Source organism: Dermacentor andersoni, chromosome 4, assembly GCF_023375885.2.
Source record: "Dermacentor andersoni chromosome 4, qqDerAnde1_hic_scaffold, whole genome shotgun sequence".
Taxonomy (NCBI): domain Eukaryota; kingdom Metazoa; phylum Arthropoda; class Arachnida; order Ixodida; family Ixodidae; genus Dermacentor; species Dermacentor andersoni.
The window spans coordinates 70849611-70993114 of NC_092817.1; the positions used below are offsets into that span (position 1 = coordinate 70849611).

A 143504-nucleotide genomic window follows, 5' to 3' on the forward strand; every position below is an offset into this window, starting at 1 on the left:
GAAATGCTTTGCTCGCTACTTTAACGCCGTGCGACACTGTTAAGACCTAGGGAATAGCATGCGGACAAAAAAGGAGCAACCTATGCATCTTCATTGAAGCCGGAAGCTGGAATAGTTGCTTACACGATGTAATCACTGGTAAGATATAATAAATGCACCGTAAGATAAGCAGCATATGAGTCCTCTGTATTACGTGTAGTGAACTCGTTTTTGCACCTCCATGGTTACGACGCAGAAAAGTGTAGGCCTTATCCAGGCCATGACGACGTACAGGTAGCAGCCACCTAGCGTTGCCTACCGCGAGCCTACCTATCCACGGTGAACAACGTGCTGCTGGCAGCACGTATGATTCTCTTGCTCCTGAAAACGTTATTGTGGTAGAGGAAAAAAAAGAAACAATAAAAGCCTACTAAGCCGCAGATTACGGCAGCCACGCATTGAAGTGGTTCGACCAGAAATTGCAAATAAATTTTTGTACTTTGCTCATGTGCGCGCGCGCTGCGACATCATATGTTTCTTGTTTACAAACTTGAAGTCTGTCTATACGCATTTACGTTTACGTATCAGCTGTTAACTAAATCGGACTGAGCTGAAGGGAATTGAGAATTTTCTGCGCCGCCATGGCCTTTGAACTATTTGCGATCTGCGCTTCGTTTCACCGTAGTTGCGGTGACGTTAGGTGACGCCGACTTGACCGCTGCCGCAAGCTGCCGTGTCAGAAAAGGAAGCTGAATGACTCTGCCTTAACAGATGCTCGGTGCTTGAATGCTCAGACGCAGATGAGAGATGAAGCTTCTGCGAACTGAGATCAACTTGTAGCCTCCTTGCAGTAGCGGCAGCATCGTTTCTTTCTTGGCGGGGGGGGGGGGGCACGTAGAAGCGGGAACAGCGCGTAGGAATTTACGGCTGTCCCTCCGGTGGTTTGTTACCCATATCGCTGACACAGGCAAGACCTTGAGAAAGAAGAGTGACGTGACACATCACTGCACTAACACATGAGACCCTTTCCTTATGCGCCTCTGAAGGAATACTGAAAACAACACTGAAATACTGCGATAACAAAAATTGCGGTTTCGCCTGAAGGCGAAGCATTGAAAGCGATGGCAAGCCTTAGCGTAGCATTCGAGCTTCTCACACGGCGTTCCAACCCTTTAAGGTGCTGTGTGCACAAATGTGCACGCGAAGTTAGCGCATGAAAAGCAAACGCACCGCTGAAAATAATTGTATTTATACTGCGTCGCGTGCGTCTTGAGACACGTGTGATTGGACGTGTTCTGCAAGTTAGAATTATATCTGTAAAGTGTTTCAGTAAAACGAGTTGGAAGACGGCTGGCTGTTCTTTCTCGTTGTCAATATGTCGTCAGGTAGCGGGCTGACTTCTTTCGTTGTTCTTGAGAATGTTTTGCATCAGGCATATTTTTGTTGTATAGGTTCTATTCAGTATACTAGACATGGAATTGTTGAGACTTTAATATCCAACGCTCCTGCAAAGAGTCCTCACCTGGAGAACACGTTCTGTGATCTTGACAAAACTCGAAGAATTGAAAATTCTTAATTCATTTCGCAGCAGCATGTTTTTTACGATACTGAATATACAAAAAATGTCCCGAAACTAAATTTGCAATGACCATACTTATTAGGCGCCTGAAGTAGCTAATTAACAACGAGGTCTTAAAAAATTGGCAGTTTCACTGGAAGGGCGAAGCACTGACTGCTATGGCAAGGTTTAGCTTTGAGATTGAACTTCTTGGATGGTGCTCTAACGCGAACGCGACAGCGGATGCTTTTGGCAGATGCGCCAAAATGTATGGCACAATTCACACAGTGTAGGGCCTGTAATAACATCGCACGGGCACCACTATGCTTCCCGAAGAGTCGCGCCAGTAAAATTACATCACTTTCAGGTTTGAGCACTGATATTTCTTTGCACATTAATTATTTAATAGGCTGAGAAGATTTAACATAAAAGGGGCGCGCAGTGAATGTTATGTTTCATGGCATTTGTTTGTGGGCTGCCATTCTCAAAATTCTGACGAACGCTTTAATTAATAACGTAAGAACTGGTGTGAGCAACTTCAGCGATTGAATAGTGTGGCAATATTACCAGCATATACGGCATGCATACGCGTATGGCATGTATATACCTAAATATATGCGGAGCCGCACGGCGATGCCGACGCCGGAGGCGAAAATTCGCTTGGAGTGGTCATATAATTGCTATCGCAATAAAGAAAAATTCGACAGAGACACTTGCGACAGCTTACGAGCGGGAATGCGAAAACATTATACCGTTTGTAGACCTCGGAACGTCATGAACGCGCTCATTTTGTACACTCATGACGTGGCGCCACCTCCTCCCCTTTGACTGCGCCGTCACGTGCCCAATGACGCATGCACTAGGGCACACGTTTAGTCAGCCAGGTGGCTGCGACGTGACGTGTGCAATGACGCACGCACGAGGCACACTTTTATATAGTGAGCCACACAGGCGCTGTGTTTACCACGGCTTCCTATGTCCTCGTCCTTTCGTGCGCTATAAGCCTCACCGCGCGAGAAAAACTGCGGCTGCTGCAGGAACAGCGTCGTGACCGAAACCAAGCGTCCCACAACGCTGGCGCAATCAGGAACGTCGGCAGCGGCGTCACACCGACGTCGCAGCTCAATCTCGAGAAGCTCGAGATGAGGCGGACGGAACACAGTCGGCGTTTGTCAGCACCGAGTGAACTGTTCGTGACACTTACTATCCATTCCGCTCAGAGCAGCGCTTATGTACAAAAGTGCGTACGCACACAGCTCCTTAGCAGGAAGGCTAATTCAAGGCTCCTGCCAGCAGCGGAAGCCGAATGCGGTTCTGGCTCCGGTATAGACCAGTTTGGACATAGCAGGACGGTGCGTCCTCTTGCCTTAATTTGTCGCTTTTGCATCCAAAAGCACTGCACGTCTCTGGAAGCCTTCTAACCCTATGCGCGCGGACCGCGCTGTCGCCAACGGCGATGGCGTGAATGCGCCTCGAAGGCCCGTTTAACTGCTATCACAGTGAAGTTTTTGAAGACAACGAAAAGAAGCGAGCACACGAAGACAGGAAGCAACTATAAACGCGGTAGTCGACCTTTCTGAGGGTGAGTCTAAAAGAAAAAAAAAAAAAAACTCAGTGCCCTTCCTCTCTGTTAAGAAGGATGACCAGTGAAGCTGTATATGTGGGCCCCTCAATGTCAAACTGCATCTCCGCCGCGGGTCGGCCCGAAATTTCACTATCTTTGGAATCGGCTGGGGAGTGTTTAACGCCTGCGTCACCTCCGCCGCCGGTCGGCCCGGCATTGTACTATCTTCGATATTTTTTTTTTATACGCGGACACGATAAAGGGGAAAAGCTAGTAGTCCTTAACAGCTTCGCTGTAACAAAAAAAAAGTTACTAACGTAAATGCTTCTAAACCTGTGAGCGTCCCGAGTTTCGATCACAACGGTCAGAGGCTAATTTCAATGACGCTGTACTGGCTTTCTGTTGCATACTTTATGCGCGGAAGGAGTACGTTAAAGTCAGCCGAGCTATCTCCTTAGCCCTGTCATCTACTCTACAACATGGCGTCAAGTTCACCGCGATGATGTTTTTGTAGCAACAACGTTTTGATGTATAGTACCTGAACCGCGACTTCGTTAGACCGATGCGCAGTGCAGCAGTCCCATCGGCGCTGTTGTAACGGTAATCTTCGGTGGAAATTTCCCGCTGAAACTGGGTTCAAAGCTATAGACTGAGGTAAATGCTGAGGACAATACCGTTGTGGATTTTCCCACCGAATTTCAGGACTAATTTCGAGAGTGATCCTTCTCAATCCTACTTCCACGGTATAATATCTTTATTCTCAAGTCCTTGTCTTTTAATTTCGAGGTGCTAAGCGTGTTTTTCAAGGCACAAATACAACACGTATCTTAACATGTGGTTGCTCCCTAACCCGATATTGCTACTATCGGCATGCTTTAGCGCCAGTGGTGGCGTAGGAAAACTCATCATGAAATCGAGCTGTCTATTAAGTAGCAGCTGACATCGCAAAGGAGAAGCCGGGAGAAGTGGGCGGCAATGGCATAGCCACCTAGGTGGTGCGTTGTATTGGTGTCCCCAATGGTGTCTCCTATGGTGGCCCTATGGAATTTTTTGAAAAAAAAAAAATCATCGGCCCTTCCACTCTGTGAAGAAGGACGACCAGCGAAGCTGGCCTTTCTTGACTGGCACGCTGCGGGTCTTCGACGGTCGGCACACACTACGGGCCAGGCTCATCGACGGACGCGCGATCAGCCCTATCCTGGCGCCGCGCACCCATTCTCACTGTCGCTCCCGTTGTCGTTCAAGAAGGATACGTTGCTCCTATTCCGTGCCCACCGTATGTGTCCGCCCCATGGAGAACTGCCGATAAGGTCGCTAGGTGACACTGACGTCACTGTGTAGACGAACACACAGTGGACGATACATACGTGTGCGTTTATTGCGGCCTTTACACGGACACGGTTGCTATAACGGCGGCGAACAAGCACGGTGACGAGAACAATGGTACATCAATCACTCGACTTGACACTTGCGACGAACACAATAGGATGAACAATATGCAATCTATTATAGGTTTTTACACTTATGCTAATTAACCTACAAGACTGAACTCTACACTAGCTCTGGAGACGAAAACATTTCTTTGTCGACATGACAATGTACACGCACGGACGCAGAAAATTTACCGAGGTAGCCACATCCAGCTTCGCTGTAAAAAATATCCTCGGTACGACATTCTTAAGAAAAAGAATCAGTTTACAAACAGATTGAAAACATCAACTGAAATAAACTTCTTACTGCGCCGTTAAACGAGCATTGTTGTAACCATGCGATTTTACATATTTTGGATGGCTTACAGTGGGCCGCAGCGGCGTCTTCGAAGGGCTGCTGTGCGGAAGATGAGTCACGGCAACTGTGGCTTGCCCTTTTCTCTTGCAGATGTACCCGTTCGCGAGAGTCAAAGTGGAGGAGAACGGAGAGGTCACTTTCGACGGATTGGCTGGTTACATGCTCTCGCTTCTGCAGCAGTCCATGGGCTTTGAGTTCGGTAACATTGAGTACACTCGCGCATTATATGTCTTTGCTTTTTGTTGTCTTTTTTGTGGACTGAGAGCAGCCATAAATGATATGATTTTGCTGTAGCGTTTAGCTTACTAAAACATGAAAAGAAAGATTAAAGAATAAATTTCCCACGTACGTAGCTATGCACGCGTGCGCACATTGTCGGTTTAATGCTCACTGATATGCTCCTGGCTGTAAAATAAAGAAACAACTAATCATGACCCGGATGTTAACTATATTACGAGAAACAGAGGATAGGTATAAATGCAACGAAGAGGAGGGAACAGGACATAGAGCCGGTGTTGCGCTGTATACTGAAAAATAGCAGTGTTTCGTTGTTACAGTGAAAAAAAAAAAAACAATAACGGAAAGACCGCAACCCGGCGTAGTCATATTTCACGATTCATGCACGGTGTTGTTCAGGCTGAGGTAGCGGCTGGCGCTTCTTTGGCACAGGCCAGAACCAGTACAATCGGACATTTTTTGGCAGGGTGGTGAAGTAGGCAGTAGCAAATATTATAACATATCGGATAGGCAATGATTAGCTGTAACGTTGCGTTTTGTAGTGATAATAGGCGGCATTTTTACTGCTCTATTACCTGCGAAAGAGTGAGCTAATACGCGGGATAACAGAGCAACAGCCGTAACTGCTACCACAAATCGTACTGGCTTTACACGGAGGGCAGATAACCTGTATAAATGGCTATAATGATACAGAACCGATGTTTTAACTCAGTAGGTACAGAGACATTGACGGAAAAATACTACTCGTAGACTAATCGTGACAGCACGCATTAACCTTGCTAGCTGCCACCCGGCTTTCAAAATATGACACGGGTGTGATGCTTACTGCACAACACGCTGCAATCACATAAGAATGCGCAGATCGACCCTACTTGCACTCCCGCTTACCTAAGCTTTAGCAGTAATTTTAACGGGGACATACTCGCACATTTGTTAGCGAGGGCACAACATAGCATTTCTATCATCAGAACAGTTGGGTGCCTAAATTTGTGTTCACCATGCTGGAAAACACTGCGAGAGTCAAAATGCGCGCCGTGAAAGCTGGGAAACGAAACCTATTTGACTTCGGTAAAGCAAATGATCCTGTAGCTCATATTAACAGGTTACCGTGCGCTGGAAATGCAGAGCAATAAGAAGTGGCTTATTTGATCACTTCAGGCCCTTGCCGGAATTATCACATACCTCGGCTCATATAGTCTACAAACAAGAGTTGATAAAAATCGTTAGGCCATAAATCTGTCGGCTGTACAGTCTGTTCATAGACCAGTCTGTAGAAGTCGTGTATACTCTGCGGTGGCGAGCAGGCTGGAGCGCACCGGCCAGTTCAGGACGACCACTTTGCCTTTCCTGAAAAATGAAATTTTGTTCTTGTTTATAGACGACAATCGATATAAAGTATAAGGCTAAAAGTATATAAACTGCTTATAGGCCGGCCAATAGCAATTTTTTTATAGAGAGTCTCTCCTAATTAGGTGAGTTAACACCTTGGGCACAACAGCAGCATAACGTATCGGTCACGCGAACCACACGCGCCAACAGCCAAATCGCTAAGTGTGGGGATAAGAAAGACCGGCAGCATCACTAACTGGTCGTTTAAATAGGAGATTGGAGGAGGGATTTCACTGACCGTCTGCAGAAGTTCCTTGCCTATTGCATGTGCCACCAACCCTTCCCGCATGTGGATTGGCACTACCGCTAAAAAGGTGCACCATGAAATTCGAAATGGCCTGGCTGATCTATTCAAATACATGGCTGTAACTCGTACCCAATGAACAAAAATTTGCGCCCTTCTCATAACTGTGACTTCGCGCATGCGTGGCTGTACGCAGGATAATTCCTCGGCTTCCCCCAGACACGGTGTGGGCAGGTCGCAACGCGCAGGGCGTCTGGGCCGGTCAGCTGGGAATGGTCTACCGAAACGTGAGGGGCTGGCCGTTTCTCTTTCTAACCGCATTTGCTCGACTTTCAAGGCTTACTGCTGGGATAGTTGCTTCACGGAACGTATTAAAGATAGCACAAGAAAGGACACGGACAAGAGTGAACAACACAAGCGCTTGTGTTGTTCACTCTTGCCGGCGTCGTTTTTTTTTATTTCTTAATTTTACTCGTCTCGCGCGACGGCATATGCGCACGGCGTTGTTGTGATCTGGCGTTTACCCCGTGAAACCATTGGCTCACGGAGGACGCGCAAATGGTGAACGAGCCAACGCCCTCGTCAGAGCCATCTCCAACTGTGACGATTCCAAACAGTTGGACACCGCCAGGACGGTTTTGGCCAACTTGCCAGGAGGCATCCCTTCACATAATCTCGGGCCCTAACTGCTACGTCCGTGTTGGAGACGGGGTCACTGACCTTTACTCTTCCCCTGTTTAAGCCCAGTGATATGCGTGTGTTTTGGGTCAAGACAACACCCAGCTCCTCGGAGGAAAAGGGTTGCCTCCGGGTTAGCGGGAGATGATGTCATCCATCTCCTGACGCCAGATTGATGGGAGGTTACGGGACCATGACGAAGTAGGGGTTAAAAGGCGAGACGGATGTATGCTTGGTTACGAGGATACGGCAGCTTGAATTTCTTTTCTGCATCATTCTTGTACCAAAATGTAAATATAAACGAGCGTTCAAAAACGCGCTGGCTGTTAGGCCCAGCCCCACGTTCTTTACTGCTCCACGTTGCATGAAGTTCACGCATCTCAAGACCACCGGTCGCAACAGCGTTAATTTACTGTCCGGCGAGTGGCTTCCAGGGGTGAATGGCTGAGTACAAACCACAACTGCACTCTCCAGCCGCCTTACAATACTTCTGTTCCACACGACGCGACGCAGCTGCAGTTTACATGATTCTTGATTCTTGATTCTTTATTGGTTTATCACATATACATGTTATGGGAGGCGAAGTGAAAAGCCATTCAAAGATGGCTTGAGGGAGTCCTTCGCCCCCACGCTGCAAAGACAACAGCAGAGGCATACACGTCCTGTTCACATAATCGTACACTTTTGCAAAACCATCATATTAAGCACAACATTGCCATAAACCTTGACAAAACCATAGAATTAAACAGATTAGTTACTGTCCTACGTAGGGCATCATTCGTTAACATACTTTACTTCACCTCAGCATCGAATGACAGCACATTTCATAACAATGTACGCTTAGTAATAGTGACATTGAAACAATATAATTAAATAGCAACCGTAAACAGCTCTAGTGGTCAATGTTAGGCTAGAAAAAATGTGTACAAGTCAGATAATGTTGCTTCGCGAATATCGATTTGTTTTTTATTAAGATAATTTAGTAGTTCACCTAACGTTCACCTAACGCTTCTCTCTCTCTCCCGTCTATTGTATCGACACGGTAATTCTACCTGGCTCATAACCTTTGTTTACATGATTGCGGCGCTCCAGAAAGATGGCGCGCTCCGCTATCTTACAATTCTTTTCGACAGGGTAGATGATGTGCTAACACGTGCTTGAATTTACGCGTATATGGTCAAAATGAAACAGTGGTCTTACACCTACTTTGTTTCGGATCAGCAACTTTTTTGCCACTTCTTGCAATATCGAGTGGCGCCTTGTTTATCTGTTACTATCAGGACTAGCAATATGTGGCGGGTAATGCGAATGTCATAGAATAGAACAACATAACCACTGGGCCTAATTAGAGAGCGCAGTTCAATATGTTCTTAAGCAAAGAGTACTGAATAGCTTAAAGCAAGGTCTGCTGGCGCACACTGGCTTGACTCTTCGCATAGAAAATTGCCGCGGGAAGTGCACCCTATTTCCGTCGTGTGCGCTCAACGGCATAGAAAAAGAATGTCTCGTCCCTTTCTATTTTCGATGGAGACTGCATCGCCAGATGAGTTTTGCTGCTTGAAGTGTATTAAAGAGGACATAATTTGCTTATTCATTTTAATACCCCAAAGCACGCCTGCGCTAGGAAATGATCTACAGTGAACGGAACAGACTGGCGGGCTAGTTGGCAGTGCATAATTTGAGGTTGTAGCGCAGAGGAGACGGAGACGCGGCGCTGTGTTTTCGTCTCCTATGTCGTCCTGCGTGCCCTTTCACGCTATAACCTCAAGTTATAATGAAGAGCTACGAATTAGGTACGACCTGCTGGAGTTCTTTACAGCGCACACAGGAATCGGCGACATATCGGCATACACAAATATTATTGAGTTCTGTCTTCTGCATTGTTCACACTATTGCTTTCGACGGCTAGGGCCAAAGAAGTATGCATTGGCGGCTGGGAATAATGGGACAACACTGGCTGTCTCTAGCTAGACAGAAATTAGCGTTTGGCCTTCACGTGTACGTGCTACATACTGGTTTACAATCTCCGCCTAGACGGTGCTGGCGAGTTCACGTAGGTTTTTCTGGAGCGGTGCGGGTATCTACCGGGAGGAATTCGTGCGTTAGAAAGTGCAGCTGTGCTTGTATCTTGTGACACAAGTATGACCCTTGACACGACGTCGATTCAATTAGTTGTGGCACAGGGATAATATATCTTGTGGGTTTTGCAAAGGATCCATTGGGTTGACCAAATCGTGAGCGAGTGGATGAGACTTTTGATAACATTGACCTCGATTTTCCCTTGCGCGAAATACCTTCCTGCCTCGTCATATCACACGCAGTATCGTCTTTATGACTAGTGACGCTCCCCGAAAACTAACTCTAACACATGCGTAAATGCAAGACCCTTTCGTTCGTTAATGTGGGCTTCGCCGCATGAAGAGTGTTTGTGTGGAGAAACCAGCTTGATGGTACCCTTCGTTTGTCAGTTGGATATTCTGCATATTGCCAGCACTCTGGTACTTAATACGCGCTAGCGTGTGTTTGTATATGTGTAACCATGAACACTACCGAGGCGAAGATAAACTTGTGTCAGAAACAACAACAACAACAACAACAACCACGACGCGACAAAATAGGTACATAAAAGGCACGCGAGTCAGAATCGAATCTGTACCCTTTCAATTCCGAGGCTGGCATATGATAGTTGCGCAGTACAGTGAGCGCCGATGATGACTGCATTCTCCATTACAGGGGAATGTTAGGCGGCCAATGGTGTTTGTTCACCAAAAAGCGCACCCGAAAACATGCATTGCTATTTCTGTAATTCCAGTACTAATCTCAACGTTTTTTTCTCCTATTTTCTTTATTTCTCTCTTCTTTTTTACCAGGAGGCTGACCTTGCCATCGGCCCTGCGACGCCAACCGAGGAAAGGTTCACTGTTGGCCACGCTTTGCCCAACTACTTCGACACGGTCGCCTGCCACGTGGCTGGCAGACTCATCAGCCACGTTTCGAACGTGGCCGGCCACATCGGAGGGTTCGACACGCAGGTGACAGATCGCCCAGTCTCGATCGATTCGCATGTCCGCTACTTGGAAACATTTTATTGATTGAAGCTCTAGCAAATTGCTCCGAAAGAGGGCCCTTGTCATAAATACCTGAAATCATTTTCAAAGCCGCCTACTACAGGGCAGAAAAGCTTGCAAACCACCGGCGCAGCGCGTTAACTGAGGCTCAACTTCATCAGCTGGCCGCCTTGTCCAATATCGAAACACGTAACCTATTCTCGTTATCCCAGTCTTTGTTATATAAACACCTCAGCTTCAGGCTGTGAAAAAAATTCAGCTTCTTCGCAGCAGCTTTATTTTCATGAGATTTTTTTCCCGACTGCACCACTGACTCACAGTATGGTACATTTAACTGATGTTGTCATGCTTGAATCGTTGTCGTGAATAGAGAAATTTCGACATAAGACATATTAAGTGGAAAAATTCATGAAAACACTCATACATACGCTCTTTGATTACGGTTTATGTTAATTCTATGTTGTACGCAGCAAATAAAAGTATTTTCCCATATCGAAGAGCGCAAGTTGAAGAGAAACCGTTACAGAAGCAAATTCACGCGGACAACAAACAAGGAAAAGCAATTAACGTGGGAACACGATGGGCAAATGTCAACGCGAGAATTGGCCTTTGTTATTCTGATATAGACTGAACCACGGCTGTTCCGTATTGATCAAAAGCTTTCGTGCTTAGCCAGGCTTATGATGTATTGTTCGAAATGGGGTATGGCACAAAATAAGAAAAGAAGAGAACGAATAAAATAACTAAAAAAATATCATTGTTGCCTCAAAATTCAACTCCATGTCCTTATTTTATTCTCTCGATGTGTTGTTGAATAACTCAGCGATTCACTTACAATTATGTATGATAGAAGATTTTTCTATTACGCCAAGGCCCGACGGCGATTTTACCTATTTAATTGTAGCTATGAAACTAGTGTAGTAAAAGAAATCATTTGAACAGTGTGAATACGTATGAAGGATGCATCTGCAGAATATACCACCTTAACTGGCACTTACTTTTTTCTCTTTTATTATTTAATTTCTTACTTGATATCCTCAGGGTCATCTGTCTTCGCGTTTTTTGTAGGTGAGCGTACGTTAAATAACTCTGCTGTTCTATTTCAGATATGGCTCATCATAGCTGGAATCCTGCTCTTTCTGAGCGTGGGGCTCTCTCTGTACGAGCGACGAAAAACTCTGAAGAAGTTCAGCTACTTGTTTTACCGCAACGTATTTGAGCTGCTGGGAAACTTGCTCATCGAAGGTAACAAAAAAGAGCGAGAGACTGAAGCATTATTAAAAAAAGAACCGAGGAAATTGCTTATGTCAGCATACATTAAAGGGCACATTAATTGGCGCCTTGCAAAAAGGTTAATGCTTTAATCGAAAACCTATGGCTAGTTTGTCTAACATACCGCTCCAGAGCGCTTTAATACGTAATTTAATTTACTGAAAAGACTAATTAACCACCTGCACCATTTGTACTTCTCCTACACATTACCCATTAGCTTTCCCCTATTTTTGCGAAATATAAACAAGGTTCCTTATTTAATTCACTGATGACACCGGGGATAGGTTACTACGTTTCTTGTATAAAGCATGAAAATGGAAAACTATAGTTATCTCAGGGCACTTGGAAACATAGCTAATAACGACCGCATCACGTTTTCAAGTGCATGTTTAAAAAATTTTCGCAAGGGGTACGTGTAATTAACTAACGCTTTTCAAACTTTCCCAACACATCATTCATAGGATGCCCTCTAGTCATTTAGAATGCAAACATTGTGGCACGTTATATTCTTTCAAAGCACTAGGCAAAATCCTGCGTGGTTCGTACAATACTCTTGTAAGGTTCTGTAGAAGCTCTGAAACGCTCCTATAATTTTACACAAAAGCTGTATTTAACCGACACACTTGAAACTTTTGATACATGGTCATAACATGTCCCGCATTCTCTTCAAACTTAGCACAGCTAAAACCTTCTGTTCTCTCAGAGCAGTAGGTAGGTTTCTAAGCGTTGCATATAACCCTTCTAAACTGGCAAAAACAAAAGAAGCGAGACTTTAGCAATTTTCAATTTAGCCCCTAAATAACCCCCACACTTTAGAATTTTTCTGCCCAACCTCCCTTATGTTCTCCCTATCTCATGCAATTATAAATTCCGTGAATTATCTCATTCTCGCAGGAAATCGTGAAAGCGCGCACGTAACGTTTTCGAGCGCTTCTAGCCGCAATAACATCTTCGCTGTAAAGTAAAATCAGCAAGGCCACTAGACTAGTTGCCGTAGGCTGAACTCTGCCGGAAGGTGATGCATGCATCAGCAATGATAGACGGCCCGTTCTTGTTTCGCCTGTGCGCAGCGTCCCCGCGGTCGCACGAGGACCCGCACGTGCGCACCGTGCTGGCCTTCTGGTGGATGATGCTGATCGTGCTGATGAACACCTTCACGGGTCACATGAAGGCCAGCATGACCGTCCAGGAGGAGCTGCCCCGCATCGACACCCTCCAGGACATCGTCGACCACCGAGGCGTCACTCCCGTCGTCATAAGGGGCAGCACATTCGACGAGATATTCAGGGTGCGATGGGCTCGTCGGTGTCGGCTCGCCGTTTGACGCCCGGTCATTTCGCCTGATCGAAGCTAGCGCTCTGCAGCTGAGCTCGTTAGGTAGAGTAACGAAACGCGGAAAATTGCGCGGAGACAACGTCACGGTGAAGAGTAGGACAAAAACGAATTATGCATATCGAAGGTAAATATTGCAATTGGAAGCGGTTAGGGAAACTAAACGAAGGCCTCTCCCAACGATCTCCAATCTACGTATCTTGTGCTAGCTGATTCCAAGTTGTGCCTGAAAATTTCCTGATTTCGTCACTCCACCTAATTCTCTGGCGTCCTCGACTGCACTTACGTTCCCTTGGCACCCATTCTGTAACCACAATAAACCGCTGATGACTCGCTCTACGCATTACATGGCCTGGCTATAGCTTCCTTTCTTCCTCTTAATGTCAACTAGAATATCGGCTACTCCAGTTTGTTCTGTAATCCACACCTGTGTATTCCTGTCTGTTAACGTTACACATAAGCATTTTTTCCCATCTATTGTTGCACGGACCTTAAACTTCTTCTCAGGCTTCTTTGTTAACCTCCATGTTTCTACGCCATATCTTAGTAACAGTAGAATGCAGTGACAGCACACTTTTCAAGGATAGCGGTTAGCTGCCGGTGATGATTTGTTAATGTCCACCATATGTGATCCGACCATTTTTATTATTCTGCAAATTTCCTTCTCATGATCAGGGCCTTCTTTAGGCTGTGAGTAATATATGGAGGAGGATATACAGAATTTACCAAAGCAGAGTTAGAGACAATAACGACCGTCGTCGTTTCAGATGACAGTCACCAAGAAGTGAGACGGAGGTTCTCTTTTCTCTTTCTATCGTTCTTTCTTTTTCTCTCTATTCTTCTTTCTCTCTTTCTATCGTTCTCTTTCTCTTTCTTTCTTTCTTTATTTCTCTCTCTCCCTCTTTCTCTCTTCCTTTCTTTCTTTCTTTCTTTCTTTCTTTCTTTCTTTCTTTCTTTCTTTCTGTGTATGCGGTGACACTGCTCGCTCATAGCAATGGCTCACGGTAGCTCGAGCCGTTCGAAAAGCATTCGCAAACAAGAGGTGCGCTGTCGCAGGTGTCCACCAGGCGCGACCACCAGCTGGTGTGGCGGCGCGCGCTGCAGCGGCGTACCGTGCTTTCGGGACGCGACATCTTCGTCAAGTCCATGTTCGACGACGTGTTGGAGGGCCGCAAGGTCATCTTCCTGGACACGCTGCTCTTCCACTACTGGGTGGGCCGCTTCTACCAGGGGCTACCCCGCGGCGAGTTCTACCTGGCCAAGGAGGCCGTCCTGTACCCGTCCATGTGCATGTGGCTCAACAGAAACGTCGACCCTGCCATCGCTAGGGCACTGCACGTCAGGTGGGAACGCGACGCGTGCATCTGGTCTTGTGAACCACACACTTAAGAACACGCCTTTGAAAGTTACGTTCTCGTGCGCACAGTCGTGTTCATTATCATTATTATCATCATCATCATCATCGTTACGACTTGAGAGTTCACCCTAGAAACAAAACAAAAAAAGAAAGGAAAAAGAAAAGCCTGCTACGCACTGCTGTCAAAACACAACTGTACTGTTGATACAGGTTGGACTAAATTAAATAGGAATCCCCGATTTACGCTAGAATTTGTTTATTTCATATTGTTTTGTATGTGCGCGTGTTTGTTGATGTAAGGCCATGCCACGCGTCATTATTTATATAAAGGTACTTATAATCAAAAGCGATTAGGATCGAATTCCCTCACACTTCGGTAGCTGCACATTGTAGCTGCAACCCCCGCTACCCAGCATAAATAACAGCAAGCTGCACAAGTTCGAGGTGCCAGACGAACCAACTGGGGGTAAGTCCGTAATACGAATCAGGACGCTGGTTACAACAAATGGCAAACACGGGGCGGCAATAATCACTAGTGCGCTTTGGTGTCAGGCAAACATGAGAGAGTATACCGGTGCCATCAACACGAAACTCTACAACGTAATTCTCGCTGTCGCCTACCGCGACTGGAAACCATTGTGATATTATCGTGCTCTTCTGGCACTCCTGCGAGCATTCCAAACCACGCACAAATTAGGTTAGCGAGGAAAGCGTTTCGGATGCTCTCAACACAACGTAAGCCTAGTAGGGGGCAAAAGGATTGGAAGAAAACCAGGTTGCTACGTTTTCTACACGTTTTGGGTCAACGTTGCCTCGCACGTTTCTGAAGAGGAAAATTGAAACGCCGTTAAAGAAACATCTCGAAAAAAAAAAAAAGCAACGTGTAATGGAGCTAACATGCTACAGGCTAGAATGTCCTCCATACATCCTTATCGCGACTTAGATCAAGAATGTTGTGCACGGGCTGTTTCCTTTTTCTTTTCCGGCTCGTGAAAAGACGCTTACTGCGCGTCGACAAATCTTTGGAGAACAACGTGGACATTAAAGTAAAGTACCCACATACCAATATGCAAAAACGCCGAACGAAGGAAAAGAAACAAACAGAGCCGACAGCTTTGTGGCTCCGAAACCTGGGAGAGATGCGGGTGGCCTTGATTTTTTTTTCTCTTTCTTTTTTTCTCGTCGAACGAACTCTCACGCCGCTGTGCGCACCGAGCGCGTATCGGCCGAGTGGCTCTGCACGCATATTCGCGATGGTCCGAGTTGCGCGCGTGTCGCAACCGGTTTCTTTCGCATTCATTTTTTTTTTTCTTTTTCTCCCCCCAGGCTTTATTCAGGCAGCCGTCAATGCGTGCGGTAACGCGTGTTACACGGAGCGAGATAACGCGAGGATTAGATAACTCGACACGACGTTTATTTACCCCGTCTGCTCCGCGCCACGCGCTTCTCGGCGTCAGGCGCTCCGTGCTTCGTCGATGCTGCGTACGCTCCCTTTAAAGTCGCAGTGCCGATGGAAGTTAACGATGCACCCTGTCCAACCAGTTTCTTCGCGCGTGGAAACGTGCAGGCTGGCTTCGCTAAAACGGGAGAGTCTATTCGAGGAGTGTGGTGGAGAAAGAACCCCTACGCGAATGAAACTGACCCCCGTGTCTGTAGTTCTTTCAGATATATTATTTAAAAATTAAATTCTGGGGGTATTACTTGCCAGTACCACGATATTATGTGGCACGCCGTACGCCGTAACGCGGGCCTGCAGATCCTCGAACGTGCACCCAAGTCTAAGCACCACAAGCGTTATTGCATTTCTCCGCCATCAAAATGCGGCTGCCATGGTTAAAATCCAACCCGCAAGTTATACCTCAGCATCCCAACGCCGTAGCAACTGGGCTATCGCGAAGGGTCGTATAGTCTAATCGCCATTGCGTTTGACGTAACCAATAAGCACAATTTAAGCGTGATAACCATATGCCGAACATTAAGTAGTCTTAGCAGGCGAGGTGTCGCTTAGAAGGCTGAGGGCAGCGTTGAGATATCTCTAAAGATTTGTGTCCGACAGGGAATCTTATACGTGAGTACGTTTATAGGCTCCCAGCGTCACCAGAGAACAAGTGCCAGCGTGTTTGCGAGCCTCATCCTGTTTTCTTTTTTCTTCTAGAAAACGACAATGCAAAAGCTATTAGCTTGTCGAATATGTCTCAGCGCGTCTCAGAATTTGCTGGGCGAAAAATGTGCCAACATCGGCGTATCGAAGAATTCACTGTTTAAATAACCACTCACAATGAAACAACTCGTAATATTCCAGGTAAGGGTATATTCAAGTGGAATTCACAGAAAAGTAGTGCGACTACTGCAAGCCCTCTTTAATTCCTAAAGCGTTTTCATTTTCAATTCCATGTTCCTTTAATTTTTAAAGCAATAAATAGCGCATATTCTCGGAAGCCAAACGAGTTAACAGACCGCAAGAAAGGAAAATTTATTCATGGTATTGCGCCAAGATGCCACTTTGCTGAAATACTTCCATCAGGACGTCGAACAAGTGGAGGATCCTTCGTAATAAATTCGAAAAATTTAGAGCTCATTGTCGCCCTGTCGTAGTCAACACTGATTGGTTCGCTACAGTCAGACAAGTTGTGGCACGATGTCGCGAATTTATATTTTTACTAAATTTTGACTAATTAACCTGTCACTGATACCCTAATTTTGCCGAGTGCATGATGTGCATGCGCTGTTGCGGGTGAAAATGCGGGCAACGTTGTAAACGGGCAACGTTGCGAGCAACGGTTTAAAGTGCGCGGTTTAATTACTGCAGGCAGCTTTAATCCTTAATGCAACTGCTCGAAAGAAACAGCTTCGTTATAAATTGGGCTGTGCTGTTGCAAGACCACACAAAGCTGTTCTTTTTTTAAATCCGGAGCAGATTTCTTGCTAATGGTGCAAATGCCCCTGTGAGTACTGCTCCTGCGTAAATGTACTCGTTCGCAGCTTCTAAAGGCCTGACCGCCGTTTGTGAACGTTCTTTTTTGACGGCGGGGTAGAAAATTAGCTTACTTTCTGGCGCGTAATCTTAAAACAAGCCCTCAGACTTCGCAGATCAAGCGCCGAGTCATTCCCCGCAAATTATCCAAACACAGCGTTGTCACGTGCATGACTTTTCATATAGGGAATTCGTGCTGACGGCAGAGGCTGCTTTTCCCAGTGGTAGCTGTCTCAGCCAAGACATGAATAACTCGTTCATTTTCTTCTTTAGTCATTCACTAAGGTGAGGTGCGCCCCTATGCCCCCTACCCCTCTCTCTGGGAATGACCCGGTGTGAAACCACAGAGATCGGTCGGTAAACAATAAATGAATGAATGAATGAATGAATGAATCCTTCAGTCGATCAATCAATAGAATGGTGATCGTTCCGAGCAGGAGCCGATGGGTGGCCGAGTCCGGCATGGCGAGTCACTGGAAGAACCTGCTGGTGGAGCGGAGTCAGCGCACGTCGGGCGGCGCCGGCGGCTCGTCGCAGTCGGCGCAGTCGATGAGCACCGCGTCGCCCCTGCAGCTGCAGGACGTGGCAGCCGTGCTGCAGCTCCTCGTGGTCGGCGCCTGCGCCTCGCTGCCCGTGCTCGTCGCGGAGGTCGCCATCCACCGCCGCTGTGCCACCCGTCGCCGATGTTGCTGCTGCAGCTTCGGCGGGCCCGCAGGCCGCACGAGCCTGCCGGCGACAAGGCGCGCGCAGTGGCGAAGCGGGTTGCTCTGATCCGGTGACGAAGGACGAGCCCGCTATGCGCGCTGTGGCCGCGCCATTTCTATCCGCTGGAGCGCGCCGCTTGCTACATTACCTGTCGTTAGCTGATTACGCTCGGAACACGTGCGCAGTCTTGCATAGCACCTGTGTAGCGCACTAGCGGCTCGCGGCTTGCACCAATCTTAGTAGTCTGGGGGCCCTAGACATAGTGGCTCCACAGCCCGTTAAATGCTCCCGACTTGCACACCGCTCCACGTATAGTTCGTAGAGCGTAGAGAGCATCACATGGAGGTGAAGAAAATGTGTATGAACTTTGCAAGCGCATTCGGAAAAAGAATTTATGTTTCTTGGCAACTTTCGCTAGAACCTTTTGCAGATGCTCAATAATAGCGTCTGTAATTACGAACGCTGCGCTGTTAAGCTATCAGCCGCGATAGCTTAGTGGATATGGCGTTGCGTTACGGAGGTCAAGGCCGCGAGCTTGATCTCGACCGCGGCGGCCGCAGTTCGATGAGGGCAAAATGCAAGAACGCTCTCATAGCTATCTTTAGGTGCACGTTAAGAAAGCTGTGGTGGTCAAAATCGATCCGGAGTGCCCCAATATACGGCATGCCTCATGGTCAGAATGCGGTCCTGGCACGTAAAACCCAAGAATTTAACTTTACGTTAGTGGGCAACCACACTGAGTGTGGCTTTTCCGTTTACTATTCCATATGAGGAGAGCAGTTAGTAGTTATTAAAACTACACACGTAGAGCCTGCGAGTCGCACCGTGTGGAGCGTTCAGATGACGTCGCAAGGCAGCAGCCTGCCCAGAAGTCTTCAGGTATGTGCAGTGCTTCTACCAACTGTAAATGTTTGCTTTAGCGGCAGCATTGCCTTACAAGAAAAAGTTCTAATCATAAACGCTACTTCGGCGCCGCCATGTTCTTAGCTTCCGTTGTAGATTGCACAGCCGGTAACATATTTTGCTTAGCATGCAAGCTTTCTGCCTAGCCGTTATGTAGATATCACTGGACCCGCTGCTTGTCGTGCGATACCCGATAGTTTGTCAATACTATTTCCCCAGTGAAGTAGCACCGTACGAGTGTTTGCAAGTTAACCTGAACTCCTACCACCATACACCCCAACAATCCCTTCCCCCTTAAAGAAAAAGAGAAAGCGCCGTGTGGAAAACATTTAAATTGTCCTTCCCAGCTTCGTCTCATGTGCGACACACACTGCAAGCGTCTGATGAAAAACTTGAAAATAAACGGGTGCCCACGCTTACAGTTCTTTTGTCTTCTTTTCTAGTTATGGACATTCGCGTGTAAAGAACGCTGACGCTTCACACAATCATGCTAAGAAGAGACGTACCCCGAAGTTATATATCGCCGGTGCGAGCACTGCCCATTCCTACTCCTGCACTGGCAATTTTCCACTCGTTCGATCATTAAAAGCTGTTGGTCTTGCCCAGCAGCTGAACAAGGAAGTTTCTTGTTATTCTTTCTATATTGCTCACAGCGAACATACCTGCCGATAACGCGTAAATAGTGAAACAGAGGTAGCCATCGAGTCTTTTCCTACAGAAACACTTTTTTGGATACACTTCTCGACACTTCATTAAAGAGCGCTCTCTCTCTCTCTCTCTCTCTCTCTCGAAAAACAGTTAGGTAAAGTGTTGGGTACAAATAGCAGCGCAGAAAGCAAAAAGTATCAGTGCTTAGCAAACTTTAACTATTTGTTTTCATTTCGACATTGGTTAAAGCATGACGCTTTCACGACATTGCAGCTCAGCGTTTGGTGCGAGAGTATGTACAAGGCTCCTTTTCCCTATTTTTTATGTTACGCTGCAACTTCTGAGGGTATCTTTGTCCCACAACGATAATCGTCATTATGCTGCGCGCCTTTCCATTCTATTCTTACCGCTGTGCACCCGGTACTTCCAAGTAACGAACGGCACACGCGTTATTAGCATGACATAGCGTTCATGACAGGAAAGTAACAAGCGCAGAGTTTTGAAAACAGAAACGAAAGCAAGACAAGTGATTAGTGTTGCGGTGACAAAAATATGCTCCAAAGAGTGCAAATTTTCTCGCAGACTATTCTGGGGGGGGGAGAGAGGCGCTATACTTTTGTTCGACACACAACGTGACGCGCTAAAGACCTGCGTGTAGGTTTTCATATGAAGTATACAACACAATCTGGAGAGGACTATGCTTGGCGTGTTTACAAGTATGCCTAGCCAGGTAATTTTTTTCGATATCTTGTTCAATCTATCTCGATCCCCTTCTTGTTCTACCTTATCGTAAACTTGGTTCCTAATCAACAGCAGCCAGCGTAAGCTGAACTGCATTTAAATGTCGAAGCAACGCTGTTATCGATAATGAGTAGTCACTAACGTTGAAACATTTCTTTCATCAAAACATGACAAACCTGACGTGCCAGGTACAAGGTCGGACGCATGTGTTGGAACCGGACAGCAACGCGTCTCTTTACAGCTCGGCTGCTGCTCTCGTAACTTTAAACGTGGCATCAGGAAGGGCGTCCCATCGATCACCACTCGGCTCGGGGTCACGAACACCAAGAAGGTCGCGCTTCGCAAAGTTCTTTCCTGATCGAAAGGCTCACAGTGCCCGAAATGTACATAAAATGAAACGAAAAAAGAAAGCAAGAACGCTAATGGCGGTGATCAAGCGGTTCACCATGCCCGCGGGACGAGTGGTGGTTTTAAAAGCTTGGGAAGGCTGGCTGATCGTGGCTATAGCACGTGGTGGCGAAGTTAGGGGCCGACTGACGGGTCAGCTGCAAATTTTTTTTGTTTTGTTTTTAGGACAAGAGGAACGAGCCGGAAACAAAACGCGGTGTCTCACGCGGAAGGGGAATAATGGAGACGCAAGACTTTATTTGCGGCCACCTCTCAAGACTGACCTTAAGATGTGCGCTCTAAATGCCGGCCTTGTTACCAACATACGGACGAAGAATGGGGAAATGGCATGGTGCCCAGCAGTCTGTGTGCTCGGGCGAACTAAGCAGGCGACCATTTGACTGCAAGGCAAAGTACCACGTCGCGTTTGAATCGCTGCCTCATATCGCTTTGTTGCGTGCTTCTGCAGAGAGGTATTTTTTTAGCACAAGGCCGTATGGCTTTTGTTGGCATCCTGAGAATTTTCGCAGAGGATATTTTCAGTAGATCTTCGAACAACATGGTGCTTACCTCGTAAATGTTTCTGGAGATGAAACGCTCAACATGCTGTAGCAGCACGCGTGAGCACACATTCTCGGTATAAAATGTCATACCTTAGTTACAGCACCTTCAAACCTCCCAACTATATATTTACTGCTCGCAGTGCGGATAATGTGTCGCAGCTCCAGTAGTCATGGTCAACGGAGCAGCGCATCTAATTTTTGACCGCGCGTAGAAAAAGAACGCCGTGGGTTAAAGGGGCATAATTTGTCAGTGCTACTTCACCATACATTGTCCCATAATTTGTCTCTGGTGCCGGAAAAAAATGCTTAGGGGAGTTTTAGAACTCTTATGGCGTCATGTACTTAGTGGTACTGAACACCTTCATGCATGCGTGCACTGTGCACAGGAGCAAGTTGCGTGTCAGAAAGGCACATGCCGCTCATATATGTAACACACAACACCGCGTGTTACAACGCCGAGTTTAGACTAAAGTCGCAGTAGACGCTCCACTAGCGTTGGTCGCAATGAACAGATTGCGCGAATTTGTCGAAAGAGTTGCCGATCCGGGAGTTTGTTTCGGTTCGCCCCCACGCACTGAAATAGCGCATGTTATAAAGGAAACTTGCAATAGCGTTGTGAACACTGCGTAACAAAGTGCGTTGAAATGTGGTCGCCCCATTATGGGCACTTATAACTTCTTGGCAGTGCCCCGATGTCCGATGTCGTGAGCAGTGTCATATGATGCGTAGTCCTTGTAGGCTATAGCAGAAACATCGCTCTACTTACAATTCCGCAGTCGCTGCTGCAGTTTCTATAGAACGCGCACCATGGTTTATGTAGACGCCACTGATATGCGTTCTTTCGTAGACCTTTTCCTTGGAGATGGCTTACAATTAAGCTCGCGCATTGGATATAGAAATAAAGTTTAAGATCATAGAGGTCGCTTTGAGGCATATTTGACAGCTACTCTAGCAACACCGGGGAAACGGCAAGGAAAAAATAAATGGAACTTCTTCATTGAAAGCACCCTAACGGCAAATTCGACCCATCATGTCAGAACGCCCTGCTTTGCAGTGCTGCAAAAAATCGTTAAAGCTTTAAAGCTGTATTAATCAAATGACTTAATTTAATATAGATTAATCTATCTTAGTTATCGCCAGTAGAGCCTGCTTATGCTTCCAATAAACCTTATTTACCTTTTTAGACGATGTCTTTAACGCGGCCAGAGCGTTTGAAATGTTCATGCGAATGTGCCATAAGTAAAAATAGGCGACTCTTTTACTAATGACAAATTGGAAAACGTTTTGCACGCGCTGAGCGAGATAACATGCAAAACGTTGAATAATATGTTGGTGGAGAAATAAGGAGCACGGCTAACCCGGATGCATATTATGTTCCTTTAATATATATTGTAAAACGGTATAGGGCACAACCTTCTAAAAACGACGAAAACACGTCCGTTAAATAACCTTCAACAAGTGTTCGATCTAGTAAGAAAGCTCGGTCAGCTGTTAAGTCACGTGACTTCCTTGAGGAGGGGCTCCCGATCTTGGGAACGCTGGCGATGGACTGCAATGTAGATGCACAGTGCAATTATCTGGAACATGGAATAAGTAGAAAAAAATTAGGCACGAATATATGCGGCTAGTTGTAACCCATTTGACTAACACTTCTAGCGGGCACTACAACATCCAATATTTAACAATGTGTCAACTATCATTGCGATTCTGAGGCGCAGTTTAAGTACTGCTGCATGCCCCGGATGATCCTGGAAGGCCCGTTCAGCTTTAGCTGTGAGGTGTTCACACGAGTGCCGTTGATCCAATTGTCTGACAGACAAACCGCCCCCGCCGCACCACAAAAAAGTCACGCCGGTATTTTCTCGTTTGTGGTCATAAGGGTAAGCAGTCTAATTGTGGAATTTCGGCGAAAGTGAACATCCGCATTGAACTGCCATAGCGAAACGACACAAATTCTCATGTAACAGCAAACAAGCAAATGGCAAGCGACGTTCCCGTAATGCGCGCGCTCGTCTTGTCGCTAGCAACGTGTGCGAACTGAAGTAATATTGTGTATTGCACACACACATGACATGAACCTGCTTAGTTTTATATTGCCTCAATTTTAAAGTTTCCCTGCTACTGCAGATGACACCAAGGCGTGCACTACACAAGCGAATACAGACATGACATTTCCGACTTCATTTCTTGCTTTCAGCGAAGGTCCTGGACTTCAGTATCCTAGAATATAGGCTGACAAGCCTCAGGGCGCGCTGAGTGATTTAATATGATCGCTTTTCTATGACCCAGTTTCGGTTTCGTTTACCGGATGGCGAATGTGTCACGACGTCATGACACAGGAGGTGGTCACGTGGGAGCAGTACATCGAGACTACGGTGATCGCGACGTTTTGGCACTAGCTCCCGCTCGCTCGGTCGTCTGCTATGCTGCCATTCGTGGCGTGGCCCGATGTACCAGCACAGCAAACCACAGAAAAACCAGTCGGAGCGAGTGCCAAACGTCGCGATGTCCTGTTCCCACGTGACCATCTTCTGTTGCATGACGTCATGACACACACACCTCATGAGGAACGAAGTCTAGGGCCTCCGTTAAAGAAAGAAAGTCGAAAATGCCATGTCAGTTTTCCTTCACGATGCCATTATAACGCAACTCAAAGCTAATCGAAAGCGGAAACTAGCAGCTATCGCAGGTCTTCTCATACACACATCGAGCTTTTGTGAATGCTTACAAGTAACAGTTCGTTTCCCAGAAGGACCATGGTGCCCATCCGGTATCCCACGGAGTCCAGGAGGTATCCCCCCAGCGTGGGTCCAACGAATGCTCTGCATGATACAAGTTGAGCGAAGATACCGATTGCACTCGGCCCGCTACTTCTATATACTCAGCCTTGTGCTCGCTTATGTTGATGAACAGCCAAGGCTCACGAAACGACAAATACAGTGAGCGAAAAGCAAATGGTGCATAGTGGGCATTTGAAGTGTTTCCGCTAGACTCGTATTTTTATCGAAACATAGCAATTTAACAGTAACAAACTTCTCCGTAGTTGAGACTTTCAAGATTGTGTTCTTGCATTGTATATTACGCATTATGTTGCATTTTAGTAGCGAAGCGTGAAATGATTGGAGCACGCACAATTATTTTTTTATCCTCTCTGCATATATATATATATATATATATATATATGCAAGAAAGGTGAAACGGCCCATGTATCATCCATGCCTATGGATCCTCAGAGCATCACGACACAGACAGGAAACTTGAAGAAGGCAGACTGGGTAATTTCTAAAAAAAAAACAAGATTATTTAACCTATTCAATGCTAATAACGACAAAACGAGTAATCAATCTATGAGAAAGCATCCATCATCGGCCAGCCGCGTAACAGAACGCTTTCCTGATTGAAATCGCGGCGAATGACGTAGTTCTCGCACGTACCCCATTGAATGAGACACAGTGAATACAGAAGAAACCAGGCCATACGTAGACAGGTCATCCGGAAATCCTCGTTTTCTAGAGCCAGAGAAAAGAAAAAGCCGAATAATTAAACGTGTATTTTTTCCGCAGAACCATAAACAATACACGTCGTTGCAAAAGTCTTTCCCTGATACCTCAGACTTAATAACTATTAACTTCGCTTGACTAATATATTCATTTAGCGTTCTTTGATGATCGAAAACTCGGGATTTTGGCAAACAAAGCTTCACAACTCGACCGCTCCCAAGCCTTGCTAAACTTCACAGGAAGATTGGTTAAAGAATTCAAAATAAGCCAATATTTTCACAGCACTGTTAGCGTACAACCAAACACCGATTGTCGCGTGAGATACTCACAAAGTGTCCCGGAATGATCCGACAAAAGAGGCAACAATGGTACCGCCAGAGCCAAGGCCGAACAACCCGAGGGCCAGCATCACGGTCCAGATAGCTCTGAAACATTACCGAGTGGGACGACACACGAATGATTGGAACGCATCTCGATCTAACCACGGTCGTATGTATGTGCTACTGACACACACACACGCACGCACATCAGCAGGGTGTTTCAGAAATTGCTGGTTAAAATATCCCCAAACCTTAACCACAGCCTCCTTCATTCGTTAAAGCATGCTAAGAACAAAACCTGTAATATATATTTTTTCTCAGCTGTAATGTCACATATGACATGCGCATTTAAGCCTTATCACCAATACAGCAATTTTCAACTCCTGAGAAGAAATACGTGTGAAAAACAACGAGTTCTCACCTTGTCGCTTCGTCAGCATCTATAATTTTTTTTTCTTGTTTTTGACGACTGGAGCTTCGACAGTACCCACTAATTAGCACATTGTTCAACGGCGTTCTTATCTTCCAAATGTGGTCGGAATAACGGAAGCTGAATGGCACCGTACTATAGACAGGAAGAGCTTCTGTCGGGAAGTGCAAAATAAAACTAATTAAGGCCTCTAACAATACGCAGGCGAGAGTGCACAACCGAATTCGGCACCCTCCAATGTGCTACTGTGATTTAAGTGAGTACTGGAAACGTGCTGGCAGAATTCATCAGTCATCGCAATTAACAATTCATTTTTGTGGATGGCCATAGTGCAGAAGGAAACAAGTTTGCAAACCCAGTGGAAGGTCTAGTCTTTGCAAGGTGTGTTCGGCGCCGCTTTCGCGTCGTGGTTCACAATAGCATTTCCGATAGTTTTCTACGAAGTTGATTTTGAATGTAATGGAATTCTACATTAGACCAATATATATACATATATATTTGTTTGTCTCTCTCGTTCTCTCTCTATGGAAAAAAAAGACATGCCCACTGTATAGCTTCAGTTCTATTACAACAGCACTGTATAATACGACAGACATCTTTAAGGTGATACGCACGTGGGAAACGGAAGGAAAGGGGCAGGTCCGATCAGTACCAGGCTGGTGCACAACAGAAGACAGGCCAAAACGCAAAGCTCCTTGGTGCGGACCTGCAAATAGGAACCGCACGATTTAGCAGACCGGTGTGCGCGGAGAAATTACTTCCGTTGGTTGCAAAGTCTAAAATACACTCTTGACATTCTATAACGCCTTCTACTAATACAAGGGCATGAAAACTACTCGGTGGGTTGTTTTTGAAAGTAATTTAGCGCAGATGACTGTTCAGAGTGACGAAAAGCGATGAAAGTGCGGCACATCATTGAATTCTTCCGCTTTCCTTGCGGACACTGCGTGCCGTGACTCTGCCCTTGTTTAAAAACATGCAGCTTCTGTATACAGTTGGCTGTACTAAATATTTAAATACACCATTTTTTTACAAACGTTACAACTATGGCCCAAGCAGGAGGGACGATGTAACACCCTTCATGCACCCTCAATGAAAGACGATTCATTATGAATAGGTTCAGTATTTGAATTCGTACGCATTTATGTGAGCTTGCGGTATTATTTTTTACGTGCTTTACTCTTCGCTGGCATTTCTTTTTTTCATGCCAGGACTGTACAGATAAAGATTGTTTTGGTAACGTGTGCTATGACTGGATGCTCGCATGTTGCTGATACAGCGCGTTTTGGTTATACATATATAGCAGGCTACGCCTGAGTTAAGTGATGTTCAATTCCGCGCTATTCTTTATTACTGCTATTCCCCCTTTTTTGTTTCCTTTTTTCCTTACATTCCTTAGTCACTGGAGTTTATTTTTGACGAGTGGGATAGCCGTGCCTTCATTTGCCCATTCTCTCATGGTCTCATTTAATAAGCAACAACAGGATTAAGTTTGCACAACAATATCTCAAAAAAGAACGCACATATATTCAAGCGGCATCTAAACCTCAACAAGTCAATCTTATTAAGCCTGCAGCGAAACAAGCCTTCCTCTATAGCACTTGGGGGTCTCAAACACGGATAACACCTAGTTAACCCTTTCTCTCCTCCCTTCACTCTTGCACTAAGCAATCTGCACAAACTACTAAAACTACTACCCTAATTTACTTTCTTGAAACGTGTGACTCGAGCGGGTGACAAGACGCAGAGGTGCTGCGCAGACACCGCGAATGAAATGATCAAGGATACGCCGTGGTTCTCTGTCAACTGGGCTTACAATTGCTCGTTTAACTATGGATCGTAACTGCATGTTTTAAAACATTGATTTGGGAATGTAGCCATTCTCTCGCCATTGTCTGCGGTGGTACTAGGATTCACCACTCAGATGTCAAGTTTCGTTATTACTTATTAACTGCGACAAAATAAAAATTTTGACCGCTACAAAGTCTGTTGTCCCAGAATAGTAGCTCAAAAGAAACATTTCGTCAAGCGAAAAATATAGACAGACAACTATTTCGCTGCTCGTCAACAGGCCGTAACGGCATGACGCGTTGTCCTACGTGGATCGGTGGGCACTTGCAAAACGGACGTGTCTAGCTGCAATAATTGCTATCCTTAAGGATCTCAATATACCCAATGTATGCAACCACTTCCTCCAGTTGTGACGAGCATAATCAGGAAATAGAGAAGAAAAAGAAAGCTCACCGTTTTGTCAGCCACCTTTCCCCAAATCCAGGCAGTGCAGGCGTAAACAGTGCCATTGAGCACGAACACCATGCCAACCATGTACGGTTCCAAATTGAACTGTAATGATCGTATAGCACAAAATTTCACCCGTCTTTATAACTGGCACGAAATGGCACACAGTGGCATTATTTTACTTGATAACAAGTTTTCTAGCCAATGTGTGTCATAGTCAAAGGCATATGTGCTTGCGGCGAACAGCACGCTCCGATCGTTCTGCAGTGTCAACCAGCCTCTAGTGCTACCACGCCCACAATGGTCTCGAACCAATCCTGGGGTACCAACACATACTTCGTGGTTTGCGACTTAGGAGAGGCGCCTGTGGAAACACACAGGAGGCAGACTTAATCCACTGAAGTACTCTCGCTTATCCTATGTCCCGCAGGGCGTCCCTCTTTTAAAGAAGCCGACACTTGCACCAGTCGACGTTGCATAGTAATGCGACAATTCATCTCAACGCACCCGTGAATCTACTAAGCGTTTTAATTTTTCACACGAAGTACGCTTAAGATTTCATAGAGCTAGCCGAGAAAGCGCGGGCCGGTGAGAGCACACGCTTCTCCAAAAGTCATGCATGCCACGCGGCCACGAAAGTTGCCATTGCCGAAAGTTTTGGGCTTTGTTCGTCCTCGCTCTATTTATAACGAAGGTCGCGGATTGTTAATTTCCGACTCTAGCACTTTTAATGCGTTAGCATTAGGGGTGTCGAAGTGGGGAAAAGTGCACGTGTGTGAAGTATGGCAAGCCAGTTACGTCGTAGAGGTAAAAAGGAATGGGAGAGCTTAGAAAAGTCTCTCTCGCTCATACGCTCGTACGCAACTAACGCTAGTTTGCTCCGGATTACAGTAATTAACACTTCGCTCCTCGAAGAAGCAGCACGTGGGCCGAATAAGCTGAAAAACATTTCGTAATGGGGTGAACGCGGTTTTAATGATGGATTCGGGACCTCAAAGAGGAGCAACGGGTTATTGCTAACGCATTTCTTTCGCAGTTACCGCTAAATCGAAACAAAATTTTTAAGCGTCCTCTTTAAAAGCACACAGTTTCTCGTGACTTACCCGTGCCAATCACGGTTAAGCATCCTTAACCGTGATTTGCACGGGTAAGTCATGTGAAACTGTGTGCAACGGTAACATCTCGGCTTACATGCTTAAGGTTTCGTTGTCTACGATTGCGCAGAACGTAAGACAAGCTGAGCCGCTGTTTGGTATCAATATACCCGCCGTGGTTGCCTAGTGGCTATGGTGTTGGGCTGCTGGGAACGAGGTCGCGGGATCGTATCCCAGTCACGGCTGCCGCATTTCGCCGGGGTAAAATGCGAAAACACCCGTGTACTTAGATTTAGGCGCACGTTAAAGAACCCCAGGTGGTCCGAATTATTGTGGAGTCCCCCCACTGCGGCGTGCCTCATAATCAGATCGTGGTTTTGACACGTAAAAGGCCATAATTTTAGACACCAATGTGTTCCTTCCACCACCGCAATACTTCAGCCACAAAAGGCAAAGCAACAAGTTTTAAAATATTAAGTTGGCATTATTCGAAATCAAGCCTACAAACGATAACATAAGCCCCCTTATGTTGATAACATTAGATACGCGACAACTCGGCTCTCAGAAAGTTCTAAAAAAACTTGGACCACCGAGTGCAGATTCTGTGTTATGCATGGCCCGTGCTGCCCAATTCTCCGACGCTCTTAACAGTGTGGCAAATATTTCAGTGCTTCGCCGAGCATGAAGGGACAAAATAACCGTACCAAACAGCTAGACGCAGCTCAGGTCGTGCGTGGATTGGTCTGTACACTTTAGTGAAAAGATGCGGTCGAGAAAAAATATCTATTAGGCATACTTTCAGTGCGCCTCTTGCTGTATCTATTATTTCTTTGTTTCGTAGTTCACGAACAGTTTAGGTATACACGATGTATACAATTACACACTAGGCGGGAAACTTAAGTTCGAATTACGGAGGGACATAACCAATTTGCCCATATATCAAATTTATGGATTACACACGTACGCTATCCTACGCGTCATGGAGAAAATTTGAAAATTGACACATCACGTCTAAACGCTGGAAAGGACACCTATCTTGCACTCTACCCTCGCTTCTAAATTACTTGGACCTTAACAATTTTCACTTCTTTAATCATTCATATGAGCATATACGCAGTGACGTATACTTTGGGGGCCTCAAATACCATATAGTATATTTTTATTACTACTCTGTTCTGGAGTGTCGTTAATTGACAAGTCGGTAGTCTTGTATCTAGTGGTTTGATTAATTGTATTTAGCTGCCTTGCATCTAGTTATTCTGTATATTTTTCTTCCTACTATATGCAGTGCTGTGATTCAGAGATTTTGTGTTCAATCGCATTTATCTAATATTCAGGTTCCAATTTCCCAAAAAATTGTTTTCATTGTTAATACACAGATTGTAATGTATTCATTCAAATATTTTTTTCGAACTTGGTATTACTTGTATGTTTCTTATTTTCCAGTGTGTAATAACCTTATTGTAATACGCTATCTGACAACGTGCTGTTTTTTTTTTTTTTTTTTATTAAGTGCTGTTACCGCTTCGAAATCTCTACGGGGCTGTGAACCAGTCAAGCTGTTCTAAAACAGTATTTTTTTTATCAGTCCTTTCTGTATCTTACCAGAATGAAAATCTGATTTGATTATAAAGGCTATCCCGAAGAATACTTTGAAGAGGAAACGTACCGGTCTGAGATGAGGCTCAAGGACGGCCGCGTTGTAACCGATGATCACGAACGTGCAGAATACGCAGTACGCGTCTAGGAGAACGCTGGTGTTGCACCAGAACTTGAGCATGTCTCCCGTCTTCTGGCCCACCTCGTTAGGCCCCTCTGTATTGCATAGGATATATGCCTGATGAGTTGATGAACAGCTATGCACATTCAAGGCACTGACCGCTTGTAATCTACTCTTAGCCTGCGCGCTGGCGACTTGTGTGAAGCACGAAATCGCACATGTACAGCCGGCCAGATACTCAGCTGGATCACGCGAGCGTCGCATTTTCTGCTTTCCAGAGCGTTACGATGGAGCGAGCTTGAGAAAGGGTCAAGGTTGAGTTCACGCTCACAAAGCTTGTGTAGATTGGAGAGCCACATTATACTAGGTTGTTCCAATCCTATAAGGCGCTCGCATATATACAGAAAGTCGGGGCTCGTTCGAGCCGGCTGAATATTTGGTCGACAGTACATCGATGCTGAGATAGTGCTGTTCATAGCCACAAAGACTCCCGCGTTGTAGGGGCCCACAATTTGTAAGCAGCAGAAGTAGATTACGCGTTTTTATTTTCACGACTAAGAGTATTCATATCATAATGTAAATTTTGGCAAATCGCTCATGCTTTTAATCCTGTTGGGTGAAATTAATAAAAACTAACCTCAGTAAAGGATGTGAAAGATAACAGTACCAAAATAACATGATTCTCCTACTCCACCGGGTGCGAAAAATTTGTATACTGGGAGCAAGCAATGGCCTCGTGTCCACTCCTACACTATGAATGAAGGCCATAGTCGCTGCTCAGCTCCCCATTGTATTGACAACGTTGGTCGAAGGTCTTGACATTCAAGTTTTATAGCTCATACGAATTCACATCTATGCACTGGAAAGCTGTCGTAATGTTTTACCGCGCACGAAATATTTTGCAAGTATCTCAAAAATTAGAAATCAAGAAACAGGGTTGACGAACGATATATGAAAACAAAGATGCATGGACATTGCTAGCGAATGCTTCATCGCGACCTTACCATTCTGTTTGAAAAGAATCTGATGCCGAAGTGTATTGTAGTAGTACACTCACATAGCGTACGAATAAAGTCTGCTGTTTGTATTTCATATTTACCGAGAACAAAAAGAAACAAATATGGCATTTTTTAACGTCTTGTAGCCGATTGTTTTTTCCAGAAGGTTAACAACTCCCTGGGGTCAGCTTGTCTGCGCATGCACAATGAAGATACACCCGTGCCGCGTGCTTCACAGGGACTTCTAAACTTCGCAAAGCCATGTGTGCGCACGGAGCGTGCAGGTGCGTGTGTATACGTACGCGTGCTTTAGTTATTCGAACTTTATTCGGCACATACAGTTTGCCTCTGCTGCGTGCTTAGCAATGAACATTGAAAATGTGATCATTGATCACTTTTTGATTGAGCGCCGCGTCTGTAAAAAGGAGATAATTGCATCCATCGAAGATCGCCATTTATCGCTTTGTTGTACCCATGTGTGTGGGCGCGTTTCCACGCTTATAGGTTGCCGAGATGGACAAACGCTCACCAGTGGCAGGCAGGAGGAAGTAGACAAGCGCGCAGCAGAGGAGCATAAGAAGGCCTATGCTCACGAACGGAACCATGAAGCCTCCAATCTGGGGGAGCAGGAAGAGGATCGCATCAACATGTGTTTATTTCTCGCCTGAGACTGTGACAGTCAAATAAATAAATACTAACCTGATAGAGGCAACCACCGACCATGGGACCAACAACAAGACCGACGCCAAATACTGTTTGCTGGATTGACTGTCGCAACAAATACACAAATAGCACAGTGAGTAACGTTCTTTTTTTTTTAGCAGTGTGCAAAAATTAAGATAGCAGTACAACAACATTGTGAACGCTGAACTTTGTGAGCTGAATTTGTACGGGTCATAAACCAGCACTATGAAGAGGAGCACAGTGTTACTTTCGAAATGTGGTACTTATCGTGCGAACTCCATTGCGATTAGGCAATCGAATACCAGCAGTCCACGGATCGCGCTCTTTTGTTATTGTTGTTGTGTTGTTACTGTTACGACGCGTCCACATTGTAAAAACAGTAGACGACACCGTTTGCGGGCGTTAGCCTTATATCTGTATAAATAGGCTGACGAACGCTGATGATGCGGGGACAGAAAGAGCAAAGGAAGATAAACCCGAAAACTAGAGCGTGTACGAGAAGCAACACGCATAGCAGTGAATTTCAGGACACCCATGAGAAAGAGTCATGTGTGCAGCTGCGAAAACGACAATGCAGGTAGTCATGTAGCAGGCACCCACACATTGCGCTCTTGTCAGGCGACAATGCGCACCTCAAGAATTTCGATGTTTTCCCGGTGTCTGAATGGACAGAAGAAAGAAAGAAAGAAAGGACACCCGGGAAAAATCCTGTCAACTACGCTTTCTTGCCGTCGACAGTCAACGACTTACTGTTTAGGAAAGCGCCACCGGGAAACGGATAGTATAAAGCGGAGAGACGCTGCAAGCCGAATAAAGGTTGCAGTTTCTGGAGACGCACGTTTCTATATCCCCTTGAACACAACAAGCGACTCGCTCGAAAGCAAATAATATGCAAAGAGCGCACAATGACAAACAAGCAGAGACGTGGGATAAGAGAATGCGGAGGAGGCGGCGCGACGGAGAGAAAGGGTGGTGGAGGTGCTAGCTTTTGTCATGCCCGCGCTTGTCGAGCCGAATAACGCCGGTAAAGAGAAAGGATATATCGTGCGTGAAGAGCGACGTGCAGATAAATCTCTTCGGGCCGAAGAGAAGGCGGGAGCTTTTTTTTTCATTCACGACGCTGACCCGGTTGCGCCCTGGCTGCGAGACGATGGGAAAATTGAATATTCAAGCTGTCAGCGAGTCGCCGCCGGCAGCGGAGTCCCAGATTTCGGGCTATTCTTCCAGCAGCAGCGGCGGCGGCGGCCGCTGCGGGTGCGACTGCGCGCCTTTGCCGCCGCTGTACGCCTTGGAATGGACGCACAATGGCCTCCGGCGACTCGAGAGTTGCCCGAATTTACGCGACGCCTTTGAAACTGATTGTTGGAAGGGAGCAGGCTGGACTTCAGAAATGCGCGAAGAACAGGCCCTGAAAACAATGGTGCCGTAAAAGCAAAAAAAGCCCATCTCAACGAGGGCGATAAGTCCCACTGCAGCCGCCGGGCGTTTCCGAAAGCAACGAGCTCGTAAAGACAAGAACGAAAAGCACGTAATCATGTAGTGAAGTGAACCTGGGGAAAAGACGTAATTTACTTTTCCGCAATCGGTAAAGGTGTGAGGGGAACTTATCGAACATTTCCTCCGCGTCTTTCCCCGTTGTATGAGGACCAGCGCCTTATGCTCCGCACCAAGCTAGAACACCCGCATTCAGGACAAGTAGCAGTGATACAAGTGCAGACTTGGACCCTTGCCACATGCCTCACAAGCCCAGAAAACGATACGCGAATTATCGCGCAGTTCATAAAGTTGACAGACCTCTGTGAGCAGCTATTGCTTAGATGTGCACCTCCGAACGATGCGACACCATCAATGCTTTATCTCCTTTCCTTCTTTTCATCTTTTAACCCTCGCTCCCCTGCGCAGGGTAGCGAACCGGACGTGCGTCGGGTCAACCTCTCTGCCTTTCCTTCGCTTTTCCCCCTCTCGCTCTCTTCACTCGACATGGCACGATGGCTTTGGTATGGTGTCAGGGTTTGCGCTGGTAGGACACCGTTAGTATAGCTTTAGGCGGCTTTGGCACGTTGTCATTACATGATGCCATAATTTGCATCACACAACTGTCAGCTTGGCTTTTTATTATACAAGCCGAGAGGCCCACGGTTCACTTCGTAGTTGCTGCGCTCGCTGTCCGAGGAGCTTGGTATTGCGATATCTATTCAATGCGAAGATAAAGAAAGTGAGACTTCTCTAGCTTCATTAACATAGCATTTCATATACATAGCAATTGTTCCATCGACTGTGACTGCACGTTAAACACATGATCGACCCACCTTCTCATTAAAGCTATAGTTGCTCATAATGTGCTTCTTGCACTGCAAGGTGAACAGATAGAGGACTGATAAACAAGTCGCCACGAGTTTCCGATTGATAAATTATTGAACGAACGAAAGGATGAGGTCATGTGAAATTGTCTGAGCATTACGAGTATCCTTACAGCAGTGAAACAGTTCGTGACATCAGATATGGGCCGTCAAGGTTCTCACTGCGTGCTTCACTGCTGCGCGGAGATGCTACTAGTGATCACTAATGGGACCAGGATTATTTGTTGAGATGTCTATACAGATGTATACAGCCTCGAACTACTAACTTGTGCACTTGCATAGACAACTTGCTAAGGCGCTTTCTACAGCTTGTGTACCAATACAGCCTTTCAAATAGCTTTCTTTTATCTTTCGCTTTTAATCATCATCTTATCCTTACTCCTGACCTCTTTTGTAAATAGCGTGTAGTTTGCGCGTTTGTTTTCACCTACAAGTAAAGCTGTTGACGGGGGCAGGTTACTTCTGGCCTTTCTCCAAGTGAAATACCATCAACCCTACCCCAAGAATGAACTCATTGCTCGGAAAAACCTTAGGTGGTGCCGAAGGGTCTGGTTTCGCTCGCATTTAAGCCTAATTTTCACTTATAATTACGCCGGATAGTTCGTCGCTTTGACTAACATCGCCCCCATTCTAGGTCAAAATGCCAAGTCTTTTTCTTTGAAACACAATTACCCCTTTGTAATTCCCACTTGCTATGTTCTGGACTGAGAGTGGCAGTATCGAAAATAAAATAAAAGTTTGGGCACGTTATTGATAAAGTCTTGCTGTTAGTAGTCCCACGTTCGCTTACGTAGCCAAAGTCTCGCGAAGGTAATCTGGGCAGCCAGCTGCAATCGTTGAAAGAGCCAAGATTAATGTTAGACGCAGAATGAAAAATTAATCTGCCAGCGCAGAAGAAGCCCGCGCTCTCGCTGCGTCGTGCATTGCGTTCAAGTTAACGTTGCTGGCGCATTCTGACTTTTCGCACAATCAGTTCCAGGTCTGTCGTCTCCGGGGAATGTATACGCCTGCGGCTTATCTTTCTCTGCGCCGAAACACAAGGTGCCCGGCCAAATACGTGTAATCCGCGTAAAGCCTACCCCAGGGACTTCTGCCGTGACCGAAGGACGCGCTCAGAGATCGATGAGCGCATTTCGGAATCTGAGGCCACAACTTCTTAAGGCGCTCGAGAGTGGTGCACACGCTCGGTTGCTCAGCGAGCTGCTCAACGTTTTAAAAATATACGCTGCAAACTGCAGTTGCGCGGTAGCGATGAGAGCATCGAATCTATGTTCAGACCCAGGCGTCCTGCCCGGACCTGTGATCCAACCAGAACTTTGTTTCAATATTTCGTTATTGCGCCTCCTGGTGTAAAAGGCAAACTGTTATAAAAGATTAAACTGGTATGGGTTAGCATTACTTTTCCTCTTTTGCGAGAGAGAAAATAAGTACGTGAAAGTGGAGATGGAGGGAGGCGGAAGAAATTGAAAATGCATGAAAGCAACCGGAACATAACGTTTGATTTGCTGCCCCAATGTTGGGGACGGAGGTAGCAAACGTAGAAATATGAAAGAAGAAAGGCACGACACAGGATACGCGCAAACGTCTTAGCCCAAGTCGGTTAACACAATTTTAAACGCGTCCCTACGTCCACGCGGGAAGTTCACATACACCTCCGGTGAGTGGAAGGGTCAGCAAAAATGAATGGCAATACGCACGGACACGCGGATTGACTGCGTAATGAGAATGTTGCATAGGTGCATGCACGAACCAATGAAAAGCACGATACAAGAAAGCTGCTTTTCCCCGTTATATCTCGCCATGCGTCCGACAGCTAGCGATAGCGCGGACATTTGCGTCTTAGTGTGCTCACTCAGCGCTTACGTAAGACGTTGCCAGCGAATTGGGGAACTCGGCGGCAACTATGGAGAACACGGCCGTCTGGAATCCGGCGGTGCCGACGCCCTCGGCGACTCTGGTGGCGATGGCTAGAGTGAGAAACGTGGCGCCCGGTGGAGACTTGTTCAGGAACCTTGCGGTAGAAATTGAAATGGCGAAAAAATAAAAAAAGAATTATGCAGATCCAACGCACATGTTGGAGTCCATGTGAAGTGAAGCTTATGTGAAGCGAAGCGGCTAAACAAAGGCTATACGTTTAATGGCGACCTGTAGGACTGTTTACTTTGATCATATGCAACGTGTGATTTCATCTCTCTTCATTCATATACCCCCTTCCCTCGTTGCAGGGTAATAAACCGGACATGCATCTGGTTAATCTCCCTGCCTTTCCTCTCTTCCATTTCTCTCTCCGCCTCGCTCTCATGCTACATGTTTATGCACCACAGATGTTGCAACTTCTGTATTTATTGTGTCACATCGGCACAAACACGTAATTCAATGAAGGCTTATATGCCCCTTTCGTCAAAGTGACGCATACCCATTCTGAAAGATTAGCCCAGAATGTACACAAACCCAGTGGCACATACAGAATGGCTAAATTATTTAAAATAAAGGTCAAGTAAATCAAAGAAGCCGCTGAATATAACGGGCTCTTTCACTAAGAGGTCGATGTGCTTTAGAGGTGCTTATGAGCTGATCTGTGCGTTCAAAAGTTTTTGTTTTTATTGAAATGAATATTAGGAGAGGTTGGCGCCTTTATGGTGGCACCGGCTACTCCTTGTCACTTGGGAAAGGGAACAATTTTGCGTAAAAAGGGAGAATAGTCACAATATATGACACTCAGTGGAACAGCGGATGAATAAAAAATATACAGTCCAACAGTACATGAATCGCAAAGTTTTGTGCATTATTAGTTCAGCACACGTACGCATTATTCACGCTCAAATATTATGTAGCATTTGTTTTTTCAGCAGTACAGAGAAGCACCTACCCGCACTATTTTGTTGATCAGCACACAATACAATACAATATGTTCATTTAACATCATTCGGATTTTGGGAGAGCCGGCAAAAAGCCAATGAGAAGGCTTGACGAGGCCGGCGCACCCTACAGAGGCTTGGCAGTGGTACACGAGAACATACAACGAAGCAGAGTGAAAACAGTTTCAGATAACAAACACAAGATAACAAAGTTGGCATTGTTTAGCTATACGGTGCATCGATTGAGATTGTCTGTTTAATAAACGCGGGAGAGTAGCACAAGATATGACAACCATAATTAGTACTGGTCTTAGGTACAAACCATTCCAAACGAGTTCATGTTGAGTGCTTAGGCTGCGTTTTAATGCAGACAGCTGCAACATAAAACAGTTATTTTTCATAACACTGGCTTCATACCGTCGGAGTAGTAAAGTTTCGTACAATTGGGGAAGGGAGGTTATACCAAGTGCCTTAAAGATCGGCTCAGTGTGTTCTCGTCGCGGCGCATTCACAATATTTCGAATGGCTGTCTTTTGAAGTAGCTGCAAGTGGTTGGTATTGGTAAATGATGTGGTACCCCAAACCAGAAAGCAATAATTACCAACAGAAGAGAACAGTGCATTATACAACGTTTGCTTAATACGCTTCGGCACGAAGTATTTTCAGTCGGCAAAAAAATCTCTACAACCTTTGAAAGTTTCTTCACCACCATTTCGACGTGATCATTGCAAAATAAGTTTTCATTGAAGATGACACCTAGACTTTTGACTGCTGGAACTGTTTGGATGAGTGACGAACACATCCATAAAGAAAGTGGTGGTACGTGAGGGGGCTTATTGTGAGGCCTGAAAAGCACCGCTTTCATTTTTTCTATGCTTACTTTTTAGAAATTCTATCTATAGCATTCTAGAGGAGAGTGTAAACAATGTGAGGCTTGTTGCTCAAGATCTAACAAATGTGCGGCTCTGAAGAATAAAGACACGTGTCAACTGCGCAAATGACAAATGTTGGGAGCTTGCCTATAAAGACGATGTCATTAACATATAGGAGGAATAGTAGTGGTCCCAAAATACTACCTTGCAGAGTGCCTGAAATCTGAGGAATCATTGTTTATTTTTACCTGCTGCAGTCTAGAACTTAAGACTGAATTATTTAGAGGAACTTCCCACGAAAATCGTAGTGCTCGAGCTTAGCTGACATTCTGTGATTGATGCGGTCAAACGCTTTTTGAAAAATCAATGAATATGCCAAGAGTGAGAAGTTTCTGCTCAAAGGACTCTACGATAAGCTTTTTTGGTCAGATGTGTGGTTTCCGTCGAAAGATGTTGCCGAAAACCATGCTGGCTGGGAGTTAGTATGTTATATTTTTCAGAAAAACCAGGCATTCGTCCAAATAGTATCTTTTCGAAACACTTGGAGAAAACAGGTAGAATGGAGATAGGGCGATAATTTAAGAGATTATTTTTGTCTCCTTTATGAACAACCGTGAATTTAGCAGTCTGCATTCTTTGGGGGAATACTGCATGTTCGTTGCAACAATTAAAGATATAGTTTAGCACTGGACTTATTACATCAGCTACATGTTTAATCGGTAAAATTTTAAGGTCATCAATGTCAAGCGACTTAGTGTTGCGTAAAGCCAGGAGGCAATTTTTATTTCATTCGCATCGATTGGTGGCACCAATGCACTGGAAAGAACCCGTAAGTCAAGACATTTCACATTGATGGGATCGTAATTTTCCTCAACCAGAGATGCAAAGTAATTATTGAAAATGTCTGCCAGCCTTTTCCCATTCCCAGGTTCATTGTACACTAAAAATTCAAGCACACCATTAGTAGTTGTACCTCGATTTAAAATTCGGTTGATTTTCTGCCACACAAGATCTCTCTTTTTTAACAAGTCTTGACTGAACAGTTTTTCTATATATTCTTGTTTCGCGTGACGAAGAAACGACATAATTTGGTTCCGACATGTTTTAAATTGTTCGAGATCATCCAGTGCCCTGGTTTGGATAAAGCGGTTATAAAGGACTGTTTACTTGTTTATAATTTTAAGGTATTCTGCGGTTATGAATGGTTTATAATAATTATATGATGATTATATATGGGTATAATGATCATATAATCCAGTTTGCTGGAACTTGCACTCCGAGCACATATAAGCCTCGTATATTATGTCCACAAATGTATCCGGCGAGGAAACGACGAAAGCTAAACCCCGGGGAAAAGGCAAAGAAAGCTTCGCTATCAAAAACGTTTGCATTATCAAACAGAAATATATCGAAGTAATGCAAGCAGTTGCATTATATGTGCATTTCACCAAACAAACAAATAATGAAGGAGCAGTGGAGTTCGTTGAAGGGTTAAGGTGGCTGTCACATACTGTACTTGATTGTTCTTTACGCTTTAAACCACATTCAAGGTAAAAGTATTTAGCTAACGACTTCAGGTCGTTGTCTAAGGAACCACAGTACAAGCATCTTTAGACAAGCTTGAACTGTAGCCAGACTACAGCAGCTTCAAACCATCGGGACGTGACAGAAGAGTAGATTTACGTTGGCCCCACGAGCTTTCGGCATTGCGCACTCATCAGAATGTGGCCGTCACAAGGGAATCGAGCCTCAGACCTAGTGGTCAGGAGCAGAAGGCCATAGCGACAGAGACGCTGTGGCTGGTTAAAAGGAAATTGAAAAAAAAAATAACTTACCCAAAAAGCATGGACGCTACGCCCACGTAGAATAGACCGGCGATTAACATAAATCTCGGCTTCACGATGGGTACCTGCGAAAAAAACGCGAATGTAAGCGTTGAATAACGTTAAATTCACTTTTCCCATTCGCCTGCAGATATATAAGCAAACGAAACAAGAGTGACAACTTCTACGTGACATTTAAATGACACAGTTTCGCTAAAACTTTGGTGACGCCTCTCCATGGCCATGCTTGCAAGGAACGGAGCAGTGGCTTGCCTACATTTCCAGGCGAAGTCCTGATGTAGTAACCCCAATATCAGCGGTACACGTATATATATATATATATATATATACGTGTACCGCTGGATGGACTAAGTAACTGGGCTTGCAAATTTACATATAGCCATTACGCACCTCGTCTCCACTAAGTATCCTGTACCGATTAATGCGTCATCTAGAGTTCTAGGCCACTCATGATGAACTAAATCTTTCTGATAATTACGCCTTTGCCGACGTCACCACTGTCGAGTTTGTCGTTCAACGTCCTGGTGTCGTCTAAAGTGTTAAGGCTAAACCCCATGAGAACGATTTTGTGCGCGGCGGTGACGAGCGACGGTTTCGAGCGACAAAACGGGCCGTCGCTTGAACAGATCACTCGGTCTTGTCTCTCCATCGCTCGGTTCTAGTAATCTAGAATTCATCGCTCGTCGCCCGGAAGTGCTATGAGCGACTAATAGCGCGAAGCCAGAACTGGCTGTAGATCACTCAAATACTACCAATTATCGCACTCAATGAGCAAACGATTGAATTTTTATACGTGCAAGGATAAGAACGTTCCGAAATATTTTATGATGCTTTTTATAGTAAAATACATAAACTTAAATTAATAAAGCACGCGTCACGCTAGTTTCGGGGCGTATATTGCTGCCCTAATACCGGCAACACCGGGGAGACGTCGCTCGAAATCGTCGCTCGCACGGGGTAAGACTTGTAGGCGATGCGCGAACGTGACAGCCATCTTCATCGCATCGTTTTTCGCTGTCGCGCGCTAGATAACTTGCATGGGATTTATGCTTTACCGCATGGCATAACACGAAGATGCCCGCGGCCTTTCTTCTTTCCTTGCGCCCATATAGCGGTGTGTGCAGGGAAGGAAGTACCATTGCAAACTTTTGCATAATGGTTCTAGAGGTTTTTCATTTATCACATTGCTACGCGTACTACACTGACGATTTTTCGCGGTTGTCGGAGGCATGCAATGCTTCAGGCAAGACGCACACTCGTGGAATCTAGGGAAACGTATTCGCAATATGCAACCTACAGAGATACCTTCACTTTTGCGTGACAACGTTTAGCATGAGACCTAACTGTTGCGACCTGAATCCTATCAGTGTAGCAGAGATGTGCGCGACGTAAAAACAAAGCTGACGGGAAGTGTGCGGACCGTTTCTTCACATTCACGCAAGCTGGCTCTGCCATTCCATCGACGCGCATTAAATGTGGCGCTCTGAAAAATTACCAGTCGAGAATAGAACCCGTGGTTGGCTCTCGGAGGTTTCGTTCCTGTAGGCATTTCGGGAGACGTCACGCCAACAACCACATCAGCCAGAATACGCTCTCGCGTTTCTAGAGTAACAGTAACTAGTGCCATTTTACTAGATGACCTTGCTTGTCGATCGTGGACAGCCACCGGTTTGTTACTTCTTTCACAGTAACGCGCCAAATACAGTTCGCTTCTCTCAAGCTTTCTATAGACACAGTAAAAGATAGATGTTGGCGCGCGAGTGTGCGACACCGGCTACAGTTACACATTGTTTCACGAACACAAAGTGTTGCACACTTATACTTCCTTACATATGTGCACGTGGTACCTAGATTGCCTACCAGCATGCACACGTACCGCCGCGCAGCAATACTCACAATTTTAGCGAAGACAGGACCCACGAAAAATATGGTGAGCTCGAACACGCTGAACACGAACCCGTATTCGGTGGAGTTCGATCCTTTCCTCTCCGCCTGCAAGTAAAGCGAGATGAGGACAATGGCTGCATGCGGGTAGCAAAGGCTACGGATATTACGCGATATGCAGTATTCTATGAGTGAGTGAGTGAAGAAACTTTTATTGCAGGTCCGGCGAGGACGCGAACTCGTCGCGCACCTGGCTAGTCCCACGTCGGGACCGGCAGGTCTAGCCCACCGGCCCGGTCGCGGGCACGCCGGACAGCCAGGATTTGCTTTTCTAGAGCGGGGCTACGCAGAAGCGAGTCCCACTCCTCCTTGGTGAACTTGGGGTATGTCGACCCGCAGTATTCTATTACTGCAGAACTGCTCCGGATTGGTCCAATTGGTATACCTTACTCAAAACGCGGAAGAACAACGCAAGGAATGGGACGACGTCCAGGGCGCTGTCATCATCATCATCATCATCAGCAGCAGCAGCAGCAGCAGCCTGGCTACGCCCACTGCAGGGCAAAGGCCTCTCCCATACTTCAACTACCCCGGTCATGTGCTAATTGTGGCCATGTTGTCCCTACAAACTTCTTAATCTCATCCGCCCACCTAACTTTCTGCCGCCCCCTGCTACGCTTCCCTTCTTTTGGAATCCAGTCCGTAACTCTTAATGACCATCGGTTATCTTCCCTCCTCATTACATGTCCTGCCCACGCCCATTTCTTTTTCTTGATTTCAACTAAGATGTTATTAACTCGCGTTTGTTCCCTCACCCAATCGGCTCTTTTCTTATCCCTTAACGTTACACATCATTCTTCTTTCCATAGCTCGTTGCGTCGTCCTCAATTTAAGTAGAACCCTTTTCGTAAGCCTCCAAGTTTCTGCCCCGTAGGTTAGTACTGGTAAGACACAGCTGTTATACACTTTTCTCTTGAGGGATAATGGCAACCTGCTGTTCATGATCTGAGAATTCCTGCCAAACGCACTCCAGCCCATTCTTATTCCGATTATTTCAGTCTCATGATCCGGATCCGCAGTCACTACCTGCCCTAAGCAGAAGTATTCTCTTACCATTTCCAGTGCCTCGCTACCTATAGTAAACTGCTGTTCTCTTCCGAGACTGTATAAACTGTCATATTTATTAGATCACTGGTCTTGCTGCGTTTCTTTCCCTTTCTGGTAATTTTTATTCCATATACCTCCCTGTTCCCTCATAGTTTCGTCGCACTGCTCATTTCATCCGGTTCTCATGCACATCAAAAGCCTCCGTAGTCTGTATATTTGTTATGCAGCACCGTGAACCACGGCAATATCTTAGGCTCGCGTCCTAGCTCAGTGTGTCTGGGAAGTGATTAGGACTCGCCAACTGCATGACGCTGATCTTTCAGTGATCTCTGCATTTATCCGCCGCAGTGCACAAGATAATAAGCAGCACGGATCTAAGCAACCATGAGTATATGCCAAGCAGGGCCCTACGCTATTGCTTGCATTACGAATTGCATTAATCGTGGAATTCACGTTTCTATTGGTAGTTGCACACGATATATGCATTGCGATAGTATCAGGGACATAAACTTTGCCTAAATGTGACATGTAATACCGATGGCATTACCTGCGACATCTCACACCCTTGGACTTAGCGCTGTTCTATAGCGCTGTTTCTCCGCCCAAGTGTATGTGCGAACGGGCCAAAATTATTGCTCTGAGATGTAAATGTCGTGTGCCGAGCTTGACAGCCTGAACAGCCACAAACTGCTGGGCAAAAAGATACCAGGACCATGGTCACGGTGGACGTCCGCACTAAATGCTGCTAGTGCGCTTTTAATTCCTGCAGCGGACCACGGCCCTACAAGGTGCGCTACAGCATTGATTCCAACTATAACTCAACTTTGCTTTCGTGCGCTTCATTTCAATACAGGTATACCCTCTTCATACACGAATTATGATGGATCATCGATAATTGTGTGAAAATTGTATAACTTGAATATGGGGCTCTGCTGACTCGATTGAAAAAGCGTAAACGTGATAAGTTTGAGCTTTGCGCATTTTCTAGTGAGTCTTCTTCCTAATTGAGATTTGTCATCTTGCTCTTTCTTTCCTCCCCTTCTTATTTTTCATTTCAATGTTTCTGTCTCTTCCTTTCTGAAGAGCATAAGCAGCCGTTATGACCCTTCCGGCGACAGTTGGCAGTCTGCTCCTCGCTTTCCCTTTCATGTCAAGTGTATATATGTTTTCAAAACAAATAATAATTGCAGAGTAATGATGGTGATGATATATGGGGTTTTCTGGCGCAAGGGCCAATGATGGCCAAAGAGCGCCATTGCAAAGAGCGCAAAATTGCAGAGTAACTAAAGATAGGCGTATTGCGCAGTCGGACACGTTGCGTTCTTCCATAAAAATAATTCAAACAAAACTTTAGAGCGCATGCACGAGTTAAAATTGGCGGCAGGCATTACGAGAACCGAAGACCGATTCTCTCGTCATTACTAATGAAACTCAGCAAGTCGAACCATGCCGTCAAACGTGGTAGTGCATTCAGGAAAGTGGTCATGTGTAGCAATACACCGGACACCGCACTGAACCTGAGGCTGTGTATTGCAGCGCGAAGCGGGACAATGGACACAGAAAAACGAGGAAAAGCGCTTACTGCCACTTGAAATTTCAGTGTCTGATACAAGGTTTTATGTAGAAAAAAGAACGGCAAAGAAGAAACGACATAAAACAAAGAAGCCGTCACCGCTAACTGTTCGCGCTGGTGTTGTCTAAGAATGCCAACTCCCTACGGGATAAGGGCAGGGATGGCTTACTTATGCATGGGCTTCTTTCACGTGCCATGCTAGCTCATTCAACAATGATGTGTGTTCAATCGTACATGTGTGTAAAGATTACTTTTGTTTTCTCGAAAAGCTGGGTAAATCCGCATGCGATACAATGCGGGGCTAAAAAAAAAACTTCCATGCCTGACATAGTTCGCATGTTCCCGCAGACGATCGTTCAAATACCTGCCTGTCTGGTCCTGCATTGCAGCGCATGCGGATCTACCCCGTTGTTCACGAAAACAAAAGTAAGCTTTACACACACGCGCATCATTCTTGAATCAGCTAGCATGGCGCGTGAAGCATACCCATGCACAGGTAAGCCATCCCTGGCTTTGTCACGAAGGGCGTCTGCATTCTTCGACAACACCAGCGCGAACAGTGAGCGGTGAAGGCATATTTGTTTTAGATCGTCGCTCTAGGCGCCCGTTCCTGGGTTGAGCGTCGGCTTAACCACACCAGCGCGCTCGTGGCACTGCTCGCGCGTTCGTCGTCGTAATCTTCTACCGCAGCTGGCTCCCAAGCCTCTCGTCATGCTAGCGTTCCCATACTTCCCCTCCCTCTGCGAAGGCGCTGACGGCACTGATCCACTGCTAGTCGGTGCGGTGATTGCGGTATGAAATTCTTTGCCTCAGCATATGGTGAAAAAAAAAAAGAAAGAAAAACGTATAAAGCCGCGCTCAAATTTCGCACTAGGGACTATCGTAATCGTCGGACATATCTTTGTCGTCTTTTTTTGCTTCTGTTTTTCTATATATATAGAATGTTGCATCAGACAATAAAATTTCAGTTGGCTGTAAGCGCTTGTCCCTTGTCCCGATTGGCGCTGCAGCACCACACAGCCTCATGGAAAACCAACTAGCCCAAACCACCCCTCTTCTAAACTGCACTGAAACAGCACCAAACAGAGCGTGTGTGTGCGCGTGTATATAAGGCTATTTCATGTCCACTGCAGGATGAAGGCCTCGCCCTGCGATTTCCAATTACCCCTTTCCAGCGCCAACCGATCCCAACCAGCACCCACAAATTACCTAATTTCGTCGCACCACCTAGTTTTCTGCCGTCCTCGACTTCGCTTCCCTTCTCTTGGCACCCATTCTGTAACCCTAATGGTGTCCACCGGTTATCTAACCTACGCATTAAATGGCCTGCCCAGCTCTTTTTGTCATTTAGAATATCGGCTATTCAAGTTTGCTCTGATCCAAACCGCTCTCTTCATGTCTCTACATGTTATGCCTAGCATTCTTCGTTCCATCGCTCTTTGCGCAGCCCTTAACTTGTTCTCGAGCTTCTTTGTCAGTCTCCAAGTTTCTGCCCCACATGTCAGTACCAGTAAAATGCACTGATTGTACAGATTCTTTTTCAATGGTAATGGTAAGCTTCCAGTCAGGAGCTGACAATGTCTGCCATATTTGCACTCCAACCCATTTTTATTCTGCGAATTTCCTTCTCGTGATCAGGGTCCCCTGTAAGTAATTGACCTATGTAAACGTACTCCTTCACAGACTAGTAGCTGACTGGCGATCCTGAACTCTTGTTCCTTTGCCCGGCTATTTATCATTATCTTTGTCTTCTGCATATTAATATTCAACCCCACTCTCACACTCTCTCTGTTAAGGTCTTCAATCATTTGTTGTAACTCGTCCCCAGTGTTGCTGAATAGGACAATGTTATCTGCAAATCTAAGGTTGTCGAGATATTCGCCGTTGATCCTTACTACTAAGCGTTCCCAGTTCAATAACTTGAATACTTCTTCCAAGCATGTGGTCAATACCTTTGGAGAGATTGTGTCTCCTTGTCTGACCCCTTTCTTTATAGGTATCTTCCTGCTTTTCATGTGTGGAATTAAAGTAGCTGTGGAATCTCTGTAGATATTATCCAAGGTATCTACGAAAGCGGCCTGTACTCTGATTACGTAATGCCTCTATGACTGCTGGTATCTCTACTGAATCAAATGCATTTTCGTTATCTATGAAAGCCATATGGAGAGGCTGATTGTACTCTGCGGATTTCTCGATTACCTTATTAATGACATAGATGTTATCCATTGTAGAGTATCCTTTCCTGAAGCTAGCCTGTTCCCTTGGTTGACTAAAGTCCAGTGTTGCCCTTATTCTATTGGAGATTATTTTGGTAAATATTTTATATAATACTGGGAGTAAGGTAATGGGCCTATAATTTTTAAATTCTTGAACGTCTCCGTCTTTGTGGATTAGTATAGTATTTGCATTCCAGTTTTCTGGGACCCTTGAAGTCGACAGACACTTCGTATAGAGAGCCACCACTTTTTCAAGCATTATATCTCCTCCATCTTTGATTAAATTGACTGTTATTCCATCTTCCCCTGCCACTTTTCCTCGGTTCATGTCTTGCAAGGCCCTTCTGACCTCATCGCTAGTTATAGGAGGAGTTTCTGTATCCTGTTCATTACTGTTTCTAATTGAGGTATCCTGACTCCTCTGGGTACTGTACAGGTAAGTATGCAATTCTTCCGCTGCTTTTACTATATCTCCGAGGTTGATGATATTACCCTGCTTATCTTTCAGTGCATGCTTCTTGGTTTGTCCTATGCCAAGTTTCTTTCTCACTGATTTCAGGCTGCGTTCATCTTTTACGGATTACTCAGTCTTTCTCACGTTATAATTTCGAATGTCCCTTATTTTCGCAGTGTTGATACGTTTTGACAGTTACACGAATTCTATCTTATAATCTTATATCTTTAGTTTGAAATTTTAACTGTGGTTTCTTTATTAGGTCCTATGTTACTTGGGAGAGCTTGCCTTTTGGTTGCCTCGGTGTCTTACCTCCAATTTCAATTGCTGCATCTGAAGCCAGCCTAGTTACCGTTTCATTCATTACCTCTATGTCATCTTCATCTCTGTTCTAAGACTACATATTTCTTTACAAGTACCAGCCTGAATTTGTCTACTTTTACCCTTACTACATCTAGGTTGGCCTCTTTCTCCTTGACCAATTTTGCTCTCTCTCTTCAAACAGAGGTGAATCTTAGCCCTCACTTACTTATTATCACTGCACTTTACCCTACCTAACACTTCTACATCCTGCACTATGCTGGGATCGGCAGAAACTATGAAATTATTTCATTTCTTCTTTCGCCATTGGTATTTTTTTCAGGTCCAAGTTTTGTTCCAACGCTTCCTGAAGACGGTGTTAATTATTCGCAGCTTATTCCTTTCTACGAATTCTACCCGCATCTCTCCTCTAGCGTTCCTAGAATCGACGCCGTAGTTGCCAATTGCTTGCTCACCAGCCTGCTTTTCCCCTACTTTTGCATTGAATTCGCCCATGACTACAGTATACTGAGTTTGCACTTTTCTCATCGTTAAGTCAACATCTTCATAAAACTGGTCTACTTCATCATCGTGACTGGATGTTGGAGCGTAGGCTTGCACCACCTTTAAACTGTACCTCTTATTAAGTTTGATTACGACTACTGCTACCTTCTCATTAATGCTGTAGAATTCGTCAATGCTGCCCGCTATGTCCTTATGAATCAGGAGTCCTACCCCGTATTGCTCCTTATCTGGGAGACCTCTATAGCAGAGGACATGGCCGTTAGTCAGCACTGTATAAGCGTCACCAGTTCTAATCTCACTAAGGCCGATAATATCTCAAACAATGACTGATAGTTCCTCGAGGAGTCCCGCTAAGCTAGCCTCACTCGACAGAATTCTGGTGTTGAAAGTTTACAGGGTCAGTTTCCATTGGTTGCCTGTCCGGACCCAGAGATTCTTAGCACCCTCTGCCGCGTTACAGGCCTGACCGTCGCCTTGGTCAGGTGCCCCACAGCTGTTGGGGGCTGAGGGCCATGGGTGAATTAGGCCACTACCTCCATGGGGAGGTAGTGGCCGAATACTGCATCAGGAAGGCCAATTCCTGTCCTGGTGAGCTTCGTGGGCCTTCCTTACCTGAATTAGTACAACACCTCTCTCTCTCTCTCCCTGTATATATATATATATATATATATATATATATATATATACACACAAGTGTGCGTGTGTGTGCGTGTGTGTGTGTGTGTGTGCGCGCGCAGGGGGTTCAGTTTACTCGCAGACGACTTTCCGATGCTGTGCGCAAGCCGGGCGCACAAATGCGCGTTGACCGTGCCTCCAAGGAGATCGTACGACTTCTTTTTTTCGAACCCATAGAGAAATCGGCAATGCCGGCCGCTCCACTCACCTCGTGAGGGAAGAAAGGCGCCTGCAGGGAGACGCTGGCGCCGACGCAGAAGTTGCCCAACGCCAGCAGCGCGAGCACGGCCCGCTCGCGACCAACGCCGGACACGACGAAGACATCTGGGGCCGCAAAAAAAAAAAAAAAAAAAAAGTTCGAAAAGAAACAGCAGGTCAGCACGGTCACATCGACAGCGAATATAAGGACAATGACAATAATCCAGCAGTGCTAGAACAAGGTCCAATTTCAGTGTTTGCAAAGCGGCGATTACAAGTGCTTAAAAACTTTTTTTCTGGACACGATCTTTAATGACACTGTTGGATCTAGGCATGCCATTTCAGACGACCGACGCGTATTCGAGTTGAGGAAGACAGATTGTTCTGTACAAGTTGCGCAACGGTGTAGTAGAGTTTGAATTCCTTCGGTAGTCTGCAAACAAAGGTAAGAGAGTGCATGCCCAGCATGGCAACGGGTTTAGTGTGAGCAGTAAAGCGTAAGGTTGTATCAAAAAGTACACCGAGGCCATTGATCTCACAGACTTTGCACAGTGGTACAGAAGCTACAGAATAAGAAAAAGAAATGATTGCTGTTCTGCGTGTGAAAGTCATGACTTTGGTCTCAGAAGCATACAGGGTGAGGTTATCTTTGCACCACTCAGAAAAAGAAAGCAGGTGAGACTGCAGGATCCGACCTCCATCAACAGTGTGAATTTCATTAAAAATCTTGGCGTCATCGGCATATAGAAGGAACGAAGTATTCCGAACAGTGGAACGAACGTCATTAATAAGAATGAAAAAAAGGAGTTTTCTTAATACTGATCCTTGAGGGACGCAGCTAGTTGCTATATAAAAAGATGTTTGGCCATTGACGTTACCTTAACATGATCGATCAAGAAGGCAATTGTGCAAGAGATCCAGGAGTCAACACCAAAGTGCGTAAGCTTTATCAGAAGCATTGAGCGGTTGACTTCAACACAAGCTTTGCCGAGGTCACAATAAATGATGTCAACTTGCCTCCTTTGAAGTTCCGGCGCGGAGATCTGTATTATGAGACATGCGAAATATTTGAGAATGGAGCGGCCGGTGAGAAACCCATGCTGATTTGTAATAAGTTAGTCCTTCAGAGCTAAATCCAGTCTGTTTCGAAGAGCAAGCTCAAAAACCATAGACGTGGCACAGATAAAAGAAATCGGGCGATAATTCTGGACATCGGTTTCACAACCAGACTTAAATACAGAAAAAAAAGAAACACGAGCACTCTTCCACATGTGAGCTAAAGTGGGGATATTCAAAGAGTTATTAAATATAGACCTCCATACTGGGGCAATTGTACTGCCGTAAGCTTTTACAATTGCGGAAGGCATTCCATCAGGGCCGCAGGATAGGGAAGGCTTCAAGCACTTAAGGCATTCGCTGATGAGCTTTTCCTCAAACAGCACAGAACTAGATGTAAAACCGTCATGTGCGGCTGACTGACACGAGCGCTGAAACCTGAAGCTTTATCTAAGGATGAGAAATGGGCAGCAAGATATTCAGCGACTGCTTGGACTTCTACGCCGCTAGAGCCGAGCAGGCGAGAGTACTCCACGTTTACCAGAGCGCTTGCGGATATACTTCCAAAATTCCACCGACCGGTGGGAGGTGCTCCTTTCCAAGAATACAATAGATGAGACGTGATCCTCTTATAGAGGTGTTTGCAGAGTGTTCGAAAAAAGCTAAATTCTTCTATCCACTCATCGTATGACCAGTTTTCACGACATCACGGCACACTACCAATTACAAAGACGCATATACCCATTCCCTCACGCTAGGTTAGACAGGACGCAAGCAGTACACTTCAGACAATTACAAACAGACTCTTACAGAAACCCCAGACTCATGCACGTCATGTATCCAGACATGTACACTACAAACAGATGCACATCGTGTGGCGAGGTTGCCACACTAAATCACATGTTATGGGAGTGTCGGGACCTAACAAACAAGTCGGGCAGTGCCGACCCCTCCGTCTCTTCCACCGCCAGCCTCCGCTCACGCTCGATGACCGCACTGCTCAGCTCTGACCTGACAGCACAACTCTGGGCCGTTCAGCGAGCCGAGGAAGCCGCTTCGAGACAAGGTCTCGGAACCGCGTCCGCGGCGGGTGCCCAGACCCACTAAAAAGACGCCGGACTCAAATCTTGTTGACTTGAAATAAAAGTTTACGCTCTCTCTCTCTATCCACTCATTAGGCACAACAGGATCTCTGTATTTTCGGTTCGTGCGATCTTTATGCTTTAGGGCATTTATAGTTTCAGAAGAGAACCAGTGGGGATATTTATAGCGTTTTGGTCTGTACTGAGGAATGTACTTGCGTATACTGCTCAAAATGAGCTCCGTAAACTTATCTACTTGGCCAACAACATTGGTTTTGTAGATACTACTACTACTACTACTACTACTACTACTACTACTACTACTACTAATAATAATAATAATAATAATAATAATAATAATAATAAAAGGGAAAGAAGGCAGAATAATTGTGACGGTTTTGCGAAAATTGCCATTTTCCGTCACTCATATGGCCACAAGAACTGCCCATGTATTTACATTTACTTTACACGGGCTTAAGATTCAAAATTTCGCGCAGCACCAACAGTCCAAAACCAAATTCATGTTAACTGACAGGGGTGTTTTACGTCCCAGATTGGCTTCAAGGCGGGCCGTAGTAGACGAAAAGAGGGGTTTGTCCTGCATTTGGCCTACATGATAACTATACTAGCTATAAGAATCCCCCACGAAAGCTTGAAAAACTATGGTGCCGCTTCTGCTGCAGCACGTCGAAAACGTACTGAGTCAGGAGGCATGCGCCTCCCAGGAGGCCTGGACTCGAGTCTTGGTTCCTTTGGGAATAATAGCCTATTTCTCTCTTTCTAGCGTGCTTAAAAGAGAGATCTACTGAACTAAATAAAAATTTGGAAACTGTGGAATACTTAAACTGCATGAGATACAGTGTAAAAAAAAGAGTCAATGCTAACAACAATCAACTAAGAAAGGCAGCACATCGGCACAATCAGTGCTCTCCTTTTTCTTTCCTATTCATTTTCTTTTTTGAGCCTGTATTGATTGGCTTTCTCTGCTCTTTATACAAGTGTATGGGCACGATTGCACATGACGATACCTAGAAAAGAAAACGTATCACCAAAACGAAGTTTTCAGTCTGCAGCAAGTATACAGAGGGCGCGAGATGTCTCACTACCAGTTTTTCTGAGCAACTCAAGAATGACGGCACTGCACGTCTCGGCCACACGCTGCACCAGCGGTGGACTTTTTTTCTTTTTGCAGTCAACATCCTCCAGACGCTAGATCGTGTTAATACAATTAAAGGATGCGTGGCAATTTTATATTGGGATGACGCAAGGCGATATTAACAGGGCGGTGCACTTGGACACAAACATAAAGACACTTTGATGTAAATAATCGTTCAAGATTTTCTGGTTTGATTCCTTGCGCCTACCAGGCTGATTCACTGTTCAACTTTCAGACTATAGTTATAGGACCGGTGAACGTCGCAGTAAGTAAGCTGGCGATGAACTGTGACGCGGGAATAAAATTAGTAGTGATTCACGCCAACTTCGCGTATTTTCATGTGTGCGCATTTTTTATAGCCTGTACTTGGAGTGTCCGTGGTCTTAACTTGGCGATCTAGGCTTCTTCATGTTCTTTTCATGCTCTTTCAGCGCTTTTCATGCCAACTAACGCGCGTTTCCAAGCGCCTAGCTTGCGTATGTATGCCTTTTTGGTCCGTAGCGAAATTACATGGCCTCTCCCGCATGATAAACGTATTTATAGGCATTTGGTGGTTCTTTATTAGGGTAAAAAGCAGGTCAAGCAGTATAGCGATTCCAGCAAAAAGGCAGGAAAGAAAAAAAAACGCCTGTGCATTTGATCGCCGCCAGTCTCACCTCTATAAAAGTGCCGAATAAGGTTTCTATTCTTTTTCACGGCGCTTGCACCAATTCTGACAACCAAACAATAACAAATAACCTCGCAGCAGCAGCATACTGGCGGGTTGCTACACATACGAAATACGAGTGACCGCAGTCACAGGTGTAAATAGGCCAAGAATAAATGCACCTGTAAGTGGTCGAGCCAGAGGGGCGGTCAGATATAGCGTCCATTACTCGAACAGTTTATGAAAGGCATGGCACTGTGCTAACAGCACCGACTCGGAGTTATCTGGGCAGCGGTATGGCGATGCATCACCACGACCGGTGATAGTGTAAACGGCGCCTTAACGAAGTTAACGAATCTACATATCTAAGGACGAACTGCAGATGGAATCAACAAGGTGCTAGACTTTGCTGCCAGCAGTCTACACTATAAAGTCGAATCACTCACTACTTCAGAGGTTCGCTTCCTCACCTTTAGAACGCAGGCGCGACGATTCGCAGACCACTCCTCCTCCAGCGTTGCTTTGCGAAGTGTTCAGTCCTTTCCGATGGCTTAAATCCAAGCGATACTCTGATTCATTTGGCGTTGGTGTCGACCTGATTATTTCGAAGGAGGCGTCGGGTTCAGTACGACCCGACGTGTTTCCTTGGGTGGTCAGCGGTCGCTTGCTCCAGCTGCCCACGATGTTTCCGTTCTTGTGTCCGTGCGACGCCATGGCCGGTGAAGGGTTAACAGCTAAGGGGGCGGTTGCTGGGCAGAAAGGCTACACCCTCGCATCTGCGATGAAAGAGAAGGCAACAGTGGGAAAGGCCTTCAAGCGCGTCAGCGCCATCGTTTCAGCAGCGACGGAACATTTTATTGCGAACAACCAAGCCGGGTTGCCAAAACCAACGGGCGAATTCACTCAACGAAGTCCCCACTTTTTTTTACCTCTTTATCACTTTATCTGATATATGTTTGTGTTGCTGCTTTGCAAATCGCTGTTATCCTGTGGGCTTGCTCTTTGAATTTCATGGCTTTCAGAAGAGCTTTCAGATGAAGGCATAGATTACGGTTAGCCGCTCGGACATTACAAGTGCGATAACAAGGTAACAATACGAAATTTAGCAATCTTACACGTTCTAGGTCATCACACAACTAACGATCTCGCGCAAGACTATCGCCACCTCATTAGCAAAATACGTGGGTGCTCTCCTAACAGCGCTGATATTACGCAATTACTACAGAGAATTAATTGCTGCGCTCACACAGTCTTCGCTTCTTTTCGTGTCGGGATTTTCCTGGGTACGTCAAGCGCAAGTCACCGTATTTCATTTAATTTACACAAATTATTTGAACAAACCTGCAAACAATTTTACGGACATTGACTTCATCTACTGCACTTACCCGACACAAGCGCCAAAGCATTAGCGCTCCGGAAAGTTGTTTACCGCCCACTGTCGTTGGCTGGAGCAAAACGTCTAAGCTTTCTGCGAAGTCCACAGCAAGTCAAGGGGTAAACATTGGCAAACGAACCATATCTGTCTGCGCGTATCGGATCGCCCTCACTGGCCGTAGATGAGCAAACTTGTGCCACGGTCGGTGCTTGTGACCGCTTGCTAGACACAGCGAGGGTAGCCCGCCAATGTCTCAGGATCTATGCTTTCTACATATACGACGATTCTTTGGAAAGGAATTAATATGTGCGCATTATAAACGAAAGATAAGATGTTCCTGAAATCTGTTGACAGACGTCGATGTTTTGCGCTTGATCTGTGAGCCACTGTAACTCCGTACTTTACGACAATATGACTATTACTGTTGTAGCAAATAAATCAATAAATACATCCAATCAAGTAATCGATCGCTCGGTGTAAAGCACGTCAATTTATTTCATCTTCAAGAGCCTCGTGAGGAATATTTAATGGTGTGGTAGAGCGGCAAGTTGGTCTAGTTGGTGGAAGTTCATCTTGTAATACGGGGCTTACTGCGCTATAAACACACGGACGACAGAAGTAGAAATGGACAGGACGCGCGCATACTCACAACTGAATTTTATTGGTTGAAAGATGACATACATAGGCAATGATAAAAATGACGTCATCATGCTCATAGGCCATCCAAAATCACTGCCGTCACAATCTTGGGTCCGGAAATTGCACCTCACAGTCAGCAAGCACAATGGAAGGATCGCTAACGCATACACGCGCTTTCTTCTTTATAACATAGGCCTCGAGCAGCTCCCGTGTATATATGTATGTCGTCTTTCACCCAATAAAATTCAGTTGTGAGTCTGCGCGCGTTCCGTCCATTTTTACTTGTGCTGTCCGTGTGTTTATAGCGCAGTATCTCCCGTATTACAAGATTAATGCTGTGATCTGACTTTTTTTCGCTCATGCGCGGTGGCCACTCACAAAATGAAATAATTTGTCTTTGAGTGCAACATAAGGCCAATTTCGCTTCCATGGCAGGTTGTCATGGTTTCGCTTCATCGTGGCGCGAGCTGCATATATTGAGCCATACAAATAGGTGGGTCTTCTATACACGACAGCAGTCTACTATAAGCCTCAGCGTTGTAATATCAAAACACATGTGTGTTCTGATCTGGCAACTCCGCCCCATTGTAGGATAACTCTCCTCTGGCACTTGTAATGCAGGTGCCAAGTCGGTCACGACGAGCTCACCCCCATTTCACTTGATCAATGTGCTGATGTATCGCACACGATTGCCAAGAACCCCCTCTGCGAAATAAGCAAGCAAGAGAAAGCTCGCTGCTGTGGTCAAGAATGCCGCGATGCAATTGTGTATATGCAGTGTACAGACGAAGGCCACTAAAGGCCTCGGGCTAACACATTTTCTTCATTACTTGTACACCTCATTTAAACAAAGAGAGCGCTTGCAACTCACTTGGTGAGTGAAATAGCCTGCTCTGTATTATAGTGATAGCACTTGCATACAAATATATCATTCTAAATACAGTTTCACTCTTTGGGGCGTTTTATTTTTCATTAATTCTTTTTTTTTGTCACCCAACAATAGCAATGTATCTTGCGTGCCTTTCATTCCTTCACCGTTGCGCGTCCGGTACTTCCCTGTCACGAACGATATACATGTGCGTCACCAGTGCCGCATATCGTTCTTGGCGAGGAAGCAGCACGCGCAGAGTTTTCAAGAAAAAGGGAACGAAAGCAAGACAGGTGACGAGTATTTTGTGACAGAAGTACGCTGCAGAGGGTGCAAACTTTTTTCGTTGTATACGCTTACACTGCTTATACTCGAGACGCATTCGCACCGTCACGGCTGCCGGGATGTCGCTTTTCGACATGCCGGCGGCGCCCATGCCTGGATGGTTAGCAGGTCTCTAGAAACACGCAGTGCGTTTAGTCAAAGCCACCTAGAAGGCTTTGGTTTGGCTGCCAAAAAAAAAAAAGGACGAGAGCAAGTGGACGCACCGCCACACTCCGCCCGACCGACTCTGCAGCGGAGCCTGGGGGGGCGTTCTAATTTGGTGTTAAGTTCTGCTGCTCTGCTGCTGACACGAGCATTGTGCGTACACGTTCTGACCCAGCTGCGTGTATGCCACGTCGGGGTGCATACAGTGGTCTGAGCTGTGGGGGCATTGTGTAGGAGTTCACCTAGTGGACATGCCCATTTCGTCTGCTGTTAAAGTGCTGATCGGCTGGGCTGGGGTACGCGTCAGAAGGAGGCAGGCACTCCAGCCAATCAGCGCTTCAGCAGCAGCCCCAGCAGCCCCTGAGAAGTCTGCACTGACGATTAAAGCAATATTGCAGTATTGATAGGGTGCTTGCATTCACCTTTCACACAATTGCCGCACTGCATGCTGATTGCTTGAGTTGTCCACATCTTACGACCTAGCTGTCCTCTCCGACGCTTGACGCACATCTTGCAGGATATACAAGAGGACTTAGGCGAATAATTCATCCCGAGAGACACAGCGCTAGAGTATGGTGCACTACAGGGAGAGTAGTATATTCGCGCAGTTTCTTTCAAAATGCAATTATACCAACTGGCCCACGATACATCTGAAGAAAATCGTCAAGGCATCGTGGTAAAGGTAACTTTTTTTTTATTCAGGCTGATTCGAAGCGGCTCTCGCCGCCTCTTGCAGAACGTAGCAAAACAGATGCTTACGCCTTTTGAAGGCTGGTGTTTTTTTTTCCCATCATCTCCAACTGCATCTCTCTCTCTTTTTTTTTTTCTTCCTTCGATTTTTACTTTGGTTCACGCCAACAGCACGGCTAGCGTATGTCGGAGCCGTTTTAGAGACGGAGCTCCTCTTCGTGGACGTGCCATTGCAGGGCGGAAGCAAGAGAACAGGCGTGCTTCAAGGTTCGCCGTTCAAACGGCGTTGCCCTGAACACCGGATGATGAGGACGACGAACGAAGCGTTGACTTGTCGTCGCCCACGGCGTCCGAGTTCTTGTCCTGGCTACCCGTGGAACGGCCGATGCGCGGTGTGAACGGCGTCCTGCCGATCCTGGGAGTGAAGGCCCCTCGCCCGATCCGCGGCGTGAAAGAGCCGCGCTTGGGGTCGTCCATGAACGAGGCCACCTCGAGGCTGGTGTCCCAGCCAGAGTCGACTTCCTCGCCGTAACCGGAGCCTATGGACCTCCTCTTGCCTGCGTGGAAAGAAATGCCGATAGCTCAGAGCAGCGTGACGATGCTTCTTCTCCGATCGCACACAGCCTATAGAAAAGACGTTAGTGTCAGCTCCTTCGTCGCTGGAGCATGCCAGCTCTTGTACAAAGGCCGTTGACCATTGCTCCCATATACAGGAACTGGTAAACCGAGAGCGGTGGCTTTTGCAATTTTGTGGTAGACTGTACAAATGAGTCGTTTTGCCTCATTTTAGTGGTGGAGATTAGCTTCACCTGTATCTGAAGAGCTAATTATCAGCCAAATGGGTAAGGGGTTGCATGGGAAAAAAAAACACCATGCGTCTTCCTTCCCATGACTCCCTTAACAACTAACTCTCAGACCAATTGCAGATCCCTCGAAGTGGTTCAAACAGATGCACTATAGTCATACTGTTGTACGGCTTCGCGTTCCTTTTACCGACTGACAAAGCCTGTCCGATGCATCACCAGAATAGTAGAGCTTGAACAGCCGTCCCTCTCGTCGGGTCGGATTGGCCAATCTTATTTACTCCTTTGCTAGTACACAGAGGTACAGGTGAACACTTCTTAGTTATATATAGCACAACATTTGAAGCACTAATGTCCATGGCAATGTTACTATCCAACAGTCCTGGAAATCGTTAAATCATTATTGTCACTTCGAGCACGAGAGCTGCTTTAGTAGGCAGGTTACTCGACGGCCGAGTGCACTAACTCACCTAGCCTGGGCACGAATGTTCCCCTTCCATTGCGGATGACGGGGACCAGCTGCCGGGAGTAGGGTGAGTAGGACCAGTCGAGGTCGGCCCAGGCCGCCTGATGGGAACGCGATGATCCACTGTCCTCCTTGTGCACGCCGTCATCGGGCCGGCCCACCGACCTGCGAGGACAGTCGAGCACGTTATCGACTCGCATTCCGTTTGCACTGTTGTGACGGTATTATCGAATTATTTTACCTCTTAAACATTGAAACCGTACGTGTTCTGTTTGTAATTTTGTTTCTGAACAGTACACAGTGGGAAAATAAATGTCATCAATTTACATTTCAAATACGTATTGCACTCTTATCGGAGTGCTGCTGCCATGATGATACCAACCTGCCACTGCCATAAATCTGGAAACTGTAACCTTTTGATGGGCACCTGAACGGCATAGCCACTGAATAACCAGAGCATATGGTCTGAAATGATCTATGGGCATCTTAATACAAATAATCAGTGGTTTATTTCCATTGTGGTATGGAAGTGAGCACCCAGACTGCAGAACCAACCGCACGTCTTTAGGGTTCGAATACTGCCTACGGACATTCTTCCGCAAGTACTCGTTATGAATCTGGTGGGTGCGTCTTCGCGTATACAAGACGGAGATTCATCTCCCTCAACATTACTCTAATTGCAGGAACAACCACTGGTAGTAATGCGCTCATGTGATTCGGGAGCTCTCAGAGAACTGCTGAGCAGATCTGTCTGGTCGCACCTGGAAACCATATGACCAGCCCGCTTTCGGAAAGCTAGTCGACATTTTTGTCCCACCAGGAAGAGAGAGTAGAAGGAATTTATTTACAGAGAGGCAGAGGGCTTTACCTGAGTTTTAGCTTCATCTGGCATGCTACCATTTACTGAAAAAAAAGGGGACGGCTAATAAAATAAATGATGAGTGACAGTGATGAAGAGGAGATGCGTATATACGAGTCCATTGCGTTGTTTTGAGGCAACAACAGCAACTGCATTGCGACCTCCGTAATGCAGTGTGCCTAATCCAGTGGCTTGAAAAAAAAAAAAACATACTTGAGCGGGGATTACAATCACGGCTGCGCGGTGTAATAGAGAAATTTCGTCATTACCTGCGCTTACGGCCAATGCGAGGCGTGAAGGTGTTGCTGCGACGCTTGTAGGGCAACAGGAGGAAGGCCCAGTTACCAGACGTTGCGGAGTCCGTGTCCAGCGTGATCAGATCATCCGGATTGAACTCGTGGGCCGCTGCCGACCTTCCGACCCTAGGGAAGGGTATGAGGCCTTGCCGCTTCTGCAGCTCACCCCAACGGCCACCTGCCAGGGACCACGAGTCTTCGTCGTAGAAGGACTCATGACCTGAGGACCAAGACCACGTACAGTCGAAGTACGGTAAAGAGCAAGGGAGAGATGCTGGCTTAAATAAATAAAAAAAGAAACCTGGTACAAGCTTGAAGCGATTCGCAGAGTCTCGTTAATACCCCTAGCTCTCAAGAAGACTAGAAGTGCCGTGGTTTTGGGCAGTCTTTACAGGATTAAAATATCTCGCAGCTTGCGGAACGGGTGGCTCGAGCAGCGTGTGCATTTCGCGCAATGTCTGTCATGTCCAGAAAATTTTGACATTGCCCTCTTCGGCTATCCGTCGAACCACAACGCAGTGCACAAGAGTAACTCAACGAGCAGTACTAAATATATTATATTTCAGGTGGCCGCTGCAATCTCAACAACATTGAGTTAGCAACGTCGAGAAGGCGCGCACCTTTCTTAACATGCGTGCTTGCGGCACTTAGTTGTAAAGCCTTTGCTGCGTCATAACAGAATTTCGGTCAGGATTCAAACACTGCTAAAATGCAGCAGGAAAGTTAAGAATAAGTGCCGCAAATACGTACGTTGTTGGAAGGGTGTACCCTCCCGACGTTGATAACATAAAATTGATGAAATTCGGGCACCGTTTTGAAATATTGTTTTTTTTTTAATGCAATTCATTGAGTTACGCTGATACATTCCGGCGAGGTTTGACAGATGGTAGCAGGCGCAATGTATGAAATGTCTGGATATGATTTTGTGCTGCAACGGTCTTCCATAAGCAAGCCCTACACGAGCTAGAAACCTAAAGCTAGATTTTTCGCGACTGGAACGGTCGAAACAGACTTCATGCGACTCGCCTTCCTAGGGGTTCTTTAGAGACCAAAATTTCTCCCCGAGCCTGACATATATATCCGATTGTGTAAAAAGCCGCAAGACCATTTTGTAAGCTTCAGAAACCCATGGACATGACTGGCCATCATATATTGACTCATGAAGCCTTCGAAAACTGCATCTTCATCCTGTAATCCATGTAACCCCTGTCATTCATTCCCTTCATTTGGTGTTTGGTGTGCGGTAGCCTACAGTACGCGAATCGTGGGTGGTTCCTCGTTGTCAACTTCCTTTCTGTCTCTGAACCTCAACTTTTGCCGGTAACTGAAAGACGCGCGATGTGAAAACAAAGATTTCTGTTTTGTCCGCTAGTAGCCTTCATCAAATCTTCACCTTAGAGGCACTATACGGACATTGGACCCTAAGTTACGGTAAAACGGATAGTGCCTCGTTCGTGAAACGCAGGCGTCGTTTCAAGTAGGTTTAGACGTTTCTTTATGCGCTTTGACCACCTGGTACGCTAATACGAGTGGTAGCCGAAGACGTGGCCGATATGGCTAAAGTATATGAAACCCGGTTTATGAAGATATACTAACTCCGAGTTTTACCGTAAAGTAAACCTTCTTTCTACATTTTACTCAAACATTTCTCGATAATCGGTGAACACTGTAAAGAGCTAGGAGGGAACAGAAATGAAGTAATCGTCTGTCATCCTTTACTGGCTTTGCTTCGTGTTAGCTGGAAACTGTTCACCAGGATAGCTACAAATGCTTAAAAACAACAGACACGTTTTCCTGGAATTATGGTGAACGAAATGAGTTCAGACGATGGTTGTGTTGCAATAGGCGATCCTATAGCATGTCGTGCTTGTTCGGTAGTCATTGCCCCTCATTATTCCTGAAAAAGGTAACAGTAGGTTTCACTTAATGCTAGTCAAACTGGTGTCTAGTAAGAAGGCAATTAGTAAGCGTAGAACTTCTTTTTTTTATAATTACTTCGGGCCCTCCAGAAAACACTGTCTTCTAGGCTGCCAAGTAGCTTCTTTCCTCGTCGGCGGGCATCCACTAGGCGAAGCAAGAGTTTTAAAAGAAAATATTGTCATCCACCAACTCCTGTGCGTGGCACCTTTTCCTCCCGTTACTTCATGCCCCTCACGATGAAGTCCATCCGTTATGCCACCTCGCTTGAAACAGAGGCGCAATAGACATTAAGATGTGTTCGTTCACAGTCGTTGTTCATATGCTGCTAACAGTGTACAGATATAAGAAAAATTTGGAGGACGCTTAAGCTTCGCCTTTAAGAGCGGAACGCGATAGCATTCAAAGACCTCTGACTGCTATTCATTCTTCACGGCAACTGCAGCATATGTAACCGTAACATTTACCGGGAAACGCTGGTGGAGAATGCTATGCACGCAGGCAAGCTTTCTGGTCGAAACGCGGCCTCTTGCGTGGGTCGATCTCCTGTTATCGTTTCGCAATTTTAATGTTTCAATCTGAGAGGAGCTAGCATAAATGATATGCGCTGTCGGTGCTTTTTTTTCATTACATTTGTTTGTGGGCTGCCGTTCTCCATATTCCGAGGAATAACTTTGTAAAGAATGAAAGGCAAGGTACGAGCAACTTTGGTGGTGGTAGAGCCATTGGGTATGCGTGGTTCACCAAACTTATCTGCCGAAGCGACGTCGGACGCCAACGCCGGAATTTTGCGACACGGGGCCCTTAACGCTATTGCGTTAAAACGAGTCGTACCGCGCGGAAAATTTATCGATGAACGTTGCTTTCCATGCAGCGAGTAGATCTCTCAGCGCTCGTGGCATTCCAGCGCAGTCTGAAGAGGGAATTTTTAGCCTTCGTGATCGGGCGCAAGCCATGGTCGCACGACAATTCTCTTGCTCAAGGGGTAAAGTCTGTGCACCTTTGATTTCTCTTTGAGGGAAGGACATAAAAAATTCTTGCTTTGAAGCTTTAAATTTGTCTGTTTTGCTTCTATTCGTTTACTGACACCTTTACGACCTTTCGGCGTCGACACAGCACTCAATTTTCACCATTTCGCAGGGTAGCCAATCAGACTCGATTAGTCCTGATTAACCTCACCGCCTTTCCTGTACTTTGGAGTCTCTTCAACGTCTCCAAATTGAAACAAAATGTGTACTCTTGAAGACTAACAACGCACACCTCTCTTGCCACGAATTTTCGTGCCACCAAAGCTTTTAAACACAAAAGAAGTCCCACTACAATGACACCTACCCGTTTTTAATTCGCACCTTTGCAAATACCATATATCTCGGGAGTAGGTGCATAGGAGGTACCACTAAAGACATCACTTGACAGCAAGCAACGGTCCACAAAATGCATCTCGCAATTGCGATGTCAGCTGGAGCACGCTCGCTTACCGGCTGCAGCGAAGATGACATAGGCCAGTAGCAGCTGGACACAGGATGCCCAGACTATCGTAAGCCGCATCTCTGTCGATAGAACTGGTTGACGCAGTCAGTGATACAGCAGTGGTTACCCTTCGAGCTTCTGCCCTTTCACGCGCCCTGTCTGCACAGACCTCCGTGCTGCCGTCGACCTGCGACTGTCTTCGTATCCTACACCCACAGCGTTATGAAGACGTGACCACAGCGGGTACGACACAACGTTTCTGGGTGCGCTGTCGTGCTCGGGGGGACGAGGCAGCGGACAGCGTACGAGGCCTTGCCACCACGACCATCGCGCTTTTATATACGCACCGAACAGCACCGGAGGAGTGGTCCGCCCAAGACCGTTAGGCCGGCCCCTTGCCCCCGCTATACAGCAGCGACGGGCAACTTGTGTGATCCCATTTCGGCCTCGGCGCCTCTGCAGATCACGCAGCCGGGGCCTGATGCGTGGATGGCCCGCGGAGCCAAATGAAAATCAATTTTCGGGGTTGCGAGAGAGCCATGCGACATACGGGAGACCGGTCCGCGGATGGGATCTATGCTTCATTCCTGATATTGTGTCGCCGGCTTCACCGTCGGCGCGCGGACGACGGCCACTGCCAAGACGCTCGCAGCGTGTGGGAAGGGATTAGCCGGACCTGGCCAGCGATCATCGCCAAAGTGGATCAACGGCGGGCTTGCTTTTTGTCTACTCACTATACTACACCCCCTTCGCACTGTGCGAGGGACGTGCTGCTCCTGCTGCTACTCCTAAGGTTTGTCTTTGTCGTTTGCTTGCTTGTTTTTCTCCGACTCGGCGCTGTTGCAGCGTCCTCTTTCGGAGCGTCTGTAACGTCTGCGACGAGAGGCAGGCGCCCTCCCATTGGGCTGTGCGGCACTGTGACGTCACTGAGAAGAGAGAGGAGTGCGTCCAATAGCGTCGTTATCTGAAGGAGCTTAGGAGTAAATCCTGCGTGGCCGCTTTTCTGATTCAGATGACCTTTTGGAAGCTAACGGCGGAGCGAGAAACGTTAGAGATGCGTGGGAGACTGGGCCTGCGAGGCGTAAACTATTTGACGGAGTTGGTCACTATGACACCAGCAGAATGCAATGAACCCTATGCAGCTATCTTCTCAAGGGATTAACAGCTAAAGGGTTGGAATTTTGTGCAATTGAATAAGGTGTACACTTGACACTCGGCACCTCATGTAAGCTTTTTTTTTTTTTGACGCTGAGCGCTTTCAGCAATATAAGAGCGTTCATATCCAAAGTGACAAAGAAGGGAAAAACAGTAAGTGCGGTGTGCAACCATCGTCGGTACGCGGCATTAGTTCACTTTCGCAGATTAGCTTTTATTCTATACATTTACACTGAAATAGTATTTCCATCTTATTCATTATGAAATCTGATGCACTGCACGAGTCCTTTTGCGTCCCGCCCTCATAATAAAATAAAATATTCATGTTATATCTTTCAATTGTAATAATTAGCGTATTTCATTGCTTTCTTCTGTTCTGACCAACAATGTTTTGTCGTTTTGATCGTGGCCCACTCCTGTATGAGCCTGTGAAAAGGCTTACAGTATTGCTAAATAAATAAATAATAAATACATACTCGATCGCTGCGGCCATGGGTTGAACCGGTGACATCGTGCTCGGCATGCAGCAGAGCACCATCGTCACTCTCCTGCGCGTAGAAGAAAGGCTGGCTGCGTAATAGACGGAGTATTTGGCTAGATTGTTGCGTGTGCACAAAGCGACTGACGTACCAAGCATGTATACGTTGAATTCGTCGTGGTTGCCGAGATCGAACGTACTTGCGAGGCCGTGCTGGCTGTTCGGAGGGACCCGCAAGCAAAAGCATGCCGAGCCCTCATCCAATTGGCAGAGAGAAGAAACAGGACAACTTCATATGGCGTGTCATTAAATATGTCAACATATCGCTTTATTTTAATACAAATAAATGTTTAATAGAGTTACAGTCACTATTATTTTGTTCGTCTCATAGACATAAATACACTTTCCATAGGTACATGGTATTACACCAGGCTGTCGGGAACTTTGTTTCGTCGTGCACTTGAATCACTCTTCTCGCTCTTTGTCCGTAACTGTACACAAGCTTCCGTCGGTTTGTGAACGTGAGTGGACACTTTTGCAGTCGTAGTCACGAACATTTGATAAGAGTTGTCAGTGATAATTCAAACGACAGCGGTCACGTGTGACCACAAAGTGACGCGAGAACAAACTTCATGTTATTCTATGGGTCCAACAGGTACAGGCATTGAGCATTGATTTGGTGAATAACCTAGACTTTTTCTTAGGAGACGACAGCCCTTACAAACATACATATTATGAGTATACAGGCCACTTCCTATGTTCCTGATCATTACCTATCAGCTAGCTTTATAGAAGTGGCCACGGATAAACTAAGCAAGGTAGTAAAAAGGACGCACAAAAATACCTCGAAATGAATCGCTTATATGCTGCTGCTGAACAGATTAGACCAATGACTAAGTGAAACAGTAGGTAGGGGCTAACAGCTTACGGGTTTCACTGAGAAGTCCGCTTTTAAAGACAAACTAACGACCCTAGAGAATAACATGAACGCTTTGTTTCCGTTGCAGTGCAAAAAAAAAAGGAAACTATAAGCACAGTTGTTGCACACTGCCTTCATGTCACACCAGTGTGTCCAAGACGTGGCTGACCTCCTCGAAACTGTACATGGAGCTGACGCCTGTGTCTGAGCTCGAGTCCTGCGCATCAAGACAGCAGCGAGCGGAGGACGTCACTGAAGACGACGCAGCGGCTGCGACAGGCACCGGCGCAGTCACCGACAGCATCACACCCGGCCTCGGCGGCGCCGGGGGCTCGACGGGTCGGCACCTTCTGACCAGGATCTCTCCCTCCTCCCGCTCCACGACCCTGAGCTGTTCTTCCAGCTGCACCGCCATATTTCTCTTGTCTTCCAGCACATGATCCAAGTCCCTCAGCGCGCGTTCATTTCGTTCAAGCGCTTCCTCCTGCGACCGTGACAGCTCCTCCATCCTCTCCTGCTCTTCTCTGGCCGCGTTCAGTTGCTCCTGGGAGCGCCTCCTCTCCTCTTCCTGCTGCCAGGTGCACTGACGCAGCTCGGCGCTGAGCCTCTGTACTTTCTCCTCTTCGGCGGTGATGCGGCGGCACAGCTGGAGGACGCGGTCGTACGCCTCGAGCGTGGCCTGGTACGTCTGCAGGGACTCCTCTTCGCAGGCCTCCGGTCGGTAACCGTCCAGCATGTAGTCGGGCCCCATCTGTCTCACTCGCATCGCGTGCATCTTGGCCTCGTGGTGCTCGATCTCGGCGTCTCGGCTCGCCAGCAGCGCCGCCTGGCGCTCCAGGGTCTCGCTCTGGCAGATCACCCGCTTCACCAGCTCGGCAAGCTCTTCGCTCTGCAGGACGGCGTGCTCCTGTTGTCCCCCGCGCTGATTCTGAGACGAGGAGAGCAACCCGGCGCTGGCTGAAAGTTTCCGCGGGTGCACCGTGCGAAGCAGGCGCGGGGAGGCGCTCGACGACGTCGTGGTCGTCGAACTCGAGCCGCCGGATGCCTGACCTCTCCGATGGTGGCCGTGGTGGTGATGGCGGCGCCTGTGATGGTGCCGCGGCGGCTCGGCGACACACGAGTCCGACGTGGGCGAAGACGTGGTCGAAGACCAGCAGCGGACGCGTCGTAGGCTCAGCCTGACGTCGTCCTCGCTGTTCCACAGCTTGAGGATGCGCGAGTCGCCCTCAAGTCGGCGCTCGATGCCCCTCGGGCAGACCTCGACCAGCGCGTACTGCAGCGGGTCACCGCCGTGGTAGACCACCTGGATTCCGGACTTTCGGGACGATCGGCTCGAGGCGAGCAGAGCGCGCACCACTTCTTCGCACGTGGTCCTGCGGCCGACGCCGGTGACCCACTTCTGGACACCGCCCACCCAGACGGGGATCTCGGCTCCCATGACGGCGGCGCATAGGGCTACCCGCTCCTCCTGCTTCGTCGCGCAGCCACCGGGGGGTCCTGGAAAGAGCATTGAAAGAGACCCATGAGCTTGAGCGTGCTTCACGTGCTACAGAAGCACACATGATAAATTTTCCGACGTGTTCACAAGGAATAGTCAAAATAATTTTTGTAAAGGGAAGCGCAGCAGCGTTGCAGAAAAAGGAGACGTGGACAGGAAAGACGCTCACTTGCAACTAAGTACATCTTAAGAGACAAACCACCAGGAAACGTTATTGCGCATGCGCTGTCATCGATACTTCTCAAACACGTTTACATTTCTTTATATATATAAAATTCGCCTAACGGGGCATGCATCACTACATCTATAATGACAGCTATAGTGTAGGTGATAGCAACAACGGCACGTGCAGGTGGCCTGACAGAAGTCATTCCACAAAAAAATACCTTCGGGTGGAAAAGGACAGAGGAGGGGGCGTAGAAACTTCAGCCAAAGGCGAGGAACGTAAATTCCGTATCCATAGGATGCACTTACAGGGCACTAATACAAAGGAGCGTGAATGTGATCAGACGAGACACTTGTAGGTCAAAACTATGACCGACCCGGTGTGCGCAAGACTTGGCCAGGGATGAATCGAGGCACGAGAAAGCTATACCCCATTTTACCAGTTTGGTGTGAGATGAGTCAAAAGGTAAAATGACCATCTTAGAACGCGGCAAATATTCCCAACAAAGGTGTTCGTCATAGTTAAGATAGACCGCTAAATCTAAAAACCGGAGTATGCCATTGTCACGAAGTTCCATTGTGAAAGATAACGACAGCGAGCATCGTTTGAAACAAAGCAACATTCGCTCAGCTACTGCAGTATACTAATGTCATTATGCGGGACAGATAAAAAGATAAGAAAATCGTCCACATATCTATGAACTTTAAGAACAACGCCCTGGTTCAATTCTTGCTGAAGCAAACAGTCAAATTTGGCTAAGAAAATTTCCCACAATATGGGTGCCACACGCGATCCAATGCATATACCCTTTTTCTGTATGTGAATCTTACTGTGAAAGTTACCAATGGTAGAGGTGAGGTAGCAGTCCGAAAGCTCAAGAAAACCCTCTGCCGGGATAAGGCAGTCGTTCTGAAAAGCAAGACCACGTCTGAATCAATTGCTTCCCGGACAGTTACAAAGAGTTCATCATGCGGTACAGAATAAATTAACTCTTCTATGTCTACAGACACTGCAAAGTTCACCCCCGGTACTCCCATCCTCAAAGTCTGCACGTGGCTGTCCGAATTCTTGAGCACAAATGGGTCCTCTGGTACGAGCGCTTTCAGGTGACGCAGAATAAAAAAACTGACGTTGCGCTGCCGACTGTCTCTTTCTGTTACTACGGCTTGGAAGGGACATAGCAGTTTGTGGGTTTTTGCAGCAAAGAATACCCTGAGGCCATCGCCTTTGCAAGACTTTACCAGCTTGCATAGTGCGTCCAGTCTCGAGCCATTCAGAAGAGAGATTGCCCTGGCCATGACTTTCGCAGGTGTGACGTCCACTTATTTGAAGTTCTTTCTTATAGCAGCAGTAGCCTTCTCCTTGAACATGGGCGTCGGGAGAACAACGAAGGCTCCTTCCTTGTCACTAAGCGCTATGTCGAGGTCAGATTTTCTGAAAAAATCTGCGGTGCCACGAAGGATGGAAAGCCCTACTGAAGCACCTTTCCTGTCCACGTCTCCATTTACCGCAACACTTCGGCGCTCCCCTTTGCGAAAATCACGTCAAACCAACTAGCCCTACAGCTTGCTATTCTATAGTCAAAATAATGTTTGCGTTGTAGATCGTGCTCATATCACGCCCTTTCTGTGCATTGTGTATAGTCGATGGGCTGTCTATAAGAGGCGCATGCAACAGGCAATTCCCGAAACATGGCCACCATGACTTGTTTATGGCTCCTATACCGGTGCTTGAGATCCGCGGGTTCAAAGTTTACCTGCAACGGGCTCCGCACACCGGAAATTAAAAAAGACGTGACGTCAGGACCGCGCACTTGAAAAGGACGGCAGCCCTTTCTCTGGCGGAAGCAGGAGCAGACGTCCTGCCACCTCGTATTCGACTGAGATTATAGTTTGTTCAACTTGCTCAAAAAACGAAAACAATAACAAAACTATTGCTGGCTGCCGAGCGACAGCCGATGCCAACACTAGATATCGAAATTTTTTCGTTAATCTGTAGGCAATGATATGACGTTTCGGTGTTCCGTCGCAACGTAAAAATGGAGACGATGGGTGCAAGGAGCACGCAGTCTCAATTAAAAGAAACAAGCGCAGTAAAGAGGACATTAAAGGATTGCAGAGAGCACCTACGACTACAGTGAAGCGGTCTCATTTGAGGAGTCAGATAGCGACTCTTGCTGCGCGTCGAACCACCAGACAAAGCTAAGATCGCCAGGAAGAAAGCCGAAGATACACGACGTTCGCAGATGCGCTATCCCGTCCTCATTGGAGTACTGTTTAATCAATTTGAATGATATATACCGCATTTACAATTAAATAAAGGAATGTAAATTCGTCAAAAGTTGTGAGTAGATATTTAACTTTGTCCCCGAGTTTTCCTTTCGCGAAAATTGACTAAGGTTAGAAAATTTCAAAAAGTAAATGAAGCGCCAAGTTTACAATTTTTTAAGCTGCGTAATGGAAATAGCGTGCGTTTATGTATACCGCATCTATTAAAACTTGTATGAGATTGTCATATTCTGCGCTGCCCTCAAGTGTGCACGAATAATTTGTGAACAAGACTTTTTTTCAAAAGGAGTGTACGCGAAGTGGCTACTTCTCGTAAGCGGTAAACCGAAACCTTAAACTTATTCCCTGTAGGCACTCTAGTAGAGGCCGTTTATACGAGTGCGATATTTGGTTTTGGCACGGTAACCACGAAATTGTACACTTAATGCCACAACTTAGTAATTTACCTATTTCCAGAAGCTTTTGCGGTAACTTGAGGGTCTCAATAAATTGAATCCTGTACCGGCGCTCAGCAAAATTTACCTAGCATTTCTGTTAAACATAATAATTATACTTCCAATCGGTTCAGCAGTTGCCTAATGAATGTGTTGTGGTATTTAGCTTGTATTTGAACAGGAAAATCACAGTTGTTGGGTCCCAAAGCTGTCTCTCTAGAGCAGCAATCCTACGGCATATTTTCATACCATGAAGCTACAAAACAAAGAAAAAAAAACGAGTACAGGAAATAGATTCTAATGTAATGATTTTACACTTCACGCTCGTGCCCACTTCCGCGTGTGATACAGGTCGTAATTTCTATTTATTTCTTCTAATGCAACTCGTGACACCGGCATGCCGAAGCCATAAACTTGAACGATAGCCCCATAAACAAGCCCGTTAAGCTGGCAGCCGAAAAAACGCGCCATTTGCTTCCTGATTCCTGGTAAACACTCGTTTAGAGTATACGAGGCTGTACGCTGGCTTCGGAACATCTCAGCAAAGCCGACACGCCCGAAACTGGTTTAAAATCTTGCGGGACACGTGCGGAGAAGCTGTATCCACAGATGCGGCGCACCTAACGCGGAAGGTAAGATTGTTAAACTAAAATGCCGTAAATCTTTCCCCGCGTAATCTTAACGTGGCACTCTCTCGCCTTTTCTTTTATACTTCTTTTTAAAGTAAAGGTGAGAATGTGAGAAATTTGCCACGCATCTGACGATGGGCTCGCATAGAAAATGCGAAACAGCGGGCTCGAAGACTTTTTTTTTTTTATTTGCCACGTCTTGTTATACAGCAGACAAAATTCACCAGCGCTTGGAGGAAGCGAGATACACCTGAAGGCCGTGTTAACGTACCAGTTTTGTTTTAATTATTATTCTTTCGCATTTCATTAATTAATAGTCCCAGTGGCGCATACCGTCTTCGTTAGCGCAACGATTGGCCGGTCGTGAGCGAAGGATGACAAGAAAGGGACAGAATCGAGCGAAAGAAACCCTTGCTTCGTACCGGCTTAAGATAATGCCTACTTAACGAGTCTTACAACCAGAGTGCAAATTTACGACGTTTAGGTGGCTGTAATGGGAATGGCTTGATTGTCAGTCGTAAATGCGCTCACCAGCCGTAAGACGACAAATGTTGTGACGTTGATAAATGACATCCTGCGCAAACTCCGCACACCTGCTACTCCAGCGCGTCAGAATCCCTTACAGGTTCCAAGAGGTCAGTTCGGTTTCTAAATGAGCGAAATGCCTTCTCCTCTTAAATGCTCTGCGTGGCCAGGCGAGATTTCGTAATATTCTTGAATTCTGACGCATATATGTACACTTAGTAAGCAGGATCAGCGTTAACAAAGCTTTTCATTCATAAGATCATTCACAAATTTCATTCATAGATAGATAGATAGATAGATAGATAGATAGATAGATAGATAGATAGATAGATAGATAGATAGATAGATAGATAGATAGATAGATAGATAGATAGATAGATAGATAGATAGATAGATAGATAGATAGATAGATAGATAGATAGATAGATAGATAGATAGATAGATAGATAGATAGATAGATAGATAGATAGATAGATAGATAGATAGATAGATAGATAGATAGATAGATAGATAGATAGATAGATAGATAGATAGATAGATAGATAGATAGATAGATAGATAGATAGATAGATAGATAGATAGATAGATAGATAGATAGATAGATAGATAGATAGATAGATAGATAGATAGATAGATAGATAGATAGATAGATAGATAGATAGATAGATAGATAGATAGATAGATAGATAGATAGATAGATAGATAGATAGATAGATAGATAGATAGATAGATAGATAGATAGATAGATAGATAGATAGATAGATAGATAGATAGATAGATAGATAGATAGATAGATAGATAGATAGATAGATAGATAGATAGATAGATAGATAGATAGATAGATAGATAGATAGATAGATAGATAGATAGATAGATAGATAGATAGATAGATAGATAGATAGATAGATAGATAGATAGATAGATAGATAGATAGATAGATAGATAGATAGATAGATAGATAGATAGATAGATAGATAGATAGATAGATAGATAGATAGATAGATAGATAGATAGATAGATAGATAGATAGATAGATAGATAGATAGATAGATAGATAGATAGATAGATAGATAGATAGATAGATAGATAGATAGATAGATAGATAGATAGATAGATAGATAGATAGATAGATAGATAGATAGATAGATAGATAGATAGATAGATAGATAGATAGATAGATAGATAGATAGATAGATGGATAGATGGATAGATGGATAGATAGATAGATAGATAGATAGATAGATAGATAGATAGATAGAACACAGCTACAAGTCATACTGTATGTCTACGCCTTCTTCCAGAAAAATAAAAGGCACCTCTGGTGTTCACAGCCATGATTTGCAAGTGAAATTCAGGGCACGCTTCTCTGCACAGATATAACAGGCGGAACAGCGACCAAAGCAGCTTGATCCTCGTTCGCTATACAGGAGTGATGGCCCAAGAAACAGACTTGCGCACTATTTTTCACCGAAGCACGGGTTTGCGTCACAGCGTGTCACACTCTTTCCACTTAGGACAAAAAGCCATTTTCCGTGCTTTACTTCTTTGGGCCAATGTTTGCGCAGCGAACGTCTTTGCAGTTGTGGGATCCGCTACAAATGCTTTCGCCACCACGCATACATTGCTCGTGCTTCAACGTCGGTTCCTCAGCCGTCGCGAGTCCTTCGTCCGTCCCTCTAGTCTTGCGCGGCCTGCACTCCTAAGTTCGCTGATCTCTGTTGTCCGGCTTGCGTCGTGCGCGCACTGTTTCGGCAGCAGGCAGCCTTTGTTCTCAGCTTTTGTTCTTCGGTCTGCCGCGCTCATCGGGAAATGCACGCTGAGCGCCGCGCATCCGTTTAGCAGGCACTCTTTCTCTGGCATGCGCACCGGACCCTTTCGCAACTCGTAACGGCGCAGGTTTGATCGGAACGAGCAGCATCCCCACACGGCTGCTCTGTAGCTGAGACTCCGTACTTTGTTTCACAATAAGGCGGCACTGGAGCGGAGGGTGCGCAAGCTGCTGTCCGCCAATCAACAAAGCGATTATGCGAATGCACGTGACCTCCGTTGTGTGTCCCTCCGCGTCATCGGGTCGTATGCTCAGTCTCGAGCGCTGAGGGCAGTGTCGAGTACAAGAGCAGCCTTACACACTAGCATAATTTTTGTAACTAGCACGAATTCTTCTTTAGCAATCAGCATGGTTTCCTTCGTGGTCGTTCCAGTGAAACTTAACTGTTCGATGGGTAACTAATCTCCACGAAACCGTTCATGGTCCTCTAAAAATCGATGCTATATTTATTGATTTTGCAAGAACATTTGACAAGGTGCAGCACATCTGCGTAACAATGAAGCTAACAAATCTTAACATAAACAGTGGGATTATAAAATGGATAGCTAATTTTTTAACCAACCGAAGCCAATCAGTGTATATGAACGGGCACTTACTCCCACTTTCGCGCGTAAAACCCGGCGTACTGCAGGGTTCGGTCTTGGGTCCAATCTTGTTTTTTATTTATATTGATGACATAGGAAACACTTTATCTTATACTATCAGGTTATTCGCAGACAACTGTATCATTTACATGCGAATTATTAGCACCGAAGACAAGAACTCATTACAGTTACACCTCGATAAACTGTGCGTCGATAAAATGGCAAATGGAAAATAACATCTTTTAAACTAATGCCACGAGGTTCACGAGAGCACATGACTCGGAACTGGTCTACTACGCAATTCAGGGAATTCCTGTTGGAAAAGTAATCACATTTAAAAAAGCTAGGAGTTCATTTATCACCTTATTTATCTAGGAAATAGCACATTAATACCATAACCAGCATAAGGCAACCAAAACATTCGTCTTCATTAAACGTAACTTATACTTGGTGAACTCTGCTACTACACTATTAGCATACACTGCGCTAGTTCGTTCAAAGGTAGAATGCGCATCCATTATTTAGAATCCACATCGAACGTATAGGATCAATCAACTCGAAGCAATACAGAATAAAGCAGCAAGATTTATCGAAAAGAAATACTCGCGCAACCACTGCGTTACAGATATCAAGGAATCACTTTCATGGCCCTCTCTTCAAAAACGTAGACTATAATAATGCTGTTATCACATTTTTACGCACTTTATCATAGTAAATCTCTGGCGCCTGTCACATCAATGCAGCTCATAGAATTTTTCAGCCTTTTGATGACCCATTTAAAGTGCAACCCTTTTTTGTACGAACTAACCTGTATTGTCGTTCACCACTACTTTTGGCAATATATCATTGGAATAAACTACCGAGGGACATTGTCTCTGTCATTAATCACGATGTCTTCTTTTTTGTAAAGGAGTGGAAGATTTTCCTAAATGTGTGATTAATTACGTGTTCAGTGCTTATTCGATTATGTTTTTTTTTTCTGTATATAACTATATAACTGTATCTTACGAATGTTCTTTTTTGCACGTTTGTTATTGTAACTGACTTTTAATGTTTAATGTTTTAAAGTCTAATGTTTCCTTATGATTGATTCCAGATTGCTCACGCTTTGTTTCCGTCCGTCACTGCAGCTTCGGAAGCGGTCGTCGGTAGTTTATTAATGTCGCGCGTCGCTGAATGATACAATAGCTGCACACGTTTGGGCTTGGAACTTGCTAAGATAACAAATCACGAAATGCAAGGCCTAATACGAACGTTCGTCATTGACTACATTTTATCAAAGCTCGCGCACTGCCCGCTTCGTTAAAGGCTCATTTCTTAGATATGAAACCGACAGGGTGGCACGACTGACGTTAGCAACAAATATGTCAATGTGTTAGTACGTGAGCCAGTTGGGAACAGCCAAATTCGCTTGGTATAAAATAAATTTGCAAACGAACCCGTATCATTTTCGGGTAAAGCTCGATTGACAGCGTTTACGCCGATACATTGAGGAAGTACGAACTTTGTCAGTTCCAATGGGAACTACATACTGCGAACACGTGTAGAAAGGATCGTGTCGGCCAAGGGAGAGAGAATGACGAGCGGCCCATCCATAAGTAGTTTGACTTTCACATATCGCCGAACAAAAATGCAAAAAAAAAGAAAAGAAACAACAACAACAACAACAACAACAACAACAAAACGGCGCAAGTTTACGACCGCTTTGTCGCAATCGTAACGGGAGCCGTTATGAGTTCATAGCCAATTACGTCACTTCCAGCAAGCACCGCCGAATACGCGGCGCGTTCCCCTGGACGTTTCATCTATACCACTCTTTCTTATACAGCCGCATACCCCAGCTTACGATCGCCGTCCCTACCACCCCCCCCCCCAAAAAAAAAAAAAAAATGCGAGCAGGACAATGGTGTCATTGCGATTCTTTTTACGACCCTGCAGCGACCGCCGCTAGCCCGCGGTGGCATTCGGAAGAGAGCAAGAGGACGCGCGGTTCGCTTCACGTTGGCCGTGGCGGTGCACCACCGTTGAGCCACGAAGTGGACGCCTCGTATGGGACTGCTTACGATGAGACAGGGTGTGTGTATGTGCGTATGCAGCGGAGGCATGAAGAGCGAGACAATGATAGCGGCCGAATAAAAGAACGAAACCAAGAAGGCGAAGGAGGAGAAGGAAGAGGCCCATATCTCTCTAAAGAAAACCCACAATGACCCGAGGATCCCCGCGGAGCCTCGCTCGCGCCGCAAGAGACGCCCTGGAAACAAAGCACACTTTGGGGTGGCGGCGCGGACAATGAACGGGGTCGGTGGCACGAGGAAGTGTCTCGTGCCAGTGTTGCGCGCGGTCGTGGCGTGCATGCCTGCTTGCCTGCTTGCGTGCGTGCGTGCGTGCGTGCGTGTGCTCGGTCCGGTATACGCAAACGGGACCCTGCGATGTACGCGACCTCCTCGAGGCCCCGTGGGCTTTTTTCTTCTTTTTTTTTTGTCCGCGGCGTATATATGCATGTATGCGTAATCGCAACCACCTATAGCGCCAGTGCAACTGTTGTCTTTATTGAAATGAGCCCAGCCGCTAAGAACCTGCATGGGGCGAGTGATGGGAATTTTTGATACTTTGTTTCTAGGCGTGCCAAGGCGTAACAAGCACGTGGCCAGATTCCTTGTGTTTTTTCCCCCCGACTGTTCTCTCCCCCCCCCTTTTTTTTCCTTCTTAAACAGTAGTGCAGTGATGTAAGGTTTTCATCGACGCTTACCTATGGGCAAGCGAAAGTGGTTAAAACCAGCAGCCGTAAATGAACGAACGCTCAGTCGACGGATAGACCAATAAAAAATCTGGCCTACCTCGATGGCATTGTGACTGTTATATTTCCGATGCGTTCTGCTGCAGTGAGTATAGTGTCACGAGTTCCGGCCACAGTGGCATGCGGAAACGCTAGAGTTCAGAATTTTCTGATTAAAAAATTAAACCGTAGCCCTTCAAACCACGTACCTATACCGCACTACAGGAGTCACTTCAGGAAAACGTCGGTAGATTCACACCCGCTTATAGAACGCTTCGCACATACCCGCCGTGGTTGCTCAGTGGCTATGGTGTTAGGCTGCTGAGCACGAGTTCGCGGGATCGAATCCCGGCCACGGCGGCCGCATTTCGATGGGGGCGAAATGCGAAAACACCCGTGTACTTAGATTTAGGTGCACGTTAAAGAACCCCAGGTGGTCGAAATTTCCGGAGTCCTCCACTACAGCGTGCCTCATAATCAGAAAGTGGTTTTGGCACGTAAAACCCCATAATTTAAAGAAAGCTTCGCAGAAGTTGCTGCTTTGTAAGTTGTCGAGTGAGCAATAAAAAAGCTTCGTACCCGCTCGGTGTCACCCATTGTAATTTTACAACTTCGCATCAACTTATCGTGACATGCGCAAAGCTTTACACTCAGTTGTAAGATTATTCAAATAGAATATTATGTTTTTTATGTTAAGAGGTTAGAGATGTTACGAAACCATGTCAGCTCTATGCCCACTCTTCCCCCCCCCCTTTTTTTTTTGGTTGTCGTTCTTGTTCAAGCGATAGTGCTCGCACAGAGTATCTGTTGACGTTCATGTTTTGAGGGGTTGAAACATGGACGTTCATTTAGTACACCAACTATTCTAGCACGAAGCTCTTCAAAGATTTTTCAAATATGGTTCGAGTAAAAATAGCGTCTTGGCGCCCCTCGACCGGGTTTTCAAGTGGGCCACCCGTGTCATTCTCACATCTCCAGCCGGCTCTTCTATACGCCCATCAGCATCGGCATGTTCCAGGCGGAATTAAAAACGATGGACTGTCGCACGACTTACGCGTGTTATCTAGTATACGAGGTGACCATATTTATGATTTGCGGATTTTTTTTTTAATCGCCTGTTGCAGATAGCATAATTCTAGTCCTTGAGTTGGATTATTCAGAGAGGCGTACATAATTTGCACGAGAAATCGAGACACATATTCAATAAACAAGAAAATCACTAATTTCGTTCTTAATTACTTACGCTACGGCAGATATTGCAATTTACGAATCGTAGCCGGAGAGTTCGCAAGGCGTGTCCGCTTGAAGTGCAATTCCACAACCACACCATTTTGGAGATATGCGCCATCAAGTTCGCCGTAAGAATGCGCTCTTGTTCCACGTCTGCTTTTTTTTTTAACAAAACGCTATTTCATGGATTGAAGCGCAAAATTAATTAGAGAGCTTTTTCGTCGCAGAAGTTGGGAATGCACATCTCGAGGCTGGTGTCATCAACAAGGTGGCTTGTTATAATTACAGCATTGCTTTTGGACATCTTATAACTATATATATATATATATATATATATATATATATATATATATATATATATATATATATATATATATATATATATATGTCGCAGGTTTGACCCCGGCCGTGGCAGCCGCAATTCGATGGAGACGACATGTAAGAAACGCTCGTGTGCTTAGATTTTGGTGCACGTTAAAAAAAAAAACACTCAGGTGGTCCAAATTATTCCGTAGTTCCCCCACTACGGCGTGCCTCATAACCATATATTTTTATATTTTCTTTGTTGGGGGGAGGGGGGCGTACAATATCAGTATTTCATCTTTTTTTACACGTATATATATGTACATTGCTGCATTTCCACCCTCATCAAAAACGTGGCATTCGCAGGCTGCCATGTTGATATAGCTACTCCGACCATGTATTTGTTACGAAGGGCCTTTCAGTGCGCCAGCCTCTGAATAAGAGGATGCTGCGAGCGCGCGGCACGAAACGAGATCTCTGCTTGCCCTCCACCGCTGTATCGTTCACCCGAGGCCCCTTTCGATTTGCTGCTTGAACTAAAGCGTAAATCCACATGACGCTAGTACGTACAGTGCTTTCCCCGCATGTGTATATAGATTACGACAGCTGCTTTTGGTCACGTTGATTCCGTCTTGTTTCTTCCCAGTAGGTTCTCTCGCGATGTGGCACGGAGCAGCTATCGGGCTTGACACCAAGCCGCCGTACGTCGCCCACCCACTTTACCATTTTAAGTGAACTCGCTTGGTTGCGAGGAACTGCGGCTCACATATCGCTGCATGTTGGGCTCGTTGGTATACCATGATGGAGGCAAAAGGCGTAGCGGAATCTTCCTTTTGCCGAATTATTTGACTACGACGGAGCCGAGTTTAGCCGCGACGAAGCCAAGTTCTAGTCTACACTAGAACTCGGCTAAAGCTGCAGGTAACATTCAGGCACCTGAGGCCTATAAACTGACAATCAGAAATGGCATAACGTATGACTATAGCAAGCTTTGACGTATCAAGGGAACTTCTCCCGCTATACGGTTCAAGGAGGTGTGCAAAAGAGCTTTAAAAAAAAAAAAGAAAAGAAAAAGGCTACAAGGCTGTTCCGCTACAGCGCCTCACCGATGGGTTGAGCGGCCAGTTTTAATGATGTGTAATCTTTCACGCTTCACGGGCTGAGCGTCACACATCGGCTGCGGCGCAAATAGAAGGTGGCGCAAAGCGGAACGTTCTTCTTCTTTTTTTATCGCTCGTAAGACTAGGCGATGCGAAAGGAAAGAAGCAGCAAACGAAACACGACACCGACACGGAGCACTTCTGAAATTACCGTTCTCCTCAGCTCCGTATAGCACAGCCCCGCGCGCGCACATACCGTGTCACGCTTCCCCAAATGCGCTAATCACCTCCTTTCTGACAGCAGCGGCTCTAAATCTGGCGCTTAAACGTCCCGTTCCGGCTTTGTTCCGCGAGCGCGCTGCCATACATGGACAGCGGAGTTGACAAAACGGTGCATCGTCGCACACGCACGCACGCACGCACGCTTGCACACTCACCGACACACGCACGCGCACACACAGGGGACACGTATATACGCACGGACTACGCGCTTGTGTAGCAAAAAACGCGGTGAACTGAAGAGGAGAACACGGCAAGGATGGATCCACGGGACGGGCGCGGAACGTGTTGCACGGGAGCCGGCCGGGAGAGGGAAGCCGTGAAGCGACCAGTTTCTCAGAGACACTTCGGAAACAAAAGAGCGCTTTAGCAGCTCGCCGCGCAGGACAATGGGCTGCGAGTGTATAACTCAGGCACACAAACACAGGCAGGCGCGGGCAAAGGAACCAAGGCGGGGAGAAAGAACGCGTCGTTCTAATGGACCCTTTCGGGGACGCTCCAGAACGGCTTCTCTCTCGCCGCGACTTCAAGAAGCCGGGGGGCCGGAAGCCAGAACGAGGCCAGGCCTCGTCGTCGGCAGTGCGCGCGCACGTGCACGCTGCAGCGTACGCATGTGCCGTATCGCACACTGTCGTGCTTCGTTTTTTGTTTTTTCCTCGGAGTTTTATTTTTCGACGTCGTTGTTGTTTCTCCTCGGCGTCACCAAAACGCCGGTCGCATTGCGCACGCCGGACCCGCGCCGGATAGCCGCAACGAGGTCAACGCCACAGTTGGGCCCGACGACGCCGGCGTTTAGCCTTCCGGCGCATGTGTTCATTGTCTTGGTGCGCGGTTCGCGTTCGCCACGACGACGTGCGGGCGCTACCGATCACGGCACGCGCCTTGCACGACTTGTCGTGTTTGCGCGAAGACGTCGTGGTGGCGTCGTCCTCGAAGTCGATAGTGATCTGTACCTCCGTACCTCGTTTAAATATGGAACAGGAAAGGAACAAGAAAGAAGTAGGGATGTTTCTTTAGAGATGCAGTCACTGCGTGGCACACATTCTGGCTTGCTATTCTCCTGACGCGTGCGATCCTTCGATTCCCGCTAAAAGCAGTTCCGACGGTGGAGACCGCGCGCGTGATACGCATCTTAGATACGAAAGTACACGTGTCCGCCAGCAACCAGCCTTTACCTGCATGTGTCTCAATTAATTTGCGAATGTTCCCGTGGCGGCAATGTTCGAGATGTGGTTACATGGTTAGAGTGTACGTGTTTCGAGAAAACGAGAAAGCGAGGCAACCGCACTACCTTGGGGAATGAAGTGCGAAGTCGCCGGGCTGTCCTAAAGAACATTTGCCGCGCAGGAAATGTGCACACTAGTTGTCACAATAGGACTGTTTTGTAACAGATAGATTCCCGTAGAGTTCCTGGTATTTACCCGCCCTCTACTGTGAGGCAATTTTTGGGACAGAACGATTCTATAAGGTGCGTGAAGGCGATAGCGTGGTTTGGTTCCCTTTAGGGATGGTGCTTACCCGCTCTAAGGACATTGGCCAAGAGTGGACTGTAACGAAAAGACGTTTATTTCTACCTAGAAAGCAACGGAAGCATTTGAGGAAAAATTGAATAAATAAAAGACAACAAAGTACTAAGAATATAGCAAGAACCTCGAAACAATCAAGGATTTCCTCAATGACTGGGCCAGCATCCATATAAATACACGCTTGCTCAGACGGCGACAATCCTTACTTCAGTCGTGGACACTGCGGTAAATCAGTGAAGCTAAAGGCAGGTCATGAAGAGGCGGCAGTAAATTGGTGCAAAATTAAGAACTTGAGAAACCACAGTGCTTTGCCTTGACGCATTGTGGAGAGTGTCCAATAAGGCCCAACGTGGAAACATCCTACAGTATGTTTCCACGCAATGCATGTAACGCTTCACACCTTAGCGCGAATAAATGGAAAGGAGAAACAGAGAAGCCATATGTCCTTCCAGAGAGGTGGCGCTCGACGGCATATCTTTCTCCATCTACACGCGAGGACGCGAATGCTTTGCTGCGCGTGTCTTTCGGCGTTGGCTGCACTGCATGGCGCTGTTCCCAGGCACTTCACTTACAAGTTGCAACGAAAAATATCAGAGGTGCGCCGTTGGCTCCATCTTCACCGAAAGCCTCGCGAAGTCCCGAAGATCCACGACCCGCAGGTCGCTGGCCACGGTCTCGCACAAGGCGCGCGCGGGGCTTCTCCGACGCATTCGACACGCAGGCTGTTGCCTCCGCGCGCAAGCTCTCGTGCGTGTGTGCACACGGCGGTCGTGCCGTGCACGCAGCCTCGCGGAAGGCGTAGCGTTATCGCGTCTCACAAGAACAAGAAGAAGAAACCCGGGGCCCCGGCAGGTGCGCGCCCGCACCGCGTACGTGACTCAGCTGGTCCCGCTCGGCACTTGCCGTCCCCGCTTTGCAACCTCAACGCGCATCGCCGCGTTCCACTCCGCGTGTCGGTGGCGGCTGCCTCCACCGCCTCGCGGTAGCCAGCAGGCGCGCTGCCGGGGCGACGATAAGTGGCGCGTCGCACGCCGCGTTCGGTGGGCCCTGTTTGTCCATTGCGGTCACGCACCGCTCCCGGCGACGGTAGCGCGGTAGCCGCCGCGCCATGTGCGGGCTTTATAGGCGCATTACCCGAGCCACCGATGCTGCGGCGGTGTCCGGCGGCGGGGAGGGGCACCGAGCAAGACGAGCTCGCTCGCCGTCAATAGGCGCACATACGTTGCTGCTGGGCTCGCGGACGGTGTAATGGAGACAACGAGCTTATCCGGTTGAGATAACGGCTATACGCCGGACGGATGGCTTTTGCTGCTGCCGTGCGCATTCGTATACATAGGCGGCAGCTTCTGGCCCGGACACTTTCTCTGGGTTACTTTCTCTCTCTCTCTTCTGTAAAGATGGCCAGAAGATCGGCTTTAATTGCGCGCGCCTCGGGCACTTCCCACGGAGAGGAGCTATCGGCCGCGCCTTTTAACAGAGCGCGAGATGGACCCGTACCGCATAGGCGGATAAAGTGCCTGCTGTTTACGGAGCACACTGCAGTGGAAAAACGCTTCCGCTGTGTCTCGAGAACATTTCTTTGCGACGTTGCAGCGCTAATAGTTTAAATGCATTGCTCATCATGTCGGTGTCCACGCTATAAGGTATTTTCGTACCGAAGTATAGTACCGCATGTCTTAATTATTACCTGCCGTTCTGTTCATTCAGTTCATTGTATTTAGATCATAATGAACTTTCTCTCCTTATTATGTGGATACAGCTTATGTGAGATTAAAAAATAAAATAAAACTAAAACCAGTTCAAAGATAATTCAAAGCCGTAAATTGATTTACTGATACGGTCTTGATATAAAAGACGGCGTACTGCGGGTCTTTTAGCGCCAACATGACAACCTTTGGTCAGTTGGGTCGGCATGCTCACTCACGAGTACTCCGACTCACACGGCTCCACGCTCATTGCACAGGCGTGAGATAAAGCGTTCAGTGTGAGTGGACGTGAATACGAACGGGAGTGTTTGGGTGGGCGTGAGTACGGAGAGGAGTGAGTGCCTGTAACGCGAACACGAATGATTTCGAGTGGACGTGAGTAGTATGATTACTGTCGCCGGGTGTGAGTGAACGCATAATGTGTGTGAGTGAGTGCCGGTAAGCGGGAGAGGGCGCAAGTACGAGCGTGAGGGAGTGCCAGTGAATGTGAATAATAGTGACAACTAATGCGAGTGACTGAGCCCCGGTGAGCATGAGTAGAAATGCAAGGGAGCGCCGACCAGTGTGAATGAGTGCATAGCCTACGAAGAGATTGTTGGGTGATTCTGAGTGAGCATCCGCTCAGATGCGCGCGCACGCGGAAGTCCTTTGTTTTCGAGAGGTATAATGGCAGCAACTAGCTACACTATATAGATTGCAGTCACCGGTTTGCTTGGCGGCATAAAAATGTTGGTTTACTGTTTTGTTTTGTTTTCTCTCTTTATTTCTTCCTTTCTTTCTTTCATTTGTATTTATTTATTTATTTATTTATTTATTTTATTTATTTATTATTTTCTTTCCTTTTTTAATTTCGAAGTATTGTATTTACCTGTAACTGTTGGCGCTGCTGCAGCGATATGTCCGTGAGTGGTCAAAAAAAGAAAGAAAGACAACCAGCAATCATGCTTCGCTTGATTACTGGATTACTGTGAACTCGTACGATAGAAAATTGATATGCATCAGTACTCCTGAACTGCGGGGTCTTGAATTCAATAAAGCGCAACTACAGTTATAGTATGTCGCGAGGACAATCTATATATTTGGTGGCCTTTACACCGCATACTTGTCCCCACATGGTTTGTGGCGTAAGGGAGTGCCTACGAGTGGCCTTACAAGTCAATGCTTCTCTTCAAAATATCACAGAAGTGCTTCACTTTGGTGGCTCGACGTGACGCCAGAATGAGAAACATGACGAGAGCGAACGCCTCTTTCTTTCAACGCACTGAACAACATGCGAAGACGTCAAACACTCAGACTTCCTGTCTGAATGTATTCTGCTTTTAGTAGCCCAGTAACTTCCGACACGAAAAATAGTTGCAGGAGAGTAAATGGTGCAGTTTGACTTCTTACCCTCTAGAAATATTCGATTTCGACAAAATTCGGCTCATTCGTAAGGTGCTACGGCATTGCATTGCTCTTTACACGCTTACGCGCTTTCATTACACGCTTTCACTGAAGCGGTGAAGGCGCTTTTGTGCTTCTTAAGGACGACGGGCTTGTGCGACCATCTGTGACTTTTAATGCAATTTCTGTTGGACCACACACGTCAGCGAATTCACCGCAATTTCCATCTTTCCTTCCCTCCTCTCTCTCTCCCTGTTACCTTTGTTTCCCCTTTCCCATTCCCCCGGTGTAGGGTAGCCAACCGGACGTTATTCTGGTTAACCTCCCTGCCTTCTACTTATCTCTTTCCCTCCCCTCCTTCACTGAGTACACCGCGGATATATTCTGCAGGAAACGGCGCGACGTCCGTGGCGACCGTCTCTCCGCGTGTGGAGAGAGGGCACGTATGGGACGCGTATCTCATGGGAGCCTCTACGCGTAAAAAAAAAAAAAAAAAAAAAAGAAAAAAAAAAACTAAAGACAGAACATGCGTCTCGCACGTCGAAGTGGTCTGACACCGTATAAGGCGAAGTAATCCCCTCCCTCTCCAACCCAGATACGTGATCAGCCGAAACTATAGACGGCGGGAGGGGGGAGATAATGAGTGAACTGTCGCGCGCTTTCGTGAAAGGTACGCCCCCGTGAAAAAGGGAGCAGCGCCGATGAGCTCAGGAATTCCCAGAGCAGTTGAGAAGACAGCAGTTCGCGAACTGCTGGGAGGCGCGGGCGCATTGAGAAATGAAGCAGATGAGGGCGAACGGGGGTGCAGTCCTGGGCGGCAGCTCGGCTACAGCGTGTGGTGGTTCGTCAACCGTGCTTGCTAGGTGGCCGCGTGCATGGACACGAAGACGAGGCGTGATGTAGGGACCGTCTCCTACATTCCGTCCACCGTCGGCTCCGAATTCTAGGAATCGGGCCACCTCGCGTTGCCCTCCTTGTGCGGCCGAGCCGGGCTATCAAATTATCTCCTTCTCGAATCGATGGCCGGGTTACTGATAGCGAAGGCCCGTGAGGACTGCCGCCGGGGGGGGGGGGGGGGGGGGGTATAGCTGACCTTCAGACTTTCCTAAGGGTCAGCCAGGCAAATATATGATAATCTCCATTCCTTTCCAAGGCTTGCGCGTGCGCGATAATAAAGGACGCTCGAACTCGTTTCACCCCTCGCTAGCTGTTCGCCTATTAGTAAGGCGTTTTCTTTTACGTTTTCTTTTTCAATTCCTGACGGACGCAATCATGCTAGCATGGCTGCATGGTCTTCATTTTGCTTTTATGCAATGAAGAAAATGAATAGTTACGGGGTTTACGGGGTGTTACGGGGTGAATAGTTACGGGGTGAATAGTTACGGGGTGAATAGTTACGGGAATAGTTACGGGTACGCCGGATTAATCCGGATTAATTTTGGCCGCCTGGGGTTCTTTAACGTGAACCTAAATCTAAGTACACGGGAGTTTTCGCATTTCGCCCTCATCGAAATGCGGCCGCCGTGGGGATTCGATCCTGCGACCTCGTGCTTAGCAGCGCAACACCAAATCCACTAAGTAACCATGGCGGGTTGCAATGAAGTAGCAGAACAACAAGCAGCAGCTGTTTGTCAAGAAACCTTTCGCAGTCCTGAAGTTTCACCTTGAATATGCCTTTCTTTCACCAATAGGTTTACGACAACGCAATTAAAAGACGGGACAAAGAAAAACACACAGGGACACACACACTTTGTCCTGTCTTTTAATCGCGCTACCGTACACCTATTCAAGATGCGTTACCAACAAGCCCACATTGCAACCCTCGTGAACTTTCTTTCACGGCATCGTACGCTGAATTTATCGGGCGCGTGGCAGCTCAGGGCATGCATTCGTCGGCCAGTCAATTCATTTTAAGTTGTGTATACACGTTGCTGCGTGCACATTTGCACGCAGGCACCATTTTAATTTTCTCCGAGTTACTGTTCTTGCACAAAACGCGGCATCTTCACAATGACTGGGGTGGCGGCAGGGGGTGGAAGTGGAGGATGGTCATGACGACTAAATCAACTACACCGTTCCCTCGTACGGGGATCTCCTGTCCTTGTAAACATTCATCCGCAGCATTAGAGTGGCAGCAAAGCAATCGCACATAGCTGACCCATCTCCATGTTCCAATACGCATTCAAAATCCTCTGCCCTCAATCAATCAATCAATCAATCAATCAATCAATCAATCAATCAATCAATCAATCAATCAATCAATCAATCAATCAATCAATCAATCAATCAATCAATCAATCAATCAATCAATCAATCCCACTTCTATGGCACTGACAGATAGCAGCTGCTATCTTCTAGAAAGTTCAATTTAGGACCCCTAGAAAAGTTCTAGTGGCAGAAAATCCTGAAGTGGCGCACCGGCGTGGCGCGGCGGCCGCGTCAGGCACCCTCATCCTCTTGCACAAAATTCTGTTCATGCAGGATCCATGTGCACCTGCGTATCTGCATGCAACAGCGTGAAGCATACCGATGGGCCACCCGAAACACGCGCTGACAAATGTGGTCACTGCTACGCAACGAAGTTTGACAAAATGTGCGTTCACACGGAGACCGCGGAAATTTAGTCGTATACAGAGGCATGAAAGGAGCTTGCATCGCGACCATAAAGGGCGTGCATGATGAAGTGAACAAATGCACCGAGGACACGCAGATCGCTTAGGATTGCGGCTGGGAGCAAATCGCGTTATTCACGTTTAACACCCGAGAAGCCACGATGACAGCAGAAACAATGTTCCTTTCATATCAGAATCCGCATCATAAAGCCTCCATCCTGCATGGTTGTATCGGGCGTACTAAATTGGCAGTGTCTCGCACGATCTCCTTTTCCTTCCAGCTTTGTCGCGTGAGCTCATATGGCTGCTCGGAATGGTGATGCTAATGGTGACGACGACGGCGATGATGATGATGATGACGACGACGACGGCGGCGGCGGCGGCGATGGTGATGATGATGATGATGATGATGATGATTGACGACGACAGCTAGTGATAATGCCAGCTGATAATGCCGTACCCACAATGGGGGATGGGGCAAGAATTGGGTGGCTGTAGGAAATTCCCGAGTAATAACTGCAGGAATTAATTATTCAATTGGTTTGCAGACATGTATAGACTCGAAAGAGAGTAGTATGGCTCACATTTAAAAGAGAATGACGCGAACAACTATAAAAGTTAAACCGTGAACAAGAGAATTGTATGTAATTGAGTTGTCACAACAGATGAAAGAATGACTGCATTAAAAAAAATCAGTGGCAATTTAGCGGTAACCGCGAGAGACGCGTCAGCATCGCGTCGCGTCTCTTTCAGGTCCCGAATCCGGTCCAAGATCCATGATTTAAACCGCGTTCACCACATTACAAAGGGTTGTTTAGGGCCTCACGTCAAGCAGCGAAGTGCAAACGATGGTGGGTCGGAGCGGACTAGCGTCAGTGGCACTAATATATATATATATATATATATATATATTAGTGCCACTGACGCTATATATATATATATATATATATATATATATATATTCTTTAAAACTGAAGGTAGCGCTAAAAAGGACGAACACACTGTATTGTCTTCGTTCGTCGTTGTGGCGTCTTTTCACCGTGTGTTCGTCTTCTTTAGCGCTACCTTCAGTTTTAAAGAATGCATCACCAACTAGCCCAGCACCAAGTTTTATTGAATATATATATATATATATATATATATATATATATATATATATATATATATATATATATATATATATATATATATATATATACCGGTAACTTCAACGTACCATAATGTCAAGTCACTGCGACAACCATTGGCTGCAGAAAAGCAGGATGCTAAGCTCATTCACGTTCGGCGACTCGGATAAGTATCAGTCGAGGCAAACGCAACTTGGCCGCTTCCTGCACGCCATAGCTACGTGCTGGCTCGCTACGCCAGCTCGCGCTGCACGCGCCGTCGCCAAGGCAGTAAATCTACCTTAACGGTCATCTCGAACGGGAAAACCAGCTGCGCGATCGGCGAGACCTTCGAGAGCTTCGCGAGAATTGAGCTGTCGGCATGCGCTCGACGGAAGACAGAGTCGACGAGGCAATCTCGCAGGTGAATCTCCTGCCACCCCAGCGAGGCAGTCGGAAATAAGAGATGCATGCAAGACGCATCTTTACTAAGACACTAGTAAGACGCAAGGCAAACAAAAAAGGAACGGTAAAAGTGCGGTCGAAGATATACAGAAAAGAGTAAACAAGCTTCGTCTTTGGCCGCTCAAGCAATTTAAATCCGCTAGGCGGTCCGTGGACAATCGATCACGCGCTCCAATTTCCTATGCACGCGGCGTCCGCGGTGTCGCACAGTCTCGCAACAAACTTTCTTGCGGACTTTATCGATCTAACTGTTCTTCTACGTTGACAGCCGGGCCAGGTAACGTATACAGAACACCTCTGCGTCTTTTGCGCCTGGGCCAACTGAGGCAAAGTATAGTGTGGCAAGAAAGAAAGAAAGAAAGAAAGAAAGAAAGAAAGAAGGCGAACAGCGAGAGAGATATGGAAAACGAGAAAATGAAAATAAATGTGCGGATCTAGTGCGCGCTGAAGAAAAACAAACAAATCCATATACCTGCCCGAGCGACTTACGCTTTAGCCGGAAGCCCCCGCATAACAAGGGCGATACTGCGGGCGCTCGCTGCGGAGAACGCGCATTTCAGTTGGACCCGCTAACGAGCGATAGAGAGTCCCTTTTGAATATTTAACGGCAGCGAGAGCTCGCGCGCACTCGTGCGCGTTTAAATCGGATCGGGACGATCAATGAGGGCCGAGATTAATTAACTGGCGCGTGTCTCCAAGAGCGAAGCAGCTCCGCAGAGTATGGCTGCTGCTACTGTATACACAGCGATTGAAGCGGGCACTGAGTGTATATGTCCTTGCAACCTATTTTGTTTTTCTTTCACCAGGCGACATTAGTTTATTCGTTTCTTTGGTTTCTTTCTTTTCTTTTCGAATCGAGGTGTTCAGCAGAGGGTTCGTCAGTAGGTCGATTTCACGATATGGTGCACGCGCGCATAATCTCTCCCGAGAAAAAAAGAAGAAAAATTCTGGCGTGTAATGTATATGCACTTTCTCCGGCGTGCCGAAATGCGTGCCGCGCAGCATCTCTTACGAAAATTTTTATAGAACGTCTATAGACAGTCTGTAGACGTCTATAGACGTCTATAGGCTGTATATAGTCTTAAGGGTGTGGCAAGTGGGTACATGGAGCACAGAACTACAGCATTTAACGGTGCGCGAAAGATGGCGACGTATTGCACATTTTTGTGACGCTTCCAATCCACTGTAAGCAAATCAATAAATCGAACGAAACTAGAGCAATGGAGCGTTACGCGATGTGCTAATAGATCTAATTAGCTCGCTCAGCAAGGTAACCAGGCAGGCGCTTTTCCGAATCATAATCACAATAAAGGAAACGCATGTTATTATTCCAGAGAATAACGACGTCGTTGCATTTTTTATGTGTGTCGAAACCGCACACGCGCGTTTTAGACAGATTTCGTGACCAATGCGAATTTGGACCCCTTGTTGTTCGGGGCCCCAAAAGAAGTAGCAACGGCGGCGGTTTGACCAGCAAATTTCGCCCTGTCGTCGACGAATGGCGCGCGTCGCTCCTGTTGCGTTTCGCATCTTCGAGTTGCTGTTCTGCGTTATATGCTGCAGGAGCTGGTGCTCTGCGAACCCTGTTGGATATTGTTAGAGACCTGACGGAGCTGACGTTGAGCCTTTTTCGCGGCTGTGTTGCATTACTGCAATTTTTATTGGTAATACATGCATGCAGAATACGTAAACAGGTTTCTTAAAATTTTTGCCTTTAGGTCGCGTTCTGTGTTATGGGTGCTGTGATCATGCCATTTTAAAAGTGGTGGTGGATGGTGTCAGCGCACTCGCTATTGTTACCTTTCTTCGGCGCTTATTAGCCGTCCTTATGGGAACCAAATATAGTTCTGGTAAGCCATCGAACCTTACAGAAGTTTATTGCCGTAAACACTAATGTATTTCCATACTTTGCGTCCTCTGTCTTCAAGCCACCAATACTCCAGGCATCTTTTACTTCTCTCCGCCTTTCATTACCCTTTTCTTTAGCACGCTCTAATGTATAGTTTCTTCTATTAGTTACCCTGCCCGAAGCTTTAGACTTTCAGCAGGGTAACTATTCTTCCCGCAGAGCTATGCGTTCCCGTCGCTCCTTTTTCTTCTCCGTTGGCGCTTGTTCGGGCTGCCCTCAATGTACCCACCTAAATTTACACGGTTCGTCATCGTGCCTTTTGCCATACTAAAGAAAAGCCAGAATCTCAAACGCCTGCGCCTCCCCGATCGCACGTACGTACGTATACGCGCTCGTTCGCTGATTCACATTGATGCGCGCGCACTCACACGCGGCACATGCGCGGGCCCACAGCCACGCGCTATATATCGCGGCGAGACAAGCAAAATGGCACCGTCGACGGTGTCTGGGGCAAGGAACTGTCACTCCTAATAACGTACTACATAAAAGCGCGCGCGGCGAACACGGACAGGGTCTCTCCATTGTCCTCCGGAATCGAATATGGCATGCAGCACGTTCCCGTAGCGGGGAAACACCCTTTACAAGCTCCTGGACGACGTTCGAAGGCGGACTTCCGCGCACGAGGAAGTCGGCCTGCCATAGGCATTTCCTGCCTCAGCTCTCTTCCCGATCAGCCGGTCGGCGCTTTGTGCCTTCTACCGACGTCTCTCTTCGCATCGAACAATGGCTTCGTATCGAGTATTGTGCTCGTTGCGTAACGTATTGCCTCGCGCGCGGGGCAAGGTATGATGCATTGTTTTGGCATAGCGTCTCTCTTATATCAGACTGAAAGAAAAGAAAAAAGAAGAAACGGTGTCGCGGTCGAAGGTTGGGAAAGCCTGTACTTCCCACCTCGAGCATCAGCCCGCGTTGCCGCCGTGCATCACGGTATGCGTTGTCTGGATTTGAAGCACACACGCGGTGACGTGTCCGTGGCCAGCGTGTAGTTTCACACCGGCATTGCTACAGAGCAAAACATGGCACGGCAGTCTGTGCGTGCACGCCATATAAGCGCGTCAGCCCGTGCAAAAATTTGCAGTACGCGGATTTCGCCAAACTTCATCATCGTTGCTTCCAATGTGCATGCCACTTCACGAGAGGCTTTCTCGAAGATAATTGGTCGAGGAAAACAGGCACTTCAGAATTTCATTTTTCTTCTACTTTGCGCGTGGCCAGATATGACCAAGCATTCGGACTTCTATTGATTGCCAGCAGTTCACCTATAAGGTAGACATTAGTTAGGCACAGCAAGCGCAAATAACGCAGTAAGATCAACGGAATGAGCGACTGAAATCGAGATGATCGGCTCACATGCGGTTCCGGAACGCCGCCTCCACGCCGACCTGTTTACCATAACTGCGGAAGCAAAAACGTTTTGCGTCGTGACAGCTGAGATATATGGCACGTGCCATCCAAGTAAATATCCGGGGTGTTAGGACGAACAGACCAAGATGGTCTTCTTCGTTCAACATCCTTCGTTACATCGAGCAACCCATTCAGGGAACGAATTAATACATCAATCACTGTGTCATCTTTCGACACAAGGACCACGTTTATCTAACTGATGTGCAGTATTGGTACGGGTAGAGGCGAGCCTTCTTACGGCTTCCCACCCTGAACTTCGCGTCGCAATACGGGCACGCCTGAGAAGGGTTCTCACGAAGTTTAGCGCACGGGACGGTTCGCACGGTTTTGTATTGTCAGCAGACGAGCGCGTCTCGTCGCGCGCGTGAGCATTGTGGCGACGAGCAGCGGCTCTGAGCAAAGAGAATGGTGTACAGAGCTGTGGCAACAAAAGGTGCGAGATGCACTCGGCAGTCCTGAAAGCCAGACAGCCCCGCCAAGGCACGCAAGCGGCTGACTGCTGCTGCTAGCTGCTTCGCGCTCGTTCCCGTCGTCGCGTTAACACAACAGCGCGGAGCGGACCACGAGTCGACGTTTCGCTCGATTCCAAGGCGGCGGCTGCGGCGACGTCGAGACGCCCAGCGCGCTCTCACGGGCCGAGACGGGGTGACTGACTTCGTTTTGCCTCTCGCCGGTGGCTTCTTCTTGCTCCTGTTGCGTCGCATGCGACGCACGACCCGATAAGCGCGTCGCGCAACAAAAGAAACTCCGCGTGCTCTTGGTCGTCCGTAGCGAGGAGAGGAACGAAGAATGTAAAAGGAGAACGGAGAGGGAGAGACCGAGCTTAAAACGCGAGCGAGGGAAAGCACGCAAAGCGGCTTTTCTCTTTTCGAAGCGCGGGCCGTGCGCGCTTCGCTCACGAAAGGCCAGCGAGCGCGCATACCTGCGTGCCGGTCCAGGCGCATACACGCCTCTGCTTCGGGCGAGCCTCGAGCGGGCGGTGTGCAGTGTCGCTTCGCCTTTCTCTCACCAGACCGGGCGTGCCGTTGCTTTGTCTCCGCCGAAACATTCCATGCGCGCAGACTTCGAGCTTCTTTTTGTTGTTGTTGTTGTTGTTGCTCTCTTTCTCTCGAGCTGCCTGTGTATACGCACGCCCAGTCACGCAGATTGACGCCCTATACAGTTATCTTTTTTTCTTTCAGAACGCTAACAACCGTTGTCAACTCCTTTTCCCGACGCCCAGCTCTCTTCCAGCGAACGTCGTATGCGCAATCATCAGGAACAGGAACGGCAGCTGTACGAGGTGCACTCTGGCGCTCGATAGAGCTTGATACTGATGAGCAGACAGCGCTTTAACGGAGCTACATGTGACCCAAGGGAACGTTACAGTGTGGCCCACTATTGAAGGGAACCTGCAACTTTTCAAAGCAAAATTTTCCCTCTGGTAATGGCTAGCTTCGCAGGAGATGACTTGAGGTTGGTGGCGTTCGCACTTTTCTACACACCTGGGCAGTGCACTGACATAGCTTGGGTAAGCACTTGCAACCATAGAGCGCCAGCAAATTGGGAGCCACCAATTACAGCGTCAACAGTGGACGGCACTGTACAGTGCCGTCCTCTGCTGTGTAGAGCGCGCAAACAGCCGGATTTTCTCTGCGAGTCGATACCATGGTGGCTGTTGCTGGGTCCGAGATAGAGTGCCCACGAGCACGCGTGGCCTAATGGAAGCGTGGCCTAACGGAACTGCACGGAAGTGGTTCAATCACATTCTTAGCGTCACTTTTAGAGAAAATTAGCACGAGTTCAATCTATACCGTTCTACATCCACAGACGACACAAAAGAACTGTAATGTGCGTTCCAAATACCGCGATTTAACGTGAAAATACAGGCCGCAGCATCAACATGACAACCTAGCATGCGACGTTTCGCCGTTTTCTCTTCTCTGCGGTCCAGAAAAATTTTGGCGTTTACCAAACGAACATGAGGAAATGGTCACTTTGTCGACGTACATGAAGATGCTGCCTTCAACCTCTAACCAGTGTATTTGAGCAAAAAAACGAGTTTTTCAATTTTTTTAATGTGCCAGTATATGAGGTAAACGTGATTGAGGTTGGTGGCGCTAGCACGTTTGTACGCACCTGGGCAGTGCGCTGACATAGGTTGCGATCACTGCTCAGCTCTTGCCGCGAAACGCAGCACCGGCCGCAACAAGAACAGCGACAAACAGTCAAAATAAAGGAAAAGGAGAGGCAATAGTTGTTGGCATGTTCACAGAAAATCGCTCCCGGTGGTGAGAGAGCCAATGAGCCGGAAAGAGGTTTGTCAGGCCTGTCGGACGCGATTGTCGAGACGGCGATTACGTCGCCGAACAGAACTGGTGTACGGGACAGGAGACCTACCTGCATGCGAGCGGCCACATCGCCTTGAGGCGCATTCGAGCCGGTCGTTAACATTCTGTGTCACGTCTTGTAAAGGACGCGCGCTATACGCTTCGACTTTCGATAAAGCGAAAGCCCTGATGTGTGCGGAGCCATGACAGGCGAAGGTGGCGTAAGTCCGGCGTATAGAGGAACTGAAGGAATGCGCTTACCGAATAAGCAAAAAAACATGGACGTTTTTGGACTTGCGCGGGTTCACTGTCAAATGCGCAGCTGCAGCTAGACAGCTGCGAACAAGGTAAGTGAACCGTTAAACTCGTCAAATGTGACCGTGAGCGGTCAGACCGGAGCAGTGAAAGGTGCTGATCGAGTAGCCAGTGCGCGCATCGCGTCTCTTGAATTATTGAACTCTATTATTGAACGGTCAAAACCGGCTCATATTTTCAGCCACACATTATCCATTCTCTTTACCATGCACACATTCACAGCCATTTATCTTACTGCATATCAGCCTGGGGAAACACATACCTCGCTCACCTAAGCCATCTTCAACGCCTGCAGAATCAGGCGATTCGCCTCATGACTTTCAGCCATTTCCTATCGAATGCAACGCCACTTTATTGCAAATTAAACATTCATCCACAGCATCAGCTCTTTCAGTTAAAGTTAACAATCGTGATCTATAAGTTATTTCGTAATATTGCACACATAGATGGCTTTGTTATTGAAACTTTTGTAAATACTGACACTACTAGGTTCTCTGAACTCGATAATCGTCTTTTACCTAAAGTGCGCACAAACTATGGTAAGTTCACTACCACATTTGTGGGAATCAAACTATGGAATTCTATTCCACATACTATTAGATCATCCCCCGCAGAGCATATATTCAAGAATCAAGTTAAGCAATACTTTATGTAGCCACTCTCTTCATCCTAACAACTGACTTTTGTGATTGTAATCATAATTGACTTAGCTATTCTACTACATGTTATATCACTCCTATTTTTATTGTATTGTAAATTTGCATTGCTTGTTGACTACAGAAGTTTTCTTCGCAATTTTCCGTCTTACTAAACATTTTTATGTTTTCTTGTTTTTTCGCGCTGCTTCTTATTTGATCAAATTGGCAGTAAAGCCACCGTAACCAATGCTTGATCTGTATCTCGTTTTTTTTTTCATTTTGTTTATGTATGGGAGTCCCCCTGACGGTTTTTAATTTTGGGAGTCCCTGTGTAGGGCTAATTTTGCATACAATTCTTTGTAAAACTGACATCGTTGATGAATAAACTTGAGCTTGAACTATTCGTTTCCCTCCTGTCATGAAATGTTACCAAACTAACTTTCATTGAATCCTAAACTATACGACAAACGTGATTTCCTTTCGCCACGCCGAACAAGCTTATGAGTTCCTTTTGGTTAGGTATATAACTCGTATAGCCGAGTGTTAGCACTGTATTTCACTCTACGACAAAGCTCTCGTTGGAACTGTTAGAAAGACGTCGCACAATGACACAGTGATCACGTGTTCCCGACGACGCCTGCACCTGATTCCTTACAAAGCTTCCGATCAACGAAGGTGCCGAATTAGTCTAGTTTGTGCAACTCGAACTTCAACGAAATAAAGAAGACAGCGAAGCGGACAATATGGTCACTGCGGCTCGTTAACTGTACCCTGCTGCACTGCTTGTCTCGTTCAAGTCATCGTTCAAGTTTTGCAAAGCTTCAGTTCAACGGATTTGTTCAAGAACTATAGTGAATGCACAATCTCCTCATTTTATGAATAACGAAATAAAGTATATATAGTGCTCACACAGCGTCGACCCACCTATGGTCGGTCCATGGATATTGCCCCATATCGCGAGAGTAGACGGGAAATACAAACGTAAGCCGTTTTGCTTCTTGACAGCCAGCTACCATATATTCATACGCAACTTACGCCCTCGCTTCCTCTTCACGTTTTTCAGTTCCTAACCGCTTCCGGAGTCTCCCGCGTCTCGAAAAAAAAAAAAAAAAGACTACGACACGTGTAAACCAAACTTCACCGTTCCGTGCATGCGCTGAAAAAAGGAAAGAAAGCGGAGATAAATGTTAGCTGGCGGAAGCTTCAATTCCTCTTCTATATTCCACAGATATGGAGCGTTATTTCGTTCCCGTCTCCCCGCATCACACGCACGTTCCACTTTCTTCCACAGCCCAATTCGCAATCTGCTGTTGCCGCCGCTGGCCTTAAGCCGAGTCGAGCTTTGCGTTCGCATGAGCGAAAGCGTCTGGCCATGAAGCACAGCGGCGTCGGTTGTGCCGGTGTGCGTGCGGCATTCGCGGACACGCACCTACAGCGCGCCGAAAGTCGTGCGTGAGCGTGCACGAGTGTAAAGCGTGTATAGCGTTTCCACGCAGTCGGCGCGCGTGAATTCACTTTCCGCACGCTCTTGTAGGCCGTCGGGAACAGGGAGGCTGCAGTATACGCGCGGTTTTGCTTGAGAAACCCTCTGCAGAGGCTGCAGGTTGCGGGCGAGTGGCCATCATCAGGGGGTCAGTGCAATGAGTCCGAGCGCGGACGGTGATCGTATGTATGCGCGTGCATTGTTGAACGACGGGGTGGGTTGGGGGCGTGCACCAATCGAGCGATGGAACGCCGATTGGTTCTTTCATTTCTTTCTTCTTATGCGCGGGCTGGCGCTTGAGATCGTGATCTCCGAACAATGTTCTTGGCGCGGGCTGAGAATCCGCGGAATAGTCGCGTTGCAATCGACTTGATCAAATCGAGAATTAGTGAGAAATCTACGTGGCGCGGTCGTAGCGCGAAAGAGAAGAAAAAAGAATAAGAAAGAGAAAATGGAGGCTGAAGGAATAAATAACGGGAAAGGAAAGAGAAAGAAAACAGGAACACGAAATAGAGGAATGTGAATGCGAAGGAAAACCCGAGAAAAGCATTTGTACGCGACCGCGGAACGGGAAACGCGGAGAAAGTCGTGCGTGGTGCAGCGAATGCGTGACCCGAGTTTCCACGGGAGATGCATGATTTCACTTTCCGCGATTGAACGCGCTATTCTGCATAGAGCTCTGAAAGAAAAGCGCGGCTGGGGAAATCGGCAGCGTGAAGGAATATATGTCGTGGCTCCGGAGGAAATGCGATGAAAGCGGCAACCGCGCCGGGGCTGTGTCGCGTCTCTGAACGAATGTCGGTGCGCGAGGGGAGCTGCAGCGAAGTCGTGATGAAATCTTTCCTTTTAAAGCTATACCGTTTTCAATCGTGGATCGTCCAGGTTTCGTGGCGCCTGTCACAAGTATTAGTAAATCTATCATCAACAACATCATTACGTTTCCTTAACAGAAAAAGGCCGCCATGGCAGAAGACAAATTGTCAGAAAGCAAACATCCATAACATTAAAGAAGCTCAGCCATGACAGTCTCAGTTAGTGCCTTTGCCATCCTCCTGCATACCAACGCTATCGTACCCAAGTGAAACCGGGAACGTATGCCCGCCCCTTTACTCTCATAGCCAAGATCATCGCTCTTAACTCGTAACACGCAGACGTTATTGACCATGGGGACGCTATACCAAAGAAAGACAAAATAGGCTTCGTCGGACACCAATAAGGCGCAGAGGGACATCGTTGGCGACTTGAAAAATCAAAGCTTTCTCTCGGCATATTCGAGAGCCACGAACGTCCTGAAAGTTTGGTTTGAAGCTGTATAATGACAATGAACGGGCCTAAGGTAGCGGTAATATCGTTATCGCATCCATTGGAGCACGATAATGTTCACAGTATATTTAATTTTATACACATTTGATAACACTGCCGAAGCGATCGCAAATGACCAATGAAATATATACCGTCTGCCGCTCACTTTACCCCCTATACAATAAGTTTACCAACCGCTGCATACTCCCGTGACGTTCCCGTTGACTACTCCTTCTTGTCGAGGTATATGGAGCACATGACACCTTCCTTCAAGCCTCTGGTATATGCGTATGGACGAAATCAACCTCAGTGCGTTTTCATCAGTTCCGAGTGGCCCAGCACGAATCTAAAGAAAGGTCCGCCTCGTCCAACCAACAGGATACACTCCTCGAATGCGACGGTCGGCATGATTCCGTCGCGTCGGTGGAGACTAGACGCCCGCCACCAAAGGGCGTCTAGTCATCATGTCGCAGAAATGTCGCCTTGTCCCGCTGGAACACCGGAACAATGCGACATTTCTGTCACTCACGCAGCACGTACTTGCATTTCTGTTGTCCCCGATATTTTTTTTTTTTTTCATGAGCGCTGCACAAGTAACAAGATGAATGCATAATAACTCGCGGAGTAAGAAAGTGTCCTCGTGAGACAGACGGGTGGATTAACTGCCTCATCGCATGTAGAACTATAAACGCGAGGAGCGCTGACAAATGAAAAAAAAAGAAAGAATGGAGATAGGACGTAAAAAATGAACCGAGAGACGCGCCTGATTGATGGTGACGACTGCGTACGTTTGAACATGACGTCGCTACAGCCTGCGAGGCTGTTTATTGGGCACGAGAATATACCGTGGCGCGGACGTCACGGGCGTGAGGACGTCACGTGCCGAAGCACCTGCTTCAGCGCATTCCCGTGCTTCGCGTTTCGCCGCACTGCCGCGCAATTTCGATTGGTCGTGGCAAATTTACGCAAAAGCGCTCGTTCTCTGTTTCGATTTTAAGGTTTTAAACGCTGTACGAGAATATCCCGTGTTTCTCCGTGCCAATATACTCGTAGTCCTAGATGTTGCTCTACGTACTATCGCAGAAATAGAAAGCATTGCGACGGAAGCCCAACTATTTTAAAGCACACCCATATATGCATGAACGAAATAAGTTCTATTCGCGAGAGTGAATAAGTCAAACACATCGAGCCAGATATGCGCGACTAATTTGCCCAGTCAAGCGAATGCGCACAGCGACTTATCTCATAGATCTACGGCCGTTAGATGGTTTGAACACGTGAAGCGATCTTGCAGTAGATGCTGGGAATTTATCGGTAGGTCTTATTTTATTTTATTAATTTTTTTTTTACTTCTACGCGGCCAACGTGCGCCCACACCTGCATCACATCGTTCGGTTCAGTGAGATCGTAATCTGCGGCCCGTACACCATAAAATGCGGCTCCATTGTCTGCGTAACTCTATGCTGCAAGCATCTTCCCCATTTCTCTTATCAGCAATATCGTTGGTGGATAAATCTCTGTAACGGCTTTCTTAAATGTTGTTGCTCGCGTACAATGCAAGGCCACTCGGATCAACGCGTGCGCCTTTATTGACCTGCATAAAAGCGCCTTCGTGCCGCGTCGTCGTGTTTTGTTTGCATGCGCAGCGTAAAACAACGCGGGCGATGGAACTTGCTGTAATTTCTCTCTTTTTAGCCTAGCAGACTCTCGAAGGGGAAGAAAGAAGAAGAAAAAGCATGATACAACAAAGTGAGGTGTGTAGTGGTCATAATGTTTGCTTTGTAATGTATAGCCTACATAATTTTATTTCCTGTTTACAATGTGTAAGTAGCCAAGGCCGTCTTTATTTGCGCCGCTGATTAAAAGAAAGTAAATTATTATTATTCTTTTTTTCACTATGGCAAACGTTATTACCAATTGTAACCCAGCCTCGTCTTGAACGCTGACAATCTTTGATAAGTTGACTTACTGATTACAAAATTTCTAGTAATCTTTACCGATTCAGTCTGTCGAAAGATTATCAAAGCAGTTTACTTTCACATAGATGAGGTCAGCATTAAACCAACAATCCGACAAAACGAGAACAAATTCCGGCCTTGGCTGAATATATTCCAAGTATGTTCTACGATGAGCATATCAAAGAGCATCTAGACAGGACCGAGGAAACTTTTTTCTATTCTAATAGAGCAGTCAGTACTATAAGACAAAGGGCAATGTTTATAAGCAACCAAAATAAAATAGAGCTCCTAAATCGCGGGGTGAAATCACCGCGCGCGTTCTCGCCGTGTCAAAGCGACGTGTCACGTGATCCAACTTTCTACGCAAGAACGACTGCATGCAGCGCCAGCTATTCCAGTGGTGGCCCTCGCTCAAAATTGTTGAGAGCGAATTTTTAATTTCCGCTGTTTCAAGCCGCGAGCAAGAGCGACAAGATGCCGCACAGCTCGATCACATTCCAGCATATAGTATTATACTTCGGCGATATGGTCCCGTGGATTGACCTCCCCAATGCTCCAGCGCACTTCATAGTACTTCTAACTTTTCGGTTATCATTGACGCACTACGTACGCGTTAGCATTCGTCCGCTGGTCTTGTGTACTTTGTACGGTTGGCGGTGTCTGAATTCTTGGGGTATGCTGACCGTTCGCTTTCGACTGATCTCTTTGGTGTGTAAAGGCAGCAAATGTATGCGAATGGTGCACTCGATCTTCCCTTTACGTGGCCTGGCATGTGCTTGTATGAAAAACCTGGTGACGTATGTGCCTGCCTCTGAAAGAGTGCTGCGACGACGAAACGCGTGCAGGTGCGTCGTTCGGACACGGAGCCGTTGCTCTTATGAGGCTGAAGAGCTCGTAAGCTCAGCAATGTGATATGAAACACGGCTCAGAAAGAAGCACACAGGCGAACTTTAACATAATATCGGGGTTGCCCCGCGATATCAAAAAAAGAAGGTAAGATGCCGAACGTTGAATTACGCATACACAATTGCATGACTCAGACGTTCGCGCCCTGGCCCGGCCTAGCGGCCAGAGCGCGAACGTCTTGTTTCAAAGAAATTTACAGACCTGCGCATAGCGCTATTTTACGGTCGCCCCTACACTGGTTCCCCAACATACAGCTTCTGCTCGCGCGATGACATAGCAGAACATCGACGCTTTCTCATCATTACGCAAGCGTTCTCAGACAGGATATCCGGCCCGCAAACATCGTCAAGACGGAACGCCCAGACCGCTGCAGCCACAGTTGGTGACACGCAGGATATTCCTACGAGAAGCGATATTCCGTACGCGAGCCCTTCCCTGCAGTGCTCGACGACGACGTAACGTATACCACGCGCATGCAGGCATCGTCGTCTGGCTTTTCCTCAGTTTGATCTTTTCATGTCACCATAAGTGGCTTGTAGCGTGATGACATCGCTCTCGTAAGACGCTGTTAATAAGGGAAGAATTCTCCTATATTTTTTTTCTACCTTCTGAAGTCAGAAACAGAACGCGCGTGGGAATTTCGCTGCACGCAACCACTTTTGCTTAGTACCGGATGACAAAGCAATCGATCTCCCGCGGAGCGCGCTCTGGGGCGTCGATTCGTTCAGCCAGCATCGAGCTGCACCCGATGCGGCAGGTGCAGACAGGCACGTACTTTGCGTTGCCGATGCCTGCCATCCCAAACCAAAACATGCAAACAAAAAAGCGAGCTCAAAACTAAGGCGCAGACGCATTCCAGCAGATGTTTCTTTCTCGTCCGCTTCAGTTCGTCCTCCCGCGCTTATATATATACGGTCTATCTACATGGAGCGCGTTTTAAGAGAGACGAGCACGCGGAACTCGAAAGCACAAACACTCGCGAAATATCTCGCGGGGCTCTTGCCTCAAGCAAAAGAAGCCAGCGATCAGGCGGAACGCAATAGAGCAGCGGCGAGCAGCGCCGACGGTCTCCGGCTCCCCGAGTAAGAATGAAGCAGAGGATGACGAATTTGCTCTCCTGGCGTCACGCGCGAACGGACCTGGAACGCCCCGGCGCCCGCAATGCACACACACAGATAGAAATATGCGGCTCCGAGCCCGCGCGCTTGCGGCATTCTTTTATAGTACTCATCCACTGGGCCTTCTCTCTCCGACACACTGCCTCTACTCTCCCCCTCTTCCCACTCGACTCCTCTATACGGCCGCTCTCGGATATACCTGTTGTGTTCCCTTTAGTTTCGTCTCTTCCCTCACCACGCACTCCTTCGAACGGGCGCTCAAGAGCAACAACAGGCCTTCCCCTGTATTGTATGAGTGGATTACGGGCACATCAAAGCAAAAATGAATACGGAAGAGCTGGAGAAGCACGCGCGACCACCACACACACACACACACACACACACACACACACAAAAAAAAAAAACATATTGGAAAGAGAACTTGAGGTGCGCGGGCGGCGGTGCACCCCCGCACACGCGAGAGTTGAGGGGGGTTTATATGGAGCAGGCAACCGCGGCGCTGAGAGGAAAAAAAAGAAAGAATGAAACGAAGCTGAAGAAAGGCGCAAGAATCATTCCGCCCTCGCCCTTGCACGTGCCTTTGCCTCACCTCGCCCTTTCCAGCGCCTTCTCGAATCATCTTCACGCGCGCAGCTCGACGTCGTGACCGAGCCGTTTCCTGTCGAAATCGGTTCCCTATATATATCCGCCCCCCTGTCCCTTGCCCTTTTAAGGAGCAGGCACCGCGTGCAGGTATATGCGTGTATATATGCTATACACGGCATTACAACTATGCCGCCGCCGCCGCCGCAGCGCCGCTCACGCTCACACTCACGCACACACGCGCCCACTCTTTGATATTGGCCGCCCGCACGCGCGCGCGAGCGCTCACGCCGCCGCGATGAGAGTGGCGGGGCTTGCACTCGACTTCAATTGTCTTACGTAGTACATGCGGCCGTTCGCTTGTTTTTCGTGCGGGACGAAAGTCGGCCTTTCTTTAATGACGGCGAGGACGCGGGGAAGGTGAAAGATCGGCGGGAGAAAGAGCGAGGTAGAGGGGAAGAAAATAATAAGACAAGGAACAAGACTAGTCTGGTGCGGCGAGGCCGTTGAGAGGTTCAGTTAAGCAAGCACAGAACGCAAGCGAGATTCGAGCGGAGCTATAGCTTGTCTTATGCATGTAGTCGCGTGTCCGTCCGTTCCTCCTAACCGTGAGCTCTCTCTCTCTCTCTCTCTCTCTCTCTCCAGATGCGTTCCGCCTTCTATCGGAGTCGCTGTTTTGCCGCCCGCCACTTCGCTTTCGAGCTGGGCACGACAAGCGCGCTGGCCGAGAACACGTCGAAGCTTCGGCGTGAGCCCGGAGAGGAGAGGAGCCGGAACACCCAGGGCGTTTTTGGTGGGAGGAAGGACGAAATCGTGCGGTGGCTTTGGCTATACGCTGGGGCTGGAGCGATTGCCGCGAATGAAGCGAGGGTACGGGCGAGTTTGTGCGTGTGCTGAAAGGCCCACACGTGGAGCGCGAGCGAGAGATGTCAATAGCAGCCGTCGGGCTGCATGAAACGACGATGATGGCTCTATCACAGCGCGCGGAAAGAGAGCGAAACGGACACTCTGCGCTAAAGAGAACAAGAAAGAAAAAGAAAAGAAAGAAAACGTGGTAGAGAACGAGAGTGAACGAGGAAACCGGACAGGCTACTGCAAAAAGAAGAAGAAAGGGCCTGTAATATTTCGTGCGCGAGTTCCCCGGAGCTTCTTTCCTCGGTCATTTTCCTCCATGCAGGAAAGGCCCCTGGCGAGGCGCACAGTCAGAAACTTCGCTTTGTGGGCGAAGCGAGAGGAACGGGCGGAAGATGGAATGGCTCCGCGATTTCTCCAGAGAAGAGAGCGTATGACTGAGATGCGAGGGAAAGCTATCAAAAGCAGACGACGCTCTGAATGCTGCTGGAATACGCGGCATGCTAGCCCAAAGTGATGAATATACGTGACATTAGAAGTTGCCCACCCGCCTCGTTCTATTCTTCTTGCGCCTCCCTCGCCTTAAGTCTGTCACCCCATGTTTACTGCACAGGGGCTAATGGGGGGATTGCTCGCGGGGAGAATGCATCTCATGCCAGGGGCAATGTAACTGTCTCGCTCAAGCCTGACATACGAACTATTCCCTGGGAAAAGGGAAGCCGTCAGCACTCGACGATATGCGGTGGTAGCTCGCTGAAACATTAACCGTATCCAAAGCTGATTAGCTATTAGCTACAGCGATATCTTCGTGCGCTAATACGACAGCACTGCTGCTGCGCTAAAAGTTTGCGCTATGATTAGGTTCGCGTTTCGTGAAACGGATAGCCGCTGAAGCAGTTCTCGTTACCGGTTCTATCGTACTCTGAAAAACGACATCGATCACCTAACCTAAACTTCAAAAAAAAAAAAAAAAACATAGGTGGACATTTAACCTCGCTGCACATTCTGAAAGTGTATAAGCAAACAGCGCGGTCGTCAAACTCGGTCATCAAGCTCTCAATCTCTCTCTTTCCAGGCTCAGCCTGTCATGTTAATGTATTTCTTCTTTGCTCGAAAAACGAATTGCCACGTCCGCAGTAAATTGTTTCGTCAAACAGCTTTCGCGCAAGACGTGAGCGAGGAGTGCAGATTTCGACGCAACCACGGACGAGCCTACCCACGCGCGCGCGCACGCGCCTCGTTCGAACTGGGTTCGTTCGCTCACTGACAGCTCCGTTCACGCCCTAGGTACATGCACATGAACAAAAATAAAAAAACAACAACCCGAAAGAAAGAAACACACTCGAGCAGTTCACTCCTGGCTACAACTGCAAACAGCATCGCCAGCGCCTCTGTCTCGCGAAGAAGCCCCGCCCCGTTCCTCATCCGTTTCAGAGAACCCGCTCCGTCGTATATTCATGAGGCCCCGTGACCGCACCTTCCTCCGACTGCACACGCGTATACACACGCGCTCCAAACTGCACGTGTTGTGATCGAAGGCCACCCCTATCTACCAGCACCACCGCGCGCCCTTTCAGAACCGTGGCACATCTGCAGTCGAGTCGAGCATGAAAGCGGGCAACGACGGTTCTTCGTCACCTGCAGTGATGCAGCGGTCTAGTCCCGTCTCAGTTCTTTGTCTATGGGGCTGCACGAGTGCCGATAGGTTTCTCAACACTGCCCACAACTGGACTGCAGTGCTGCAGACGGAGGCCCGCGCGTGGCGTGTGCTTAAAATCGTGCAGTGTAGTGAAAGCCATGCAGCGGGCGCCATATCTTATTAAGCAATGCGAGTACCACAAAGCGCAGGCGGGCGCCCAAGAACCGCTTTTGACCGTGGCGAGCGCCTTGGCTATCGTGATTGTTCGCTATGCGAGCAGCTGCCAATCACTAATTAGCGCGCGAGCAACCTTACGAAATAGGATTCCGTCTCCACGACCGTTGCTACAGCTTAGTCCTCACTGCATGGTTCTATGTAGGCAGACGCTCATCCAACCTAAACAGCACCGGTGGTTTCGCTGCCGCAATTTTTCGTCGCGCGTTGAGAGAGGGGAAAGAGGAGAGACGTTGCGGAGCAACCCGAGAGCCAGCTCCTCCTCGGCGAGGCTGGCTGACCGATCGTTTCATTCATCCCGGCTTACGCGGTCGGAACGCCGCTATGCAAATGATAAAGTCGTGCCTTTATTTTGCCGCGCCGAACGTGCGCACGCACGCGCGTGCAATCAGGAGAGGCTGCGCCGCACCAGGGCCCCCCTAACGGCCTCCGAGGCCCCCCTCACCTGCTCAGCCCACCCACCCGCCGTCTCTCCGGCAGCCACATTCGTCCTGGACGTGCAGGTGATACATGCTGTGCGCACTGGAGGGAAGCTGCTGTGATGAGATTCGCGCGCGCGCGCGCGAGGGTGGACGTGTACGCGGCACTCTTAATCTGAATTCTAATTTGCAGAGAACCCGAGACTTACGGCCCGGCCAATTTAGATAGAAGTGTACGCGTTGCGTCTGGCTCCACGAGGCGCTTCAATTGCATGCACACCATGTTGGCATCGCGTCACGACTTAATCCTTAACTGACAGCTCTCTCGCTGGCCGCAGCCGCCTCTTATCGATGGCTTCTTTCGTACAGTTAGTCGGTGCGAGCTAGAGGTTCCGAATCCCGTGGAAGAACGCCTGACGAGAAATAAGGTCGCCGTGGCAGAGTGTTATCAGCTGCCTGCGTGTCCCTTTGTGAAGAAAACTGTGAATGATAAGCAAATTAGCGTCAATGACGAAATAATTTACACATCCCTGCTCCTCCGTATGTGCAGTCACTGAGTTGAAATTGACTGTTCTCATGGAGTTCACCAGATGACCGAACTGCTGTGAGCCAGTTCAAGCACACGGTGCATATTATGGTGCTAAGCAGTGAGTATGTAATGGCAGAGAAGCAGGTGACTCGTAGTAGTGATAGTAAAAAAATAACAATAAATGTCGAAAGTACCAATCCCGCCTGGAAAATGACCTTTTAACTTATAGATTTGTCATATTATGCTTTCATGGCAATTAATCTTTTTTTTAACGGATCAATCAATAATTGCAACGAGCCAAACATGCGCACCTAAATTTCTGCGTGCTGTTGTTGGCGCATATGGATAGTGAGTTCAAGTAACCCCATGTGGAACAGTTGATAAGGTTCTGATAGTAGTAGTAATAAACAATAAATAAAGGAGCAGGCGAGAGCCTTTGTCCTAGGCGGGCGGCGTCGAGCATTCCAGGCAGTTTGTCGTCAAGATTTATCTTTACTATACTACTAATTTCTCTGTGTCGTTTCCACATTTCCTTTTTCACTTCCCTGTACTAATTGAATGATATGTGGTGTAGTTGTAATGCAGAAAGCGTTTACTCAAAAAGACAACTCCTAATCGAAACGTGCTAGTGATATTGTTGTAGGTGTTGCACATAAAAATCAACACATCAGGATCAGTCGAAGACTGGCGATTAAAACCGTGAAAAGGTTTTAGTGATGCAGCTCCACATTGCATGACATTTTTCTCCCCATGTACCATGTAGGGAAAATTGGGGATAATAGAAATGTTGAGGGAAGCAACATGTGGCATTTGTGGTTCGAAACAGAAATCGAAACTTGTTCACATTTTTCAATGTGTGAGAGGTTCGGGTTATACCTACCCGGTACGCCTCACACAGGCCTGCATGCCATATGCCACAAGTGTATCGTCCTCCTTTTTCTCTGGAGAGTTACGTAGTGAGCACAGTCAAATATTACCGGTATAGTTATTTCTATTTACCTGCGAGCATAAATACAAGTATGACACGAAACGTTAAGTCACGTACATCGCTTGCAAAATCTTTAGCTGGGCCGCTCAGGTGCCGAGGTTCCTGCCCTCCACGAATTTACGACGGAGAGAATTTGCGGCACAGTCGTTGTTAACCGCGTGCTTTGTGAACGTGAGCTTAACCACTGTCTTGCCTTCGTCGTACGAATCGCAGATTGCCTCCGTCGTAAGGTGCTGCAGAACAGAAGACTCAGTGTTTTCATGGCTTAGCTAAAGATTGGGCAACGCTGTACGTTTCCTTCACTCACTCTTGCGCATTCTAACCGTCCACGTTTCCCAACTCTTGTCGGCCTCTTACGGTGGGATCATCGATGACAGCAGTTTTAAGAGGGAAGGTGAATCGTGAAAGTGATCACAAGTTAGCGGCTGCGTGCATCGGCAGGTTCCGCGAGATTTGCCCTAACGGAAGGCGACGCTACGCGGTCGGCGCCTTCGCGTAGGACAGCCTTTCAAGCGCGCCAGCGCTCTCGAGGCTCGCTGGGCCGCGGAAGATGGACGCGAAAAAAGGCGTCCCCCGACGAACGCACGCACGGCTTGCCGCCCCCGACCGACAACGGCGCAGAGACCGGAGGGTGAAAGCACTGCCGGCGGACGGGCCAAGGCGCACGCGGGCAATCCTCCGCTGGTTCGGCGCGGCCGCTCGTCGACGCGCTTGGACGAACGCGGGCCACATCTGCTCCATCCGCCGCCCTCTCTCCCGCTTCCTTCCCCGCGCCACGCTCAAGACGCCGGCGTACGCGAGCCTTATTAAAGTCGGCCGACGCTATAAAATAAGAGCGGCAGGCAGCAGCAGCCGTGCAAGAGCGGGCTCGCCTGCCTGCCGCTGTCCACTGTTGTACGATGCGTACGAGGAGGAGGAGGAGGAGGCGAAGACTTCGGAGATAATGGGAGCACAGCGGCGTCACGGGCCGTTTCCGAGCAGACGAACGAGCGCAGCGTTGCGTTGTGCGCACGCCAAGGGGACGCCTGCAGCCGCCCGTAGCACTTGCGAGGCGTATGCACTACGTGACGCAACACTCCGGTGTAGTACATGACCGTCCTCGCGGGCAGGTAGGCACGGTGCGCCTGCTGTCCGGCGCGTGCGAGCTTTCCGGTGCTGCGTGTATACTTTGATGGCAATGGAGCTCCCTTTCTCCGAGAACATCCCCCAGCGGCGTACCGCGAGAAGCAGGGGAGAAACTGGACGAGCGCGCGCATCTTTGACTAACAAGCAGACACGGCGCGTGGCGTGGCTGACGGCTTGCGCAACGCGAGAGGATTCGTGCGGGATGGTGCTGTTCGGCACCGTCCTACAAGACTTGCAGAACTAAGATTTACACAGGCTATAGCGTGCATAACTTTTCCCGCCAAGTAATGAACTGTTTTGTGAGTGAGTGAGTGAGTGAGTGAGTGAGTGAGTGAGTGAGTGAGTGAGTGAGTGAGTGAGTGAGTGAGTGAGTGAGTGAGTGAGTGAGTGAGTGAGGGAGTGAATGAGACTTCAGCATTTCCCCCATTTTGAGTGAATCGCCGTGGAGCCTTACCACTGCAGTCATCCCTCAGGGCATGAATGTTCGGAAGGATTGCGAAAAGAATTACCCTGGCAGCGTGTGGGAGCTTCTGGGCGTCTGGGTATATGGCCCTACTCATTGCTTCTGTCATCTCTATTTCATCTGCTCCCTAGAGGCACGCAAAACTGGGGCTTACCATCCCACAAGAAAAAAAAAAGAAGAAAAACGCATGTGCGCAATTAAAGTAAAGCAGTGATACGGTTGGCACGAGGTGAGCTCGACATCTATTTAGATGGAACGACATGTTCGTTAGATTACAGAAATCTTTAATAGCAATGAGGATAGCTTGTCACTGCTGTAGTTTCGGCTATGTGCTCTAATCTAATGTGCACACCACTTGTTGAGCAAGGTAACACGGAAAAAGAAAGTACTCATTATAATGGAGCAAGCACGGTGATTAGCAATCATCATTAATTGATTGGTTATATAATACGACACATTTAGTGACGTCCGGTCACCGCCACGGGTAATGCCCCAGCGGAAAACGGCGCAGCATTTAAATATTTTAGCTCTGTCCCATTTGGAGCACATGATGTGCTACACATCACGATGTGCGGGACGCGTGCAACGACAAACATAACACAGCACTAACGCGCCGTTGTATCTCATTAAGCGGGGCGCTAACTATACGGTGCGCGGCCTAATCGGTGCCCCTCTGATCTCCACCGAGAATCTAACGAGGCAGCTACGAAAGCGCGCCTAATCGCACCTGCACACACACACACACACATACACACATGTGAAGGGCAGGCAATCCACACGTACGCACTTCTGACAAGACCACGCGTCCTGCACACCCGCCTAACCATTCGCATGCCTTCATTTATTTCGCCTGACGCGCCCGGCAGGCACAAATTACCCTTCCGCGCAGCGGCCAGTCCGCTGTGTACGTCACCCCACTTTTCAGCACTAAGTTCCGCGCCCGGTTCCACAGGCGAGGCAAGAGACAGGAGGAGCACTGCGCACTCGTAAACGCGCCCGCTGCGGAGACATCTATATGTTCGTGCACACGATGCACGCGCCTCTTGCATGCTAACGAGCCAGCTCTGCCTCGTCTCGATAATTCCGTGCAACGTGGTGAACGCTGCGGCCCTGGAGTCGGCTAATCGGAGGCCGAAATCAGAACACGCTGTACGCACGCGACAAGTGCTCGTGACTGGCCGTCGTTCCGCCAGTCTGAGCACATTTATCGATAACATCTAAAGAAGTGTAGCTAGTGCATAGATGTGTAATGCGAAATCTATGAACTATTAGGTTTATATAAAAGACCACAGCTCCACAGACTGTCTATAGCTCTTGCTCTTTCTCTCCGTAGCAAACCGTAATTCCCCTTAAAGGAACAGTAGTGTGGACACAACAGGCAAACGTTTATATTTGTACGCCTGTCCTACCATGGAAGTTCTTCTTCGTCTTTGTTTTTCTTTCTTGTTTCCCCCCCCCCCCCCCTTTTTTTTTGTCTACATGCAAAGCCGCAAATGGGCTTTTCCACACACCTCCATGGACCACAGGCTGGAATCTTAATTAATGTGTCAGCATGCCAGGTGGTCACATCATCTGTACCGCTCTGCGTTCGCCTGCGCTGTCGAAGCTTACAGAATGCGTGTCTCAGCTTTAACGCTGCTATTAGCACGAGCGCGGCTATCTTTGTTAGGGTGTATCGAATGCGCAAGAAAGCCTGCTTATGTAATTCTACAAATCGTATATTCGCCCGCGCAAGCCAAACGTATTCTGCAGCTTATGGTTGTACACTTTTAATTGACTCTTGTCTCAAGAATGAACACGCGTCGTGTAAAGGTAAAATGAAGAGTAAAAGATCTTGAGGTAGCGAAGTATGTGTATACGTCTACAGGCAATCTATAATTACTTTACATTTTATGAGATCCTTGTTTCGGCCCACCAACCTTTTTTCAAAGGTTTCTGACACAGCACCATATCCTTAAATAAACCAGATTCCTTAATTCGTAAGTAATGCACTTGTCGCTTTCCGGGCATGTGTGCAGTTCCCGAAGCAAAGCCAGACCTTAGTGAGCGACTGCAGATTCGACGTGCACCTCGGTACGAAGCGACATCTTCAACGTCCTCTCTATTTTCCCTCCTTTCATCCCCTAACCCCCTTTCCCTTGTGTAGGGTAGCAAACCAGAATTGCGTCTGGTTGAACTTCCTTGCCTTCTCTTCGATTTTTTTCTCCTCTCTCTCGTTCGCAAGTCGGACTTTATCTCTTCATCGCTGTCTGTCATTATTTTTCAGCCAATTATGAATTTTTTTTTTTTTCGTGCGGTCAGGGTTGTGAGTTTCGAAGTCCTCAGTGGCCGAGTCCAACTCTGTAGCTTCCACAGTACTGCACTTTATTGCCGAGGCCCATCACAGTTTGCGGGAGAGGGAGATTCGGCGCAGCGGGGCAGGGCGCGGTGGTTAAGTTAGCGGCGCACGCGATAGTCGTGTCTCCTCGAGGGGTTGCGTGCAAAGGTGACCTGCACACGCTGTACAGGTCAGTCATGGCCAGACCGACTCCACGCACCCGCAGGATGGTCGAGCAGAAAAGACACAGCAGCGCCACCGCGGGGCAGAACTAATGCGCTCACACGTTGCGCGGGCTGCGGTGACAGCGACCACGAGCGTGTAAAAAGACCGAGAAAGAAGATAACTTGACTCAGCACCTAAGTATTGCATGCACGCACTACACCGTACGCAGCGTGCGAAAAGCCTCGAGGAAACAAGTCATAACGTGCCGGGTGTAGCTCCTCTAGCACGAGCGCGAGGTGGTGTTTTGAGCGGCATAGTGGAGGCGTTGGAGTGTCAGCGCTGTAAAGTAGTCGTCGTTTCCACTGCCGAGAAACGCATACGCATTTGCGAGAAGTCGAGCTCCTAAGTCGGCACACGCGATGGAGCCAAGTCGAACGGAATGCCAGAGAGAGAGAGAGAGAGAGAGAGAGAGGGCGATAAAAGGAAGGCAGGGATGTTAACCAGTCAAGAGTCCGGTTGGCTACCCTGCGCTGGGGGAAGGCAGAAGGTGGATAGAAAGAAGGAAGATAAAGAGAGATACGGGGGTAGAGAGACGTGCACGGAGAGAAAGTGTTAGTTGTGCCTATATGTAATTATGCTTTTCGTACGCAAATGTAACGATTGTCATAAAGTGCAGCCGGTCTTCAGAATTAAATTGAGGGGCTTGACGACCCAGAACTGCAGGGTTGGGTCACGAGGGACGCCTTGGAGGAAGGCTCCCGATAAATGTTGAGAACTCCGAGTTCTTTACATCGTGCACCTAAATCTAAATATACTCGGGCGTTTTCTTGCATTTCGCCGCCATATGAATTGCGCAAGCCGCGGCAAGGAAGCCAACCCGTGACCTCGCGTGCTCGGCAAGCATGGCTGATTTTTTGCTAAGGTCTTTGTTGCGCGACTGACTGGCACCTGTTCTTACGAACCTTGCCGGCGCATGAGCTAAGCTTTTTAAATGCTGGCCGTCACATCGAGAGTCTCGAAGCACGACTTGTTTCAAACCCATATGACGCGGGCAGGTCGGTGCAAAAGTGCGCACACCATAGTCTTCATTCTGCACATGTCTATAATACCATTGAAGCTCGGTTGAGCGTCAAAGTGCACACCGTCGCTAGGTCACAATTTCACACTCCGTATTTTGTTTCTTTCCAGTTTCATGGCGCATTTTATAGAGCGTACTCGGCCAAAATGTAAACGTCACGAGGACATTCGGAGGAGCCTATATTTCTCTGTACATAGCGCGAATTATTGGGCACTGAAATCAGTGATCAATGACCAAGAAACACAGCTAGAAACGTACAGATTATTAACTCAGCAAATTAAGAAAGTGCGACGCAGACTCCCGTACCGACTAATGGGCACCGAATAGCTCGCGTCGTCACACACATCTGAATTCATTTCGTTACTACCCGTGAGGGACATTTCTTTTTCTATACTTCTCAAGTAAACGCGATAACACCAAGCAGGCGTTCCGCACATCCGGAGGCAACACCGCAGTCCCCGAAGGTGGTTGTAATGAAGGACGTCAGAATCAACGGGAAACAAAGATCAAAATACATTCGCGCGGTCTTTCTCACGATTCGCCGCTACGTCGGCATGCAAATGCGGCGGCCGCAGCCAGGGATCGCACTTGCGATCTTACACTCATCGGCAGGCGGCACTGGGCACTTGGAACGCAATTACATATGCCATGGAAATTCTGTTTTATTCGATAACTTATATCGCGCTACAGCTAGATTTTGGCGCGCATTGTGGCACAGTACGGTTATCGGCACAGTCTAAAATGGATGCACCTAGCCGTCGAAAGTTGGACGACGCCGTGCCGTCGGAAATACGTTGCCCGTGGTTGCCCCTTCAAAGCGCATCTGGGCGCTTCGGTTCGCATCACTGAAAGTGTCTCAGCGTTCAGAGATTCAGCTCCAAGCATAGCTGAATTTAATATACGCGTGGCGAACAACCGCTATGCAAAGGCGCGCTCTAATAACCTAAAGAATAAAAAAAAAATTCTAGAGTATACAGTAGCCTTGTCGGGCGCCATTAGTGGACGCGGGTGTAGGAGAATAAGTTCGCGGAAAAAAAAATATGCCCAAAAATATTTTCCCTGAAAGAAATGCCCCTGGAAGAAATGGCCCTGGAGAAAGCGATTTGTTGGAAAAACTGACCCCAAGTGAAAGTGAAAAGATTTCTTGAGGAAGCTGTCGTGGTTTTGGTAGCACACAGAACACAGAGCTTACACACACACACACGGAACTTTTTTTGTATTGGCGAGGGTTAGATAAGAGATAACAGAAAATAAAACTACAAGTGCGACCATCGCCCAGTCACAGGAAAAGATACGATAAGCCGCGGCTGACGTCGTCATCAACAGAAGTGCCGCTAGATAGCATATGGCTAGCGGATTTTCTCGCGAAGATAAGCGGCTCTGCCGTTCACGAAATGTTGCGTGAACACCTTTGTCCTTTTGGTACGGGCAAGCAAACTTAACATAGGATTGTCTAACAATTGCAGCCACAATTTTTTTTTGTCACCCCAGGAATGTACTTTGCGCTCAGGTTCTGGCGACGGCCTTGTATGGCGACGAACGCCGACTTACTTCCCCTTCTAAGGGGAGCAAGTCGGTCGTGGGCCATTTGTATGGCCACTGTCGCTTCTTCAAATCGCAAGGCGTCGATCGCCTTCCACACCGTCGGACATGTGCATGTGACCACGCGCCACCACGTTTGCGAACCTCATTTTCTAGGCTTCAGAAGGATTGTCTCTTCTGTGGGATTATTTAATACCACAGATTCCATTTAAACACAACAGATACCATTTAAACACAACAACCCGAAGGCCAGCTGTCAGCTGGCCTTCGGGTTGTTGTGTTTCTTGCTTGTGTATGTTGTGCTTTTCTCAAGTGTTTCACCATTAATAGCGACAGTGTCCGTTCGCGTTATATCAATACCTTTGTTCGTACTGTTACTTCGAGAGCAATTTTGTAATGTTTTGTTCTCTTCTCTTTGTGTCCACATTTATTGCAACAAACTCGTTACCCGCCGTGGTGACATATAGTGGCTTTGGCGTTGCGCTGCTAAGCCCGCCGGCGCGGGCTCAAATTCCGGCAGCAGCGGCCGCATTTCGATGGGGGCGAAATGCAAAAACGCCCGTGTAGCGTGTATTGAGTGCCCGTTAAGGAAACCCACGTGGTCAAAATTAATCAGGAATCCTCCACTACGGCGTGCTTGTAATCTAATCGCGGGTTTGGTACGTAAGACTTCAGAATTGATTTAAAACAAACTCCCGTTTCTATACGCATACAACACGCATAGATGTCTGGTAATGAATGTGTACAACACTTCCTGTTCAATGAAGTAGCGGGAGGCGAATTCACGCCCGGACATGTACTTTTTATCATACAAATTACAAATAAATAAATAAATAAATAAATAAATAAATAAATAATACAAAGCAAAAGAAAACATGTTGCGGAAAAGGATGCGTGGGGGGACGAGAAAACGCAGTGACCATTCGGAGCGGCCAAATTAGGTGGCAACTATCCATGCAACGTATTTTCCACATACTTTCGTTCATGGTGCAGCGGTGAGTCAGCGCGTCCATTTTACACTGTGCGATGCAATTTCGCCTGAAATGTGCTTCCCGTCACTGAGTGCAGAACGCGTTTCGGCCGTCATTACGGCACGGTAGACGCACCGCGTGAAATGGACATGTCGACGCCGCAACCAACATACGTATCGTGAGGTCGAGCTGCGGTAGAAATTGCGCACGTCACAGTCAGGATTCAGGAAGTGAGGTTGACGTGCTTTGCTCACGTAATGAAAAAGCATGGAAACGCATAAAGCGAGCATTTTACGAAAAAAAAAAAAAAAGAGAGAGTGCCTTCAGGAAAACTGCTTTGATGACCATAGCGGTCCAGGAAGCTCGGCAGGGGATGGTGACAGAGCAATGACAGTGATAGGGCAAGTAAAAAAGAAGACAGAGAGAGAGAGAGAGACTCATCAAAATATGTGAACTCAATAATTTGACAACGTTGTCAAAAAATTCTGCTATTGAAATCATCTGTAGTTAATGGCGATGTCGAACGCCATAGTTGTAGTAAAAGAAACGAAATCACCGTAAAATAGATAGATAGATAGATAGATAGATAGATAGATAGATAGATAGATAGATAGATAGATAGATAGATAGATAGATAGATAGATAGATAGATAGATAGATAGATAGATAGATAGATAAACTGCGCTCACAGCTCTGTAAGCGAGGGTCGCTCCCACCGAAACGTAGCCTTCGCGCTCGGCTCCCGAACACCGCAGCCATGTGAGCCAACGCGGCGGGTGATAAAAAGAAGAGTAGACGGACAGTGGTGTATAAGGCGAAATGGCAGTAAAGTAAGAAAAGGCTAACACCTGCTTGCCTGGCAATCTCGCGCTTGCTGGCGCCTTCGCGACTTGCATACAACTATACATGCTGGTTCGTCGAGGACGCACCCGGGAAATGAAGCTCCTTCGCTTCCGCGTGCGCTCGCTTCTCTTCCGGTCTTCTCACGCGGGTGTGAATTCACCGCTACGCTCTCACGGGCTCCTTGAGTGAGCGGGCGGGCAGGGACGGGTAGTACATGCTCAGGTCGAAATTATTTCGTACAGGGTGGATATGGCAGACCACTTCCCGCTAGCTTTTCTTGTTAGCTGCTCACCCCATCTTCCCCCTAGCACGCGTGCACTCACAAACCACACACGCTCTCTCTCTCTCTCTCTATCTTTCCGAAGCGTTGTAGTTATCCGTAGCCCGCTGTCCGGTCTTACCACCGTTGAGCGCACTGCATACGTACTATAAGAAAAATGAGACATCCACCCAATCGTAGTAACTGCTACAAGGAATTTTTCTTCAACTTCGAGGCATTTATTTCGAGGAACCCGTATGGGTTTCCTGCGGGTTTCCGCAGAACTATTACGTCATAGGTATTATTGCGTGTACATGCATGTGTGTGCGTGTGCGTATGTGCTTGAAGGACGCACCCATATGCGTCCGTGTGCAACACGAGAAGCTTGCCGCAGCAGGACGCCACTGCCACGCACAAGAAACGAGCTATGCCTTTCTTCCCACTGCCCTTCCTACTCACTCTAGTACCGCTATTGGTACCAGCGAAGACAGCGCACGTAATCGAATATAGATGCAGGATCGAGAGGCGAATTTGAAACACATGCACACGCAGACGCACACACACGGACAATCAAGCCACAGAACGAGGGTGCTCGTAGCTAATATCCCTCCAATAAACATGTGCAATCGGAAAGGACATACCGCTCGAGGTAAGCCCACACTGCTACGCTGGCGCAATTTCGCTCTCGTTACTTAAGCCATTGCGTAGAGAGAGAGCGAAAAAGGAGGGGGAGGGGAATAAGACAGAAAATGTATGAAATTACTGGAAGGCAATTTGCGTCAGGTGCGCCCACACAACGCACACACCGCTCGCGATGCTCACAAGCGCTGCAGCTCATTCTGCGCCAGCCGACTGTGCGCCGGGAACGAGCTTTCCTTCCTCCCCGAAGGCGGGCGAACACGCTTGTCCGACGCCAGCTGTATACCTGCGTATCCTTACGCACACACAACACACATCGCTCGTAGACCTGCCGCCGACGCATGCGATCGCCGGCAGGCACGGCGCGAGCTCACTTGCCGACAAGCGTAATTAGGCTTCCCTCGAGGCGTGTCGGTCCTCGCACGCCACGGCTGCGCGCTGTCAGACTCCTCCGGCTCCGTGCAAGCCGTTGCCTCCTCCGCGCGGACTCACTTGCACGCGCGCAAATGCACGCGCGGCGCATGCATACGGGTCGTTTCCTCTCTGTTTCGCGGCCGTTTCTCGTATACTTCTTTCATTTCTTTTCATTTTTTATACGCAGGTAGTTTTCGTGGTGCGCGATGCGGAGAGGTGTCGCTGAGAGAGGCCGTCCGGCAATTTCCGGCCGTTAAGCGGTTCCTTTCGTTCCGCCCGAAGAACGTCTTCTCTTTCGCGTCGGAAGAGCCGTGCTTTTGAGACCTCGCGAGCAGCGCGGGAGCTTTTTGAATCGACCAAGGACGGGCGCTGCTGTTGCTCGATGATGCGCGGATCGTCGATGCGAAGGGTTAACGTCATTTGTGCGTCAGCTGTTTACAGCCGGAAGGCAAGCGGCAAGATTGGCTACGCGGGGGTTGGCTAATAATTGTTGCAGCGTGCCATGGTTTCGGGGCCCGTAGGCAAACGTTGCAGCGGAGTGCTTTGCGCTCATCGTACCACGTCGAGTTTCTCGACATGCAGAAGCGTACACTTGCACGTTAGTTGTACTACGGAGCATCCTATGAATAGCTAAAGAAAACCCTGCCGATACGATCTTTCTGCTACAATGATAATGATCGTGGACAAATGTTATAATCGTCGTGCAAGTATGGGCTTCAGATGTTCTTGCGGCGTAATTTATTGCGTTTTATCTGTGTAGTTTCCAAGCAATCGCTTTTCCTTTTCTAAACGAGTACATACATGGAATAGGTTTATGGGCACATGCATAATTATTGAAAATTGCTGCGAATATAACGCCATATTTCGTTGAACATGATATGGAACATGAAGTCACAAAGCCGTTTGAAGCCAGAAAGACGAAGATTAGGCAAATCCTTAGACAAATTAGGGAAAATGTTTCAGCACCAGCGCAGCCGCCTTGGATACCGCACCTGCCCCCCCTCCCCCCCCCCCCCCCCCCCTTCGCTTTCGTTCCCTGAGGTCGCGGATGTAGCAGGTAAACATGCTGTTTCATTTTCTGCACCAATTAACACAGATGCTACCCTGATAACTTGCCATAAGCTCATTTGCACATCTGCTGTCAGACTGTAAGGCTTGGTAGCCAATACGGACGCGGCATCGTGGAAAATTTAGATCACAAGTAACAAAAATATTTTAATAAAGTTTTAATTAGCGATTTTAGAGGCAATGTTATATTTGAAAAATTGGAGCCCAACAGTCACATGTTGCCCAACAGCAACTCCCCAAAAATCGTTGTAGGTACTACGGCGTGCAGTGTTTTGGCTGTGAGCTGCAGCCCTAAACCCAAACGAAAATTAAACAGCTTGTCAGCGACGCTGATATCTCCCCACCCTATGGGAAAACGGCGCCTGCTTCCCTGTTGCGCGGGCGCCAATGCTGTGACAATTACGAGTTCTCTTCATTCTGATCCATAAAGCCTTTCTCTATCTGCTGCTATTGGCAAACGTCATTATCCGAGCTGCGGTATCGCCACAATGTTGGGAACGGAATAGAGCACGCTTCGCGTCGATTCCTGGCGTCACCATGCAAAACAAGAGAAGGCCGCGACGGAGCCCGTGCTAGCTAAAGCTTGCGCTACTGTTGCTCTTCACTCGCAATGGAGAGAACAGAGAGATCGACTTCACCGGTGCACTACTTCATATTACTTTCGGTACTGCCATACTGGGCTGCCCGCAGTGCCAAAGTACTGCAGCCTCTAGCATACTAGACGATTTTGTTTAGAGAAGTTTTTGTTGAGTTAATAATATCCCCTTGGGTCCTCAATTCCCGAATTACAATGTTTCCGCTACAATTGCTAGTTAAGCGGTTATTTGAGATATGCCATTTTAAGGTAGCGCGGACTTAATGCAAGAGGGACCCAAGAGCCACATCGCCATACTGAACGTCTGGCGATGCCCGCTCCGAGCACGAGTACGCCTCCCGAGCGCACCGCACATGAAACGTTCCGCTAATGCGAGTAGTTTAGCGACCACTTAGCGAATTAAATTTGTTAGCCCGCACATTCTTGCAATTACTACGTAGGATGTCGATGAAGCTGCAGCCGGCAAATCGGCGGCACTAAACATCTTTTACATCGGGTACATGAGCTCGGGCGGCTGTTTGCCGGAGCTTTATTTACCATTTATGTCCAGTCAAGCCGGCAGGAACCCCCCCCCCCCCCCCCCGCCCCAACTGGCACCCAAGGCACGCCCCCCCCCCCCCCTATCTTCCCCGTTACTACGCCACTGGCCGGTACTAATGATACAGAACAACTTAAAAATTATTTGTTAATTAGTCTATTCGACTTGCGGATCAAGGAACGCGCACGCAGAAGCTCCACGACTGATGAGCATTTTCAGCATGCACCTAGGAAAATCGAGTGCAGCCATGTAAAAACACTCGTACGACGCTTCGTGTGCCTGCAAGTAGTGAGGTATACGCCCCGTAACATATTTTGGCAGAGAAGTATTCGGAGAGCTATAGCAAGAATTCGCTTCCGCATTAAGAACAATGCGCACGGGTACAAGATTGGGTGACAAGTGAATCAACGGGCAGCATACAAAGGCAAAAAAAAAAAAAAAAAAATACAGAAGAAGAACGAGAGTGAAATTTCGGCTTTGTTGTGCCGCGACAACTGCGTACTGATCGGTGCACTTCTGAAAAACAACTTTTGGTGGATGTGCTAGCCATTACTATTTCAGGTGTTACTTCCGTTGCAGATCTTGACAGGAAGCTGTCCGAAGATGAACATATAATCAGCTTATGGTGGCAATGTAAAACCATTTGGTGTCACGCTGCGATTTTGATTCCAAGTTGAAAAGGTGTACGATGGCGTGATTAGAAGACAAAACAAAAGAAGACACACAGGGACAGAATTGATAGAATTGTGTGTCTTCTTTTGTCCTGTCTTTTAATCACGCCACCGTACACCTATTCAAGGTGCGTTACCAAAAAGCCCACATTGCAACCCTCGTGAAGTTGATTCCAAGTTCCCACTCCTGGAAGTCGGCACGTTCGGCATCTCAGCAACGGCACTGATATTTTCGTGCCACCAATTTTAGGCGATTCCATGTCCACGCTACTTTCTTTATATGGATGTTCAGGAGAGGAATGTTTATCGACAGCGTAGCTACTGGTAACAGCACCGTGCAGGCCTCCATCCAAACTGACAACCGGACGCCTGGCAACACGTACGACCATTTCCGTACGTTGTAGGATCTTGCTTGCGCAGAAAGAGATTGAAGCTAACTTCTAATCAAACTAACGCTATAAAAGCATCGTGGGTACATAGCTAATTCCTTCACAGCGAAGCACCAGCGCTCTACCAAAAAACGGTAGCCAGACAACATCGAGTTATTCACCTGCCCTGAGTGCGGCGAGACCGTGAGACCCATCGCGCAGAATCTCATTTGGGACTGCCAGCCACACGCAAGCAAAATTTGACAAGCAAAGGACGCCTTCGGCAGGAAGAGATCGCCGGTGCGTGGAATGCATCCGACCGGTGGGCGGCCTGTGACACTCGGTTTTCGCCAGGGAGTCGGGACTAACTGCTCCGGTTGTAGATACCGCTCCTGGTAGAAAGCTTTCTTCTCAGCGAAATACCCCCTTTCTGTCACACCCTTCAAAGTGCAGGCCAAAGTGCCGTATCCTTAGTGAATAAACGTTTTGTCGTCATCATGTTCAGACGGGCGACGAAGAAGTCTAGGAGCTGGAGTGCAAGCATGAAGCATAAGGATCGGAGATCGTTTTCAAACGAAGTTTGCGCTTGAAGAGACCTTCTGTCGTTGCTTCGCGGCGTCGACAGAAATGGACAGAAATGTACAGGATTACGCGATTTACGAGTACGAGCTGTTTATTGGTTTTCTTTGTATGATAAGAGAGTGCATGCATTTTCACCATGATGACGTAGGTTTTGCAGGCACTCATAGAAAGCGTGAGAACAAAGTGTGGTGCACGCGCTATTCGGAACGATAAGTCTTTCGGAGTCAGGCCTTGAACGAAAAAAGAAGAAAGAAGAAAAGAAGGGAACATGAAATCAAGAATAGTCGACTTCTGGGCAATCATTCGGCACCATGACACGGCTTCTACAGAGTGGTTGCACGAGCTACGACTGAATCCATCGTGTGACTGTCCGCGCGCCCTAAAGGGAGGCGAAGACGTACAGCGCGCGCACTTACCTTGGAAAGGACGTGCCGTCTTCGTACGGAAATGGTTCTTTCAGGAGAAACTTTCAGGTGTCAACGGCGTTGTCGAAGAACGTAGTCAAGAGCTCCGGCGCACTCATTTTTCCCAGCACAGGAAAATATCACGGAACGGGGAAAAAAAAAGAAAGCAAAAAAGCTGACGTCGCGCTGCAGCAACCGATGAAGCAGAAGACGTCAACGGCAGCGAACACACACACACGGTCGTCGTCTGCTAGCGACGACGCGGTGGCAGTATCCTCCGAAGAACCGGCGCATCACAGCAGAAGGGCCCCGACACTCAGAAGGGTGGCAAGGGAGCGAGGTGCGATACGCGAGCAGCCCACCAGCACACCACCAGCGAAGGCAGCACGAGCAAGTCCCGCACGAGAGAGCTGCGAGCGGACCGGCCGCCGATCTGGTTGTTCGGAGCGCAACTGTGCCGAAAGTGCTTGTCCGCGGCAGTTCGCCCTCCCGCCGCGATTCTGAAACAGGCGGAGGCCGCCGAACGGAAATCTTGTCCGACGTGAATAAGCTGTTCCGAGAGTCCCCGGGCGACCCACGAGCGAGGGGAACGGCGAGAGGAGGGAAGGGAAGCCAGGTTGCGTCGCCGACGTCGAGGGCGGTCTCCCATTGGAAGCCCCCTCAGAGGCAACAGCGAGAGCGGTGTTGCTCGCCTCGTGGAGGCTCACGCACCATCACTTCGCAGCAAGCGAGTGAACCTGCCGCACGGCGAGTCAGCAGCGAAGCGCGGCCATCGCCAGCTTGTAGACGTTTCTTACGACGCGAGACCGCACGGCGACGGGATTTCCCTCCGCCACCCGACCAACTTCCCCTCCTCCACCTTTCGTTGAAGACGCAGAGACGAGCATCCGGTGGGGGATTTTAGTAAGTGTCGGAAAGAAGGTCCCCCTATCGCTCTTATACCCCCTCTCTCTAAGGAAAAAGGTGCAGTGTTTCGTTTCCGAGTCGACGAAGATGTTTGAACGTGACGTTAGAACTATACCTGATTGAGGGAGGGCACACAGGATATTAGCCAGCGCACGAGCTCGCGACCAGTGACAACACATAAATTGTTAGGTCTGCAAACGACCTTCTTTTGATTCAAATATTCAGCGCCTGCGATTAGCTAATGCCAGCCAAAGCTCGGACGTCACTGCACGGATTTATTAAGACCGGGTACCGGGGAAGGGGGGTGAGGGGACTGGCGCGCGCTCTCATTATCGCCGCCGCCCTAGCGTCGTCTTCCTCCTTTCCCAGCATGCGTCCCTCATTGATACGCGGCCGCATCGGAATCCAACCGTGACGCAACAATGGTGCGTGCAGGGAATACTGCACACGCTCGCTCGTGACGTAGCGTTTTTCGAGCGGCACTCGGTGGACACCCAGCGCGACTAGTCCGAAATCTTCGACGGTCCTCCGGTCAAATGGAGCGAGAAATGAGGGAGGAGCGAACAGACGATATAGGTGCATCGTTCTCTCGCATAGTTCCTGATGCGGGCGTAGTATTATTACAGGCACTATAGCCCGGAATGAGAGCACCCCTGTCAATTCGAATCATTGCTTTTCCACAGTTCTCAACGTTGGCAAAGCTGCGCTGGCGATAACGGAGGAACTTGAAAAAGGGGTACCAGCGAAACACAAAGGACGCGCACACAAGGAAAAGGTGTTAGACACGGACGGACGCTGGACTTTCAACTGTACTTTATTGGAATTCACATTGCGGCACATAACCTCCGTCGCATGCGCATCTTCAACCCCTCCAAAGACATGTACATAGATAACACCTTGAAAGTACAGGTGCAGATAACACCTCGAAAGTACAGTAACGCCTTTTCCTTGTGTGCGCGTCCTTTGTGTTTCGCTGGTACCCCTTTTTCAAGTTCAGCATGCACCAACGGGCCCAAGAGCTTGCGCTAATGCAGATAACGGAGGAACACTCGGTCACAAGCCCACTGGTCAATAATATCTGAACTGTCCCTCCACCCGCCCTGATGAACCCGCTTCCTGGGGGCGAAAACTTTTTATTATCTTACAAACGTTATAACAGCAACAACAACAAGCTTTTGTAGTGAGACAAACAAAAAAAGAAAGAAAATAAAGAAGGAGCTCGTGCAAATTTCATTGCGAAACCATTATTATAACAGGGGGCGAGCAGACGCAAACTCTCCTCACGACGATCATTCAGTACAAGCTACGCCTACAAAAACACACTGCATCTGCCCCTCATTGTGTCTCTGGAGAGATAAGTGATGAGGAAAAGGCAGAGAGAGTAACCAGGCTGGCTACCCTGCACGGGGAAAGGGTGAAATATGAAAAGTCGGGGAGAAGTAAATTTCACAGTATGTACGTACGCGCGCGCACACACACACACACACACACACACACACACACACACACACACACACACACACACACACACACACACACACACACGCACGCACGCACGCACGCACGCACGCACACGCACACACACGCACACACACACACACACACACACACACACACACACACACACACACACACACACGCACGCACGCACGCACGCACACACAATGAAGCGTCCGTCGCAAGGGGTCATGTAGGCTGATCAATCTCAAGAAACACAACAGCGTTTCTGAGGCTTCGCAGACGCGCGGGACCACGCTCCCAGAATCTTCTCTTCTGCAGAGGGTCTGTGACATAGCTGGGCCCTAATGCTGTCCGAAGGGCAATAGACTCTCATCTTCGTATGATTGATGGTCCGTCACACAGCGCGTCATTCAAATTACGAATGAATAGGGTTTGTAAAAGAAACGTGGTCCAAATAATAGTTCCCCCCGACAGACGACGATATTGAAAGAAGTTCACATTGAAAGAGAACATTTGCCACTGCATTATTATGTTGCCACCTACTACGCTGTGCACAAAGGGTAGACACGAGCGTGTCACGCGCATCACTGAGTGACTGTAAGACCTTTGTCGGCCTTTGTCTGATGTCGGAGGTGACGCTCTCTATCTAATCAAAGTTCCTAAGCCAGTATCACCGCAATTTATGCAAGAACATCGTGCAGATCCGACGTACTATGGTAATCAATGTTATGCGAAGCATTTTGCAGGTACCGGGCTATGTAGCAATGTTTGGGGTTCCGCAAAGCGATACCAGATGGTTAATAAAGATATTGCCGCGCAATGTAAAATAAGATACGGAAGAAAAATAAAGGAGACGACAGAAGGAGACGGCGCTTCTTCCGTACGTTATTTTACACTGCGCCACAATACCTTTGTTAGCTATGCGCCAACTCGCCCGACATAGTACCCTGCCAGATACCAGATGGACCATCATGCTTGAGTGGATTGAGTATGGTGGTGGGAGCTCAGAGCGCGAGCTGTCGCAAGGAAAGAAAACGAGGATATTGCACGGGGCGCACACGACCCTCTGGCTCGCTTAGGATCGTGGCCTAACGGTTCGAGCACCGAGTCGCTGAGCTCGTCGGCCGAAGTTCGGTTCCACCGTCGGTCGCACAATATTTTCATTGCGGAAGCGTCATATGCCACACGAAGCGGAAAATCCGGCGTTGTCATTCGATGGTACCAACACCCAGATGACCAAGTCATGACGTCACGCTTCCGGCTCTGTACGTGCCGCGACTCGCACTGCTAAGTGCCACGGTGAACAGCCACGGCGTCGGATGGACGCCGTGGCTCACACAAAAAACCGACCTGCACCACTCCCGAAATTGGATTAAGGTGGTCTAAGGTTGGTAGAAATTAGAGCAAGGTGGGCTAAAAAAGTCTGTTTGTTGGCTTCTAATTATATGTTTAATAAAAATCGGGCCCCTCGGTTAACCCCTTTTCTTCTCGTTCTTACATAGCGAGGGTATCGAATACAGCAACATTGATGCCTTCAGGTAGCATGTGCGGTTTTATTGACCACTCGTCTTCACCCAGAAAGATCACATACTCGTGACAGCTGCAGCAGAAAGGATGTTCCATGTCCGCCGCTAACGTTTCTGAGTGGTGGCGCTGGCTAACACTCCCAAGGTTAATAAAGGGAAAATGAGACATCCACCCGTTCGTAGCAATTGCTGCCAACAGGTGAATGTCTCATTTTCCCTTTATTAATTACTTTTCTCCACATTGCGGGTTTCCGCAGAACTATTGTCAGACTCCCAAGGTTAGTTCTAGTAGTAGTACATAAATACCCAAGAAAGTGGATGGGGAAACCGCGCCGCGGCAGCTCAATTGATTAGAGCATCGCACGCGTAATGCGAAGACGCAGGAACGTTCCCCACCTGCGGCAAGTTGTTCTTTCATCGACTTTCACTGCCATTAATTTATCATTTGTTTAATTCAATTATTAAGTACAAGTAGTTTCCCTTATGTTTTCCTTGGTGTCTTTGTGTGTTGGCTTCGCATTACATGATTAATAAAAATATCGGACCCCTCGGTTAAGCCCCTTTATTCTCGTTCTTACACTTTTCTGCTCACACTAAACGCGTTGCTATGCGGGGTATGCGCTCGCTTGGCTCTGTTTGCAGGCTATCTAGGGAATGCAAGTCTCCTACACCGTTCCGCAAGTTGTATACAACTATCTGTCTTCCTCAACTTGAATATGCGTTGGTCGTGTGGAATGGCTTTTACAGATCCAACAGTGACACTATAGATCGAGTCCAGAAAATGTTTCTGAGCATATATCATCACCACTTTGCAAACACTGACATTGGACCTTGTTTTAACACTGCTGGATTATTGTCATTGCCCTTTGCTCCCGATATAATCACGCTGACCTTCTGCTTCTCTTCAAATTCCTTCACGGTATCCTCATCTATCCCGAACTCCTCAGTTGTATCATGTTTCGTATTCGGCGCAATATCACCAGAGAAAATCGACTTTTCCATGTCCCTGCCTGTCATTAACAACACGCAACCGTCCACAGAATACAGTGTCTTTATAACGCTTATTTTCATGAACTTGATATTTTTCCTAACTTGCTCTCGTCGTTCCTCTCCGAGATTTGCCTTATTCTGTCATAGTCTCATGCATTGTTAAACTGCCTTTCTCCTCCTTTTCCTTTTACATTTATAGTGCGCTCTGTGGTATGTACTCTCTTCTTTTCAAAATTGTTCATTTTATTAATTGTTTTTTTAAATTATATTCCCCTGCAGTGTTTTTTATTTGGATTTTAATATATGCGTGCGCCAGCGCTCACACCTTAGGGTTGTTCCTGGGCACGTTAAATAAACATGAATGATTGGTTGAATATTATTGTTATTATTATTATTATTATTATTATTATTATTATTATTATTGTTGTTGTTGTTGTTGTTGTTGTTGTTGCTGTTGTTGTAACAGCATGAGCTGTTACAGGTCGCTGTTGTCAAACGGCTGTTCCGTTGTACATGATATGATGAAATCAGCCGCGCCATGTTTATACTGCAACAGGCGTACAAAGTACAGGATCATGTACGATATAAACATCTATTCCCCTTACCCCTCTGAAATGCATTTCTAAGGGCTAGTTCTTCACTTCTGCGGATGTCATGATGACGAAGAGGTAAAAACACCAGCAACAGGACATGTTTGGTTCCTTGTTGCGGATGGAGACAGAAGGGCAAGGCATCGTCACGTCCATACGACTCGTCGACGCTAAAACTCCTCGAATGCGAATGGGTGTCGACGCCTTGAGATGAAGCTTAAGCTCAGGGCCAAACCAGGATTGCCCTATTCAACTAAATAAGAAGCTAAAAAGAAAATAAAGCCATTAGGCAACTGCAAAACCGATTTGAATGAAACTTGTATTTGAGACTGAGCCCCAGATTCTATTACGTATATAGGCCTTCGTCTTTCACAGAAGATTGCCAGAAATTGATGAATAAAAATAAATAAATAAATAAATAAATAAATAAATAAATAAATAAATAAATAAATAAATAAATAAACGATTGAAGCACCGACTCTGTTCCAGAACAGGTATAAGAATTCGGTAAACTACGTCTCTTAGACTGTCTAGAGCTGCCGAACGAAGCATATTCGTAAAGAGCTCAGATTAAATATTAAATTGTTAACGCGTTTACGTGCATAAGATTTGCAAGAGCCCTATTCACAAATTCTTAGTACAAGCTTTATATTGCAAAAGTAGTGTACATTCTACTCGCATCAATCTTCTTCGCTAAATTTAGACGTCCTGGTATTTGCGATTAAGAAAATTGCCATATCTGACACTACATCGTATGCACGTACACTTCAAACATAATGCTTTGATTTTCCAATTTTCGGAAACTTTAGTAAAGTGAATAATTCAGTGCGTAAGCAAAACGTTTTAGGCATATTTTCAAATGTAAGAGAACGTGAAACCCTTATGCAATTAGTAGACTTCTTAGTAAACACTCGAGGTATGTCTGCACGGCATTTTGGGTTCCCAAAGAACAAATTTGCGCAGCTAGCCTTGATTGCATGGCATAAAAGGGAGCCTCGTTCAATATAGTGAAAAAGAAACTATACACGTTGGGAATATTTCTAGACATAAGAAAGGCCTTGATTCAGTGATACATTTAGTATTGTTAAAGAAGATAAAGTGCTATGGTATCATAAGACATGCACTAAATTTAATTACTAGCTTCGTGAGAATGCATGAGCAATATGTTATATCAGGGGAGGTCTTTTCTGATCAAAAGGCAATAGCTATGGGTGTTCCACAGGGCTCTATAATGGAACCATTGCGATATTTGTTCTGTATAAATTATATATGCAAAATACCACATATCGGTGATATTGTGCTCTACGCGCGGCCGATATTAATATAGTTTTCAGTGATTCCAACTAAGATAATATAATTTCTAAGGCTAATGCTTGGCTGAAGCAGCTTTTCTTGTGGCTAGAAGCAACACAGCTTGAACTGAACATTAAAAAAACAAAATACATAATATTTATAGCTCGAAATGTTCCTACCAGGAGTAATAATAATATAAAGTTTTGAGACGGTATCGTAAGTCCTGTAAGCAGCACAAAATATTTGGGTGTCCATTTTCATGAGCACTTATCTTGAAACGTACATGTCAATTATTGGAAGCTTAAGCTATCAAAGGTTGTATGTTTTCTATGGAAAATACGTCTTCGAATTCCAGCTAAGTTAAAAATTACGTTTTATTATTCAATGATCAAGTCCTATTAATAATATTGTTTGCTAGTCTGGGGTACGACCACTCTTACAAATATCAGACAATTAATCTTTCGACAAGATAACTCAATTCGTGCTCTTGAGAACTTGAGCTTTAGTGAAAGCACAAAAAATGTATTTCTTATTATAACCTATAAGGTACTAAGAAACTGTACCCGCGTAAGATAGGAGCTACATATGTATAGTCGAATAGAGAGAGCCTACCATACATTTCAAGAAACTTATCTCTACAGGAACAAAGGCTTCAGTTTTAGAAAAGTACTTTACTGACTACGAAGACAACGAACGAATTACGGTTTGTAAAGTTTAAAACATCAGATTCCATATATTCTAAATCAGAATGATAGCTTACTAAAGGAGGTGACGCAGACGGTGTCACTAAAAGGTTTCAAAAGGCACCTACTCATAAGTTACTATCATAAACACAGAATGGTACTGGTTTGGGCTAGTTGGTTACAATTCATGATCAATGTTATTTGCGCACCACTTGGAACGAGGACAGAAGAACGACAGGCACAAGTGTAAACTTCACTTGTATCTCTCTTTCCACCGTCCTCGTTTCAATAGGTGCGCAAATATAATTGATCACAAGTGCATGTTTTACTCTATGTAAGTGCAGCAGTACTATTCGCTTTTCGAGAGATTATGCACCGGTTGAAATGGGAGGGGCGACTGCCTTGTTTCTCCTACCCCCCCCCCCCCCCCCCCCCTGTTTTGTATTTTTGCCTAACCATTTACGTAGATGTCTTGTACCTTGCTCAACATTTGAAAGCTTTTTATTATCCTTATTAACATGTATAGCCACTTCAGTTATGATTTATTTTGTAGCTTTCAGCATTGTGTATGTATAATGAATATCAGCATGTCGCAGATGTGGTTTAGAGTATACATATTGCACTGGGTTAAGATCCTCTGTCAGGTGCAGGTGTACGCCTTTAGATTTTAGCCCATAGCTTTCTTTTCAGATCTTGTGAAGAAAACTCTAAATAGGAATAAAGTGAAAGTGAAAAGTGCTCCTAACAGTCACTGTTATTAGAAACTTTTTTTTTTAGACGTAGCAAACTTTGGTCAAATGTCGTGGTTTCCACGCAGTTCCCCCCTTTTCAAGCACAAGTGCAAGGTAAACGTTCGAACGCTTACCTTCCACTTGTGTCTGAAAAGGGGGGAACCATGGTAAAGCTTCTTAATCGCGACACACTTTGACGGGCAGGTCGTCGCGCATCTTCGGAAACTTGCCGCAACGTGTGTTAGAAGCGTTCGAGGCCGCAATGTGCATAAGCGCAAAGCTGCATTAATGGTCACGAACGAAGCCGATTATCAACTATAGGTCTCACAGACGTTACGGATCTGACAGTGCTGTTGCCCTGAGTACTTCACCGGCAAATTCCAGTACTGCCAACTAAATAGAGGCACATAGGAAGATGGAGTCGTGAAAGACCGACAGGGGTCTAACAAGAAATGCAACAAAGCAAGAACCAAGTCATCTTGATGAAACGTTGGCTTTTAGAGACATCTCCTGTATAACCACTCTTGATCAATAAATGCCACATGATTTTATCTTCTGGTGACGTCATTATTAGGAACTGTTGGAGGATCATAGATGCCATGCGTTTCTATAGATGCCATGCGTTTTGAAATGCGTTGACTGCGGAAAGGTACAGGAACGCCCTCTTTCACGTGTACACTACTTTACCGTAGGGTATCGAAACAATTAAGCAAGCTGAGTTAAGTAAGATCTGCGTTTTGCAGCTGTCAGTGGTCATTGACTTCGTGACTAACTATGCGACGCTTCATGCACTCCTTTATCGCGATGTTCCCATTCGAAGCGCCCTATTACGACCAACGCCGACGCCATAAAGACACCGGGTCGCTATCGCAGATTGGACATTAATGGGCACGTTATATGGCTGGACACGTTCCAGGCGATCTATGGACGGAGATTGCCCACAGAGGAAAGAAGTGTTCCGAGAGAACTGATATCGAAAAATAGAGCGGCGGTTGCCAGTACGTGAATAAAAATAAACTGCCCCGTCGAGGCTTCTCTGCATTCGCGATAAACAGTCGGAAGCCAGAAAGCACGAGCCACAACGTATGCTAGTTGTTCAGTGGTCGTTTGTCGCATTGCTAGACAGACCGAAAAGAAAAGTTACTGAGGATGTAGCTAGGAGAAAAAAAGAAAGCTCCCGTGCAAGCACGGGTGCCATCCTTGCCTCTGCAATGCTAGCTTCCTTCTTGCCCGTACGACCGAGCGACATCTGAGCGTTCCAATGCGGCTCAATTCTGATTCGTTCCATTTGCCATCGCGTTAACACGTGATGCCTAACCAGTAGCTAGGCTAAACTCTCCAAATACCATTAGACATAGTCTCTGCCTCTCTCTCATGGAGGAATGACGTAACAAATGGAGAGTTGCACGCCATAACATTAAATTACATGCGAAGAGTCCTGCACTGTGCTCGGCGGCTATACTAAATGAAACGAAGGGTGCAAATTCCCACATTTAGCTCACTGATCTGTCATTGATGAGAGATAATGTCATTCCCAACAGACTTCAGCGGGCGCTTCTGTGTGTTTATTTCCGTATCTAGCTGAAATACTCCGTTTTCTTGTCATATAACCGAAGCTAGGTATCGTTGAGCTCGGTCAGTCCTTGAACAGGTGACCATTGTAGAACACGGAGGTGGCGAGTTCAGCGAAAAAGATGTTGAGCGAAATAGTTGCTGTGTTCACGAATGGGCTATGCCAGCCCTACTCCCACCCTTTCTTCCGGCCCCTTAAAGGTCAGAGGTAATGAAAAACGGGACAGGCGATGGTCCGCTGTTCTCATTTCATCTACGCAGCCGATTCGACGTATGAAACTAGGACGTGAGCACCCCGTTAACAAACAGCAAGAACTGGCATGCATGTATAGCCCACACTACACTGCAATGGTTCAACGTCCGCATTCAGTTGCAGGCTTTGCATGGATGCAGCAACGTTGCCGTCCTCGAAGCGCAGTCGCAGTTCACTGACACCGTCCGCTTCGGAGACAGGCCGCACGGGTCGAGATTTCGTGCGGCAGCTTGGCCGTCTCCGAGCTGTCCTGCATGCATGGACGAGGATGCATCTCCCACGGACCGAATCAACTGCGCGCGCATTATCCGCGCGCACATGGTGTGCAGCGGGCACATACACTGTATTGAGCGTGACTGTACAAAGAAGGCGTGCGTGCGCGCGCACAAATTAATCCCTGCGCCTTGCCTCAACCTCCACCGTTCCTCCCTGCAACAGACGCAGCTGGTGCACGGACCAGATTCGGAGGGCTAATGACTCGGTCGCGAAGGCCCAGGGTGCGCCGCGCGGTCTGCAGTCTGGTCCCCGCCGCTCTCGCCTATACCAGCGCGCATGCCTCGGCCAGTTAGTGCTATAGCACGGGGTGGTGGGGTTGGGTGGGGGGGACTCGCTTCGGCGAAACGGCCGCGCCACATTGCCTCCACAGAAACGCACGCAGGGCAACGTACATTGCGTACACGTATACGGGCGCACAGCCGTAGCCGGCCGCGGTCAAGCCCTCGGCATTATCCTCGTGACCTCGGCGGGATAGAATGACCCCTGAACGGCTCGCGCGACCCTCCCAGCCATTCTCCTCGCCGGCTTCTTATTTAGCGGCGGTGCCAGAGACGACGACAAGTGTCCGACGCCGCGCTTGAGCGGGCGCACGGCGTCGTGTATACGCGCATGCGGTGTACAGCCTTCTCCCTGACGAGGCGCGTTGCGTAGCACTTGTATATATATAGTATATACTCATTTCATTCACAACGCCATGTGATGCAGCAGGCCACGCGCCCCAGCGGCCGCTCCAGACTCCACGTACTCTGTACGCGTGCGGAGTTGCTGCGCGGCTCTGCATGTGGCAGTAGTTGCCTCGAGCCATTCAGGCCGTTCTGCACGGTCGATGTGTCGACAACTACGCGCTGCGAAGCTGCCCTACTGGAACTGCGTGGGAGTCACAATACGGAGAGGCTGCAGGCTGTGCCGCGTTCGTTATCGTTACTACGGGATGCGGGCAGCCGGGCACTGTTAATTAGTTTCCACGAGCGCGCACTGACATCGTTCGGGTGAGCTTGGTAGCCTGCCATAGAACTGTGTCACGGAGTCGTGGAATACAAAAAGAGAAAAAAAAATGTATGAGAAGAAAGGAAGCGAAAAAGGTTAATATCTGATATCAACAAAGGTTGTATTATTGCACACAAGAGAGGCCAGACATCTTCCGGGACGTTGGTCCCTTGACCGGAACAATATGGTTTGACCCTTTGACTGCGATGATCTTTGCATTAGGATTTTTGTTCGCGCGTTTCACCTTTGTAACGCTATCGCTGAGTTCCAATTTAGTGGGACACATCCCACTTTTGGCGGCGTGGTCCTGCTGTACCGATAGCACCACGTTCTGTTCCGCTTTCATGCACCCGACCTTGCGGAAGCGGGCAAGGCTGGAGCATACCGCCGAGTTGTTAGTGCTGATGCGCCATCCCGATCGAAACACGCACACCGACACTAAAGTGCTGCGGATAAGAAAGCGATGCCATAAACCGCACCAGGAAGATAAGTATCCACCAAAGTTCCGATGCTCTGGCTGCAGAAACGAGATAACATCGAGTCAAACCTTTTTTTAACTACCACAGTGGAAAATTTAGAAGCAGGACTCTCCAGACCACCGTTGGTAACGTAGTCATATACCGTGTACGCCACCTGACGTTAGCTAAGCTGCTAAAAAAAATAAAGAGAGAGAGATTTAAAATAAACGGTGCAAGGATGGGATTCTAAGACCGACGGTGTCCGGACGTCAGACCTTAATTTGACGACCGAACATTGATTCTGAGAATCGTATCTTGCACCGTGTTTTCTTACCAATTTTTATTTCTTTTCACGGCTTGGCTAACGTTAGCTGGGAAACCCTACACATAATCCTGCGTAACGTCGGTTACGTCGGAACTATAGATGCCATGCGAACGCGCCCAAAGAAATTACTTTCCCTCCATTCGCGGCATTGCGAACTCTTCAGAAACCCCGTCCCCATTCCTCTCTCAAAAACCGACGCTGCGAGACAGCTTCGCATTCTAGGACGCATGCTCTCCTTAACAGAGTGGAATACGGCACATACGAGGCGCACCAGACTGCACAGACTAAACCATTCGCTGCAACTCAAACCTCCGGAAGGACTGCACCGACGCGAAGCGTTTCTGCTGTGTCGGTTGTGGCTGAGAGTTGCCTTCACGAAAGCTTATTCAGCATTAATTGGGGTGGCTGACAGTGCTGCATGTGATGTTTGCAGATGCGAGGAGAACATTGAGTCCTTATTGTGCCACTGTTCTCAATTTGAAGCACAAATACAATCTATGTCCAATCCATTCAGGAAAATAGATGATCATACTCTGAGTGAACAAAGAGTACTAAAACACCGTCCCCACCGATCATCGGCTCAGAAGGCAGTGAAGGCACTTTCGGGCTTTCTAAGAACGTCTGGTTTGTACGAACGGCTTTCACTATAGTACCGTATCCCCCCCTCTCCTTTCTCTCTCATCCCATTCTTGCTTCCCCTAGCGTAGAATAGCCAACCGGAATCTTGATTGGTTAACGTCCCTGTCTTCCTTATATCCCGAAACTCTCTCTCTCTCTCTTCAGAAACCCTAATCAAGCCCGGGAATATTGTCCGTAAGCACCTCCTGTGCTTACTCTTAAACCCGAAATGTAATTTTATCCTTATCACTGCGGACCATTTGAATGAGTAAATTATGGAATGAATTACTTTTGTTTTGTTTGCAGGGTGGGTCTTGAAACGGCATTCGCGCATGGGCCAGCTAGAATTCACAGTATTCTTTATAAATAAATAAATAAATAAATAAATAGGATGGAGAGTTGACTTTCGTTGTAAGGGAGGGACAGACGGTGGTATTGGAAGTTATAAATGTGCGTAAGAGGGAGTAATAAATTGTGCGAATCAACGATCAATATCTGATCAGCAGACTAAAAAAGTTACAGACCAACGTGCATGTAGGTAGTTAACGACTTCGATCATGAGTCTTCCCACGTTAACGTGAAACTAAAAGTGACTACTAGAGAAATAAACAGGAAACAATCTCAGGGCAGTGATGGAATGTCAGAGTAGTCAGCGATTGTGCTTAAGGGACGTTGGCTGTGCTAGAATAAGTACAAAAAGTCCGCACTGAACAATTCTCAATACGGGCTGACGCAATGAGTCTGAAGCCTTCTGAAAGCAGACCGATACAAGGCGACATGATTTGGGGGATAAAAGAGAGTAATAAAGTGTAATGATATCTTAAGTCGTTATAGTCTAGCGGCAAGCCTGATCACTTGGCAGGAGAGGAGGAGAGACAAAGAGGAGGAAAGACAGGGAGGTTAGTCAGTGTAAGTACCGGCTGGCTACCCTGTGCTGGGGAAAGGGATAAAGGGAATAAAAGGAGAAAGAAGAGGAAGAGGAGAAAAAGAAGAGAAATCGGAAAATTCACGCAGTAACGCGATAGTACGCGATACAACACTCAAAGGCGATCGCACAATTCGCATGTCCTTAAAAACTTCAGCAAAGCCCTTAAAGCCTTGAGTGCCGAAGCCCGTCTGGACCAGTGTCCTATAGCTTTTTCCTCTGTAAAGGGGCGATTGTCCAGTTTTTCGAGCGCGGTCACGAGCATTGTTCTTGGCACTTTGTAGCTGGGACAGTCACAAAGGAGGTGCTCAATCGTCTCCTCGCAGCCGCAGTCACTTGGCAGTCACTTGGCAGGCCGTGGATAGTGCACCATAGCATCATGAATGCACGTGCGGGACGCCGCTGTTCGCGCTGCACTGACGCATGGGTTCCGTGACACCCAGTCCACGAGTGTCGCATAAGAGACTTTCTGATCCTGACAGCACACTGACAACCGGCATGTTTGAATTCTTCGAACGCACCCCTAAATTACAAAATAGGGCAAAATCAACGTGAACGTGTCTAATGCCTTCCTACTGCTTGAGAGATAGATAGATAGATAGATAGATAGAGAGAGAGAGAGAGATAGAGAGAGAGAGAGAGAGAAAGAGAGAGAGAGAGAGACGCACTGTTTAATGGATTCAGATGTTTACCTGGACACACAGTATGCGCCTAGCATGCAATACTCCAGATAATGAAGGTTTCATATGAAATGACGCATTCATACATATAAGTACACACGCACACATCTGCTAGAACACAAGCACACACAGTAAAGAGCAACTAAAGTGTCTTATCAAGGCCAGTGTCTCTGAGAAAGGCTGTGAGTGCCTTCGTTGCGTGCAAAGCACTACCAACGCTGCTCCAAGGGCCAAGTACTACATACATGGCACAACTCTATACGGAGAGTCCGCGTGAACCTAAGGAAGATTTTGGAGCAGCCCTTGAGGGCCACATGGATCGTGCAAACACATAAATCACGACGTAAGTGGTCGCAATCATTGCACACATCGCAATGTGCCGAACACGTCAGTGCCGAACTGTGGCGAGTGTGCTCCACGCTGCCCAATATGCCCCAAGGGTGCTCATGTGTCGACACGTGCGAATAGCGATGGCAAGTCGTGTGCGCGAGACGTCCACGGGGCGTTGCCCTGCAAAACCTACTTAGAGTCACTGTAATTATATATGCCTACAGTCTAAAGCCGATGAAGCGCTGGACGGAGTGCATTAGCAGCGCCAACTTTACGCTGGTTACAGGAGGCGCTGGCATTAATCTGTTTGACGACTACTGCGCCCTGGAGAGTCTTCATTATAGCGTTTCGAACTAATATATTTTGTGTTAAGTTTTACCAGTACGACACCCTGTATACCTAAGTTTTACGCTCACCATTGTGGCCCTTCTCGGGAGCTGAGCGCACGCACACGCTTTTGCTGGGTTGTGCTCAAGTACACGCTAAGTCAATGTACCTGTACTATTTGCTCGATTACATTGCCAGCTACTGTCATTCTGTCAGTATTAATCTGAACAAGCTCTTCCGCACGCAAAAGAAAGGAAGTAAAAGAAAAAAAGCCAGACACAGGCAATATTCTTCCCGGCGCCGCTTTGAGTTCTTAGGAAGCGGATCATGTGCTGTTACTTGTGACCCGTGACCCGTCAAAGAGACGCCGATCAGTCATAAGCAACAAGCATTCACGACCAGGCCAGGGCCTGGACAGCGGGCATACTTCCTGAAATGTAGGTAACGACCGGCTGGGCCTTTAGAGCATGATGAAAGAGCGATGCGCAGAGCCGATACATCGCGCACACGAGACCGCGATTAAAGAGGAAGCGATTAGGTCTCAAACGAGGGTTGCGCGAACTCCTCGGCTGACGGATATGCAAGAAACGAATAGGACGATGACCCACAGCCGTCTGTATTGAAAGAAGAGACGATAAAAGAGGTCAGTGTGAAATTCATCGGGGAATTCTTGTAGCGACTCTGGCGATATGTATCCGCGTCGAAGCCGCATTGGCCTGTCAACGTACACACTTCCCGAAATAGAGCATGCACGAATAACCGGAAGGCCACGGAGTTCAAAAGGTACATTCAAGTCTTCGCCAGGCTCTGTATCCCCTGGCTCATTGCAGTTGCTCTTCCGTATTTCTGCCTACAGACTCGTATGTATGTTTTAGGCATGCTCGGTGGGGACCCTGTAACTTCGACAGTTCGCATTTGGCTGCCGTGTCGGCCCACAAAAAGGCATTGAAAACAACAACGACGGAAGCAAATACCGGTGGCCGAGACTCTAAATACGACGGAGTGCTGGGAATTTTTTTTACGCGGATGTAACTGCACGGCCTTTTTTTGTTAGCTCTCCATTCCACAGTTATCCTAATCTTCGATGGAGTGCGCTTACTCAGCTCGTGTTAAGAAGGAGAGAGAGGCAGATGAAGGAAAGGCAGGGAAGTTAACCAACACACAGCCCGATTGACTACTATATAGAGTGGAAGCTGAAAGGGCAAAGAGCGGATGGCCCATCTACGCTGGGGACGGAGTCGAAATGAAACGTTCACTGCTGCCTTACAGACGGTTACTCACTCGTTCGGGTAGACGTAAATACAAGAGCAGCGTTCTCGTGGACACGATCGACAAAGGACCGAAACAAGGCACAAACGGATACCTGCACAAAAAAAGTACTTACTAGCGCTCGCTTTGTTTTTCGACTGTCGAATATTTCTGGCCTATTCACGTATGCAGGGATGTTCAAGTAAATAAATATGTGTCTAAAGACGGTTCAAATGTGACGCTTGTTCTGTACTAGTAAATTTCACTGCGCACATTTCACAGGGTATGCTTGAAGTCAAGTACAGCTTCTACTAAGGCAGCTTTGGTGGGACGAAGTATTTTCCACCTTGTTTAGACAGCTGCACAGCTGATGCGTGAAGCTTTTAATGCTCTTAGCATTCTTTGGTAACTTCAACCACTTTGCGGTATGTATTTGTGTACGTGCGCGCCTAAACTCTTTCCCGCCAACTTGGTTCACTGGCTAGTCCATGGTCAAATGTTTAGAGCGCCAGGCAGTGTGCTGTGGGAACCGGGTTCAAAACCAATTAACCGAGGCTCAAATTTGGGTTACTGGGTGTGTAACTGTGGGTATGTGCCGCTCTTCAATCACCCTCTTTCACGCCAACTTGGGACGTTGGCTACGTGCCACAGGGTATGTGCATGCACTTCAATAAACCTTTTTAATGACAACTTGTGTCACGGTGTATGTGTCAATGGGCATGTTCCGCCGCTCATATTGTTCATTATATAAAACGTTTAATTAACATTTACCCATCAAACCTAAGACGGATTGCTAATATATAGTATTAAAGTCGCTAATCATCTCTAAAAGATGGGTGCACCGCCAATATTTTGTTTATTTCCTTCCAGTTTCCACTAAAAGCAGCGCTTCGGTACACAGTCGACTTTAAACGCATACAAGTGGGGTATAAAAAGGCTGAAACCCTATTCGTAAAGCTCATCCGTTGTGGCCGCCGGTTTAATCGTTTTAACGGAAGCGCCAAAACGCGGCGTCAATGTGACAGAACTGACCACCACGGTTGCCCTCAGCACTGAGCGGAATGTGGTGCCCCGTTCTGCCATTTTTGCCGCTGTGGATTTGCGCTGTAGTGAAAACAGCGCAATGCCATCGAGTCGAGTCCTCAACTCCTGTGAAACGAGCAGTTTAGGCACACCGCGCCTGACGGAGGTTCCACTAGACAAATAAACATTCTTCTTTTGTGATGCCGCCGAAATACGTCGCCGTTATATGCCGCCACAGAGCACCCTCCTTCTGCAGGGGAGTAATGGGTGTAAAGACACCTTTTGTTTTCGACGTTCAGCGCTGCTTCTGCAGCAGCCACGAGGGGCGTAGACGCCCCATTTTCCTTCCTGGCTTTTCTTTAGTGCGCACGGCTCCTGCAACGGCAGCTGCGCCCCCCTAGACGGCCCTCCTATATTTACTGTTTATTCTCGAGGAGATCACGGAGACACTCGAAGCAGAGCGGCCGTAAATAGCTCGACGCGGCTTTTGTCGGCCCACGCTGCCTACTCCTGAAAAACCTTCGCAGGTCTGGGACTCACTGAACGCGGCTTCTTGGATGTCTGCTTGCTTTTACAGTATAAATAGCTCGGGAACAGTAAGCAGACAACAAAGCGATACCGATGAGGTAAAGGATGCAAAACCGAGCGCGAACGTGAATTTCTACAGCTGGAAGAAATCGGGCCCAGTACAGAAAGAAAGAAAGGCTTCGTAATATGTTATACTCACGCAGTCTCCGGCCTTGTCCGAGCTGATTCCTTCTAATTTTTCTGGATATACCGTGCAAGACCCTTCGCTATTCTGATCCGCGGTAAAACAAACTGATACGAGCCGCCGCAGTTTTGTTACCGGCACAATGAGTGACGCGCCAAGTGACGTCAGCAGGGGCTCTACAAGAAGCGAGCACCTGCATGAGTGCAGCCAGACAGCATTCTGGCTGCCGCCCAATAAAGTACTACGCAGCCTTCTTCTTGCTTTCTGGAACCCGCAAACATCACACAAACTGTGCCAAATGTTAAGTGGGTTCATGTGTGGCATCGAAGTACATGATGTTACCGCCTCGTCTACATCTGCGTGCGTCCATTTCACAAAAGAAAGGCGACATGTTGTCACTCAGACACGTCAGCTAAAACAATTAGGGCGGAGAAATTTGTGCCTTCCCGTCAGTATGTACCACCTTTCATGGACTTTCCCAGATGAAAGGCACAACCGGGAGCCCTTGCTGAGAGGGTCCGGCCTCAGCAGTAACTGAAATGATGACTTCTACCACGTAGGTTCAAAAGGACACTCTTCCTGCAAAGCCCTGTTGAAGTTACAGTATGATTTGGGGGTGCATCCTTCCGTATAGTGTCTTTGTTTATATATATATGTAATTATATGCCTCAAGCCAGCCCACCTTGAATAATAGATTCATGCCATCAGTTATAGTTACACGTGGTCACGAGTTTGTCGGACTACCGAGCACGTTCATACTGCATTAAGGAAACAGATTTCCGTGGTGGTGGAACGACTGCAGTGTCAAATCAATCAATCAATCAATCAATCAATCAATCAATCAATCAATCAATCAATCAATCAATCAATCAATCAATCAATCAATCAGCTATAGCTTCGTTGCACGACGCCGAAAAAGAAATACGAAGATATTTGCACGAATAACCTTTTCATATTGCATCTGGTTCAACACATGAGATCCATTGTAAGTCAGCCACAAGCTAATCTTTACGGATACATGCATTTCTATAGAAGAAAGCAATACATAGGTGTTTCAGAAGAAATAATTCATTGAAGAGCAAAAGAGCCAGTCATGGTCTCAAGGAGAGGAGTCATGGCATTTGATTACAGCGATAGAAGCGTTTACAAGCAATTTAGAAGTTTCTGACAACCTTTAATTGAATGGACAGAAAATTCCAAGTCAATGCACCAAAAAACTCCAGTCGTTCTTCCCACGCGATTGAGGTAATATTTCAATTACCATTTCCTAGACAGAGAAAGAGAGAGAGAGAACATGTCTTTATTAAAAATCTTGGGGTGGAATATGGTGCCATCTTCTTGCATTTAGCACAGGTTTCCCTCAAGAAAGCTTGTACGGAACTTTAGAGTGGCATCCAGAGTACGGCCCTTGCAGGTTAGAAAATCACTGATTCCGCTTATAACCGATAACGGTCATTTAGAGAATAACCAATTACCAATTTCTTGAGGAGCATCTAGTTTTCGCGTGGCCAGGTTGCCGGCTGTGAGTCCAACCGGGACTTGCTAAAAACCCTAGAGGCCTTCTTGTCCATCTCGTATCTCAACTAATACGTCTACACAAAATCCTGATACAATGTTATAGCTGCCTAATGCGTATAATTGCTTTTTCTTTACATCTAAATTGAGAGGTTGTGTAACTCACTCCTCCCTCCACATTTTTCGGTAACGCAGACTTTACGAGGCTCATTCATGTTAAATTTTATTCATAACACGGAAGCGGCAAGCAGCAGACCACCACGAAAGCTTGTGCTTCTATGGCAAAACCCAGATAACGCGAAACCATACGACGAAAAAGACAACGAAGTTTGCTTTTTTGCAAAGTGTTTTCATCAAACATCGTCAAAGACAGAGTGCGTGCTCTCGGAAGCCGCACAAACAAAGCCTTCTCCGAGTGGACGACTTTGTTGTGGCCCGCTTTGTCCCTATTGTTGACGGCTGCAACAGTCCCTGTCTGCGCAGCCGCTCGCTCCTCCAGCAAGAAATAAAAAAAAAAGGGGGGGAGGGGGCCGGGTCGCGCGGTCTTCACCGCTTGGCGAAGATGCATTAGCGAACGAACTTCCATTACCGCGTTGACGTGGCTGCTGCAGGCTGCCGACGGACGCGCAAGGATGCGTCGGGAGACAACGTCGCTCGTCTTTGGGAAGAAGACGACCTCACGGAGAAGAGTCTTCGGTGGCCGCGGAGGCGATCCTTGCTTGCTTGCTTGCTTGCCTGCTTGTTTGCCATGCGCATGCATTCGGACGGGAACGGCAGTGTTGTGCGCTACCCTACTCTTTCCTTTCTTGAGGCATGGGAACAAGATGCGCGCCAGCGAATAGAAGAAAGAAAACAGAAGGAAGGGCGGAGGCTTTCGCGCGTGGCAGTTGCACGGCGAGATATGAGAGCATTCTGCGTGCTGCCGGAAGGCAGGCAGATGAGGTGGAGCACTTTATTTTTTTTTTGCTTTCCTGGCGAAAGCAGCCGGTTAGTGCCCCGTAGAAAAAAAAAAGCAGGAACCGCGAAAAACAAGAAAAAAGGCGCCCGTGAGCATTCTACAGACTGCCGCGAGTCTGTGAGAACTACCTCGAGACGTACGAGGCAGAAAGAAGCGCGGACTCCCGCGCCCGCCACGTCCGCACGCGTTGTCTCGGTTCGTTTCGTCGCTCAGCAGCGAGGGCCGAGCATTTTTCGTCGGTGAACGTAATCTCCGTGGTTAGGTTGGCGAATTGAAGGTATGCATGGTGTTGTCGCCACTCTTCGGCTTCTACCTCGCCTCCCCTTCCCGCGCCTCCTCCCCCGCCGCTGTGTGCTTTAGAGCTGCTCACAAAGGTCTACGTGTTTTTTTGCTTTCATGTAAACTGCAACTGCGTGTGCACGCTCGCGTGCTGGAGCGCTTACGTATTTCACCGCCTTGTTCTCGTGGGAAGCTTCATATATTAAGCAAACGAACCTCCGGCAATCAAGTGTCTGAGAGCGAGCCGAGGTTAGGGCTTGTATTGGGAGTTGGCGGTTCTCCGAGGAAGTCAGAAATGCAACGTATTGCTTGCCCTGCAGGGTTTTTATCAATTAGCTTTGGTTGTACGGGGAAGTAAGCGAAGAAAATTGAGACGTTCCGGCCGCTGGTCGCACCGTAACTGCGTAGTTCGACGCTGGTACCTCGGCCAGTGGACGGAAGGGGGTTAATGTCCTTGTACAGGTAATAGTATAGAAAAAAAAACATGCAGGACAGACAGATGAAACAAACAAAAGGAAGGGAATAACGCTGTCTACAAAAGTTGCGGTGCGAGCCGTGTAAAACTTTAGCTCACTGCTCAAATACAGCACTGAAGCGTCTTATCGCCACCTGAAATTGTTTGCACGTGTAGGAGTAGTTGGCTATTCAGGCCCGACTCATCCACGCTTGTGAGGTCAGTGGAGCTTCTGCCTCCCTTGCTGTGTCTGTTCTGGAGGAAATGTACGTATGTACGTTTGACAATGACAATAAATGCTGATGGCAAATTGGTCCACGTTTGGCGAACCGTTTAGCGGAGCACTTCGTGGCACGGTGCGAATAGCACGTCGTACAAAAGCTATTGATAACTGTCGAGGCATACGAGATATACGTCCGAGAAGTACCAATGGTTTGGTTCGTCGTGTATAGCACCGATCGCTGCAAATACAATGAAAGCAGGGCGATGAGCTTTCGCCCTAACTGCGATGACATGATCAGCAATGGTCTCCGTTCCACGTTACATATTACGGCGATCGATGCGTTTAAATTCTCCAACTGCATTAAATTAAACGACGCATTGTTCGCTCAGCCATAACGTTCTTTTGAATGTGCAATCACTAATACTCATATAAACACTTTATTCGATGTAGGATGTGGCAAAATTCGACCTTCCGCATTCTGCTTCATAGTTATTGCAGCAACAGATGTCGAGTCTCTTATAAGCTATAACAATTCAGCAGCAGCCGCGCCTGAATGGGATGTCGCACACACACGCCAGCTCCGAATAGCCTTCACTCAATTTTCATCTTCTTGCATAAGCGCACGTGCGTCTATGTCCCTAGTTCCCGCATCGACTCATCCACTTACTTACCTGGCGGGGGGCTGGAGGGGCGTGTGCATCATGCTGCATGCTTGTGCATCATGCTACAAAGAGCGCGAACTGGATCCGCTTTTCGAGCACGGTGCCTACTGGATCGCGCCGCAAATCAGTGCGTGCGTGTCTCCAATTGAACACGCTCTTAAAATCCTCTAAGTATTCCGAAACGCCTTTTGTATAGGAACCTTCTTGTCGCGAGGCGCACATGATCTTGTGTACCCCCTGCATCTCTCTTCCCAGCTGCAAGGATTGTCCGCATTTTTCTATCTGCCTTGACATTTCTTCGCGTCAGTGCTGTCTTGTACGCGAATCAAGATGCGATTCATGTAAACGCTCAGCCGCGACCCGACTCACTTAACAGGTTACCATATACACTCTAAGAAGAGAAGGAGGAAATGGGGTATTGAGGTTACTCCTTTAGGGGAGGAGCTGATCTACCACAACCATTTCTCCCTTTAGGGGGTAAGTAGGAGGGGATGAACTGTTACTCCCCATGACGTTACTCCCCCAAGGACTAACAGTTGCTCTTTTCCGATGCTCCTCAAGGGAATAACGGTCATTATTTCCGATGCTCCGCAAAGGTGGCATTAGTGAAATTAGGCATTTATAAACTGATAAAAAAAGATTACTGAGCTGGAGAAAAAGAAAGAAAAAGTTGCCCGAAAGTAGGACTCGAATTCACGTCCTCGCGCTCTCAAGTCAGGTACTCTAACCACTGCACCATCGCAGATTTTCTGTTTCTTTCATGGTATTTATTACAGTAGCATTGAACCCAAGATTCACCAGTTCTGCATAGTCAGAGAATGAAGGGCACAATG

The 143504-nt window shown here is 47.4% G+C and overlaps 3 protein-coding genes across 3 annotated transcripts; all 3 read right to left on the minus strand.

The window, feature by feature from the left end:
* Positions 1-22750: 22750 nt before the first annotated feature.
* Positions 22751-54029, minus strand: LOC126536285 (MFS-type transporter SLC18B1-like). Its single transcript, XM_050183187.3, has 14 exons — positions 53648-54029; positions 49248-49363; positions 42202-42297; positions 40297-40370; positions 36595-36742; positions 32387-32455; positions 32217-32304; positions 30639-30784; positions 27882-27980; positions 26252-26343; positions 25217-25312; positions 24822-24896; positions 24116-24209; positions 22751-22964 (listed from the first exon to the last, which is right to left on the minus strand). The coding sequence occupies exons 1-14, from the start codon at positions 53889-53891 to the stop codon at positions 22884-22886; spliced, it is 1518 nt and encodes a 505-aa protein (XP_050039144.2). The 5' UTR covers positions 53892-54029; the 3' UTR covers positions 22751-22883.
* Positions 54030-57225: 3196 nt separating this feature from the next.
* Positions 57226-63364, minus strand: LOC126536287 (uncharacterized). Its single transcript, XM_050183188.3, has 4 exons — positions 63058-63364; positions 59636-59882; positions 58512-58672; positions 57226-57795 (listed from the first exon to the last, which is right to left on the minus strand). Exons 1-4 carry the CDS (start codon positions 63125-63127, stop codon positions 57515-57517), a joined length of 759 nt encoding a protein of 252 aa, XP_050039145.2. The 5' UTR covers positions 63128-63364; the 3' UTR covers positions 57226-57514.
* A 1612-nt stretch (positions 63365-64976) lies between these two features.
* On the minus strand, positions 64977-121548 carry LOC126536288 (ras association domain-containing protein 10). The gene is made up of 2 exons (XM_050183189.3): positions 120679-121548; positions 64977-67098 (listed from the first exon to the last, which is right to left on the minus strand). The coding sequence occupies exon 2, from the start codon at positions 67037-67039 to the stop codon at positions 65741-65743; it is 1299 nt and encodes a 432-aa protein (XP_050039146.2). The 5' UTR covers positions 67040-67098; positions 120679-121548; the 3' UTR covers positions 64977-65740.
* Between the last annotated feature and the right edge of the window lie 21956 nt (positions 121549-143504).

Excerpts from the sequence above, each read along its gene's own strand:
- LOC126536288 (XM_050183189.3), bottom strand. The coding sequence starts at position 67,039 with ATGGGAGCCGAGATCCCCGTCTGGGTGGGCGGTGTCCAGAAGTGGGTC.
- LOC126536285 (XM_050183187.3), bottom strand. The coding sequence starts at position 53,891 with ATGGCGTCGCACGGACACAAGAACGGAAACATCGTGGGCAGCTGGAGC. Across the intron at positions 49,364-53,647 it reads GTCGCGCCTGCGTTCTAAAG|ATGTCTTCGTCGTGTCCGGC; the intron begins GTGAGGAAGCGA and ends TTGCGGCCCCAG. Across the intron at positions 27,981-30,638 it reads TTGAGCCTCATCTCAGACCG|TTCAATTTGGAACCGTACAT; the intron begins GTACGTTTCCTC and ends CGATCATTACAG.
- LOC126536287 (XM_050183188.3), bottom strand. The coding sequence starts at position 63,127 with ATGCGGCTTACGATAGTCTGGGCATCCTGTGTCCAGCTGCTACTGGCC. Across the intron at positions 58,673-59,635 it reads CGCATTGGCCGTAAGCGCAG|GTCGGTGGGCCGGCCCGATG; the intron begins GTAATGACGAAA and ends CTGTCCTCGCAG. Across the intron at positions 57,796-58,511 it reads AACATTCGTGCCCAGGCTAG|GCAAGAGGAGGTCCATAGGC; the intron begins GTGAGTTAGTGC and ends CTTTCCACGCAG.